General features: G+C 35.2%; 3 protein-coding genes across 7 annotated transcripts; all 3 read left to right on the top strand.

Moving 5' to 3' along the window:
* Nucleotides 1–2,516: 2,516 nt before the first annotated feature.
* On the top strand, nucleotides 2,517–41,205 carry LOC123561149 (uncharacterized). The gene is made up of 8 exons (XM_053517021.1): nucleotides 2,517–2,626; nucleotides 23,605–24,356; nucleotides 24,620–24,679; nucleotides 25,987–26,379; nucleotides 27,293–27,391; nucleotides 27,647–27,977; nucleotides 37,922–38,091; nucleotides 40,754–41,205. Exons 2-8 carry the CDS (start codon nucleotides 23,714–23,716, stop codon nucleotides 41,203–41,205), a joined length of 2,148 nt encoding a protein of 715 aa, XP_053372996.1. The 5' UTR covers nucleotides 2,517–2,626; nucleotides 23,605–23,713.
* A 1,817-nt stretch (nucleotides 41,206–43,022) lies between these two features.
* On the top strand, nucleotides 43,023–58,913 carry LOC123561140 (uncharacterized). Of its 5 annotated transcripts, none has more exons than XM_053516589.1 (10): nucleotides 43,024–43,313; nucleotides 46,002–46,679; nucleotides 47,441–47,554; nucleotides 47,899–48,288; nucleotides 49,722–49,940; nucleotides 50,612–50,701; nucleotides 51,326–51,647; nucleotides 52,590–52,750; nucleotides 53,420–53,638; nucleotides 58,005–58,913. In XM_053516589.1, exons 2-10 carry the CDS (start codon nucleotides 46,067–46,069, stop codon nucleotides 58,493–58,495), a joined length of 2,619 nt encoding a protein of 872 aa, XP_053372564.1. In that variant the 5' UTR covers nucleotides 43,024–43,313; nucleotides 46,002–46,066; the 3' UTR covers nucleotides 58,496–58,913. The 5 variants fall into 5 exon arrangements, with proteins under 5 accessions (XP_053372566.1, XP_053372564.1, XP_053372565.1 ...); XM_053516586.1 differs by having other exon boundaries at nucleotides 43,025–43,313; nucleotides 51,320–51,647; XM_053516587.1 differs by lacking the exon at nucleotides 43,024–43,313 and adding an exon at nucleotides 44,375–44,391 and having other exon boundaries at nucleotides 51,320–51,647.
* Nucleotides 58,914–63,189: 4,276 nt separating this feature from the next.
* Nucleotides 63,190–86,757, top strand: LOC123561147 (uncharacterized). The gene is made up of 10 exons (XM_053517020.1): nucleotides 63,190–63,346; nucleotides 64,338–64,623; nucleotides 64,804–64,958; nucleotides 66,365–66,586; nucleotides 67,060–67,494; nucleotides 77,706–77,931; nucleotides 78,224–78,384; nucleotides 78,875–79,096; nucleotides 79,371–79,724; nucleotides 86,297–86,757. Exons 2-10 carry the CDS (start codon nucleotides 64,355–64,357, stop codon nucleotides 86,428–86,430), a joined length of 2,178 nt encoding a protein of 725 aa, XP_053372995.1. The 5' UTR covers nucleotides 63,190–63,346; nucleotides 64,338–64,354; the 3' UTR covers nucleotides 86,431–86,757.
* Nucleotides 86,758–118,806: the final 32,049 nt, after the last annotated feature.

Here is a 118,806-nt window from a genome sequence, read left to right as displayed (position 1 = left end):
ATTCATTCGGATTTCTTTTGTAGCTTCAGAGTTATTCCCCTTTGATTGTATAAAAATCCACATATTTACACATAACAAACTTATCATTTGGTAGAATTTCATTAAATTTCTTTCATTCTTTTCCATGAACATTTATTATAAACATATGAAGTTGTGTACCCACACATGATCACCCCTTGCCTTGGTCACACCCCCCCCCCCCCCCCCCCCCCCGAAAAACATCATTTCTCATTTTAGATTTGTTTCAAACCTTCCATGAATATTTATCTCAACATGCAAGTTGTACCATTCCCCCACCTCGCTCTTCCACCTAGCCATGTCCACCACCAATCATGACACCCCTCCATATTTTTTTTCCTTTTTAATTTTCCATCAATATTTATAATCAACATTTGATGTTTTGTCTCCTCACCCGTTCACTCCCCCGCCCCCCCCCCCCCACTAAAAATATATATATTTATATATATACATATAATATTTCTATATTTCCATTCCTTTTTTTTTTTAAAACATGTTCAAACCTTCAACATGTTAAGTTGTAACCGCACTCAACTTGCCCTCAGCCATGTTCAAGATATCTTACTTGATTGTGTTCTCCTAAGGACATCTGTTCTGTTAAGTTCAAATGTACATGTTAAACAGCAACACTTGGTGCCAAACCACTCAAAGACAATATTTCGTTCCAGTTAAACTTCAAGCTAACATTTCAAATAACTCCATTTAATTTTGAAAGCTAAGCTTATTACAGTAAACATATTCCATTCAAAATAATTTCTTTAGTCAGGATCAACGTATCATACATTTATTTTTTATATACTTCCGCATACCTGTGACTTCTTCAAAAACTATAAGCCTTGTTTTCTATCGCAATGGGGCTCTTGCATCGTGCATACCGCGCCGACTGTCTTGAGTATGGTTCGTTATATTGTTGAGATCTTGAATCCGATATTAGGCCTACGCTGGTCGATTCTTGAGAAAGCGCACGCCGTGATGCAGAATGCAAACAAATTTCTATTACTGATAAACAGGAAACTAAGCGCTAAATAATTCCAGCCATTTATTTACACTATTATTTTGGATTACCCTTTACCGGCCGGCATTGTATGCCTGACATTGCTAACATTAGCTCCTTTTTATACTTCAAGAAAAAGGTGTATATGAAATAGTGGCTTTAAAATTGAAATATTTATTCAAAATTTGGTTACAGAGCATTTCATTTCTGACTGACAGTTGCATTAAACAAATTAATTTTCTTTCTCTGGACCGCTATATACTGAACCATGTTAAGAGCTCTAAAGTAAATATCATGACTAACCTTGAATACTTCTGTATTTTTAATTGTTATACTGCCTGATATTTGTTTTATTTATTTTGTTGGGTTTGAAGTCGCACCGACACATTATAGGCTTATATAGCGACTTTCCAGATTTGATAGTGGAGGAAGACACCAGGTGCCCCTCCGTGGATTATTTCACCACGAACGGGCACCTGGGTAGAACCATAGACCTTTCGTAAGCCCTGACTTAAAAAACGCAACGCCCTGAGGGAGGCTTGAACCCACATCGACTTGGCTTAATCACTTAGCCACGGACCAGAGGCCCCCTATTCGATATTTACTTAGATAAATATTTTTTATATTCGTGAATTTTCAGATATTTATTACCATTACAGGTCGTGTCTATTTTATGGCAGAGCGTTACAGCCAGATATGTGTTATTTATTAACTGGAAAGTTCGAGTTACTGTGTCGAAATGTAACCAAGCCGATATTTCGTGATACCAAGTTGAAATTTCGAGTTGAGCAGTTCCTAACAGCCAGAGTATACATAGATATATAGGTATCAGCAGTGATTAGATACCTTATGTTGACCTCGGGTAGTCCTAAAGCATTATAGTAGATGACTGGGAGAAATTCCCTCTTAAAATATTACTATTTCAACATTGTTTAAGACCTGAAGTTTTTTTTTACCTAGTTTGTACCCATATTGCAGGAAAAAATATAGACAAAGTTCCGGTACCTAGATATATCTCTAGATTTTAAGCAAAGATCATTAAAGGTAACTGGGTAGTGTTAGAAATTAGAATATTTCAATATTTTTACTATTTTAACCATGTTTGGAAGGTTTACGACCTAGTTCGAGCCCCTACCACGAGATTATACTATACATGGAAATATATATCCTGGATACAGTTTGAAAATATGAGTAGTTCTACAGGCTAGGGTATATCATACATGGATGTATGGTACATGCTGACTACAGTATATGAAAGTGTAGATTTATCCATTTTACATTTTTATTATTTAAAAGTCAATAAAAAAAATAGCCCATTAACATTTTTGGCCTTTGGCAGACGGAAAGACGTTCAAATATAAGGCGAGAGACTAAGTAGAAATTCCTAATTGATAAATAGCATACACCTGGCACTAATACACCCCCATACTATTTAAATCCATACATGTTTTGTAATTTGATACTTACCATGTAATTTGTCATGCAAGACAACAGCGCTGGGTGTCTAAATATATACATAATTTCGTGGAAAAAGTAGTCCCAATATTCTACTTTCAAAAGATGAATGCAAACTTCAGGAAACAGTTACTGAAAAATGGACTTAAGTAGTCTGCGGTATGTTGAATTTCATTTTATAGTACTTTTATTAGTCGTTGCACAAGAAGTAGCTAAAACAATACAATGTTTAATATCGTAAAATTAAAACAGGTAGGGTTTTTAAAGACCAACAACGACTTAGTGACCTACTGTTTTCACCCACAAAAACTTAATGAAAATCATTCTTTAATATAAACCAGATGATATACAGCTGTAGTACAAGTATTCAGGTGGACAATTTAGACCCTTCCTGAATAAATGTGTTTTGACAACTTAATCTGCAAACTTATACATTCAATCTGTTTTCAGCATAGTTTCAAAAATATAGATGAATAACTATCTTAAACTGTAGAAACAAAATGTGATTGAAATTTAACTGAATACAATGAGTTCTGTACATATTGCTACAATAATTCAATAAAAAGTCAAGACATTACATTGTCTTGGCCTATTCAGTTAAGTTGGTCTGCAGTTTGCAGTTCGCAGTTCGCGTTTCAAACACTGCCCTGTGAACTATTGACAAGAATGCATTTCAAAATTCGAAGCCCATAGCTTTGTAATCGAATTTCAAACTGCAGACCAGTTTGCATTTCGCGAATCAAATTGCAAACTGTAAACTGGTCTGTAGTTCACGATTCAAATTTCAAGGCGCAGTATGATCAGCACTGCGCTTCGAATTTCAGACTAGAATGCATTTCACAATTCGATGGTCATGGCTTGGAATCGAATGACAAACTGCAGAGTGAGTGAGACTGGTTTGCAGTTCACGATTCGAACTGCGAACTGCACGCTGGTCTGCAGCTCACGACACAAGGAATGCTGCTTTTTTAATTTTAGTACTAAGTAGTTGTTAAATAGAGTTTATGGTTCAGCACTCCCTCCATCTCCATTAGAATTGCAAACTGCCGGCTAGTCTGCGGTTCGCAGTTCACGATTCGAATTGCGAACTACAAACTGGTCTAGAGTTCACCTCTGTTAGACACGATTTAGAATGAAAGTATATTGGAACGTTACTCTTTTATACGCCCGAAAGGACGTATTATGTTACACAACGTCTGTCCGTCTGTCCGTTATCAATTTCGTGTCCGCTCTGTAAATCTTGGACCCCTTGAAGGATTTCAAAGAAGCTTGACACAATTGTTAACTACATCGGGATTACGTGCAGAGCGCATGTTCCGGATGGCTGGCTTCAAAGTCAAGGTCAAACTTAGGGATCAATAGCCATATATATGAGTGTGTTTCGTTTCCGCTCTGTAAGTCTTGAAGTGCTTGATTGATTGTAAAGAAACTTGGCACAAATGTTCACCACATCAAAAGACTACGTGCAGAGTGCATGTTCTGGATGTCTGGTTTCAAGGTCAATGTCACACACAGGGGTCAAAAATCATCGCTCTGTAACTCTTGGACCCCTTGAAGGGTTTCGAAGAAACTTGACACAAATGTTCACCACATCGAGACGATACGCAGAGTGCATGTTCTGGATGGCAAGTGCAAGGTCAAGGTCACACTTAGGGGTCAAAGTCCATACCATCGGGCTTATACTGCTCCACATTGCAAAGCTCTTGTTTAATACCTAGTAAGTGGTTGCTAGATAGAGGTTAAGTATCTGCAATTTCTGTTCCTCCATCAGAATTGCAAACTGCTGGCTAGTATGCAGTTCTGTTTCCGATTCTAATTGCGAACTGCAAACTGGTCTGCAGTTCACGATTCAAAGTGAAAGTACAACGAGTGTTACTATTATAATTTAAGTACATAGTAAGTTGTTGTTAAATAGAGGTTAAGTGTCTGAACTTACTCCCACTCTATTAGAATTGCAAACTCTATTAGAATTGCAAACTGCCAGCTAGTCTGCAGTTCCTAGTTTCCGATTCGAATCGCGAACTGCAAACTGGTCTGCAGTTCGCAGTTTGCAGTTCACGATTCGTATTGCAAACTGCAAACTGGTCTGCAGTTCACGATTTAAAATGAAAGTATCTTGGAACGTTACTCCTATAATTTAAGTACTAAAAGAGTGGTTGCTAAATAAATGTTAATAGTCTGTACTCCCTCCTGATCCGGCAGGTCTGCAGTTCGCGATTCAAATTGCGAACTGCAAACTGGTCTGCAGTTAACAAATCAAATTTTAAATTGTAGTCTGATCAGCACTGCCCTGCGAATTGAAATAGAATGCATTTTACAATTCGATGGTTGTGGCTTTGGAATCGAATGGCCAACTGCAGACGGATTTGCAGTTGACATGCAATTCGAACTGTTAACTGCAAGCTTGTATGCAGTTCATGATTCAAAACTTAAGTACAAGGAATTTTACTATTATAAATTAAGTACTAAGTAAATAGTTGTTAAGTAGAAGTTATAGGTCAGCACTCCCTCCCACTCCATTAGAATTGCAACCTGCCGGCTATTCTGCAGTTCTCAGTTCCGATTCAGGATGTAAGTATATTTGACCGTTAATCTTACTTTTTAATACCTTATAAATGGTTGCTAAATAGAAGAAAAATGTCTGCACTCCCTGTCCCTCCATTAGAATTGGAAAGCCCCGGCCAGTAGGTATTTCTTTCTTTCCGGTTCGAATTGCGAACTACAAACTGGTCTGCAATTCGCAGTTCAGGATTCAAATTGTGAACTGCAAACAGTTTGCAGTTCACAATTCGAATTGCGAACTGTAAACTGGTCTTCAGTTCAGGATTTAAAATGAAAGTATATTGGAACATTACTCTTACATTTTAGGTACTAAGTCAGTGCTTGCTAAATAAATGTTAATGGTCTGCACTTTCTCCCCCTCCATTAGAACTGCAAAGTGCCGGCTAGTCTGCGGCTCTTAGTTTCGGGTTCGAATTGCGAACTACAAAATAGTTTGCAGTTCGCACTTCGCAGTTCACGATTCAAATTGCGAACTGTATACTGGTCTGCTGTTAACGATTCAAATTGAAAGTACTAGAAATGTTGAAGGTCTCCAGTTATTAGTTTCCGGTCTGCAGTTCACAGTTTGCAGTTCATGATTCAAATTGCGAACAGTAAACTGGTCTGCAGGTCACAGTTCTCGAAGTTCACAGTTTGTATTGCGAACTACAAAATAGTCTGCAGTTCGCAGTTCACGATTCGAATTGCGAACTGCAAACTGGTCTGCAGTTCACGATTCAAAATGGAAGTATATTGGAACGTGGAACGTTACTCTTATACTTAAAATACCAAGTTATAGTTGATAAATAGATGCTAATGGTCTGCACCCCTCCACCACCCCCGCCCCAAACGCACCCCTTCATTAGAACTGCAAAGTGCCAGCTGGTCTGCAGTTCTTAGCTTTCGATTCGAATTGCGAACTGCAAACTGGTCTGCAGTTCGCAGTTCACGATTCGAATTGCGAACTGCAAACTGGTCTGCAGTTCAAGATTCAAAATGAAAATATATTTGAACGTTACTCTTATACTTTTAAGTAATAGGTCAGTGTTTGCTAAATATAAATGTTAATAGTCTGCACTTCCTCCCTTTCCATTAGAACTAGAACGTGCCGGCTAGTCTGCAGCTCTTAGTTTCTGGTTCGTATAGCGAACTGCAAACCAGTCTGCAGTTCGCAGTTCACGATTCGAATTGCGAACTATCAGCTGCATGGTCTGCAGTTTACGATTCAAAATTGAAGTATATTGGAACGTGGAACGTTACTATTATACTTAAAATACCAAGTTATAGTTGATAAATAGATGCTAATGGTCTGCACACCCTACCCTCACCCCAACCCCCACTCCATTAGAACTGCAAAGTGCCGGCTAGTCTGCGGCTCTTCGTTTTCGATTCGAATTGCAAACTGCAAACTGGTCTGCAGTTCGCAGTTCACGATTCGAATTGCGAACTGCAAACTTGTCTGCAGTTCAAGATTCAAAATGAAAATATATTTGAACGTTACTCTTATACTTTTAAGTACTAGGTCAGTGTTTGCTAAATAAATGTTAATGGTCTGCACTTCCTCCCTCTCCATTAGAACTGCAAAGTGCCGGCTAGTCTGCAGCTCTAAGTTTTCGATTCGAATTGCGAACTGCAACCTGGTCTGCAGTTCGCAGTTCGCACACGATTCGAATTGCGAACTGCAAAGTGGTCTTCAGTTCACGATTCAAAATCGAAAGTATATTGGAATATTACTCTTACACTTTAGGTAACAAGTCAGTGTTTGCTAAATAAATGTAAATAGTCTGCACTTCCTCCCTCTCAATTAGAACTGCAAAGTGCCGGCTAGTCTGCGGCTCCTAGTTTCTAGTTCGTATAGCGAATTGCAAACTAGTCTGCAGTTCGCAGTTCACGATTCGAATTGCGAACTACCAGCTGCATGGTCTGCAGTTCACGATTCAAAATGGAAGTATATTGGAATGTGGAACTCTTATACTTAAAATACCAAGTTAGTGTTGTTAAATAAATGTTAATGGTCTGCACGCCCCCATCCCCTTCATTAGGACTGCAAAGTGCCGGTTAGTTTGCGGCTCTTAGTTTTTGATTCGAATTGCGAACTGCAAACAAACTGGTCTGCAGTTCGCAGTTCACGATTCAAATTGCGAACTGCAAACTGGTCTGCAGTTCGCACTCAGTCGAGATTCGAATTTCGAACTGCAAACAAATCTACAGCTCACAGTTCACTAGTCTGCAGCTCTTAGTTTTTGATTCGAATTGCGAACTGCAATTTGTCTGCAGGTTGCAGTTCACGATTCGAATTGCGAACTGCAAACTGGTTTGCCGTTTACAGTTTGCAGTTCACGATTCGAATTGCGAGCTGTAAATTGGTCTGCAGTTCGCACTCAGTCGAGATTCGAGTTTCGAACTGCAAACAAATCTACAGTTCACTGGTCTGCAGCTTTTAGTTTCCGATTCGAATTGCGAACTGCAATTTGTCTGCAGGTTGCAGTTCACGATACGAATTGCGAACTGCAAACCGGTTTACAGTTCACAGTTTCCAGTTCACGATTCAAATTGCGAGCTGTAAACTGGTCTGCAGTTCGCACTCAGTCGAAATTCGAATTTCGAACTGCAAACAAATCTACAGTTCACAGTTCACATGCTTAAACAATAGTTTATTTTCGGTATCCCGATCTACCCTAAATGTTTTGCTAGACCCTAAATGTTTTATGGCTCTTCAAGTTTGTAACACAACTGCACTTTTAATGTTTTAAACATAATCAGTGAAGTTCAAAATCAACTTACTGATGCTCTAAATGCATAACACCCTTATTTTTGATAAAAAAATACCTATCTTCCTACACTACTTTTAGGATGTTACCGGAAACAAACATTATTTAGTTCTTACTATTATAAATTAAGTCCTTAGTAAGTGGTTGCTAAAATGAGCTTATTGGTATGCACTCCCTCCCTCTCGATTAAAATGGCAAACTGCCGGCTAGTTTGTGGATCTCAGTTTCCGATTCAAATTGCGAACTGCCAACTGGTATTCAGTTCCCAGCTCAAAGTTCACGACTAAAATTTCGAACTACAAACTGAACTGCAGTTCAATATTCAAAATGAAAGTATATTGGAACATTACTCTTAGGATTAGAGTTTAGTACTCAGTAAGTTGTTGCTAAAAAGAGGTTATGGTTCTGCACTCCCTTCCCCTCAGCTGCAGTCACTTTATCCGAATCGAAATTGTGAACTGTAAACTGGTCTGGCTAAGAGACGGCTTCGAATGTGTCATTGCTATGCACAAGGTATATGAAAGCACCAGTCTGTCTTTTCACAAAGAGTCTGTATCTAAATACACGATTTCTCTCTATCTGTTCTGGGGGATTTATCTCACTCTTCCTCTGGTGAGATCGTTCTGTGTCAGATGACTTTCGCGACCTGAGTGGCTGCATGCGTTTGCGCTATGTAAAGCGCCTTTTAACGGGTTTATGATGAAAAGGGCTATTACTGTCGCAAACGAGTTCACTTCCATGGGGGGTAGGTGGTCTACGAATGTGCACATCGCAAACTATATATCAAAATGTTTGTAAGAGTCTTAAGTTTCCAAAACCAGTTGATGCCAGAATGCAAGTGGTGGGCAAAGTGCTCAAATTCAAGATGGCCGCCAATATGGCCGCCGAAAATTAAAAATCATACTATACATATTGACTGAACAATATATTTCAAATTTAAAGGCATCGTCCTAGTCTTATACTAGTTTCTGTTGCAGAATAGATAAAAACATAGTATATTTCATCTTTAACTAAATTGAAATAAATTCTTACAAAATATGATGGATTTTGCATACAAAATGATCAGAAAAATTGTTGTTTTACATACATTCTTTTAATAATTCTACCACTTTTAATTACTTGATTATATTTTACAAGTTTTATGCTTTATAATGTTCAGAATTTCATAAACTGTATCATAAGTATTTGACATGACAACTTTAAATTAAATTATTATCTGTTAATCCAGCAATCAAGGGCTAAGTAAACAGCTTAGTGGGTGGGGTAAATCTATGTACACTTACATAAAATATGTGTAATACTTTAAAATTCATATCAAGTAAAGGTGCAGGTTTTTATGCCCCCGGCATCTACTGATGCGGGAGACATATAGTGATTGTCCTGCCCGTCCGTCTGTCCGTCCGTACGAGGTTAACCAGATGGGACCTTTAAGTCTAGCATCAGTACCCTAACTAGAATGACTTGATACTAATGCAGATGTAACCTGTGTCCATTCCTCATCTTCAGACATCACCTGACCTCAGTTTGACCTTGACCTTGAACTTGACCTCGTGTTGGACTTAGGTTGCTTTGTATCGACAAGGATGCCACCGGGGCCATCAAGCGTTCAAGCGTTTATTCAACGCAGCTCCTTGTTTAATGTGCAAATTGTTTTGTTTTTTTGACGGAACAAATACGTGAAAAAGAACTATTACATGAATAAAATGTGTCATATATACCGACATATATACCGACATAATTGGTGTGGGTAATCAGTAAATGATGAAATATATAATTTTCACATTATGACACGGTTCGATCTTTAAGTAAACGTATGTTTGCTAAAAGTAACTAAAACAGGCTGAAATGTAAATTCAAAGATTAAAACAGCATTTAATAGAATATTTCTTTAGCAATTACATAAAATACTGATTTAAACTTATTAACTGTTTGCTTGTCGTTTTCTTGTAAAAAGAGAATGTAAAAATGATTAATATACAACATACGTAATAATGTCTTCACATTTTATGTTCAGTTGTAAGCTTGTGAGATATGATAATATCAGTAAAATATGGAATACTGCTCTGCAATGACATCTTTTTAAGATTTAAATAAATAACCTTTACAATGTAATTAAATTCTAAAAAAAAAACAACTTATATTGAACACATATTGATTGATATAAACTGACACAATATGATTTAAGTAATCTACATGTAAGTCATGGTTTTGGAACAGCAACATCTTAATTATATTTATTTGTTATTTAAGAAAGCATATGTTTTCTCATACTTTGTAGTAATTATAGCAGAACAAAATGTAAAAAGCCTTAAATTGAAGAAGGTCTTTGAGAACATATGCAGGAAGCTATCTGGGCACTTCTTAATGGGGTATCTTTGTATACGTCAAATACGCACAACTCATACATAAACTGTATTTGCGATTTAAAGTTTACTTGTAAGACGTAAGTAGTTTCTGTAAAAAAAAATGCTTACTTATATCTAAATGAGTTCATCTTTGGGATCGCATTATTCAGAGGGACAAAGCCCCCGCCTCCTGTATGTCTGATCCAGCAATGCATACATCTTCGAACCTTACGGGTGGCACGAGGGATCATACCCCTTACCGGAATACAAATGAAATTAGTTCATCTTTGGTATCGCATCATGCGAATATTCAGAAGGGGCCAAGCCCCAGCCTCCCGTATGTCTGATCCAGCAATGCATACATCTTCGAACCTTACGGGTGGCACGAGGGATCATTCCCCTTATCCAAATACAAATGAAAAGAGTTCATCTTTGGTATCGCATCACGCGAATATTCAGAGGGGCCGAGCCCCCGCCTCCCGTATGTCTGAGTCAGCAATGAATACATCTTCGAACCTTACGGGTGGCACGAGGGATCATTCCCCTTATCCAAATACAAATGAAAAGAGTTCATCTTTGGTATCGCATCACCCGAATATTCAGAGGGGCCGAGCCCCCGCCTCCCATATGTCTGAACCGACGGGTCAGCATCGAACCTCAATACTGGCAAAGTGTGCCAAAATCCTGCTGCATATAAACCAGTTCTGACTATGGCATCAAGAGGTACTGGGGGACAAGTACGTGTCTAAGTAGTGGTACCATGGGGCAAGTACCTCCGCCTGGTACGAATACGCCCTCATCAGCTTTTGTGTCAAGTTATCTTTTGGGTGGTTCCGGGGAATGTGCCCCGCAGCAGGGTACAATTGTACCAGCATCCAAGTATATGCCGCTTTATCCTATGAGTGGGAGTGGGGTACTTGACCCTCATCATGGTACAGCTGTACCAGTTTTGGGTACGGTACAGGAATCTAAGGCTGAAATATGGAATAGGCTGTGTCCGCCCGACATAAAACAGTCCACTTTGGTACAACCACCCAATTATAGGGGAGGAGCAGGGCTGCAGGGCCCTACAAGTGGTTCAAATGTGCCAGGAACTGTGCCCGCACTACATCCTACAGGTGGCACTTGGGATCACTCCCGTCTACTTGACGGGGGCCAGAATGCTATTGCTAGATAACCCTACCATATGGATAGCACAGGCGACCACCCCCTCCTATTGACACAAATTTACCCGCAACAGTTTCTGCACCAAACCCACAAGTTGCATTTGGAATTATAATATCCGTCCACCTGATCAAAACGCTCTGGTCCGACCAGCCTACCCTGTGGTTGACACCGGGGTTCAGGCCCCTAGAATTAGTAAAACTGTACCGGTTATGGCTCCTGTACCACATCTCACCGGTGGAACAAACGGTGGTTCAATCCTTTCCACATGGAGCTAGCGACCATGTTGTTGCAAAAACACCCTACTGTATGAGTGGCACACTTAGTACAAATATACAAGCTCCCTCTCGCGTAGCGCAACCCAGGGGTAGTCATTTGTGTCAACCCCTGGCACCCGGAATGGGTATCGTTGGGGTTCAATCCATTCCAACCAGTATAGCAGGGTCAGTTCTGGCCTCAATCCCAAATACTACAGTTGTTGCACTGCCCTCTTAACATACGACTGCGTCCTTTGCGCAAATGACCGCTAATGTATCTTTAGTGGCCTCGACACCATACACTATGACTGCTTCAATGCCACCTGATGCCGTGGCTACTCCCATGATCCACACCCAAGCTTATGCAAATATGCATGCTAGGGCACCGTTCCAAGTGCCTGCCACAAGGGCACAGATCTTACCTAGGGTAAATGAGTCGTTTGCGCTCAGATCATGTACCCTTGGGGAGGCTCTGGTCTGTTATATTCGGATACAAGAGATACAACCCCTTATGAACATCAAGTGAGTGCTGTGGCTCAAGCCAATTTACCAACCAATGGTTCCATCTTGAATCATGAAACCTGGGCCCCAAGGGGCTATTGGGGACTCAACAGCAGGCGCCTTATGTGCTCCCCAGTAATTCTGGTTTGCAAGACTATAATAGCTCGGGTGTGCGGTTTATGAACCAAAATGGGGTTGCCCCCGCACAACCTTCTGCAAGATCAAAAGAAAATTCCAAAAGAGACTTTAAAGGGAATTCCTATAGTTTTTTATGCGCATATTTCTGGGCAGCCGACACTTTCTATGGAAAACTGAACTGAAGTCAACATTTGTTGAAACATGTTACAGACAATCTTAAATATGAGGAATTTTGAATGAAATAACATTTTTGATAAGTTATATCAGTAATCAAATGTTGATACTGGTTTATGTTGTATTGACAAGTATCATGCCTGACAGGTATCTTGCTATTTTTGTGGTTGTGTTTTCACATCGCATTTTAGTACAAAGACAGTGTTGTTCATATAATGTAAGATAATTGACTTAGTACTGATAAGACAATATCACCTTTCAGATTATTTAGTATTCAATTATAGAAAGAATTAAGAATTTTTAAAACTTTTTTGTAACTTTTAGCAGACATACATGTAACCAATTTGGCCAGGTTCGCGCCATTTCCGTCCGAACAGGTGTTGTATTCTAGCGGTCTTAACATAAAATTTAGCCTGGTGACCCATACATTTTTAGCCATTTTTATGCTCACAATACAATTATCTATACACAGGAAGAAAAAGAAAAAATTCTATGAAAGAGTTTTTTCAAAATTAAAAAAAAATATTCCTCACTATGGGTATTTTTCATTGAAAAAAGTTCACAAAAGTAAATATGAAACAATATTTTTTTTCATTTGTACCCATTATTGTAAGGATAGAGTGTTACAAATATGATTATGATATCAAATAAGTATATAATAAAATCTGTAAAAAGAAAGAACCGTATTGTGCTGCCTGGATGTATATTTTGGTTGGTATTTATAGAAAAGCAGAAAATAATGAAATGTTGAAAAATCGCTGGCAGTTTCAGCAACAGTGGGTGTGTTCAAAACAATTTTTCACAAAAACAAGCCTGGTGACCTATTGTTTTTATTTGTTCATTGTTTTCAGCACAAATTTTCCTATCATATATGTGAATTTAAAAACATTCTATGAAAGGAAAAAAACTGTAGGAATTCTCTTTAAGCTGCCAAAAACTGCCACCATATGATGGCACCTCAAAACTTCCGTCATAAGTTTGAAACATATGCACGTTTTAAAAAGTGGGGGAAGAACAGAGCAAATTTCATATAGAATTGAACCTTTCCGGGAAGGCAGGGGAGTTCTTCTCAAACTCAATCAGACGTAGGTCTAACATCTCGAATGCAGAACTAATTATAAAATTGGAATGGAATTTTGGGGATTTCACCCCCTCCCGCCCACACACACACACACTGAAAGATATCTAGTCCAACTTCAGTCTGCTACACAACGCCCGGATGAGAGCCTTGACGATTGGTCAGATAGGGTGTTAGAATTGGCCACTGAGGCATTTCCATCCGTTGCCCAGCCATTGATAGAAACACAGGCTGTAACCCGTTTTTGTTATGGAATGCGGGACGTAAGTGCAGCTGAACATGTGAACCATCTTAAACTAGATTCGGTACGCTCGTGCTTAGAACGTGTTAAGGAATTTCAACAGTGCCATAATGCATTACAGGGCAATCTGTCTCCGCATAAGGAATATCCAAATATTAGGGCTAATAGGGAGTCAATTCCCAGACGTTCAGAGAGGCTTGCCTCCAGTACAGACTCAGATAGTCCAAGTCCGACTATTATTTCTAAAGTCGTTCCAACCCCAACGCAACATGCCCTCTCAGAGTTACTAAACAGTATGATTAAAGTCCAGGAGACCGCTAGCAAAAGCCAACTAAAATACCAAGAAAACGCTACTAATCAGCAGACAGATTTGTTGAAAGCTATGTCTGAGCTTACCGCCAAATTTGATCAATCATTGTCTCCCTCTCCGTATAGTCCTGGAAGAAATAAGTCCCGGGAAAACTGTCCGGATTGATCAGGTATTCCTAGTTGGAATGGGGGAGGCTGCTTTAATTGTGGGGGAAGTCATTGGCTGAAGAATCGTATTTTGCCTAGATCTCCAGAGAGATGCTTTAATTGTCAGGGAGATCACCTGCGAAAAGATTGGCCTGAACTGAAGGAGCAGAGTGATTCTTCGTTTGACCGGAGGGTCACTTTTCAAGAGTAAGCAATATCTCAAATAGGGTAGGGTGTCCTCCGTGATGATCACGGTAGGAGTCTTAGTTTTTATATTTATATTTTTATGTACACAGGGGTAGTACCCTTGTAAAATTTACATGATGTAGGTGAAATTTTACAACCGATCAATTCAGAATATATAAGACAAGGGAGGTTACACTTGTAATTGTATATAATGTACATGAATTGCCTATTTTATGATTGGTCATTTTGGAATGTATTACAAAGGGGAGATTACCCTTGTAAATTTTATATGATGTAAGATATTAAACCAGGGAGGTAACCATTTTTTATAGTGTATCTTCCCAATGATCTATTTCTCCCTGCATTTACCACATGGTTGGCAGGGAATGTCCAGGCCATTTTGAGTATTCACCAGGTCACCTACTGGAAATAATTAATTCCCGATAGTTTGTTAATGCTGGGGTCGAATGCTCAGTATTTTGTCCTATGGGGGTTTTCAGATTTGGCAGCCCACATTTGTTGGGCATTTTGTCACATGGGGTTTTCAGATTTGGCAGCCCACATGTGTTGGTCATTTTGTCCATGGGGTTTTCCGATTTGGCAGCCCACATTTGTTGGGCATTTTGTCCTATGGGGTTTTCAGATTTGGCGGCCCACATTTGTTGGGCATTTTGTCCTATGGCGTTTTCAGATTTGGCAGCCCACATTTGTTTGGCATGACTGCCCAGACAGTGGCAGAAATTATTGGATGGTGCATAACGGTTGTTTTGACCCTCACAGCCAAAAGAACTCGGGCCCTTTATTTCCATTGGAAGAGCAGTTTCGTTATTTCCTGTAACTTTGGTGTAAGGGAAAGTTTCCCTTGATCTAAGTAATTTAATTAAGCAGTGTTTATTCACTGTGTATTTGGTGTAGGGGAAAGATTCATTTATTAGATATTTGTATATGAATATTTACATTTATAACCTATATCTGGTACGGATGTACATACCTATGTTCTGTTTCGTTATTTTATAAATGTCCAAAAAATATTACAGTTTACTCTATAAATCATAATAAAATTAAATAATCAACATATGTACGACTGTTGTAACGCAAAGAAATCAACAAGCTATAGCATATTCTTCAAAGGTGTTGCTGCCGGTATAAAATATAAGTCATAGCAAAAACATTGCGGCAGCCATCTTGGCGGCCATTACTTTTTAATAAACTTGGTACGTTTCGTCTAAATATATATTTCGTACTTTATACATTGTTTTGATAATGAAACTATAGTAGGATGTATACAAAACTGAAGATGATTATCAATTTAGTTTTTATTTTACCTGTTATTAGATATACATTGTATTCCATATTGAATTGCCCCACCCACTTATAAATATATATATTATCAATAATTTGAATGTATCCTTTAACAAAATAATAATGTTATTACAATTTATTATCACTTGTTCAACACGGGATTGCATTGTGTAAGGAACAACAGTAAGTAGAGGAATACAAACAAAGTATATTGACCGTATGTTCAAGAAAATAGTATTCATCACATTTAAGTCCATATAAAATTGGTACAAAATGTGTCAGAAAGTTGTATTTCATATCGATAAATGCATATAAGTTTGCAGATTTATAACTTTAACATTTTTATAATAACTTCAAATTAATTTACAACAGTTAAATGCTTTTATTTTGCAATTTTTTGCATTGGGTATCATTTTCATGTATCAGCGGCCATCTTGAATTTGAGGACTTTGCCCAGTGACTAGAAACTGGCATCAGGCAGTTCTGAAAACTACATTTTCTGACGAACATTTTGGTATGCAGAAGTTGATGTGCACATTCATAGACCACCTACTACCAGTTTTAAGCTACTTATTTGGCCATATTTGCAGCATGATATGTATAAACATGGTATAATAATAATAATAATTTCATAATAATTGAAATCAGAGTCATATACATTATATGTTTTGCTGTTTCGGAATAAGGTCAGTAATTTGGTCGAAAAAATTTGTTCGTGGTATATTCGAAAGAAGTCCATAATAAATAGAACCTAATTTACCCAATTTTATTTGCGCACATTCGTGTAGAACGAGTGCTTTAATCAATCACACTTTTGCACTACTGGAATACATTCTACATGAAATGAGACGGTTTACATGTTCATACAGCCCACATGTCAAGTTTTGCAGATCGAAACTGGAAGTAGGTGTTTATTGTGCGGACGAGAGCAAATATGCGCCATTTTAAGGGTAGCAGACCACAACTTACAGGCATTTTACTAGGAACTATTCAATCCCCCATTTTCTTTTCACTGAAAATTCAAGGGAGATGCGTTGTTTTCTGTCTGTCTGACTGTCCGGGTTGTCACAAATTTTTGTTAAATTCTTAAGCGCGGGTCTTTACAACTTGTAGGCAATGACCAACATATAATGTAGCTTTTCATTTCGTTGGTACATTCCACTAGGATTATTTTCGACATTTTATAGACTGAATCTGATTTCTCCAGCTGCCATGTTAGAACTTTAAATTTCTTTTTAACCACGACTTTTTAGTACTTTTTTGAATTGCAAACTGCAGACCAGTTTGCAGTTCGCAATTCGAATCGTGAACTGCGAACTGCGGACCAGTTTCCAGTTCGCAATTCGAAACGGTAAGTGCAAATCGCAGACTAGCCGGCAGTTTCAAATTCTGATGGTGGGCGGGGTGGAGGAGAGCAAATCCATAACCTTTATTTAGCAACCACAAACTTTGTACTAGAATTAAAACAGTAACTCTCCTATAATACTTAGATTTTGAATCGTGAACTGCAGACCCGTTTGCTGTTCGCCATTTCAATTGTAAACTGTGAATTGCAGACTGGTTGACTGTGTGCAGTTCTTAGGGGAAAGATGTTCATTACCTCTATTTGGCATCCACTTATCAAGTACTGATTGATTAAAGTAACGTTCCAATATACTATTATTTTGCATTGTGATCTGCAGACCAGTTCCAAGTTCGCAATTCAAATCGTGAAATGCGAATTGCGAACTGCAGTCCTTTTCCAGTTTGCAATTTGAAACGGAAAATGTGAATCACAAACTAGCCGACAGTTTCTAATTCTGATGAAGGTAGAGGGAGTGTAAACCCATACCCTCTATTTAGCATCCACTAACTAAGTACTAATAAGAGTAACGCTCCCAATACTTACATTTTGAATCGTAAACTGCAGACCAGTTTGCAGGTCGCAATTTGAATTGTATTCTGTGAACTGCAGACTGGCCGACAGTGTGTAATTCTTACGGGAAATCGGTGGTTCATTACCTCTCTTTAGCAAACACTTATGTAACGTTCAAAAATACTTTCATTTGCAATGTGAACTGCAGACCAGTTTGCAGTTCGTAATTCGAATCTTGATATGTGAATTGTGAACTGCAGACCAGTCCGCAGTTCGCAATTCGAATCGTAATCTGAAAACCGCAGATTAGCGAACTCAAATGGACCAATAACCTCTATTTAACAACCACTTACTAAGTTCGAAAATTATAATAGTACAATTCCTTATAGTTTCAACTGGAAACATGAACTGCAGACCAGTTTGCAGTTCGTATAGTTCGTACCGCTAACTGTTGATTAGTCTGCAGTTTGACAGTCGATTCCAAAGTCATGACCTTCGAATAGTGAAATGCATTCTAGTCCACAGTTTGCAGGGCAGTACTTGTCAGATTGCTCTTTGAAATTTCGTTCATAAATTGTAGACAAACTTGCAGTCTGCAATTCGAACTGCGAACGACATACCAGTATGCAGTTCGCAGTTCAAATTGGTCACTAAGTATCGCAGACTGGTCGGCAATTTGTAGTTCTAATTCAGGGCTGGGAGTGCAGACCTATAAATTCTATTTAGCAACCACTTATACAGTACTTAAATTATAACATACTTTTATTCTGGATTGTGAACTGCAGACCAGTTTGCAGTTCGCAATTCGACTCGGAAGCTGAGAACCGCAGACTAGCCGGCAATATGCAATTCTTTTGGAGGATGGGGGAAGTGAATTCCCATTACCTCTATTTAGTAACCACTTACTTAGTACTTAAACCCTAACCCTAACCTTTTGATATATTTTCATCTTGAATCGTGAACTGCAGACCAGTTTGCAGTTCGCAATTCGAATCGTGAACTGCCAGCTAAGAACTGCGAACTACAGACCAGTTTGCAGTTCGCAATTCGAATCGTGAACTGCGAACCACGAACTTCGAACTACAGACCAGTTTGCAGTTCGCAATTCGAACTGGAAATTGAAATATGCAGACCTAACAGAGGAGGAGGGAGTACAGACAATTAACATTTATTTAATAACAACTATCTTAGAATTTGATTTATAAGAGAAACGTTCCAAGATATTTTCATTTTGAATCGTGAACTGCAGACCAGTTTGCTGTTTGCAATTCGACTCGTGAACTGCAAACTGCAAACTGCGACCAGTTTGCAGTTCGCGAATCGAATCGGAAACTAAGAACTGCAGTCTAGCCGCCAGTTTGCTAGTCTAATAGTGGGAGAGGGAGTGCAGACAGTTCGCAAATCGAATTGGAAACTGAGAACCGCAGACTAGCCGGCAGTTTTCAATTCTAATGGAGAGAGAAGGAGTGCTGACCCATAAACTCTATTTATTAAACAACTACTTACTAAGAACTAAAATTAAAATGGTAGCATTCCGGCCTTGCACTTTCATTTTGAATCGTGAACTGCAAACAAGCTTGCAGTTCGCAGTTCGAATCGTGAACTACCACCCAGTCTGCAATTTGTCATTCGATTCCGAAGCAATGGCCATCGAATTGTAAAATGCATTCTAGTCTGCAATTCGCAGGGCTGTGCTGATCAGCTGCACTTTGAAATTTGAATCGTGAACTGCAGACCAGTTTGCAGTTCGCAATTCAAATCGCGAACTGCAAACTGGTCTGCAGTTTGAAATTCGATTCCAAAGCTATGGGCTTCGAATTTTGAAGTGCATTCTTGTCCACAGTTCGCAGGACAGTGCTGATCAGACTGCACTTTGAAGTTTAAATCGTAAACTGCAGACCAGTCTGCAGTTCGCATTTCGAACTGCAAACTGCAGACCAGTTTGCAGTTCGCATTTAGAATCGCGAACTGTGAACTGCGAACGGCAGACCAGTTTGCAGTTCGTAATTCGAATCGCGAACTGTAGACCAGTTTGCAGTTCGTAATTCGAATCGCGAACTGCGAACTACAGACTAGTTTGCAGTTCGCAATTCGAATTGCTAACTGCAGACCAGTTTGCAGTTCGAATCGCGAACTGCGAACTGGGAACTACAGACAAGTTTGCATTTCGCAATTCGAACTGGAAACTAAAATCTGCAGACCTAACAGAGGAGGGAGTACAGACAATCTTTAACGATTTTTCAATGCTCAACATATTCACCGTGTTCAACCGGCAACGCCAATTTACGGTACTCACGCGTAGTACGAGGTATTGTACTATTTAACTGACCTGTCAAAACATGCTCCCGGCTTTAATGTTTATCTTACATAGGCTTGAACAGTAATAAAGTGTAAATGATTCTGTTGGACCCCCGAAAAAAGCCTCTCTATGTTGTAAGGGAGATACCATATCAAGCTGTTCTATAAATGTCCTCATTTCATTGTTTTCTTTTAATTCTTTTTTCAAACTCAGACTCACAGATAGATACATAGGTGTAACCAAGCTCTTCTATATATTTCTGTTTTGTCTAAGTATTTTGATATAGCTCCCCCATGGTTAGTTATGTCTCTCCCTACTTGGAGAGAGATATTGTTTTTGCTCTGTCCGTCCGTCCCCGTCTCACTTCATTTCCGATCATCAATAACTGGAGAACCATTTGACATAGAACCTTCCTTCATAGGGTGGAGTAGACGACCACTATTGTTGTTTAGGTCACTCCATTAAAGGCCAAGGTCACAGGGACCTGAAAATGGAAAACCATTTCTGATAAATATCTTCAGAACCACTTGACCCAGAATGTTGAAACTTCATAGGATGATTAGTCATGCAGAGTAAATGATCCGTATTGATTTCGGGGGTCACCCTAATAAAGATCAAGGTCACAGGGGCCTGAACATGGAAAGCCATTTCCGATCATTAATTTGAGAACCACTTGACCCAGAATGTTGAAACTTCACACAGAGTGATAGGACATACAGAGTAGATGACCCTTTAGTTTTGTGGGTTACTCTATTAAAGGTCAAGGTGGCAGCGGACAGAACATGGAAATCTATTTCCAGTCTATTACACGAGAACCATCTGACCTAGAACCTTCACATTTCATAGGGTGATAGGACTTACAGTTTAGATGACCCCTATTGTTTTTGGGGTCACTTCATCAAAGGTCAAGGTCACAGGGGGCTGAACATAGAAAACTATTTTCAATCAATAACCTGAGAACTACTTGATCGAGAATGTTGAAACTTAATACGATGATAATAGGACATGCAGAGTAGATGTCCCCTACTGTTTTTGGGGTCATTCGATCAAATGTCAAGGTCACAGGGACCTGAACATGGAAAACCGTTCCAAATTCATAACTTGAGAACCACTAGTCCCAGAATGTTGAAACTTAGTGGGATGATTGGATATGCCAAGTAGATAATTCTTATTGCAGCCAACCATCAGTGTCTCTTTGACTTTCGCTCCTATCCACTATTGACTTCTTGCCTATACGACAATTAGGGGAAACATGCGCTTTCCTACAAAAGCATCTTCTAGTTTATTGACAGGGTTTACCGTTGAACTTGAATATAGTTTTGGATTACCATGCCAGCTAGGTCACCATGGAACTCTTAAACGACTTTCTGGTCTCCTATTTCTTAATAACCATCTACTCTGTAAGGTCTAATTACCTTTTCAACCCCATTTCTAGAATGCAGTATACAAATACCTAGAGCATGAGACTGGTATTTAACCCATTGTAAGGCTTTCATAGATTGAACCTGCTCGGGACTGTAACTATGTGTAGGAAGAATGATACCAATGGTGTTTTCTTTGAGGAAGTTTGTTCTAAACACTGTTTGATAAGCGGAGACAATGGTAATGTTCTTCCTAATGGATCAACTCGGGTAACTTTGAAAAAGTCAGCTCTAAATTTGAGACAACATCGTCTGGGAAAACCAGCGTGGTCATTGCAGCCTATACAACAGCTCAAGCTAGATTAAAATTATACTCTTATTTAGAAAAGCTAGGACCCCCGAGCGTTGTACGCGGATACCGATTCTGTTGTGTTTACATCAAAAGCAGGAGATTGGATGCCGTCGGTAGGTGATTATTTAGGTGTCCTTACAGTCGAAATATAAGGAAATCATATCAAAACATTTGTGGCTAGCGGACCAAAACGTTATGCGTATCAATTAAAAATCCAGTTGAGACTGGTTAACAAACATACTGCAAAATAAAAGGCATTACTCTGAATTTCAAACATCAAATGTCAATAAATTTTGAAACAATTAAGGACATAATTATTAGCTCATCAAACCAAGTTGTAACTGTGACAGACTCTCAAAAAATATACAGAAACCGTGATCAAGCTATGCTTTTAACAATGGTTCAAATGAAAAAAACAATTGATTATGTTTGATAAGAGAGTGAGTGATGGTTGTATATCTTACCCGCGTGGATATTGAGTATGTTTTAATACTGTGATGTATTTTTAAATAGAATATTATTTGTACAGTAATAAAAATGAATATTACAGCATTGTTTGTTATCCTTATATAGCTTCCAATATCTCAGACTTATCCCTCTCACAAAATGTCTTTCAGCAAAGTTTAAAAATGGAGGTCAATGATAATAACGTCATTCCGTTCAAATGAGTCCCATCCCGAAAATTGAGTGCACCCAATCTAAGATGGCGGCTTTATATAGACAAAGAAGGAAAAAGGTGGTCTAGAGAGATGCTACTAAAATATGTCAATGCGTAGGTCAGAATGAAAACAATCAAGACCTTCTTGTTATTTATCGTCTAATTTAGGACGTGTCGCAGGGTCAGATACCCACTTTATTTTTGTATCTGTCCATTGTATGATTTATGTATTGTCCTTTGGTGTTGTCAATGTTAAATGTCTTATCATCCCATATTTCCAGTATTCCTATACATTTCCAATACATTCAATCATCTGTCATTTTCATTTTCAGTTTAATTAACCATGGTGACGGGCCTCAAACATATTTGACTTTCCCGCACTCCTATGTCACGCATGCGCACTTCAGTAAATAGAAATACATGGTAGTTGAAGCCATTTTTCTTCTCTTGTCTTACGACAAATTCTTAGTGCCACTTTGCGTGCCTTTACAGGTAATTGTTGATTTCATTCATTGTATTATTCATTTGTCTTTCATTTCATATCATATTTGTATTGCATTCGCTTGGAAATATGGAATTATGCACTTCAGTAAATAGAAATACATGGTAGTTGAAGCCATTTTTCTTCTCTTGTCTTACGACAAATTCTTAGTGCCGCTTTGCGTGCCTTTACAGGCAGATGACCCACAAGTACTCTCCAACCCAGGGCGTAAGAACCCAGACTACGACAGACGGTTTATCGTTCTGCTATAGTATTTAACCACATGGGAAACGCCCCCGTGGTCCGATTCCTACGCATCTGAACTCTGAACCGTGGTAAATTGAGATGATAAACCAGTCGAAGGCCTTGATTATTTGTTAAACGTCACCACCACTTTGCCGAATGGACGGTCACACGAAAAGCCGAGGTGGCAACTATATGCATCGTCGAACGTTTTTTTTTTTCAGAGAGGACAAAAATAGCGATGAAAAGTTATTTATAGCAGGCAAAATATTGTTGTTGATGATGTTATTTTTGAAATAATGAAAAAGATGATAATGATAATGCGATGCTGAATATTATCATTGCCTTCAATGATCCGTCATTCACCAGTATAATAGATGATAGCACATACACTTTAGAATCTGATTCGTATATAAGCAAGAGAGCCACGATAGTCCAATATCGCTCGCCTGTTTATTATAATTATATATATATTGTGATGCAATGAAGGTTATAATATATTAATACAATGCAATACATCAGTTTTAGATATATTAAGGGCGCAAAACTCTAGATTTGGTCTGATCTAGCTTATATTCAAATTTGATTGAATTTTACGAGTAAACGCTATTTCCTCAAAGTATTATCAGGATTGGCAAGGAACTGATAAGGTGCAAGTATTTATTCTTATCTATCAGACTAATATGTGTTTCACAAAAAATGCTTTTTTTTGTAGAATCTGCGGTATTTTGCAGGTCTTTGTAAAAGTGTTTAATCATGACGAAACAAAGGTTTACAATCTATCTATGGCAACGGCATTTGAAGGACGCTAAAGCTATAGCAGTATGCTTTTGTCTTTAAACCATGGCGACCGCTGACAACACGAGGCACCTCCGATACCTTCTCCTCTTTGGAGAGGGAGGGATATTGATATTGCGGGCAGTACTTGAAAGAGGGATTACAAATTCGGGCAAAACACTTGATGAGCTACTGCAAACAAATAAAAGACATTTTAATAGAGTTGATAAAAAACAATCTGAGAAATTGTTCCCTCCAAATGGAATTGTGGACAGAGATACCTGGGATATATCATTACTATGCACAGTTATCTTACAGCTTTTTGGAAATAGTCTGACATCAGACGAACGTGGTGGCATAAGAACACTGAGAGATTTACGAAACCATTTAGCACATTCTGCATCATTTTCAAGGGATGAGGAGGCATATAATGATGAGAGGCGAGATGTGGAATCTATACTTATTACTCTTAGTAATGGACTTGATCGTTCTGTCCACGATGCATGTCAGGATCTCATACAGAGGTGTGTTACCGGTCCTCTAGACATGCAAGCAGATACAGAAAGAGTAAAAGAATTAAGTAGATATGATGAGAAATTTTCAGAACAATTTAGAATTCTTACAGAAAGAGTTGAAGGCATTGCAGAAAGGGTTGAAAACGTTGAAGAAAAGGTTGAATTCATTGCAGAAAGAGTGAAAGAACAAGAAGGTAATACAATAATGATCAATAAAAACAGTTACTTCTTTTTCCATTGAGGCCAGTAGCACAATGTATATTATTGTAGTAAAGTAATTGTAACAAAATAGAAGTTACTAATACATTTTGTATTTTTAAACGATGTTAGAATGTGTCTAAGGCTCATTTATTTCGCGCATAAAAATATAGATAGTACACATTTCCGTTTAATTGTTTTCCACAATATTATACTTCATCTACATGTACTCAAGAAATCTTTTTTTTCTGTTTTCTAGATCTAACATTTTTCCTACGAAATATGGTACGTGAAAATGCAGATTTCCATGTATTTCAAGGTAGGGTTGAAACTTTGTAATGTATAGATAAAGTAGTATTAATTATAAAACGACGTGTAGATATAAATTTTACAAAACTGAATTTCTTTCTATGAACACATATCTCAAACAGAACAATACATTTTTCATAAGAATGATAAGCAATTATAGCAAAGAAAAAGAATATTTGATATTTGACAGGAATATAGCCTGAAAGCACATTTCCTTCCGTCCATTAAAATCTGCAAAAGCCAAAGAACTATATTGAATTAAGAGCCTGGAAGGTGAGGGATTCAAATCTCTGCATATGTTAACGTACAGAATAAGGTGTATAGTCGCTATTTTGCAGAACATTAAAATAAACTATTTCACAGTTGCAATTTCCTTTAACATCATTATCTTTATTGAAAGATAATGAAAGAAAAATTACTAGCGCTTCTATAGTCATTCTTTTGTTTTCTAATATTCGAGACATTTAAGAGGATTGTCATCATTTTACCATTCCAGATCATTCTTTTTTTCCGGCCGTATTTACCTTGAAGTTCTCTTCATTCCTGTGATTATCTGGGATGAAGGTCATTTAGCAGCTGATTAAAACTTAAAACTTACATTTTGATTGATGGATGAAAAATTCCACAGGATTTCGAATGGAATAGATCATATTTTTTTAAGGGGTGTGCAGGATTGTTAGACAGTATAATCCGTTGAAAGACTCCTGTCTTGCGGAAATAGCTTACGTCATAAACCTGAATCCCCTCAGTAGTGAAACTGCGATAGAGTACGACTACAAACCTTCTGATACGGATTGATCTTCCGCTAACTCGTCCTCCAGTCAACTCGTCCCTATTTTGGTCATTTGGAATCCCTTGACGATTTTAAATTGGCCATTTCGACCCCCAGTTTTCGGTACCTTTTTTTAAAAAAATATTTATTGTCAAAGTTTCCTAGATTATGAATAATATACTAGTAATTACGATATAATTATAATGTAAAATATGTGTTATGTAAAATATGATCTAAATAAAACAAAACTTGAAAATATTACTTTAAAAACTATATTTTGTTTTGCTATCGTGCAGAGTACATGCACGTTTCGTAGCTTAAATTGTGCATTGGCAAATGCGGCCATGTATCTTTAAAGGTACTTCTTGCTAAAATTGATTCCACTGATGATACAGACCGGAGATACACCTAAATAACATAAACAGAAAAGTGGCCGTCTCCTGTTCTTTATGTAAGGCAGATTTTCGCTGTCAATGTATGTAATACACGCTGTGAATGTGTTTTGGGCGAAGATTTTCATTAAATGAATGTTGATTGTTTTGTAGTGCTCAGAACAGTTTTGACTTTGAGGGGACCAAATGCTCGTCTTACCAGCCTTGGAAATAAAGCAATCTTAACAGTTTTTACGACAGCTTTGAAACGAACCGGGGATGGAGAAAATCTTTCAGAACTAGAGACAGAAGTTATGAATATTTTAGACGAAATTGAAAGGTGCAATGGCGTAAAGGTTGGAGAAGCAGAGAGCAAGTGTGTCAAGATATCAATGCAATGCCGAACTTGCAGCGGTCTGTTGGAACTGCTTGAATACTTGCAAGGAGATGCATTTAGAAAACGACTTCTTAATTTGATACTGGCAGTGGAAGAAATGTTTAAAGGTGTTTTCAATGTAACCTTTGAAATCGAACGTGAGAGTTTGAAGGAGATTCTTCATTCACTCCGTAAGTTCCTCTTACTTTATAAGTTTCTCTTACAAGGTTAAAATTAAAAACTAACAACAGGTAGCATCTATCGGTCAATGCATTTACCTTACTATCTCGATGTATTACTTTACCATCGCAACCATGCGAAATTTTAGCATCGCTTAATTACACGATTAAAGTAGGCGTAACATATTAACGGTCTTACTTTAAGTCTGTTGTAGTGACCGGATCCATCATACATCTTGTCATTAACGACATACAAGGAACACATTCGTTCCATGGTTAATTTTCACAAGTATCTCTTGTTTCACTGGCTTTAAATTTTCTGTAAATATGATGGTAACTTAAAATTCAGGTTTTTAAGGTACAAACACCAACTAATGCATATCCAGTAACAATGTTCATACTGGCTATTTTACGTCATGGACGGATGTCTCCGCTGAGGCATATTCATTAAAGTGTGTGACCAGTGTGCAAAAAGACTAGTACAAAAACTAAACTACCTAATTTTAATGTTAGTTTAAAAGTTTCAGTCCTCGAACATTGCTGAATGGGAATACGGATCTAAGTTTAACTCTCTCGAAAAAGTCTTATAGAGTCTATGAATCCTAATATCACAATTACGAATTGATTATCGTTTGGATTTATAGAAACATAAAGTACTTATTGATTAATAACATCACTTCTAGTTATTGTCTTCCAGTTATTATACAGATATTTATATTTAAGAATGTTTTATAAAAAAGCAAAAATGCATACTTTCCCATTTTGTTAGAGAACAGAAAATCAGTCCAAGCGAGAAATATAGTTTGGGTTCATACAAGCATAGATTATTTGTTTACATCACATTTTGTTAATTTATTTGTTTAAGACATATGTATTTAGCTTGAAATAGCAAACAAGGATAAAGATTCATCTTCCATTTCATTAGAGAACAGTACGTTGTCCAGGCGAGAGGTAATAGGGGCTGATGACAATCTTGATGGACAAAGTGGAGCGACAGTGCAAGAGACTGCCAGGTTGAAACCAGGTATAAAAATACAAAAGTTCACTATTTTGCTCTATTCGGTCGGTATGTATATAGTTTTGGTATAGTATTATAAGATAAAATCTCGTTTTGCATCTGAATATTAGTTCTGCTTAACTGAAACATTTTTAACGGAAAAAATCATGACAGAATACGACAAATGGCAAAATCGGTCTGATCTCAGGTAAGAAAAAAGATCTTTGATAGACTGACCAAGTTATTTATATTATTTATTATATTTTATTACTTTCTATTCAGATCAGTGGATTCGGATATATAGCCGCAGCACTTTTTATGCTGTGATTTTAGTACTTATACTAGCATATTGTACAAAATCTATTGCTTTAGTACCAACTGACGTTGAAACTGAATTCAAAAAAGAAAACGAGGCACTGTTAGATGAGATAATAGAGGCATGCGAATGCATTGATGACGAAGATGCTAATCACGTGATTTTACTGATCGGGAGTATCGGTGTTGGTAAAAGCTCTTTTATCAACACTCTGCACAAAGTTTTGACGGGAAAGTACTTCATTATAGCAAAGCAAGGAAGGGGAGTAACACAGTCAGTCACCGGAGAATTATTAAGGTGAGCCTTAATACTTGACAACGCAATCGTTGTTTCGCTTATGCCCTCTCACTCTCAGAATACGTAATTAAATAAGAAATAAGAAATTTGGCAATCACAAATGTATACAAATATGCAAATACTGAAAAAGATCTTCCTTTCAACCTTTTAGACCCAGTCGTGCATTTTTTTCAAAGACAAGTAATAAACAACCAAGGGAAATAACAACAGACTCGGTTAGATTGAGTCTGTTCAGTTATTTATGGTTTTCATCGGGCCCGCTTGCGGATGTTGTCCAAAATGGCTGTCCGTGCGTGCGTGTGTGCGTCCGTCCGGGTTTTGTTTGTCCGGACCATAACTTTGACATGCATAGAGCAATATTGTTTATATTTGGCATGAACGTTAACCTCAGTGAGACCGAGTGTCAGGCGCAAACCCAAGGTTCCTGTCTCAAAGGTCAAGGTAACACTAGAGGTCAAAGGTTAAATTCAATAATGACTTTCCGAAGCATTTTTTCTTCATGCATTGAGGGATTTTGATGTAACTTAGCACAAATGTTCACCACCATGAGACGGAGTGTCATGCGCAAGAACCTAGAATTTCTTCCCTTTGTTGTTACTATAAATAATTTAGGTTTACGGTCAAGGTCACACTTATAATAATAATAATAATAATAATAATAACTTTATTTTAAGAAGGTGACATATTAAGAGTACATAGTATACATACAACTTATTTCCAATATGGCCTTCTACATAAATGTTAAAACACAGTATCTACAACAATAAGAGTATCAGTAGCACAATTTTAACGACAAACACACTTTAAAAACAAACTCGATTTGAAATGATTTTACCAGGAGAATAAATCAGTGTAATTCATTATGCATACATGTACATTCATCCATCAATATCATAAAGTTTAAAAGCTACCTTATACGACATAAAATGCATGATAATTGATGAAGATTTGAGAAACAAAATGAATAAATAAATAAATAAAAATCTCAGTATTAGTAACGTTGTTCTTGTAATAAATAATCCTTAATTTTTCGTTTAAACGTTAACAGATTATCTTGAAGTTTGATGTTTGATGGAATGGAATTCCATAAATGTGTGGCTTTGTATGAGAATGTTTGTTTCAAGTAGTTTGTTCGGGGCTTTAACAAAGAAAGATCTTTACGAGTCGAGGAACGAAGATTATATCTATCGTTATGAGCAAAAGATAATAATTCAGACATATATTTTGGTACAAGGTTATGGTCACATTTAAAAACCAGTACTGCCATGTGGTAATTGCATCTGTTTTCAAAAGTGAGCAGATTCAGAGTTTTAAACAAGCTACCTGCAATACGATTTTTTGTTATTACACGAATTGCCCTCTTTTGTATATTATATATTTTATCAGTATCTGATTTACAGGCAAGCCCCCATACAGTACTGCAATAGTCCATGGTTGATATAATATATGCATTATAATATAACATCTTCATTTCATCGGTCAAAAAGTACGAAATTCTTTTTAAAAGTGCAACCTTTGAGTTAAGTTTATTCACAACATTGCGAACTTGTGCATGCCACGTTATATTATTATCTATACAGATTCCAAGAATATTTTGACTTGTTACATTTTCAATTATCGTTCCATTGATAAACAGTTCAAGATTCCTTGCTTGTTTCGTTTTATAATTTGTACTTAGAAGCATACATTTTGTTTTTTCCGGATGTAATGACATATTATTAATTTTGCACCATGTGTTAATGAGGCTAAGATTACTTTGAAGCTCTTGCTCTATAACTGAAATGTCAGTGTCGGATTTATGCACAGTGGAATCGTCAGCATACATGTCAATATTAATAGTGTCTGAAATAAGTGTCATATCATTTATATATAATATAAATAGTAAGGGTCCTAAAATCGAGCCTTGTGGAACTCCAGACTTTACAAACAGTTTTTTAGAATATAAATTTCTAATTTTAACTAGCTGAGTTCTTTTCGACAGATATGATTCAAATAATTTCAGTGAGTTATCTGTAAAATGATAAAGCTTTAGTTTATGCAGTAATATTTCATGGTCGACAAGATCGAATGCTTTTCGAAGATCAAGAAATACGGACCCTACATATTTACCACTGTCAACATCTTTCAACCAAGTATCAATTAAAAGTGTTAAAGCAGTGTGGCATGAATGTGTAGGACGAAAACCCGATTGTTTTGTGTGCAATATATTTGTCTTTTTGAAATACAATTGCAACTGTGAACCAATATGCCTTTCAAATATTTTAGATATGGTAGGTAAAATTGAGATAGGTCTATAATTACTTGGATTATGCTTATTCCCTTTTTTAAAAATTGGAATAACGTAAGCATCTTTTACTTTATCGGGAAAAACACCACTGTGTATGCTTTTATTTATTATAGATGTGATGGCTGGAGTTATGAAATCTCCGCAGTCATGTAGAATCTTTGGGCTTATTCCGTCTATCCCAGTAGCTTTTTTAAGATCAATTTTAGATATGATATTTTTTACTTCCAAAGGAGTAATGAAATCAATCTCAAATTTGTGAAATGATAATTTTTCATCTAGATAATGTTTTAAATTTGAAAAATTGTCACTGACAAATTTTGTTTTTTCAATTATATTTGAAATATTTATAAAATGTTCATTTAGGGCATTTATTATATCAAGTTCTCCGTCTACTACTTCATTGTTTTCTGTTACAAGTGTATTTGGAATAATTATTCCCTGATTAGATTTATCCGTATTGGATATATCTTTTAGACTTTTCCATAGGAAACTTGGGCTTTTGTTGTTTTTTACTGCATTATTGTAAAATGTTTTCTTACTTTTCCGTTTTAAATATGACACTCTATTTCTGGTTTTCTTGTAATTGTCGAGGTCTTTACTTTTGTAAAAATAATCTCTTAGATAGATTGCCTCTTTTATTTCATCTGTGAACCAGTCAGGTTGAGTTTCTTTCTTAATTCTTTTTTCCTTAATCGGTGCATGCTTAAGAAGTATGTTATTCAATATGTGATATAGTAACTCTAAGGCATCATTTGGGTCTGTTATTGTATCAATTGTTTCAAGCGGTGAGCTTGCCAAATCTTTTTGGAATAAATATATATCAAATTTATTGAAACATCTATAAATTATTGTATCATGTCTATTCTTTTTCAAAAGATTACTTTTAGTTGATCTCGTAAGCGACACTGGGTAGTGATCGCTGATTGCATACTCGGGCACTATTATATCAGTAATGAAATCTTTCCTTGTGGTATAAATGTGATCAATGATTGACGAACTATTTTTACCAATCCTTGTCGGAGTATTAATGAGCTGAGTCAGTCCAAATTTAGAAATAAATGATTCCCAACCTTTGTTACTGAATTTATTTATTTTATTATTAGGACTATATTTAATGTTAAAATCTCCGAGTGCATGAATTTCATAATTATTATGATCTGCTTTACTGAACTGGCGCTCATACAAATCTGTCCATGTCTGAGTAGAGTTAGGAGGTCTGTATGCAAAGTTTAGCAAAAATGGTTTGTTTCTGCATAAATTTACTTGTATCCAAATGGATTCCATATTTTCCGTCTCTAAATCATAGCGTCGTATATATGGGATTTTATTCGATATATAAACTAGTACACCACCGCCTTTTTTCAACAAACGATCTTTTCGCTCAAAGACGTAGCCATTAATATGTAAATTGCAATCATCGATTTTATCTGATAAGAATGTTTCGCAAAGTCCTAATATATCAATTGGACATTGTTTTAATAAATATTGCCTAAGTTCGTCCAGTTTATTAAGGATATGTTGTATATTTAGATTTACTACATGTAATCCCTTACTTGTATAACAAAACGGCTTTTTATTATTTCTACTATCATCATCCCTCGTATTTGCATAATTATTTTCATGAGAAGAAGTGATGGCAAACTGTCTACTAACATGTTGAATAGAGTTCAAATTATTGTTATGTTGACACCGGAGTGTTTGAATGATATCATTTAAACACTCAGAAAATATGAATTTGAGATTATATAAATTTACAATACTGTTTGAATCAGAACCCTTCGTTTCGTCATTCTCAAGTATATCTAACCGACTGTGATATCGATTCATGTAAATATAAGACTGTGAATAAATACATTTTGATGCAGACGAGAATAAATCAAACATTCTTATAAACAATTGTAATAATTGTGACCATTGAAATAATATTAAGTGGTTATACATCCTCCGATAATTATTTATATCAATTTTTTTCAAAATTACGCATATATCTTTACCCTGTGGAATATCAGAAGTACGTTTACAACTTACATTATTACAACATGAGCACAACTGAGCTAAATGTTCGTAAATGTTTTCATCTTTGACGCAGTAAGAGTGTTTGTCGTCTTTGTCCTATTGATTTCGGTGCAACATAGGTGTCGAACGACTATTGCCTCCCCATCCTGTTTTATATCGCATTTCAGGACTGTAATAGTCATAACGCGAGTTATTTTTGTTCCATGTGGTCCGTCCACACTCACTGGTGTGATGGTTATTCATTTTGCAGTGTAGACACCACAAAGGATTTCCCCGAGTATCTCGACGTTGATTCGTACTTCTTGGGGGACGCTGATATTGTCTGTACCACATACTCTGGTTCTGGTAATTATTTCGGTTGCTATGCATAGGTTGATTCCGTCGTGGGGTACGGGTCTGTTTTCTACGTAGCATTACGTCTGAATGACGGGAATCTCCATATTGGTATTCCTCGTAGACACGTGTACGTTGTTGCATTGCTGGCGGCCTTTTAGTAATGTTTACTGACTTGTCGATGTTATTAATGAGAGCGCTTGTACCCTTCCGACTTAAATGTATCAGGTCAGCACTATAATATTCTCCAACAACTGAGTCATCACCGTAAACGAATTTGCTGTAAGTGTTTATCAGTTTTAGCCCCAGTTCCTCACTTAATTCTTCTAACATCTGATTAGCGGGCATTACATCGCAGTCTGTTCTAGGACATAATGTACAGAGAGAGATAGTGCACTGTGGATGACTCTTCTGTACCGATAATATCCCTTCTTTTAGATCTTTGTACATGTCATTAATGTTACCACCACTAGCAATGTCATTACCTCCAATATGTATTACTATGTTGTTCAAGTCGTCAATAACCCACGTCCTTAGCCTTACACCTACATGACAAACTTTACCTCCAGAAATTGTTCTTATCTCAACATTTTCGTTCAAACCGTCTGGATTGATGTCTCTGAAGATAGAATCACCAAGCAACAATATTTTACCTGGTAAAGTGCCTTCTTTTAGATGATTTGCTTCATTGTGTATCGTTTTATTTGATTTCAAGCTTTTGTCAGAACCTGAAGACTCTTGATACGGACCGCGTTGATTATTTATGATTGTTCTTGATTTAATTTGATCAACAATTGACTGAAGTCTATTTTGTATACTTTCGTTGAACGATTTTATGTCATAATGCGCTTCCTGCACGTTTGCTTGTACTGTTTCTATTTTCCTATCTGTAGTATCGGTTCGCTGGGAAGACTGCCTTTTGATACTTACAACCTCATCGCGCAATCGTTCGAAGTTGGCACTTGTACTTTCAATGTGATCGAATAGTGTATTTTTGATATCCGAAATATCCAACTGCACCTCCTTAAGTATTTGTAGAATCTCAACATCATATTGACATGTTCCAACACTATCTTCTTTTTTCTTGTCTGTACTTAGAGGTCAAAGGTCAGATACATGAATTGCCTTGTCCGGAACATTTCTTTTTCATGCATGGAGGGATTTAGATTTAACTTGGCACAATTGTTCACCATCATGAGACAAAGCGTCGTGCACAAGAACCTAGAATTTCTTCCCTTTGTTGTTAATATAACTTATACTCTAACTTTTTATACCCCTACGAAACATGTTTGGGGTCGCAATTCAAGGTTAAAATAGTTGTTCAATATCATCATCCATATCATATGACACAGGGGCCAGAACTCTTGCAGCAATATTTCATAAATTATGCCCCCTTTTTACTTAGAATTTCAGGTTAAAGTTTTGATACACTTCCACTCTATGTCAGTTATTACTTACTGGATTTGATTCAAACTTAAAATAGATGTTCCACCTTATCACCCACATCATGTGACATAAGATGCATAACTCTGACACCAACTTTTCATGAATTATGCCCCCTTTTACTTAATTAAAGGTTAATTTTGATGCATTTTCACTATATCTCAGTTATTACGAAATGCATTGGTTTCAAACTTGAAATATTTGTTCCACATCATCACCCACATAATATGACACATTGTACGTAATTCTTGCACCAATATTTCCTGAATTATGTCCCTTTTTGGTTAGAATTATACTTATATAGTGTTTTGATACACTTTATCTGTATCTCTCTTATTATTTGATATTTTTAACACAGACACACGCTATTGTGCAATATTCATCCACCATTGGAGTCATTAAATACTCCAGTGGCAGTTCTTGACAGATTTAAATGTTTTTTACACACAGGTGTAACATCATAAAATACAATTTTGATGCATTTTCACTATATCTCAATTATTACGAAATGCATTCGATTCAAACTTGAAGTAGTTGTTCCACATCATCACCTACATGACACAAGGTGCATAACTCAGGCACCAATATTTCCTGAATTATGCCCCCTTTTTGGTTAGAATTATACGTATAAAGTGTTTTGGTACACTTTATCTGTACCTCTCTTTTTATTTGATATTTTTACCAGACTCAAGCTGTTATGCAATATTCAGCCACCATTGGAGTCAGTAAACACTCCAGTGACAGTTCTTGACAGATATAAATGTTTTTATACACAGGTGTAATATCATTAAATACAGATCAAGTTCACGTTAAATTGCACCTTCTTGTGGCCATGTCTTTTTAATGTTGCCATTCTTCTGTGACAAGACCATATTGTTTGGGTACTCGTCACTCCTGTGACAGTTTAGTTTATTACTGGTCGTAGGGAAAAATCAAGACCACTTTTCTGTAGTACAACATGCATGTTAAATCCAATATTGAGGTGTATTTCGACCTATCTGTACTAGTAAGGATTTTTGTGTGGACTTAGATTTTTTAAGATTAACTGCCCTTTGTTGTTACTATAAATAACAATATATAATCAACTGAAACATATACAAAATACCATAATAAATAAATAGCTACAAATATAAAAATACAAGTACTGTATTGGACAATACATTAAACATATTGATAGTCAAGCAATAACGGGATCGCGATAAATACCTTTTACATAGATAATTAACATAATGTCAATTATTTATTGGACCATTGCAACAATTACAAATACATGCACATCAATCGACAAATATGTACATGTAGTTGTAGATAAAAACTAGCCGTACAAGTTTATAATTAGATCTATAACCTGCAGACATTATTAGTTACACTGCTTGTTGGTGACAGGAGCTCTTGCCTGATATGGATTTCCTCGACAGCGTATATCCCGTATCCTGTCACCAACAAGCTGTGTAACGATTTTATCTTGCCGACTACCCTAAACTTACATACAACACATTTTGTAAATTAACAAAGCTACTTACAGTGCAAACTGGAATCCTACAATCATTTGTTGGGTCATCATGTTTTGTTTATAGTTGATTTACACCAGCCTTATATAAAATGCACAATGACCTGTGTTTTGGTTAAACCACAAAACACAAAAGCTCATTTACACAGGTTATGAACTGGTCTCAGAAACACTAAAAAACTTCTTGTTCCATCCCTTCGAAAGTCACCAGAGTACACGATGTCACAAATGCCTTGATACTTCGGCTTTCATTGCGTTGCCTGTTAAATTTATCTTGCACGTAGATTAAATGATCCTACAACAAACTGCTGAGTAACAAAAATGTCAATTCTTTTATTTTACGATGATTTAACTTAAAACAAGATTTCAACGTCCGTTTATCCCATAAAAGAATTGAGTATGAAATTTCATAAATTTCACAAAAAATATGAATAAGAAGTTCAGAAATCTTAAATCCTCTGACCCAAAGGCATATTGGTCACTTTTAAACAAATATTCTAATGATAAGAATGAGACAATTTCTAACATATCTAAAGAAACATTTTATGAACATTTTAGCAAGTTAAATGAAAGCAGTGATGATGTATTGAACTTTAATCTTGATAATGTAACTAACTATAATGTGTACCTCAACACCAATATTACTGAGGCAGAGATATTGACATGTATGAACAAACTAAGTAATAACAAAGCCTGTTCTGTTTATGATAATATTCTAAACGAGTACTTGAAAAATTTCAAAGAGGTAGTGTTGCCAGTTCTTTTTAAATTGTTTAACCTTTTTTTTGATACATCAATTATCTCAGATTCATGGTGTAAGGGAGTAATATTTCCAATTTATAAAATGAAAGGTGATATCAAAGACCCAGATAATTATCGTGGAATTACCATCAAAAGTTGTCTGGGCAAGTTATTTACTAGTGTACTAAATAATAGGTTAAACAATTTCTTGGAATCAGCAGGACTATTTTGTGAAGAACAAACAGGTTTGTGAAAAATTATGGCACTGTTGACCATATTTTTTCACTAAAATTATTAATCGATTTCTATTTAAGTAATAATTGTCGTCTTTATTGTGCTTTTATAGACTACAAGAAAGCTTTTGATTCTGTTAGTCGAGTTTGTTTATGGAGGAAGTTACTTCAACATAATGTTGATGGAAAAAAAATTAAAGTTATTTACTCAATTTATGATTAAGCAAAATCTTGTGTTAAAAGCGGTCAAGGTCTACAGAGTTATTCCGCTTTTACGGATAACTTTTGTCAAACTTCATGAGCCTCAACTTAAGTAGAATGAAATCGGCAAGAAAACACTAAATGTACTCTCAGAAACGATACTATCGCTGGAGCTAATAAATAATCTGACTTGATTCAATTACGCCAGCAGTGTGGCAGCCATTTTGTTATAATCAAAATTCATATCTGAAGGTAAAATGTCAGTAATTGAAATCCTTCTTTGTTGACAACTTCATGTCGTCTTTACGTATCTTAAGAGAACATCACTTTTTCCTACACCAATTTTTCATGAAAGTTCTATTACAAATTAACGAAAAAATAGGGGGTTGAATAGTTCCTAGTGAAATGCCAGTCAGTTGTGGTCTGCTACTCTAAAACTGGCACATATTTGCTCTCCTCCGCACAATAAACACCTACTTCCGGTTTCGATCTGCAAAACTTGTCATGTGGGTTGTATGGACATGAAAACCGTCTCATTTCATGCAGAATATTCTGGTAGCGAGAAAGTATGATTAAAGCACTCGTTCTACACGAATTTGCGCAGAAAATGGGAAAAATAGGATCTATTTCTTATTGACTTCTTTCGAATTACTGACCTTATTCCTGAAATATACTAGCAGGATATGGAATATATCCTGTCTCCACGTGACGTCTGTTGACCAGTAGAAATGCAAGAAACTTGTAGGAGGCAAGATAAATATATATATGTCCACAGAATATTGGATTATCTGTTGGCGTTATTGATGTTTTGCAAAAATAGTGATTGTGAATGTTTATTTCCCGTGGATGGTCAGTTTAGGTCATGTGATTTAACTGTCCGAGTAGAGGGTCAACAGTACGTGTCCGTTTATGGTCAAGGGGAAGCAAGGACTATTTTAATACAATATAGTAAAAACTACTGTTGTAATACTGCTACACTACATTTATGAATCAGAGGTATTTAAGATGAACAACGAAACAATAGACAATATGTATCATCAATATAGTTTATTTGTTTGCAACCTATGACACATGTGCAACTCCAAGTCCTTTTGACAGGTGGCGGGCTCGACATGTTGCCAGTGGGCATATAGTAGTGTATTTTTCGTGCATATTTATTCTGTTTTCTTGCTGACTTTAGATACAACAACTGTGGTTCTTCAAAGGAGACAATAAAAAGGATACCCGACGTTCACAGGCGACAGAAGTTAACACAAATATACAAAAAACTCCCACAAATCATTGACTTTGCTGGACTTGGAAACGTGAACACACCTGAATTGTCAGAGATACTTGAACTGTTGATTGGGGGTAACTATATTTGTAGACGTTTCCGGCGCTAGACTTCTTGCATTTTATGGATTAAAAGCAAATCTTATGACACTTAGTTTCCCAAACACTTGCAAGAGTTTAGCTGACAGATATTATGTAAAACGTTTCATTTATGATAATGGTAAAATAAACGATCAGTAACAAGATTCCTGCAGTCAAATTAGCAAAATATTTATTTGAAGTGACTTTAGTTGAGTCTAAGGTTGTGCATGGCCGACATTACATTTAATTTCATAAACCTAAACCAATATTTGTGCAATATGAAGTATGTATTTCCAGCTTAATCTGTGGTCAATGTTGGTCCATTCTAAGACATTAGAAAGAAAGAATGGTGGCTACACACTCGTTAGAAAAAACTGTTTTTTCCCGGAAAACATTTAATGAGCAAAAGTTAAGATAAAACATGTCCGACTCACCGATTCATACAAAGCTAGCAGCAGTTAGTTTTACAACTTACATCAGAATTTTACATGTATCGGCTGTTTAAATTTTCTAAAGAATTAACAATCATTATCTCTCACCTTAATTTACAGACATCCAAAATCACGAAGTTCTAATTATAACAATATGACAAAATATGTGCACGGGTGGCCTAAAATAAATACGATGTGGTTATACCGTTAGCTACCTAAGTAGTTATTGTGTAAAGTAAATATGTGCTTGAATCGATTTCCTAGCTCCGTGTAGACGGCTGGGTCTAAAGTCTTACCTGAAGTTTCACGTCTGCCCCAAGGTTATTTTTGAATGAAGTAAGCGAAATTCAAAACAGAAACACAGGATTCGACTTTATTTTTTCAATGATGAAGTTAGAGTTCTGTCTCATTAAATCCGTTTACTTGAGGCACCCTAGAAAAAATGATATTGACATTTTTATTTTGTGTTTTATAATTGTTTACTAAAAGTTTGATGATTCTTTTGTTAAAATTAATGGTAAAATGAATTCTTTGCAAACGTTTTGGATAGTGGCCATCACTTTGAAATTTGTCTCTACTTGAGCTTTGGGAGATACCATAAGTTATACAAAAATTATAAAAAAACGGCACGGTAAAAGTTGTTAAAAATGCAAAACAGTGAGAAACACGGTCACCTTTAAGAATATACCAAGCAAATGCTATTTTGTAAACATTATTACTAGGCATCTAATACCTTAACCGATGGAAATCTAAAATGACCTAACAATGACCTTATACAATGAAAACAATTGAGGAAAAGTGTATACAAGAACGAAAGAAAGTTTAACATCTCACGCAACAACTTTCAAACCTAAGAGGGAAATTTTATGTTATTTGATTTAAAGACAGATAGCGAGCAACTTCGTAGATTATCAACTATTTCTGCATTTTTTTTTATTTGTTTACATTTATTGCTATAAAGCCTTTACATGGAAGTTAATGTAACTTGAAAAAGCTATATTAAGGGATGTGTTAAGCATCCCCCAAGACAGACAACCTATGAAATGCATTTTCTTGAAAACAAAACAACACCCCTGGACAAGCCGTCTGAAAAGACCCCCTACCTCCCCCCCCCACCCCCCCCCCCCGGGACAGACACCCACTGGACAACTTATATGGAAGGGGTAATTCCTGAAAATCACCCGCAACCACAGGCAAGCCGTCTCTAAAGACCCCACCCCTCTCCATGGACGGTCACCTGGACAACATATGGAAGGCATTTTTCCTGGAAAACACCGCTCTCGCTTTGGTGAATAACAAATTTGGACCTAGGAAAAGAAATGCGGCATAGCAAAATTAAAACTTCAGCAGTAACAATTCAAATATAACAAAATATGTAAAATACATTTTGTATGCATGAATTTTTGTGACAAAATGTTATGTTCTACATAATTGGTTATTTTTCCCATACAAACAAATTAGAAAATGGAACATAGAAATTAGAAATTGGGACAAAGAATATTGGCGGACATTCCCTTCCATTATCACGAAAGCACAGGTTTATTGATCAGACCACGTGCTCACATTGTAACATTTTTCGGCCTCAGCTGAGTTTGAGTTTGAAATTCAAATACTAGTATCAATTTTACTAAAACTTCAAGGTTATATTCTAACTGAGACTGACCATCAATACTGAATATTCACTTGAAAATAATTATATTAACTGAAAATAGTTTTAATAATGCTATTTAGATATGAATGACAAATAAAGTTTCCTTATCAAACTCAGCTGAGACTGAAAATGTTTTGTGAACGCGGGGCCAGGTTATTAACCCTTGACCTGCTGGCGGCAAGTGCAAAACAAGATCAGACTGCACGTATGGTCTGCACTGTTCGCCATTTAGTCAGTATTTTGGTAAGCACACATTTTACAGGGTAATGGTACTGTCCAGTTTAAAAGATAGGCAATATTTCATTATAGAAATTTAGCAGTGTTCCTGAACAACAATCAAATGCATTACCATTAAATATTCTTGCTTAACCTGGAAAGTATAGCCAGTGTTACCATTCTTAAATTTTGAAATTTTATCAACGATGTTGTTCTTCAATAATGCTTATCAGAAACAGGATCCGACATGCACGACATTTTCATAAATTAGAAACAGTATCGAATACATTGTTCAAAACGTATTTTCATCAGTTTATTTTATCAAGACGTATGTATTTTAGAGGGTTAACTTGTATTTCAGATCAGTGCGAGATTTTTGTTCTAATCACTAAATACGACCTAGTAAACGAGTCGAGAGACCCGAGTCTTGATGGAAGAGTTATCAGTGTCGATGAGTTTAAGAAATCCGAGACTGCTATTGCAGAGGCGTTTTGCAACGTTGGCGCAGTTGGGTGCAGCACACTTCGGTGGGTCAACTTCACGGATAATATTGGATTTTCTGAATCCAAGATTCGCAATAAAGCACTGAATTGTTTGAAGAAAATTATAGAACCAGGTGTACCAAAGATGCCGGAGCCAACATTTTCAGAGAGACTTGAGGAATACTTGTACCAAACTTTTCACAAGTTACGAAGGGCATGCATCAAGCATTTAAGGGAAAGACACATTAGCTGTTTGTCAATAATTGGCGGCTTGGTTCTCGCACTGGTTTTTATCTATGGGATGTTATGTCTGCTACGAGCGAGTGTATAGACAAATGCAAACATTTAAAGATTGAAAGGTATATACGTTTGCCTATAAAATATGGCAGTATGTAATACTGTTGCTTGTAAACTTGCTTAAAATAGCCATCTTTTACATTTATTTTCCTTGTTGTTAATTGCTATCTTTTCGTTTTATATCTCTTTTATTATAAACATTCGCTAACAATAGAAAGAAATCATGAGAACACGTACATTAACAGTTCAACTACGTTCGGTCTGTCATATAAAAATATCTCAATGAATGTTGAATGGTCGAGTTTGCAGATACCTGCAAGTGATAAGTTTTATATGCATTGTATCAATCGCTTGCTAAATGGAATGTTTTAGTATATATGTAAAATACACATAGCTATGAACTGAACAGCTGGCCACTGCTATAAGAAATTGATAATTATGGCTTTATGTCCCCTTTCTAAATTCCAGTTTGTTTAGTTCTGCTCATTGTTTTCTCGTTTAGGGCAAACCCATTATTTTAACTGGAGACCATACGCCGCTTTTCATGGAATTACACACTAGTGTAGCATTGAAGGTTCCATGTGCACCGCCGTATGAACACATCTGCGGATGTCTCTAAATTGTTTTTTTGTACTTTTAGCATGTGTAAATGTTGAGTTCTGCTCAACCCGGGGCTAGAGGGCGTGGACGGTAGCATGCATTTCCACTACCGTCCATGAACAGGCTCAATCAAACCGAGCCTGCAACATTTTCGTTTTTGTTGTGTTGAGCGACCTGTGGAGTTTCCACTTTTTCTATTTTAAAAAAAAAAACAAAACGTTTAGATGCGTTTTCTTAAAGCAGATAAAATTCATCATCAGAGAAAATTAGCTTTTTCCTGACTTGTCCATATTCCTTTAAGAATGTTATAATAAATGTATTATATTTTTCTGTTTTCACAGTACGATTTGTGTCCGTATTGTAACCTTTCAACTTTATATAACTTTCTCCATTGGGATATACTATATGTAATATTTACTTACTTGTGTCATATGTATTCAAAGTCATTATATGTGTATTGTTGTTACTGTTCACCATAAAGTTTTGTATTTCTATGCCTCATGGGCTTCTTAGCCTAATGGATTTATATGAAATAAAACTTGTCAAACTTGTCAAACTTATAAATAAAACGTACATATATTATCTTAAAAATACTACCTAACTCCTTTTTAATTCTGTATAAACATTGTCATGTACATGTTAATATTGTTGTTATTGAGATGCTTTATATTGGTGTATCTAAGTAGGATATTTAATACTCTGAGGCGTCCGTGATTGTTTGGTTAAGGTCACAAACTTTAAATCACTTGTTTCTCAACGCTGCTGACTCATGCTAGGTGTCAGTAGTTCTACCCAGGTGTCCGTCCGTGCCTGAAATAATGAACGAATGGACACCTGTGTGTACTCCTGCACAATCAAAAGCTCGAAAGTCGCTGTAGTGGCAGAGAGTTTAAATAAAGACAGTGCTGTATTATTTATCAGGTCTACATATTTATCAACTGTAGACTCTACTATTGACTCCCTGTTTTAGCATCCTTTCTTCCATACAGTCAAACAATTAAATAAATAAGCAGCACCATGAGAAAACCAACATAGTGCATCCGCGCAGTCTGGTCAGGATCCATGATCTTGCTAACGGTTTCTCTAATTGCAATAGGCTTTGAAAGCGAACAGCATGGATCTTGACTAGACTGCGCGGATGCTCAGGCTGGTCTGGACCAATGCTGGTCGCAAATGCACTTTGTTGGTTTTCTCATGGTGCGGCTCAATTTTAAATTTGTCCTAACGCCTGGTATACTGAAAGCACGTAACACTTCCTGCATAGTGATAACATATCTATAAGCCGTGTGTGTGTGTTTTCTGAAAATATCTACTTTCATTTATGCAGTGATGTATAACAAAATAATGTTATAGTAAACGTTATATATACGTTGATTTATGAAGTTTAAGACAAGTGGTAAAGTGAATTTTACATTTTAATCAATGTAGGTTAAGCATTCTTGAAAGTGTGAATAAGACCTGGATTACTATTTACACAAAACACTAAAATGCTTCAAGGGCGGATAAAGTATATCTGGGCACAGGGGCGCTAGACAATAATATGTAAGTATAAAGAATATAGGAGAAATTCGGGTAACTGAGCCACACTTAAGAACTATGAAGCTTGTTTTTTTACAAACAAATGGCAGCATGTATCAACTAGTATCATGATTTCAGTTATTGGCTACATGTAAATACCATATTTCGGGCAAATTACCCGAAATGCTATTTTGATATATTACTCGCTGGACGAATGGCCGCCGTGTTGGTTACGCGCTGCGATTTGACCTGAAACTGTTTACATTATGTTGTTACCAAAATAACCCACAACTTCGATTTTAAATGCTTCTTTAAAATATCCATAATTCACCGATGATTATAAAAATGATATAGGCTATATGCTAGTAAAAAGATAAAACTCTCGCATCCATCGTGCAGTTTATAGAGATTCAAGTTGTGTACAAGTTTGGTTTAAAAAAAAAACACGCGCTATCGTAATTTTGGTAACAACAGGTAATTTAATGTTAAACGACTTCATAAAAAAAATCAGCATATTTTATATCCGTGTTGAAATCTCGGATAGCGCGACTTAACGTCGTGGTCTGGATTAAAAGTTACTGAACGTTGTAGGCTCAGTTACCCGACTGTGCTCGGATAACTGAGCTTCTTCTTAAAATGTGTTAAGTCCATGGGCTAATCTGTAATAGATTAGAAAATAATGTCATATATGTCACCGCTAGTGTGTTTTGTTCATTCTGGATCAAATACTCCCATTTCCTCCATTTTATTTGGCAAAACATCAATCAACCATTTTTTATATATTTGGCGTAATTTTCATATTTCATACACACGTGCAATATGTTTTAAAGTTTAAAAATAGCGGGTTTACAAGAGAAATTTGACAAAAAATAACAGTATTGACTTTGATATTATTTTTTATTTTCATTCTCTTATACAGTGTATTTTCCGTGTGCACAACACTTTGGATTTAGAAACCTCTACAAACCTGTCTTAGTGCTGCACGAATCTTTCGTTTTTGGGCGAAGATCCGCTTTTTCTGTTCTAGAATAGAGTTCGGATATAAAATAATAGCCGAAAGCTTATTTGCAGTATGGAATATTTACCCACACCATTCGAAACGGTTTGTTTACATCTCATGCAAAACGTAAACATTTGATTTAACCGAACATAACCCTTTAAATCGCAATTTTGTACAGCAGGTATATTCCACAATTCTAACCAAACTCCCCGCAGCGATTACTTCCCCTTACAGTATATTAAATACGATTATTATGAACGCAAGGGAAGGTAACCGCTGTGAGGATCTTGAATTCTAAATACGTGAAATATAGTGGTACTTACCAGACTACGATCCTTTATTGATTTCCGCGTTCAGAGATGATTATTAAATTCTTGTATAATCGTAAGTGGCTTAGTTACCCATGCGGTTCAATTACTAGTAAACTAGGATACGTGAGATCAACAATTAGGTCAAATCTTAGAAAAAACTTTGTTAACAATCTAGAGGCAACATTTTCTGTCTGATTGTCTTCAAACTATGTCAGAATGTTTGTCTCTATTGAATATAGGTCGGTTTTAAAACTGGGTTACAATAGATCAAAAGTATGTCACCAAGTCAAATAATAGAAAAATCTTACTGACACTCTAGACGCCACATTTTCTGTTTGACCGTCTTAAAACTTTGCCTGAATTCTTATCTCTATGTTCAAAACCAGGTTACGTAAGGTCAAAAACTAGGTCACTAGGTCGAATCATGGAAAGATCTTTTTAACAGTGTTAGAGCCCACATATTCTACTTGATCATCGTACATTTTATCAGGATGTTTTTCTGCTTGAAATCTAAATCAATGCAAAAACATGGTTGCCAGCGTTCTTAAACTAGGTCACTAGATCAAGTCATAGAAAACATTGTTCAAACGCTAGAGACCAAATTTACCAACTGATCTTCTTAAAATTCTGTCGGAAACTGGGTTACTTGAGGTTTAACACTCTAGATACCACCTTTTCTACTTGACCATCATAAATGTTTGTCTTATGAAATTTAGGTCAGGTTCAAAATCGGGTCACCTGGTCAAGAACTAGGACACAAAGAAAATCGTAGAAAAACTTTATTAACTCTCTAGAGTTCATGAAACTTTGTCATAATGTTTGTTTCTGTGAAATGTTGGTCAAGTTTTAAACTGATTATTGTTAAAAAGTAGGTCACTATGTCAAATCATAAAATACATTTTTACACTGAAAAGGCCATATTTCTACCTGAAGAGATTTGATCGGAATGTTTGCCTGTTAAAAATTAGGACAAATTATAACTTGGTAAATATGGAAAAAGATTTGTTTATGAGGCCAAATCATAGGAAACTTTGTCACTTTTTCAGCTTGATCATCATAATTCTCTGTCAGAACATATGTCTGTTTCAAATCTAAGTTAAGTTCAAAAGTTGTGTATTTTGTCACTCTGTCAGATCATGAAGAAACTTGATTATTGATCTACCAGATTTCATAAAGCATGAACAAATGTTTTTCTCAATCTAGGCCAAATTAGATACTAGATCTTCAGGGGTAACAACTAGGTCTGGTGAGCGAGGGCTTTGAGTGTTCCCTTGTCTCTTTGTATAAATTACAAAATGTATCTGCATATCTTTTAAATATGCAAATAAAAATGTTTCTGCATTTATTCATTTTGAACAAGTTTACTTAAAGTTTTGTACATGAATATTTTTTTCCTGCTAGATAAGAACGATCGTCACATTTGATTGCCGGAACAAGAGATATTCAAACTTACCGCATGAAAAAAAATGGTTAAACTCGAGAACGAATATTTCGTGAGATTCATACTGCTTGTGATCAAAGGCGGTTCACAGATCTTAAGAAAAATTGTCAGTAGCGGGCTTGAGAAACAAAAAACAAGCCTAGAAAAATTTCTAAACAATGAGAAACAGGCTATATGTTCGTCAAAAGACTTCACAAAGTTACACAGAGATAAATTGTACTATTCATCTGAACCACCAGACATTTCAAACTGGGATATTTCACTGCTCTCTCGCGTTGTGCTTCTTGATTTCTTTGGATTAGACTCTTCGCAATCTGCTGCCGTGAAGAAAATAAGGGAACTGAGGAATCAGTACCAAGCCCACACAACAGAAGCATCGATTGAAATAAGACATTTCCACACAGTTTGGAACGAACTAGTTCTTGTAATTACGTTCCTAAGTCATGAAATCGATAAAAATGATAGACTCGAATTGATGGATTTAATAAATAACCTTGCAAGTGAACAATTGGACTTGAACGCTTCAATAGAAGAACTGAAGATGTTGGATCGGACTGACGAATTCTTTGAAAGTATACAAAGAAGCATTGAAAGAATGGAACAGTCTATTCAACAGGAAGTTAGAAGTTGCCATCAAGGTAAACGCAAGAGTTGATGAACTGTATATCTTTAAGATTCAAGTAAATAGTAAACACTTATTAAATGGTTTGCCGGTTAATAATTGGAACTATTGCCCGAGGTCCCTTCGAAGGACCAATAGGGGACAATAGGTTTGACTACTGACCGACGAGTTTTATTACATGTCATCAGAAATGAATTTTCATATTTTTCTTCATTATTTGACATAGGCCCATAAAAAAACAGAGTTGAACTGTAGACTGGTCAGTAGCACAAGCTTTTGACCAGCGATTATCATAAGGAGTCATGTAATAACAAGCAAGTAGTGAGTGTAAAATGTATTTTTTTTCTTTGCCTCAAAGTTATAAGTTATAATGCCTTTACAACTGAAGCACATTATATCACAAAAATAAATGTTGTATCAATGCTGATAATAAATCATTGCAGACGGGGATAATACCACTATTAAGGCATGTTTACAATCGTTTAAAATTTGCAAACAAAAATAGTATCAGCGCTAAGCAGCCTGATAATTTCATAGTTAAAATATAAACTTAGAGCAGGAATAATTCAAGCATATTGCATTTATCAGATATATAAGTTATTATTTTTCAAATGTACTTTAGAGATACATGCGTTTTTTCCCGATATATTCATGCCGAAGCTATATTCATATATTTTTAATGTTCTTTTGTTGAAATTACATTCCTATGCGCTGAAAATACAGCCGCCGTAATTTTCCAGCATACTTGTGTTGAAGCTACAATTATGATTTTTTCAGATGTTCTTGTTTTGAAGCAAACAGTTATCCCAGATTTGACTGCAATAAAGCAGGAGCTGTTACAAATAAGGGCCCAGATGATTCATAATGGCGAAAACATAAAAGATGTATATAGTAAGCTCACATCATTTTGTTCTCAATAATCTGTCAATGTTCCTGTCTGTATACCATAGTTTCTCATAAGATCTTGTATTCTAAGTGTCATTCTATCAAAATATTTGAATAACATGTTCTTTTCTATGTTATAGTGTGTGAATTTGTATGATTGTGACCTTGAAATGTTTGTATGTGTACGGTACAGATGCACTTGTGCTATGAGAGAGAGAGAGAGAGATAGAGAGAGAGAGAGAGAGAGAGAAGATTTACATACTAAATCTTTTTTAGTTTTAAAATGCATTCAAGAAACAACTATATTATATTTTGTTTTCAGTTTTTTTATCTTCTTTCCTTTTTTGAAGCTGTTTTCGGCAAGGTTCGTGTCAGTGCGATAGAACAAACAACAGTGGACACGGCAGAACAAATTTTGCTTTCGGCTTCGCGAGGCAGTACTTCAGACAAAGCTTCGACAGATATCAACCATAATGTAAAAGAATGCATTGACAAATTCAAGGAAGATGTGGAAAAGAAAGATGTAACAATTGTTGAAGTGAATAAAGGTTCTGTCACCTTCACATTCGAATGTTTGTCACTGACAGCTGTAATAGACCTGATAGATTACTTCGACGGATCGGGAATGCAATCACTTCTAGTCAACTTGGAAAGGACTCTGAGTGATTTGCTGGGTCAGACAGTATACATCATAGCATACATACCTGACAAACCAATGCTGGATATAGTTGCAAAGTTAAGTATGTGTTTTCTTCTTTTTCATACTTAAAATGTAACAAAGTGTTCTTTATGGATTTGTTATCCATTAGAAGAGTGCCTCATTAATTACTCTAGAATTATCAGTATGCATATTTTGCAATACTGGCGTCGCATCAGAGATATTTCTCGTAACAGATTGTTCAATGGCATAGCATTATTTAATTTAAATTGTTTTTAAACGAACATATCTAGACGGCACCTTGGGTTATCCTTCGCCGTCAAATTCTGGAAAAGTAGACATATGATCTAAATTGTATCTATGTATGTGATTCTAAAAGATAATAGGTAAGAGTAGACCGAACAAATCAAAATAAACAGTAATATGCTTCTTCAGATTGTTACTGAATTATTCAGTGCAAAAACTAAAGTTTTGTTTAACATAATTGTAAGCACAGCGAAATCGCATTTCTGAAGGTAAACGTTATACACGGTTTTACTTAAACTGTAAAGCAGTTATATTCGGTGTGCCGTATTAAGCACGATTTTATGACCTCGTATGACCTTATGCCGCCTGAATAATGTACCAATCGGATTGATTGGCAAGGTATTCTCGGTATTTTCAGCCATAATGAGAGATTTTGTAAGAGTGGCGCTGATTGGAGGAAAGGCTGAAATGCTTCACTCTGAGTCATGTGTGACACTGAGTGAAATGACAACGCGTTCGTCATCTATAACCTCTATAAGTACAGCAACATCGGGTTGTATGCGTACCACTTGAACAGGTGTGCGTAACGAAATATTCATCTGCTTATCCGGACATATTTCTGTTTTGTTAAGTTTTCTTGTTAAGTTTTTTCTGTTTTGTTAAGTTTCCTTTCCTTAAGTTTTGTTTTTACAAAAAGGTTATTTGTTTTATACAGTCATTAACTCTTACCCTGCATTACAGCAACAATTTCTAACCAGTGCAAATCATTACTAACCTGCAACAACATGTCCGATACTGTTAGATTTTTAGACTCTAAATTTTAAATTAATCTTTCCGGTGAAAACAATACTGTACATATTCTGAATGATAGACAAATTTGATAATAAGCTGAAGTAGGGTAAGGGTTCATGTTGCTTCCAACAATTCCAGAAATAAAGTATAGAACTATTTCAATATTGTTTGTTTACTGTTACCATCTTTTAAGCACCAAAGGCTCAAAGTGAGCTTTTATGATTGTTTGGTGTCCGTCATGTGTCCCTCCACAATTTCTAAACACAGTCTTCTTCAGAACTACTGTCCTCATTTATACAAAACTTCACAGAGGCCCCTTTCAACATTACCAAAAGATTTAAAATACGGGTTTCTGCCCATATATAACTTGTGCTTCAGTTACATCACGCCGACCATCTTTTTTAAAGATACTTCTTGTTATCAGTACATTCATAAAACCAGATGAAGTTCATCGTAGGCTAATTTGACCTTTTTCAGAGAATATTAAAACTGGAGCAGTGCAATTCTCGATGCAGTGCACCGGGGTAGAAGGTCTTGTCAATGCATGGGATGTGTTTGAAGAAGACGCCGGATATGATTCTCTAAACAATTTGTCAAGTGCGCTATCGAAAGCTGTTGGTCAGTCAGTAAAACTTACAACAGATATTGATACTAAAAGCTTTAAGGAAGCCATCACAAAAGCAAGAGAATCAATCGGTAAAGCTAACATAATAGCCATATTATCTATATGCTGCCCCCTCTCTCTCTCTCTCCCTCTCTCTCTCTCTCTCTATGTATGTCTGCCTTTCTCACCTATCCATATCTCTCATCAAGATGCTTTTAAAGCAGCATGCCTCCAGATCGTTCGACAGCAAAAAATATTTTTTAGATATCTTGAAATAAATACTATATTTCTTAAGAAGGCTTTAAAACTTAATTACTGACAGACTTTATGTGACGGAAACACATGAGAGTTTTGCTGCTTTTACTACTTTTTACGATGAAAATTGAAAAGCGTTTGTGACGCTTTTACTCCAGGTAAACTGTCTCGATTGTAAATATCTATACTTTGACTACTTCAGCTATAGCGCTATCGGTTACGACGACGGAAAATGTCTTTATTTCCGCGGCGGTCCGGGGTTCGATTCCCGACGCGGTCATCCCTTTTACTTGATTTGGAATTTTTAAGATATTTTAGAAACAAAAATTCATATTCTAATGTTCATAATATGACCAAAACTTCTATTTGAAAGAAAGATTATTATTTAGCCAAATCTGGAGGCATGGTGCTTTAAGTTCACCTTTCAAGCTTTCAATGTTATCGTAGTTGATATTGCTGTTTTCTGTTGTTCATTACTTCACTCACCATCGCAAAACGTCTGTTGCAGAAGTAAAGGCAGATAACCCCTGGCATTCTCACGAAATGGGTTCCGATGCTTACAATAGCCTGGAGATAAATGAGGAAATGAATGTCCAAAGTGAGTACATCATTTTAGTTAAGAAATTGACCGTACAAAATGTTAAGATATAATATTATTTATGTAGAGCATTGCCAATATATGATAGTTTAATCTCTAAAAAATAAGTATGTATGAATATTGATTTATATAAACGCTAGACAAGTGTAGTCATTATCTTGCAAGTTTGTCACGGTATAAATCAATCATTTATCGAATTTGTATATTATCAAAAATGCAAAATTATACTTGATTTTAATCCCTGGTCGAAACAGGGTTCTAGTGGCGTGGTCTAGTGGTTAAGGCCACTGATACGAATTATTTTCATGTGAGGAACCAATCCGAAGGTCGATGTTTCTATCCATATGGCCGTTCGTGCCTAAAATAATGCTCAGAAGGGCACCAGGGGTCTCCCTTTACCATCAAAGGATGGAAAGTCGTTGTATGACATCTAATTGTGTCGGTGTGACGTTTCACCCGACAAAAATGTATACAGCAGTGTTCTATGCTGTTGTTTAAGTATGTTATCAATTATGGTTCATACAAGGGAATGTTAAAATACTAAAATGTGGCGAAATGGCATTTAACCTGTATTAAACAACCAATAATACTTGTTAATTTTTTTCTCAACATTTATAGGATCAGAACCGCACCTGGCTGGATCTGATCTTAAAGAAGCAAAAGCCACATTGTTTGCTGATATCATTGAGATTAAAGAAGAATATGCTGCATTGAAAGCTGGGGTCGTTGATCTCAAAGAAGAAAATGCTACATTATTAGCTGATATCATAGATCTGTGTGAAAGATCAGACTGCAAGAACGCTGAGGTCATTTTGCTGATTGGTAAAACAGGCGCCGGAAAAAGTGCGCTTGTCAACACCGTCCATAAAGCAATCACAGGAAAGTACTACGCCATAGCGAGACAGGGAAGTGGAAGGGCACAAACTGTTACCATGGATTTAAGCAGGTATAAACAGTTCACCTCTATTGAAATTAAAATAGGGATAGGTTTACTGTTTCTAGTGAGTTATACATCGGCTGCCCGGTTAGGAATTTGAACCCCAAGGTAGGTTACAGGCGCTCGTGTTTTATTATGTTAGAGAAATTATAAAATTAAGAAATAATTTATAGCAAAACAGTGCTTTATCACTATTTATACAAGATGGGCGGTTATACGTTGGGCGTAATAATTCCACGAGGGCGCAGCCCGAGTGAAATTATTTCGGACGACGTATACCGCCCGAGTGTATAAATAGTGATAAAGCACTGTTTTGCTATAAATTATTTCGATTCTAATATGTTCTTTATTGTAAAATTTATATCAAATATGATGGAAGTGTTTTTTCGCGCAAGCATGGCGCCAATAGTAGGTATTTGTTAAAACACGCCAGGACCGGAAACGGTAATACGCCTTGCGGCAGAATTCAGTTCGAGCGAAAATTATTGCGAATTATTCAGCAAAGCGAATAACTAATTCAGTATGTGTAAAAATTAATCAAAACATTTGTGTAATGTGACGTTTCGTTTAAAGCATGTTATTAAGTAAAACATTTCATGAAAGAAAGCGCTATTTCTTGATGCGTACATGGCGCCAACATAAAATCGTTGTAAAGATTAAAGCATTGTTAGCCATATTAGAATGTGTGATAGAAAAGCAAGGTTTCGAATTGACGGATTAGGTAGTATCTTCAGAAACTTAGTTACAATGTGCATTTGTTTGTTGAACGGACTTATTTTTTAATACTGCCATTTCCTTGTTAACTATACATTTTATGCATAACCGATGAAATCGCATGTATATGTTTTAAAATTGAACGAAAATCAAAATATAGTATTGCAATCCTTATTTAAAACGAACGTGAAAATGTATATTATGAACAGTAATGCCACTATTTATCTAATACAACAGGTATGACAACTGCGGTGTCTCATTAGAAACTATTACAGATGAAGAGCGAAGGCATACGATAGAAAAGATATTACCAAAATTACCACACATTGTTGATTGTGCTGGTCTAGGGGACGAAGATTCACCCGAGTTACGTGAGATATTGGAGCTTCTGGTCGGAGGTATTTATCTCGTATGTTATATAACCTTTCTCTAACATCAAGTGGTCGCGTGAATTGGTCAGTTACTATTGGAGAAGCTGTGGTTTGATTGGATCGTTCTTGTCCGTTTGGTGTTCAATATTTATAACTACCATTAAAACAATTTCCTAAGATTGTCAATAGACTGTTTCCAAAAAGTCCAGTTTAAAGATATCCACTGCACATCTTTCACTAAAATATTTTAATTTCAGGTACTGACTTTAAATGTAGAAACTCCTCATCAAGTGCTTTAACTTGACTAAATATATAAGCTAGCTACATTCACAATCAAGCGTCATGTATTTTGTATTTTTCAATAGTTTTCAATAATTTTTATAGTGATAGGACATTTATGCTGTGCTTAGTTATTTCTGTAAAAGATGAGTACTATTATACATCTAGGAAAACTGTTTTGCATAGAAACATGTTAAGTTTATGCTTTCATTGATACTATGAAGTAATTATCATATTTCTAAAATTGAATTTTGGTCTTATAATTCTCTAGTTTAAAAATAAAAACTATTGCAAACAGTATATCTCTCGGGATCAATAGCAATATTTTATTAATCCAGTCACACTTCAACTAAATATTTTCCTTCATTGTGCCTTAATATCGGCAGTATTTGTAATCAAGTCGCAAACTATTTACAGGTTTTATACCGCCGAAAACACATATCGAAGCTTTACAGTCAAAACAGAAAGAATTCGGAGTCGGATGTCTGAAACGATTGTACCCAAATGCAAACCCAGCATGGGCAGTGACTAAAGTTGTTTTCCTGCAGAGCTGCACAGATAGTATACCTAAAAATCTTATCGAGTCTCTAATGAAAGTGCTGAAAACAATAGATCAGGCAAGATTGAAAAGAAAATGTAAGTAAAGTGTTAGAAAGTTGTGCAATGTATATTCTTGGTTTTATAGCTTACCTGTCACTATGTGACAAAGTGAGCTTTTGTGATCACCCTTCTTCCGTCGCCCGGCCGTCCGTGCGTCCGTCCGTCAACAATTTCTTGTCTGTACGATAGAGGTTCATTTATGGTTTTATTCTAACCAAACTTGCACACAGCTTGTATCACCGTAAGATCTCGGTTCCTTTCTTGAACTGGCCAGATTTCATTATGGGTTCCAGAGTTATGGCCCCTTAAAGGATCAAAATTAGCTGTTTTGATTTTGTCTGCACAATAGCAGCTTTATATATGATTTGATTTTTACCAAACTTGCACACAACTTGTATCACCGTGAGATCTTGGTTCCTTTCTTGAACTGGCCAGATTCCGCCATGGGTTCCAGAGTGATGGCCCCTGAAAGGGCCAGAATTAGCTCTTTCGACCTTGTCTTCACAATTGCAACTTCATTTATGACTTGAATTTAATCAAACTTGCACAAAACTTGTGTCACCATAAGATCTCAGTTCTTTTCTTGAACCGGCCAGATCCCATTATGGGTTCCAGAGTTATTGACCCTGAAAGGGCCAAAATTAACTATTTTGACCTTGTCTGCACAATAGCAGCTTTATTTATGGTTTGATTTTAACCAAACTTGCACACAACTTGTATCACCATAAGATCTTAGATCTTAGTTCCTTCCATGAACTGGCCAGATTCTATCAAGGGTTCCAGAGTTATGGCACCTTAAAGGTCCGAAATTTGCTACTTTGGCTTTTGCAGCCATATAGATTCTTCATTTATGGTTTGATTTAATACAAACTTCAAATATATCTTCAACAATAATAAATCTAGGATTCCATAACGAATCTGTCAGATCCAATAGTAGGTTCCAGAGTACTTTGATATCTGATTACCTCCCCTAATTCTAATCAAAATGGATTTATATCAGTAAGTACTTGAAGGACTTATTTGAAATTTTATTATTGTCATCAGTTGGACTGAGACAATCAGGGTGGATAACTATGGACTGATTTTATGTCAAATTAGCTCCCTTTCTTTCAAATTGAAATGGGTATATCTCCGTAACTATTGAAGATACTGATCTGAAATTTCATTCCTATCAACAGATGGACTTAGACAATCAGTGAAAGTATATATTGACTGAATTTATGACAAATTACCTCCCTTTATTTTTTATTTAAATGAATATACCTTAGCAGCTTCTAATGAGATTGGTTTGAAACGTTATTTATGTCTTCCATGGTAAGAATGGTAAGAAAAAGTCATATTAGGTAACTCTTGATTGAACATTTATCGATATGAATACTTTACCAATATATTGTTGTATAGGCTTGTACTCTGTACCATCTACATGCATATACCAATACATGGTTACCTCCTCTGATTTTAATAAAAATGGATTTATCTGGGTAAATATTTATAGAACTCATTTGAAATTTCATTATTGTCCTTAGCAGGACTGAGGCAATCAGGGTAGATAGTATGGACTGAATTATATCAAATTACCTCCCTTTGTTTCAAATTAAAATGGGCGTATCTCAGTAACCAATGAAGATACTGATTTGAAATGTCATTTGTGCCATCAGATGGACTCGGACAATCAGGGTAGATAACTTTTGACTGAATTTATGCTAAATTACCTCCATTTGTTTTATGTAAACGGATATATATCAGCATCATCTAATGAGATTGATTTTAAATGTTATTTAAGTCTTCCAGGGTAAGGAATAGTCATGTTAGTTCAAAAATGCAGCATTTGAGCCTAGGACCCTCAAACTTGGTATGGAAATTGGCCCTGACTAGGTCAGAAGGGACTGTTACAAGAAACTGTTTATCCTGATGATATTTAATGTGTATGCCTGTGCGCTCAGTGTCAAAACTTAGTCATATCCTTTTGAGCGATGGCACTAAGGTGAGCGATACAGGGCCATCATGGCCCTCTTGTTATGTTTTAGCTGAATATGTTACTCAATGTATGTGATTAAACTTTACATATCAAGCAAAACAAAAGATACAGTATTATTAGCTCACATGTCACAAAGTGAGCTTTTGTGATCGCCCGTCGTCCGTCCGTTCGTCCGTAAACTTTTGCTTGTGACCACTCTAGAGGTCACATTTTTCTGAAAATATCCATGGTGTACCTGCAAGAACATCTTTATATTTCAATTCATTTTTGCCTTCCGTTGTACGTGATTGGAATTTATTGAGACCAGATATTTATTGAGACCAGATATCCGTAATTCTGAAACACTTTCATCATTTAAAAGTAATCTAAATAAAAATAAGCAGCGTACCCCAGCCTATTACTACACCGGAATCAGAAAACTCCAGGTGCTCCATACACGACTACGAACTAAGTGCAGTGCATTGAATCAACATCTTTATCTAAAAAGTATTTCTCCTACACCATTATGCCAGTGTGGACAAATGGAAACTAATTTCCATTTCTTTTTTGAATGCAGAAATTTCGATCTTTGTCGCAACGATCTTCTTAATAATCTGCGGAATTCCGAAATTGACTTGGATACTATTCTGTTTGGGAACCCAGACCTATCTGATCAGGATAACATGACTATATTTACTCATGTACAGGCTTATATTTCCGAAAGTAAGAGATTTGGTTAGCAACCCTGAGACATTCCCATTTCTTCCCACTTTCTCTCTTCTATTCTACTTTTGACTTGTTCTAACCTCTACATTTATGTGAATACTTTCCTTCTACCATATACATTGTCCCCTTTCCATTTTTTACATTCACAGCGATTAATATATATTTTTTTTCATTTTTTTTTTCATATATTTATTTTTTCATATCTTAAGACTATATTCCTAGCCCCATTACAGATTAAAGGTCGATATACCCATACAGTTATATTTTGTCCGCAAAGGAGAAGAATTCTATAAGACTTGTCTTTCATTCTTATCCTTTCCTGTTTTGTCTTCACTACAGTATGTCATACGTATAAATATATGTACTCTATTTTGTGAATAAATATGTTTAAACTAAAGTTGGTCAGAATGTTTATCTTGATGATATCTAGGTCAAGTTCGAAACTGGGTCAACTGCGATCAAAAACTAGGTCAGTAGGTCTAAAAATAGAAAAACCTTGTGACCTCTCTAGAGGCCATACTTTTCAACGAATCTTCATGAAAGTTATTCAGAATGTTCACCTTGATGATATCTAGATCAAGTTCGAAACCGGGTCACGTGCCATCAAAAACTAGGTCAGTAGGTCAAATAATAAAAAAAAAACTTGTGACCTCTCTAGAGGCCATATTTTTCATGGGATCTGTATAAAAATTGGTCAGAGTTTTTATCTTGATGATGTCTAGGTCAGGTTCGAAACTGGTTCAACTGCGGTCAAAAACTAGGTCAGTAGGTCTAAAAATAGAGAAACCTTGTGACCTCTCTAGAGGCCATACTTTTCAACGGATCTGCATGAAAGTAAGTCAGAATGTTCACCTTGATGATATTTAGGTCTTGTTCGAAACTTGGTCACGTGTTTTTAATAACTAGGTCAGTAGGTCAAATAACAAAAAAGCCTTGTGACCTCTCTAGAGGCCATATTTTTCATGGGATCTATATGAAAATTGGCCTGAATGTTCATCTTGATGATATCTAGGTCAGGTTTGAAACTGGGTCAATGCAGTCAAAAACTAGGTCAGTAGGTCTAAAAATAGAAAAACCTTGTGACCTCTCTAGAGGCCATACTTTTGAATGGATCTTCATGAAAATTGGTCAGAATGTTCACCTTGATGATATCTAGGTCAGTTTCGAAACTGGGTCACGTGCCGTCAATAACTAGGTCAGTAGGTCAAATAATAAAAAATCTTGTGACCTCTCTAGAGGCCATATTTTTCAGTGGATCTTCATGAAAATTGGTTAGAATTTTTATCTTGATAATATCTAGGTCAGATTCAACACTGGGTCACATGAGCTCAAAAACTAGGTCACAATGTCAAATAATAGAAAAAAACGACATCATACTCGGTTTAAAACTGGGTCATGTTGGGACAGGTGAGCGATTCAGGACCATCATAGTCCTCTTGTTTTTTTAACGTATAACGTACGAATCATGGATGTACAATTTTGAAAACGTACACATACGCTGTATACTTGTAATGATTTGAGATCCAAAGATGTTGTGTAATGATAGTTTTGTGGTTAGGATAATTTTAAGAAATAATATGATATAATATACTAGGAATATAATATAATATAATATAATATAATATAATATAATATAATATATTGTAGTATAATGTAATATAATATAATATAATATAATATAATATAATATACTAGTAATATGATATTCATCATATTCAGATTCGGCTGAGGTTTTCTTACTGATCACGAAGTACGACTTAGTTAGCGACACCGGTCTGCAGCTTGTTTATTCAAAGGATGGCTATAGTGAATCTTTAAATAAGGAAGATGAAGGGCTAGCTTTGGATATGGAGCATTTCGTCACGATTGAGAAAAAGACAGCTTTTGAACTCAACATGATTGGAGCCCTTGAAGCTCGAAGAATCCGCTGGATAAGTTTTACAGACAGAATAAGCGATAACCCTTGGATTGACAATAATGCCCTGAAGTTCCTGAAACTTATGTTAGAACCAGGACCTCCAGTATCTGAACCGGTACAACCTGTTATGAGTCTAATGAAAAGCATTGAGCTGCATCTTTTCAGACTTGGCAATGGCATACAAAGGATCAGTGAAAATAGACATGAACATACATGGTCTTTATTCGTTGTTGTTTCTGTTTTTGTTACTGTGATAGCTATACTCTACATGCTCCTTTCAGTCAGTATATAAAAAGCTGTTCAATATGAAGACTTAAAAAAGCCACTTAAGGGGCCTCCGTGGCCGAGTGGTTAAGGTCGCTGACTGCAAATCACTTGCCCCTCATCGATGTGGGTTCGAGAAGGCCGGTGGTTCTACCCAGGTGCCCGCTCGTGATGAAATAATGCACGGAGGGGCACCTGGGGTCTTCCTCCACCATTAAAGCTGGAAAGTCGCCATTTGACCTAACATGTGTCGGTGCGACGTTAAATCAAAAAAAAAAAAAAAAAAAAAAAATGAAAAACGCCATTTAAATGATGATGTTTTGCATGTAATTTTAAAATATGTACATGTAACTCGCCGTTTTTATATAATATTTTGTATTGTTAATGTATTGTTACATTTCACTTTCAGTCACAAATAAACAAGAATAAACAAGAATTATTCTATATTCACTATAGGTTACTAATGATCTAATTCCACTGAGGAGACATAAGAATCCGTGGGGCCTCCGTGGCCGAGTGGTTAAGGTCGCTGGCTTCAAATCACTTGCCCCTCATCACTCGGGGCATTGAATTCTTCATTTAGAGGAAGCCATCCAGCTGGCTTACGGAAGGTCGGTGGTTCTACCTAGGTGCCCGCTCGTGATGAAATAATGCACGAAGGGGCACCTGGGGTCTTCCTCCACCATTAAAGCTGGAAAGTCGCCATATGACCTATCATGTGTCGGTGCGACGTTAAATCCGCACCCCCCCCCCACCCCCACCCCCACCAAAAAAAAAATGCAGGCTCGTCTTTCCATCTAGTTAATGAAAATACAGCTATTAACCTTGTCCGAGATGTTTTATTGTCAAATTTAATACTATGCAATGGTGCATAAGTACAAAACGCTTTCAGCGCTATGGAATTAGAAAAGTACGTGATCATTTGCACGATCCCTTTTCAGCTCACCAGAGTCAAAGGCTCAGGGTGAGCTATTGGGATCCCTCACCGTCCGGCGTCGTCGTCCGTCGTCCGTCCGTAAACTTTTACTTTAAATGACATCTCCTCATAAACCGCTAGGCCAATTTCATCCAAACTTCACAGGAATGTTCCTTGGGGAAAGCCCTAAAAATTATTCAAAGAATTGAATTCCATGCAGAACTCTGGTTGCCATGGCAACCTAAAGGAAAACCTTTAAAAATCTTCTCAAAAACCAGAAGCGCTAGACCTTAGATATTTAGCATTGCCTAGTGGACCTCTACCAGGTTTGTTCAAATCATGACCCCGGGGTCAAAATTGGCCCCGCCCAAGGGGTCACTTGATTTTGCATAGATCTCTAAAGGAAAATCGTCATTTTTGTAAAAAAAAAATAAACCTGAAGGCCTAGAGCTTAGATATTTGACATGTAGCATTGCCTCGTGAATCTCTACAAAAAATTGTTCAAATCATGACCCCCGGGGTCAAATTGACCCCGCCCCAGTGGTCACTTGACTTTACAATTGACTTTTCAAAAATTATCTCAAAATAAACCAGAAGGCCTAGAACTTAGATATCTTACATGTAGCATTGCCTAGCGGACCTCTACAATTTTGTTTCAAATTATGACCCCCGGGGTCAAATATTGACCCCGCCCCAGGGGCCACTTGATTTTACATAGGAAAATCTTCAAATTTTTTCTAAAAATAAACCAGAAGGCTTGGAGCTTAGATATTTAAGATGTAGCATTGCCTAGTAGACTTCTACAAAATTTGTTCAAATCATTATCCCCGGGGGCAAATTGACCCTGCCCCATGGGGTTACTTGATTATACATAGACAAATCTTCAATTTATTTCTAAAAAATAACCAGAAGGCCTAGAGCTTAGATATTTTACATGTATCATTGCCTAGTGGACCTCTACAAAATTTGTTCAAATCATGACCACCGGGTGAAAATTGACCCTCCAGGGGTCACTTGATTTTCCGTAGGAAAATATTCAATAATTTACTTAATATAAACCAGAAAGTCTAGATCTTAGATATTTGACATGTAGCATTGCCTAGTGGACTTGTACAAAATTTGTTCAAATCATGACCCCCGGGATCAAATTGATCCCTCCACATGGGGTTACTTGATTGTACATAGAAAAATCTTCAAAATTTTCTAAAAATAAACAAGAAGGCCTAGAGCTTAGATATTTTACATGTATCATTGCCTAGTGGACCTCTACAAAATTTGTTCAAATCATGACCACCGGGTGAAAATTGACCCTCCAGGGGTCACTTGATTTTACGTAGGAAAATATTCAATAATTTACTAAATATAAACCAGAAAGTCTAGATCTTAAATATTTGACATTTAGCATTGCCTAGTGGACTTGTACAAAATTTGTTCAAATCATGACCCCTGGGATCAAAATGATCCCTCCACATGGGGTTACTTGATTGTACATCGAAAAATCTTCAAAATTTTCTAAAAATAAACCAGAAGGCCTAGAGCTTAGATGTTTGACATGTTGCATTGCCTAGTAGACCTCTACAAAATTTGTTCAAATCATGACCCCGGGGCCAAATTGACCTCGCCCCAGGGGTCACTTGATTTTACATAGAAAAATCTTCAAAAAATTTCTAAAAATAAACCAGAAGGCCTAGAGCTTAGATATTTGACATGTAACATAGCCTAGTAGACCTCTACAAAATTTTTTCAAATCATGACCCCCGGGGTCAAATTGGCCCGGCCCCAGGGTTTACTTGATTGTACATAGGGAAAGCTTCATAAATTTGCTAAAATAAACCAGAAGGCCTAGATCTTAAATATTTGATATATAACATTGCCCAATTGACTTCTATAAACAGTGTTCAAATCATGACCACGGGGTAAAATTGGCACCGCCCCAGGGGTTACTTGATTTTACATCGGAAAATCTTCCAAAAATTTCTAAAATTCATCAGTTGACATTTGAAACATATAGCTCATATTACTCTGGTGAGCGTTCCAGAGTCATCATGACCCTCTTGTTGAAATAAAGCTACACGTTCACAGATGAGATGACACATTCTAATTTATTCGTGTATTCATGGAAAAAACAGCAATGAAGTGAAAACATATATTGTAACACAATTTATTTCCTTATTAAACAAAGGAGACCGAAACGGAGCGGTAATTTGCAACATACCCACCTTTCCACTTGTACGTCATAAGCGGGATACTGGAAAAGAAAGCAAACATTTTGTTGATATTTTCAAGCATGTAGATTATAATCCTTGACAACGTGTGAGAATCTAAATGATATATCTCAAGCAGTGACTTGCTCTTGAAAAAAATCATTATTTGTCGTATGGGTACTATATCTTTTTTCCTTCGCATCTGAACTCAAGACAAAGATTTCATTCAACGACATATCACTGCTTGGAATACGTGATGTCTTGATCAATATTTTGTAGCATCCTGTGTAAGATGTTTGTGGTGTGAATCATTTCAAAAGCGTCTCAACAAATCATTTAGGATTTTACATGGGGTTTCGTGCAAACACTCGTATGTCAATAATGTATCATAAGTCGTAGGCATAGTATTACTGATCAAAGTACTTACACCACTAACTATACACCGATAAATAAATGTAATTTTTTTGATCAAGCCGACAGTGTCTTTCTGTTGTTGAAGATTTAACAATTACATCTTCAGTAAATACGCTCACAGAAACAATGATTGATGCAACAAGAATTCATAATCAGAAGACTATACCGTTCCTGTAGTGACTACTCTACTCGAGTAAGATTATAAATAGAATTTATAAGATCCATCGGAAGCATAGAACGCACCCAGGCCAAACCAGCGCCGACCCGGTTTGATTGAGTCTTTTCACAAGAGGCTATGAAATGTGCAATACCCTTCAAGGCCCCTAGCACCGGCTTAAGCGGAAATATGTTATCCATAAACATTGAATGGACGCCATGATCCCAAAGGCCCTGAAAATGTAGCAACACTGAGTCCATTCTTTATTCATCGTCTACCAAGAATGTGGCGTTATTGCGAAAACAGTATCACAAACATGCATAATTATAGCAAAATAAAAATACTATAATAAAATACACGTTAGTAGAACGATAGTTTTGTTGTTCGAATAACTTGAAGTATAATCTTTTAGCCTTTTAACATGCTCTTTAAACAACTATGAGATGATTTTTTTGTCGAGAAAAGCATAAAAACATCTCATTTACTTCAATGGTATGTGATGAGTGACCGTTTAGAATTTTAACAATAAACTTTGTGTGGAGTTTTTAATCAGAAGTAGATGAAAAAACCGGGAACAAAGAATTAAAACGAATAACATAGTTTCATGAACGCAGCACCTTAATCAAATCGTACAGCAGTACGTGTGGTTGTTTGCCACTTCGAATATTTATTCCATATTGCTTTGGTAATGTGTAACAACAAAACAAACACAGAAACAATTTTCGGCGATACATGACCATTTTGTTTCGATTTGTCGTAAATCCCAACTCACTCACTCACTCACTCACTCACTCAGAAACAATATATGAAGTAAAACAGTAAGATACTATCTTAGCAGAGTCAATGGCAACACGACGGTGAGTAGTTCAAATCGATTAGGCGTAACCAGATATGGTTTCTATTATTTTTTTTAATATTACATGTAGTTAAACGTAAAAACAGACTATAGAATTGAAATTCCCGTTTAGCTGTTTCTAATTATATTGATTTGTGTGGCCTATATAATTATGTATTTTTGGAAATAACCAATGAGACGTTGAAACGTATACATTATATACGTATTACATGGAAATAAATAAACTTTGAGAACATCATTGTTTTGAGTTAAGTTAATATACTAACAGATGTTATATGATACTATTTAGACTCGTGGAAATAAATAAACATCGAATACATTACTGTTTTTAGGTAAGTAACTATTACAGATACTATTTGATAAAATAATATTCACTTAAATATTTCAGTAGACCCACAACATAAATATCTATTTCGAAATGTTATGCCTGACGACAAGTGATCGCAATATTGTTCATAACGAAAAGTGAAGCTTTCTGTAGTTTTGAAAACAATCCGTTTTGTCTACTTTGTCTGCCTCTACACAGTATTAAAGGTCTTTTTATAATCAGAAAAAAAATTGCTATAGTTCTTAAGAGGCCTTGACAGAGTATATTAAGTTATGGAAACACATAAGAATTAGTTGCTTCTACTGTGATTTTTCCATTCAAAATTAAAAAGCGTTTGTAACAGAATGCGGAGGTGAACTGCACTGCCTTAATAATACAGCTTTATATTATCGAACATTAATTATCAATCTTCCGTATTATTGTATTGGTCGAGACCGCAGAAAAATGTGTATTGCAGCAGGAGGCCTGGGTTCGATTCCCAACTCGGACATGTTTTCTTTTCTTGATTTGGCATTTAAAGACACTTTAAGTACAAACACTGATGTTCTAATGTTAACAATATGACTAAACCTCAATTTGAAAGAAAAACCATGTTTAAGTCAAAATTTGGAGGTCAGTGCCTTTAAAGAGAACTTGAGCTTTTCTGAAAAATGTTTTTAACATGGTTTGTTGCCATATTTATCTAAGGTCTCTGGGATTACGAAAAATACAATTTTGTCTAATTTAAAATATAGCAACATTTGATAATTTTTACGATTCTTCATTCACTTTGGTTAGTACGTTTTGCAATTGTTCGAAATGACAAAGCCTTAGTACACTTCCACTACAACGGACTGTCTTAATGATATAACCTCAGTATGTGGTCCAAATGTTGGAGCCAAAAGAAGCTTGGGACTTAAAACTTTCCTATTTAATTGCATTAGTTTTAGAAATAAAATCATAATTGATCAAACTTTCAAAGCCATAAACTGGTTTCAAGTTAAATGTCGTTGCAGTAACTTGTGAGAGAAAGATGTCAGCTGGGTTGAATGCGGCTGTAAATGACCATGAGACTACCGATGTTGAACATACGCGACAGGAGAATGAACACTTGTTATCAGAAATAGCAGAGTTCTGTAATAGGGAAGACAGAGCAAATGTAGAAAATATATTGTTGCTTGGAAAGGTGGGGGCTGGCAAGAGTTCCATCGTGAATACTATATTCAAAGCCATGTCCGGAAAATACTTTCCAAAAGCTAAAGCAGGGAAAGGTCTGTCTACGAAGACCATCTGTTTAGAAAGGTAAAGACTAGTTAACGCAATTATTATGTAAAACGATATATCCACAGAAGGAGTGCATGTCGATTTTACCATGATAAAAACGATTTTATCTAATAATATCGATTTCTATTCAGTTAGCTGTATGTTTAAACTGTCTTTCTTTACTGCTTGAAAATGAAGTGACTGTTTGGTCCGATTCAGGTTCAAAAGTTGTGGCGTGGCAAAGGAGGATATTGCAGAACACAGAAGTCTTGTTAAGGGCATATTGCACCGGCTGCCAACAATATTTGATTTTTCGGGCATAGAAGATAATGACTCAGAAGAAATACAAGAAATACTTGAACTTCTGTTAGGAGGTAACAGTCACATTTGTAGACATTTTACCTGTGTTTCAAACTGCCATTCCAAAGCAATTAAATGAAAACTTACATTGAATAGTTTCCTGTTTGTCGCCCTTTACGTGACCTATTTTATCTAGACAATTTATTTTATTGTTAAATGAATTTAAGAAAGTATTTTAATACTGATATATTGCTATAAGATCAACAAGGAGCACAGTTTTCTGTGTAATCCTTATAGATGGCATACAATGAGAGTAAAAACTACACCTTTTCGCTATATATTACATATAATGCAAACGCAAAATATAATACAATTATAGACAGCCCGCCGCTAAGCTCAATAGGGAGATCGCAGATCTACAGGTCGCGGGGTCATGAGTTCGATCCTTGGGCAGGGTGTATGCTCTCCGTGACAATTTGATAAAAGATATTGTGTCTGAAATCATTCGTCCTCCACATCTGATTCATGTGGGGAAGGTGGCAGTTACTTGTGGAGAACAGGTTTGTACTGGTTCAAAATGCAGGAACACTGGTTAGGTTTGATTGCTAAAAGACTGTAACTTCAACTTAAGTTATTACTAACCGCCTCTCCCTTGTATCATAAAAGCTGTGGCGGGGGATGGTTTGGTTTGTTTTACTTTTGATTAAATTTTTATATTTCTGGATCAGATGCATTTCATATAATATGCTCAGCTAGTTAATTTTAGGTCACATCGGGTGTAGATATATTTATTCAAAAGCAACGACGACAAATCAAAATGAGACTTTTCTCAACAAAAACGTGTTCATTTTATTCCTTTGGTGTTCTACGTTTAACATTTGAGTAATCAATGGCAGCTAATTGAAAAGCAATGTTTTTATGATTTCTAACACTGGCATATTTCATTGGTTATCTTAATTTCAGTGTATTTGTCCATGCTATCACTGCTGTGGTTTATGGTCCAGAGAAGCAGCGGCTTTGGATAGTTGCTTTTCCCTTTGAATATTCGTCCTTGTTGTTCACTCCCCAAACACCTCCGCCCCTTTCCACTCCATTCCAATTTTTGTGCCTTGCATATAATTAAGATATACTTGTTTTACTATTTTTGGGGCAACTCATCATTTCTTCCACTACAGTATCTATTTGTAGCGGGCCTGCTTTACGATGTGCCTACCCTTACTGCAAGTGACAGGATAAAAATTGTTTCCTTGATAATTACTTTCAATACTTGTCTATCCTTCACGAAATTTGGTTTTTACATCCGTAAATATTGTTACTGCTGTAAGCAATAGAAATGTTCAAAAGTTGTTTGACCCGAATTATTCTCTAACGACTTGCGCATTGATAAATGTACATTTACGTGCATAATTGCTACTTATCCACTATTCGTAGTTAAAAGCAAAGAGCGGTAGATAGCATATTTGGCTATTCTATTATACAGGTTTTATTCAACCGAAAACATCTTTAGAGGCCTTGAAAAGTTTACAGAAAGAACATTACGTAGGTGCTTTAAAAGAAAGTATCTACACAGTGAGCAGGCCGGAATGGAAGATAACCCATGTAGTGTATGTGCACAGCTGCCGTGAAACGGCAGCAGGCAGTCTGATTCAGTGTCTACATAAAGTTCTTAACACAGTGGATCCAAAAACAGCACAATTAATATGTAAGATATTTTCACCATAGTAAAAAAGATATTTCATGAAGAAGAAATAAGCTGTGGTATTCTTACATGACATTCTGTAAAATTACAGTAATGAATTGATTAATGTACAAGTTACTAAACCTTTGCATTTACAAGCTTTCATCGTAACAAACAGCTTGCGTAATTTGCATAATTATGTAAAAGGGGCCCTGGTCAAATGATAGTAGTTTTAATTTTCTGATCAAACTACTGCCGTTGTCCATCATTTGGAAGCGTTGAATGTAACAAAGCAAAATAATGACAGACTCGGTTTGATTGTCCGTTCATTAGAAATAATGAAAAGTGTCACGCCCCTGTTACATAACTATGCACTAGTATTACTTTTATATAACAAACATGTTGAATAATCTCCTTTTCGAAAATAATGAGTACTAAACAAGAAATGTATTGTAAATACTTTAGATACACATTCACGAATAAACAAATGTTTTCAGACACAGGAGATGTTCACGTCGTCATGACCAAGTACGACCTTGTGAAACAACACGGCCAATATGACAGCGCAGATAACGAAACGATATCTGCCGAAAACTACAAAGATGTAGTAAAAGACATAGCAGCTGCCTTTAGTATAGAAGGCTCACTCAAAGACAACATGACGCAATGGACTAGTTACACAGATAAAACTAGCAGTGAGTTTGATAATCCACTCATCGACAATACCGCCTTGAAGTTAATGAGACGTATAGTAGCGCCCAGTTGTCCTAGGATTGAGGAAACAAAAGCTGTGGTTACCACAGTAACAAAGATGAACCTTATGTTCAAAAAATGGTTGCGAAAACAAAACTTTACATTCACACAGTTGCTTCTTATGACTGTATTACTTTTTCTGGCTATCATAATGTTTGTTTTGATAAAGTATCCACTTTTTTAATCATAAATAGGTCTCATTCGTGTTGCTGTAGTAAAGTACGACCGTCACTCGCACTGTGGATCATGCCGAATCCATTCAATGTCATTTTTGTAATAGAGTTGACCCAATGTATGAATTGCATACTTTATCAATCTCATAAAACGGTCTCGATCATTTTTATTTGCATCCGTCCTACGCAACCAATGGATCTTCTTGTATATTATTGTATTTTAACTTGTTCAATATTGCGCAACTTATGTTTATTAAATAACTGCTATTGACGTTAAAGCCTAGGTACCAAAGAGCTAAATAAAGTAGTCTGGAGTCAGCCAATTTTAACAGGGAATTTATATGATGACTAAAAGCATCTGGCGATTCTGATTTCGTACAACCTTAGCGATTTGAAAATTTTGCCTACACCATATTCAAGCAGAAAGGGCAATGATCATTCGTCTAAAAATTAATGGTGTTAGCTTCCAGACTCGTTTGATCAACTAACTTTCAAAATATAAATGGGGTGTCACAGTGTTTCAAACGGTTCACTCTAAATATATAAAAAACGGATAAGGCTAAAAATAGCTTAAGTAACAGAACGAAATGATGAATACGGGAGAGTGAAGATTCGACAACGACAAGAATAGACTTTGTAGATAGATAAAGGTTTAGTATTTAAATATGTACGCATTGTAGTATTTTAGACAACGGTACTAATGTTAGTATGTTTTGAACATAAATGTACAGATAGAACATGCCAAATATTGAAATAGATAATGTAAATTGAAAATAACTGTTGCCACTTATCACGGTCTTTCGTGTCATTTATTTGCTTAAACGTTTCAAAAGAAACATAAAGGTAGTTCGTATTCTCAGTATGCAATCTCGGCATTCTCTGTTTTTACGGAAAGTCAAGTGCGCGTTGAGCTATATGTACATCCGAAATATGCCGAATAGCCTAATGGGAATATATAATCGCACGGAAATTACCGAATGTTATTACGGGTCCCCTACTTGAAGTAATTTTTGTACTCTAAAAGTTGAACACAAGTGAAATAACTATTTTTGAGCATATTGATTTTACAAAAAGTATTTAAACTTAATATGTAATGTAATTTTTGTTGCTGTGTGTTTAGGTACACTGATACAATTATAGGTCATATGGCGACTTTCTCGTCTCAAACTGAGAAAGTTATTATTTTGCCTTAATGCGTTATAAAACCTGTTTAATTCATCTCATGAAACAATTCTTCACCCACAGCGAGTTTTCGGTTCCCTAATATGTTCATCCTTCATGTATGTTGGTGTATGTTTTCCCTTTATGGTACTTTTGCATTCGTTTGTGTTAATGTGTACATGTGCTCAATCACTGTGTACGTTTATACAGTGACACATACCTATTTTCCATGTGGAGTGATTCATAATTATAGGAGTACGTTCTTTGACTTTTTTATTCTTGTCTTTTGTTTCGAATCTATAGGAGTAGGGGCGAGTAATTCGAAGTGATCGACCTGGACCGATCGGCCACGCAATTTTCAATATGAATGATAAAAACAGGTTAAATATCAAAAAGGGAATGCCACGTTCCAAAAACACAGCCACCCAAAATATGATACAGCACGCAATTTGCACACTACCAACACATACCCCCATGCAAAGCAAACACATGAGCCGATCGAGGACAAAACGAACAAATAACGGAACACAGTGGGGCAGTAAGACTTATCAGAAATCGTACCATATGTTCAGTTGTCGCAAACGTAGCTTAACAGAACTGGGACAAGTGTTTTGGTCAAGTGTAAGATAAGCTAAGGTATTTCAATTTTCATTATCAGTATAAGATGTCTCTGGCTCGCATGTATTTAAATTACCGATAGACTGTGGTCACACTCTTGTTGTGGAAACCAAGCATAATACCAGTCAAAATATTATTGTCAAAAGCAAATCGTCATAATAATCTATCGTGTCCTGGATTTTATTTAATGGAAAACCACATGCTGTTTTCAAATGTTGATAAATTTAGTGCTGAACTACGCACTATAACTATATTACTCGTAATGCAAATTGAATGATTCAAATTTTATTTTTAAATACGTTAATTACAAGTCATTACCTTGTGCAAACCTACTTGTAAAATCGATAATTACAGTATTTACGTGTGCTTAAATGTAAGTTTCGTGTGTTTAATTTACAATGCTCTGACACTTTGGAACATAATGGGGTTTTGGTGTCTGCCATTGACTGATGTATCTATTCAATACATACATACATATATGAATACATACAAATACGCACACACATGCATACCTGCATACATGCATACATAAATACATACATATATATGTTTTGTTAGAAGGAGCTGCGTTCCTAGACAATAGTAGGGTTTTCAAACTTAAGAGTTGATTTACATAACGCGTGCAAAATTTATATAATAAGGTGCGTTAAATTGTAATATTTCAAAATAAAGTGCACTGCATGAACATTAACATCACGAGACAAAGTATATTGTTAAGATCAATTATTTAATTGTTTTGCTAAAATCGATATTCTTATAGAAAAAATGTTTTGTCGACTGAGAGATATCGGACCGCTTGCCAATATTCTTCTCAAGCTGTCAGAAAACTGGGATATTGTTTACTTCATTATTACAATTCGTCCTTGAATTAAGTAGTTACATGTATCATATTCATGTCCCATGTCAATGGTGGAAACCCATTTTACGATGAATTCTTGTCATATGACTCTAGCGTGATTTCTGAAAAAAAGTATGCTTTCAATAAAAGCTTTAAGTGGGTTTCCAGTTAATTAATGATTCAATAGTTAAATACATTAAGAAATAAACGTAAAACATTTCAAAATGGCAATACGTTTTTTTTCCATATTGTCAAATAAAACAATTCTCCCAATAGATACAATTCTTTTGAGTTCTCTTAAGGCACTTTTGCACCTAGCTACAACCAGCGATTTTTAGTATGCGATCTGGCTAGCTTCCCTAATAGAAAACATACGCTCCAAGACAGGTTTTGAACCATTCGACCGTGCGCCCCAAGTTCCCTTCCCTCATATCCTGAATAAAAGTTAAGCTGTTGTTACAAGTGAATGATTCGTAGTCCTAACGCAACAGTTTTACTTTAAAACTACTGGTCAGATTTACACTAAATTTGATCAGCAGCACACTGGCGTGAACATTTTTCAGTCTGTTCAAACGGTTCGGCTTGACTCTTTTAAGGAACAATAAGAGATAAAAATAGAACAAATTATAAACGTCTTTTTCTCATGAACAACTTGATAAATCTTACCTTACATGGTTTGCGACATAATTGTAAGGTTCCCTCTTAAGGTAATACAAAGGATTGCATTTGGTTCATTTAAGGGACTATCATAGTCAAAAATAAAGAAAGAAAAACTAGATGATAAATCATGGCACACGGAATCCTCTTTTCAATATGGTCAAAAGGTTAAGCTTGCTTGATCCGTTTTAATATCCATCAGAGCTAAAGTATAAAAAAGTGGAAACTCGTCAGGTCGCTCAAAACAACGGAAACAAAAATGTTGAAGGTTCGGTTTGATTGAGCCTGTTCATGGACGGTAGTGGAAATACATGCTACCGTCCACGCATTCAAGCCCCTGGTTGAGCAGAACTCAACATTTACACATGCTACAAAGTACAAAATCCGCAGATGTATTCATACACTTGCATGTAATTTCATGGCATAGTTTCTAATGGTTAAGCTTGGCCTTCCTTGAAAAGCCCACTATAAAATTAGTTCCAAGGATTCTATTTGGTCTCTTTTAGAGGCCATGAGAGCTGAAATTAGAGAAAAACCATTTAATCAATATATTCCCGTGCACTAGACGAAAGATCTTTCCAAAATCATGTTCTGTAACTCCCTTATAAAATAACACTCAAACTTGTTCAAATTATTCCGCATGGTTACCTTTGGGGGCACTTGAGCTAAAAATAAAAAATAGAGAGAAAAAACATTTTATCGATTTCTTCTCATTAACGAGATGATGAGTCACCAAACTCGACCCGTGCATTACTTAGCATTCTTATATAGTCTTCTTTTAAATATGTTCAGCTGCCTCAGTTTTGCCAAATTAAAGGGCCACCAGAGCTAAAAGGGAAAATCCGAGAAACGGGAAAACGTTTTGTTCTCAAGAACAAAGTAGTGGATATTCACCAAACTTCTGTAGATTCCTCGCATGATTTTCTTTTAATCATTTTCAAAAGAGTTCGCTTGGCACTTTTAGGGACGCAAAGCTGCTAAGAATAGAACTCGTCTAGGGGCTCTAACATCAAAATAAGAGCCTATTCATGGACGGTAGTGAAAATGCATGCTACCGGCCACGCCCTCAAGCCCCGGAATGAGCAGAACTCAACATGTACACACTCTACAAGTACAAAATGTTTTAGAGACATCCGCAGACGTGTTTATACGGCGGTGCACATGGAACACTTGCATGTAAATCTATGAAAAGTGGCGTACGGTCCCCAGTTAAAGTAATGGGTCTGTCATAAACGAGAAAACAATGAGCTTAAACGACTTTTTCTCATAAACCACATCGTGTATTTTCACCAAACTGTACATGTAACATCATTACCTGGTATTATAATGGTAAGGCTTGGCCGTCCTTGGAAATTCTTCTATAAAATTTGTTCCAAGTCTGCTTGGTCTCTTCTAGAGGCCGCGAGAGCTGCAATTAGAGACAGACCATTTAAACAATATATTCACGTGCACTAGACGAAAGATCTTCTCCAAACTTATTCTGTAACTCCCTTATAAAATAACTCTCAAACTTGTTCAAATTATTCCTCATGGTTACTTTTAGGGCCAACAGAACTAAAAATAGAAGAAACAAAACATTTTAGCGATTTCTTCTCATTAACGAGATGATGAGTCAACAAACTCGGCCTTTACATTACTTAGCATTTTTATATAGTCCTCTCTTAAAAATGTTAAGCTGGCTCAGTTTTGCCAAATTAAACTTCTGTTGCATCCTCGTATGATTTTCTTTTAATCATTAATTTTTCAAAATAGTTCGTTTGACTCTTATAGGGACCGGCAAAGCTACAAATAGAACTCCTCTAGGAGTTCTCACATCAAAACAAGAGAAAATACTTTAAAATAGCCTTTAATGATCTGCTGAATGGATGTCCACCAAATATGGACAGAAGTAAAATAAAAAGGTCTTGGTCTTCATCAGGTAAGTGACTTTGGCCAGATTGACTTGTTAAAGTAATATTTCGTACGAAATAAGAATGTAATACCGGGCTCTGTACTTATGTATTTTTTAAGTTTAAGCTCTTTTACATGACAAGAATTTTTTTACAAAAAACAATTAAGTATTGAGATCAAAAAGAAATTCAATATTTGACTAATCATAAACTTTTCCATAACATTCTAGACAGCCGGGGTGTATTTTGTGCTACACCTTTTGGTATAAATGATGTAGATTATCATTAATATTATGTACTTTCTATGTACTTTTATGTGGAAGTACCTTAAAAGCTGTGCATTCTGCAACATACGATGTAGATTTGCTATACTTTTATGCAGTCTTGTCGTTTGTCTTATAATATTAGGTAGAATTACTATATTTAACTTTCTTAACTGTTTGATGTAATATTGTTGTTGTATATTTTACTATTGGCATTATTTTGTGGAGATCAACTATTATATTGCAGTATATGCAACCACTAAAATTTTGTATTAAGCGAATTTTTATGAAGACATCGCTTTAAATCTTTCCCAAGCGTTTTTACTACATAAATACATCCCATTTAACGACTGTTTTCATAATGCGACCAGAGACTACAAGAAATTGACTCCAGCAGGTAAAAATTCCCAAAAAAGTATCAGTTAATTAATAGGTGACTTATACGAAACTTCCCGCAACCGTCTAACTTGCAGTGTCAAATTTTGATGCGCACGGTTTATCAATGTATTTCTTGCCTTTATAAATTTACCAAATCTATGAAAATATTCTATTAACTGTCAACCTGTTGCCAGTCCTTATGTGGTATCGGTTGTGCGTGCTTTTGTTTTGTATAATATATTATGTTCTTTTATAAATAAATGATGTACATAATTATAGGTATGCTACGTATTATTAAATGAAACGCTGTTAAGAACAGTAATTTAAAAGTTATGGAAATGTAGGTCAACAAAACTTTATAGGACATCTAAACGTCGTTTAAGGTATTGTACCCCTAATAGTAATGTTTAAAAAATGGCATTTGCTTGGTATATTCTTAAAGTTGACCATGTTTCACACTGTGTTGCAAATTTTAAACAACTTTTACCGTGCCTTTTTTTGTAAATTTTGTATAATTTATGGTATTTCCTCACGCTCAAGAAGAGACAAAAATCAATGTGATGGCCACTATCTAAAACGTTTGCAGAGAATTAATTACAGCATTAATTTTGATAAAAGAAACATCAAACTATTGTTAAACAATTATAAAACACAAAATAAAACTGTAAAAATCATTTTTGTCTAGGGTGCATCAAGTAAACAGATTTAATGAGACATAATTCTAACTCCAACATTGAAAACATAAGGTCGAATCCTATGGGTCTGTTCTGAATTTTGCTCACATTATTCAAAAATAACCTTGGGGAAACAGTAAAACCTACCTGCATTTCTTCCACAATATGTAACCTAAAGAATGAAGGCAAAATATAGAACTTTTACTACACGTAACTCAGTATTTTTAAAGATGTCTAACTCTACCCCTCCTGATTCAGAGATCAAATTCACATTGAACAGCAAAAAACCGCTTACAAAATGAAAATTTTCCACTTTTGTACAATTCATCCATAATTAGTCTTGAAAGAAGTAAAAACTTACTAGAAAAAAGGAAAACATGGAAAAAAAATTGGTCCAAGTCGGGTTTGAACCTACGCCCCCCTGAAAATTGCAGTCAAAGTAGGTTTATAGTAGGAATTGAATACTCTTCAAAAAGGAAGGAGATACTCTATTACGGGTCCAATACCTTAAGATGAAACTAAATTGTACTTTTACGAGTGATTTTAAGATGTGTTCAAAAGATATTGCTGTGTCTTGTATTATATATAAATACATTAGGAAAATCCCTAAGTGGTAAGTGGATTATTGCTATAAATACAACACACGTAATGTAGATCTGTCTTTAAAAATAGATTTTCAGAAAATAAAATAAAACAGCGCGTAGGAAGATTTTCATTTTGCAATTCAGTAATGGCAGAAGATGAACTGATCTTTATTAAGTTCTTCAGATAGTTGAATTGATATACTTTGAAAGGAAAGTTTTAAGAGTTAAAATGTCATCAGTGCAAGGTAAAGTTTAAAGATTTATATTCAGCTTATAATAATACATTTGTGTACTTCATTTTTAAGCATTAAGTAAAATAAAACATATTATTCTATATTTGCTCGTTCATTCTTTTTAAAAAAAATTGAGAAATGAAATAATTATAATGAAAGGTAATGCAATGACAGAGTGCCACTGAAATGATATGAAATTTAAGCTTATAATAATGGAGGAAGACCCTGGGTATACCTATGAAATTATTTCATGCACGAGCGGGCATCTAGGTAGAACACCGACCTTGTATGAACCAGCTCGACGGCTCCTTCACATGAATGAATTCTACACCTCAAGCACAGTTTCGAACCTTCTGCTGTGAGGGGCAAGCGATTCGAATTCAGCGACCTATATTGATTTCTCACAAGGCAAGGTCACAGGGACTCTTCCATTTAAAAAATCTGTTTAGATTTTGTTTTTAGCTCACCTGTCACGAAGTGACAAGGTGAGCTATTGTGACTGCTTGATGTCCGTCGTCAGTCGTGCGCCATCCGTCAACAATTTCTAAAAAAATCTTCTTCTTGAAAACCACTGGACAGAATTACACCAAACTTCATAGGAATGATCCTTGGGTGATCCCTTTTCAAAATTGTTCAAAGAATTGAATTCCATGCAGAACTCTGTTTGCCATGGCAACCGAAAGGAAAAACTTTAAAAATCTTCTTCTCAAAAACCAGAAGCCCTAGAGATTAGATGTTTGGTGTGAAGCATTGCCTAGTGGACATCTACCAAATTTGTTCAAATCATGACCCCGCCCCAGGGGTCACTTGATTTTACATAGGAAAATCTTAAAAACCTTCTTCTCAAAAACCAAAAGCTCTAGAGCTTAAATATTTGATATGTAGCATTGCGTAGTAGACTTCTACAAAATTTGTTCAAATCATGACCCCAGGGTCAAAATCGACTCCCCCCTAGGGGACACTTGATTTTACATAGGAAAATCTTCAAACATTTTCTAAAAATAAACCAGAAGGCCTAGAGCTTAGATGTTTGGCATGTAGCATTGCGTATTGGCCCTCTACAAAATTTGTTCAAATCATGACCCCCTGGGTCAAGATTGACCCCGCACCAGGGATCACTTGATTTTACATAGGGAAATCTTCAAAAGTTTTCTATAAACAAACCAGAAGGCCTAGAGCTTAGATATTTGATATGTAGCATTGCCTAGTAGACCTGTACAAAATTTGTTCAAATTATGACCCTTGGGGTCAAAATTTACCCTGCCCCAGGGGTCACTTGAATTTACATAGAAAAATCTTCAAAATGTTTCTAAAAATAAACCAGAAGACATAGAGCTTAGATATTTGATATGTAGCATTGCCTAGTGGACCTCTACAAAATTTGTTCAAATCATGACCCCGAGGTCCAACTGACCCCGCCCCATGGGGTTACTGATTGTATATAGAAAAATCTTCAAAATTTTATAAAAATAAATCAGAAGGCCTAGATCTTAGATATTTGACATGTAGCATTGCCTATGGACCTCTACAAAATTTGTCCAAATCTTGACCCCCAGGGTCAAATTGACCCAGCCCTAGGGGTTACTTGATTGTACATTGGGAAATCGTCGTAAATTTGCTAAAAATAAACCAGAAGGCCTAGATCTTAGATATTTGATATGTAACATTGCCTAGTAGATTTCTACAAACTTTGTTCAAATTATGACCCACGGGGTAAAATTGGTTTGATATTTGAAACATGTAGCTCATATTACTCAGCTGAGCGATCCAGGGTCATCATGACCCTCTTGTTTGTTTTTAATTCCAGTTGAAACGCCCTGTTTTTGTTCTATATATATTATGCTCCGTTAGGCAAAGCTTCAGCTAAAATAATGAAACTTTATAACTGCATCTATATTCCAATAATGATAGGTACGAAGTCTAGTTCTGAAATAATCCCCATGTTTCAATTTTAGTTTGATATATGCTTCACATTAATTATTTTATAAAATGCAGTTTCGTATACCATGTCTTTGTTATGGTTCATTGATTGTATATGGATTTTTTCCTTCTGATTTTTAAATAAAACATTGGCAACACATTTTCACAGCTGCTGTGTTGATTGCGATGAACGATTACTCTATATTACTCTACATTTACTCGTTTATTTCTTTAAGAAATGAAATAATCGTATTTATAGTAAAAGGTAAGGTTAGATTTTCTGAAAGCAAAGAGCATGGTTAACACATACAGGGCCACACAACGCCAAGTAGGCCCAACTGCAGCGTAAAGATATATCAGATCAATCATCCATCAGCAAATACATTTTTACTACAAGAAAGACTTAAGATATGTTCTAATGAGCCGTAACATGAGAAAACCATAGTGCGTGGTCAACCAGCATGGATACAGACCAGCCTGCGCATCTATGCAGTCTGGCTAGGATCCATGCTGTTCGCAAAGTTTTTTTTTAAATTCCAATAGGCTTTGAAAGCGAATAGCATGGATCTTGACCGTGCGGTCTGGTCTGGATCCATGCTGGTCGCAAACGCACTATGTTGGTTTTCTCAAATGTGGATGGAGTTAAGACAAAAAATATTTGGAGGCGAAAGAAACCAAGGACAAATACTCATTAAGAAAAGCTATGTTCTAAAAACGAGCAAAAAGATCCTGACTTTTCAGGTTTCTAAATGACCATTCACAATTTTTAAATGTAAATCTAAAAATGTATCTTCTAAATCCAAGTAATTAGTTAAGTTAAATTGCGATTCTTTTGGATAAATGCGTTTCACTATTTCTGCAAAATATTGGTTTTCCATATTAAAAATGTCATCAATCTTTAGATTTCATTACACGCTTCAATAATGTCAAACTGGGTCTCAGTGGAAATACAATTTTTATGGTAGCATTGTGCATACTTTTAATCGCATTTAATGTATTTAGGGCCGATGTCCATCGAGGGCAAAAATGAAGCATTGCTCGACGAAATCCTAGACCTACTTGGAAGTCCAGATTGCAAAATTCCGGAGGTTATATTGCTTGTCGGTAGGAGCGGTGCGGGAAAGAGCGCACTCGTCAATACAATGCACAAGGTCTTGACCGGGAAGTATTATTTGATTGCCGAACCCGGGAGTGGTGATGCTGCTACAGTTACAACTACATTGAACTGGTTTGTTTATATATTTTAGTATCGTGGTTCTTGTTTTGCTGAAATATGTATGTATTGTATAATAAAGGAGACAGTTTTAAATGTATAAATTGATGGATTATATTGCACAATAACTATGCTGTTTCTTCCTCCGAATTAAGTAGTTCACGGTAACAATCATTACAAAGCAAATTTACATGATTCGCATTGTTTGTTATAAACATTTATCACTAAATTTTATAAGATATTATTTTCAAGATATACTATAAGTTTGAGGATAAACACTTCAATCAAAGCGTCTGTACATTTAAAGGTACGACAACTGTGGTGTTTTACCATATAGAATAGCTGATGAAAGCAGAAGAGAAAAAATGCTCAACAAACTAAACCTGTTTCCGCACATCCTGGACATTGCAGGACTTCCAGATGAAAATTCACGAAAATTACGTGAAATTATCGAGCTTTTATTAGGAGGTAGGAAATAAAGAATACATGATAATTCATTTCAATGTAAACTCTTTGAGTTTTTGTTTGACAAAGACGATGTGGTAAAATATCATATACATAATTATGCTTTGTTTTGTTGGATTTAACGTTGCACCGACATAATTATAGAATATATAGCGTATTTCAAGCTTTAATGGTAAAGGAAAACCTCAGATGCCCTTCCGTGCTGTGTTTCATCATAGGCGGGCACCTAAGTAGAACCACCGACCGTCTGAAAGCCAGCTGGATGGCTTCCACATATGAAGGCTTTAACGCCCCGAGTAAGATTCGAGCCTATATAGATGAGGGGCATGTGATTCAAAATCATTTACCTTAATCACCCGGCTACGGAGGCCCAACATTTTTTTTAAAGTACACCCTTGTAACGAACTGAAATAAAGATACACCTCCATATAAAGCAAAAGCGTATTTCGGTGATATATTGCGGTAATACATTATATTAAATTATGAAACTTAGGTTACATTCCTCCTGGTACAAGCATGTTGGCCTTAGAAGATATGCAAAAGACATATGGTGAAGGCGGTCTTAGAAAGGTTTTCAAGAAGCCGGAACGTAAGTGGAGGGTCACAAAGATCGTATTCATGCAAGGATGTATAGACGCCGCCATAGCAAAGAACATTTTAGAGTGTCTGAAAGACATCTTAAACATGTATGATGTGAAGACTTTAAAGAAAAAATGTAATATTTCATTCTTTGTCCTAATATCTGTCTGACCTAATGTTATTTAAAGGTCACAATCGCATGTTAAAAATTGATTGAATGTGTTTATTGATCTTATGAACATACTTTCTACTAAGAATGTTTCAAATTGAAAATGAAACCTCGTCGTTTATTTCATACAGATATATAATCTTTTCCATTGTTACTTTTTAAAAGAAACTAATGACATTTTTCAAAAATAAGCAATATACAAATGTGCTGTGTAATGCTTCATATATGTTTTCTCTTACAGATCAATGTGGCCTTTTTGTGTTAATCACAAAATATGATCTTGTAAAAGATTCCAATGATGCAAATCTTCATGGGGTAAGCAAAGACAAGACGATTAGTCTGAATGATTTTGAAACTGTCGAACAGGAAATTGCTCAGCAATTGAGTTTCAAGGGAGTAATTCAATCGAAAATTATCCGCTGGGTGAGCTTGACTGACAATGTTGGACTAGAAAATTCCTATGTAGAAAATAGCGCGCTTTCATTCCTGAAGAAAATGATTGAACCAGGGGTCCCGCAAGCCGAAAACACAAGACAGGTTATTGGAATTAAACAGAGAATAGTACTGGAAACGCACAGATTTGGCAAACAAATAAGTGAGTTTTGTCAACAAGATATACATATAAACTTTCCAAAAGTTCTGATATGCGTTGCAATAATGATCGCTGTCCTTGCTTATCTGTACTCCTTGTTAAAGCAAACGGCCGCGGAAAGTTAACCAACTACTGCTGGAAATATCTCTAGCGGAATGAATCAAACAAATGATACTAAATATTAGACACCTTCATTGTATGCATGAACTCAAGTGGTACTTTCTTCGAAGAAAAAGTTGTTTGGGTTGTGAAAACTTTCATTTTTTTTTTTAATTTCTTAAAATGACGTGCATTAATATCATACAACAAAAGAAGCTATTATTCAGATTTTCACAGTTAAATGATGTCTATTTAATACAAATTAATTAAAAGCAAAGGCTGCAAGGAGTATGTTCATTTGCTTTTTGGATGCAGTAAAACAGAGTAACACAATGTGTTTTAAAGTTTATATATTGTTTACATTAATAATTGCATATAAATGATTATTTGGGTAGTTTCTGTATCACCGTAGTAAATTGTTACGAGACAAGATAAAGTATTTATCTATACCTGATATAAAAGAACTTTTCATAGATTTATTTTACATTGTTACGGTGTGTACATCATGATTTATACTCCATTTCGTACTTACGAGACAGAATAACCCCAAAAACATTTCCTTATCCGCAACGCAAGATTCACTTGGTATATACAGCTGCATATACTTATTAATATTGTCTTATAATATTTCAAAATAAATTGCCAAGCACGATCGTTAACTTCAAAGTAAGAAATGATAAATGTTTAAAATAGATCATTTCGACAAAAGCGACACTATAAAATGCATTAAGGCTATTCAAAAATGTTTGCTTTTAAATGACATTAAAAGAAACAACTTGCAAATTTGACGAGCCTAGTTGCAAATGTGTGACAAAAATGCATGTCTATATTCTAATGTATTCAGTCGATATGCTTTATGCATAAGACTTATATAAACACTTTATGTCATGTTTTGTTATGCTATTGAAAACTGTGTGTTTTCGATGACCTTAAAGGAAACAAAGTTTCAAATTTGCGCCGTTTGTAAGATGAGCCAAGTTGTAAATGTATGACTAAAATGTATGTCTGTATTCCATAATGTCTAAACTATTGAAACACAAATGGTGCATATTAGTATTTTGAATTATCGCACAATAAATTCTTGATTTTCTACAATCCGTTTACCTGTTATCTTTGTTTAAAATTTCAGTACTTCATACGTTCTGAGCAGTATAGATTTATATGCACTTATTTTGTTTGTTGACTGTAAGCTCCTCGAAAGTCTGAAGCAGTTTGCTATTATGTGACGCTTGGCCGTCCTGCACATGGAAATGATCTGGAAAAGGAGTCCATTGACAAACTCCCACAAAGCAGTTTTAACATGTAATAGGAAACAATGTATCTGTCTCTCCTCTCAGAGAATATCAGCAGGTGGCTTGTAGATTCCTCTTAATTGATTTTAATGAATACATAGACAGTACAAATTGCGTTTCCTGGTGAAATATTGTTAGGTACACGAGTTATCAAGTAAATTAATTTAATTACTATAATCATTCTTAAGTTAACACAGCTGAATAATATGTATTATATACAAGTAAAAATCAGCAGTTCTCTAGTTTTACTTTCATTTATATTTATATTCATGTACTAGTATTTCAGCAGTTTATTTAGATATCAGGGTTATATCAATAACTTTCACTGTACCAGGCAATTTATATATGACTTTTTTGTTTTGCATGTACATGTAAGATCGAAATACCTTTCATCCGTGAAAATATCTGATTTTTACACGGTAACAAGGCCGTTGCGGGCGGTCCGGCCGGGCCGGCTATGGCGGGACCACTTTTTTGACCGAGCATGATATCGACCGTACCAGTTTCTTTTTCGCATATAATTTCAGCTTTTGCTTAGATTAAAAGTGCCGAAATATTGCCTTGCGACGATTGGTATCTGTCATGATTGCCCGCGGGGTGTGAAAACATCGGCACACTTCGTGTCAAAAGTATTGGATTAATCATAATTAAACGCTTATCTGATATATCATTAATCCGGTATGATCTAAAGGGCGACTTTTTATAATCTATAATAATTGCTTTGATGGAAAAAAATAGTCGTATGTTTAAAAAAATTTGAAACAATTATGTTTTCGTGGTATAATAAAACAAAACTAACCGAAAGCTTATTTCTTCTAATTATTTTGAATAATCTTGAATAATTGCTTTAAATAAGTTCCAACGTACATCTCAACTATAAAATAATATAAACTTCTTTTCTATCTACTCTAAATTTTGAAACCGTATGCTTAACTTATTGCTTAACGTATTGCTGCAAAATGGACATACCTGAAATTCAAAATCAACCTAAGACATTTAAATTTCCGAAACGCACCGAAAAATCCGGTGAACAGAAGTTTTCAGCCTTCGTGGTTCACCAATAGATCATGGTTGCATTACGATGAAACTAATGACCTCGCTTATTGTCATGTGTGTATGGTTGTTCACATAAACGGCAAGTTGTCAAGTTCGAATCTTGATAAAGCCTTCATTAATAATGCCACCGCCTGATGAGACTCACAGAGGGGTCGAAATAGTTGTTTTCTTTTGTATTGGCTGACACTCAGAAGTGAAATACATCAACATTCATTGGGAAAATGTCGGATGTTATCTTTGAAAACTTATAAAAAATTGACTTAAAATCTTAATGGAAAATGCTTTCAAGATGCAAGGAAAACGCCCTTACGGGCATCCCAAATCTTAAAATTTTCTCGGTGGAGACCCCAAACTCCCCTTACGAGAAAGGGGGAAGCCCCCTCTCCTGCTTTCCCCCCTCTCCTGCATTCGGCACTCGCGGGACGCCTTCAACGTCCCATGGCCGGACCACTTTTTCGAAGCCGGTGTAATGAAGTATTTCGACACCCATAGAATAACGACCCCCCGGTCATTATTCTATAGAAAACGTGACTCCTTTCCTGTAAAATATTGACTCCCCTTATAAAAAACTGACTCCCTTTGAAAACTCTATAGAATAACGACCCCCGGTCATTATTCTATAGAAAAACTGACCCCTTCAAGTAAAATACTGACTCCCTAATGATGACTCCCTTCGAATCTCATAGAATAACGACCCCGGTTATTATTCTATAGAAAAAGTGACTCCTTCCATGTAAAATACTCACTGCCGAAATTACTACATTCGAATTCTCATACAATATCGATTCCCGGACATTATTCTATTTAAAAAGTTACGCTTTCCGTGTAAAACACCGGCTCCTAAAAAGACTTTCGACGATAATATCTATTAAAAAGTGATCCCCACCAAACCTAACGGACAATTTTACTAGATCTACAACTCTAATACCCTCCATTGCCAATAGTTAACATTTTGGTTGTACTACTACTACTGGTGCCGCTACTTCTATGCCATTACTACATGTACTTCTTCTTCTTCTTCTACTACTACTACTACTACTACTACTTCTACTACTACTACTACAACTGCTACTACTGATACTACTATACCTGCTTCCACTAATACGTCTTGTACATCTACCTCTTCTTCTCCTGCTGCTGTTGTTGCTGTCACTTATTCCTCTTCTGCTGCTGCTGCTGCTGCTGCTGCTGCTGCTGCTGCAACTGCCACTGCCACTGCCACTGCCACTACTACTACTACTTTCTATTGTTGCCGCTAACGTACTATACTGCCACTGCTAAGTATTGCAACCTCTATTAATACTAAGTTCTATGCTAGCAGTTTCTTGTGCAGTTTTCTTCTGAAGAATTACTTCATACCGAAGTTTGCAGGGATTATTGACACTGGTGTGTTTTGTGAACGTATTGTGAATTGTTATTTTCCTGAAAAAAAAATGTATACACCAAGATACAGCGTCTAGAAATAGAATCCCTTTTCCCGTTGCGGAATGCTCTGATTTCTGTGTCAAGTGATGGTATCTGGGGCTAATGGTCAAACGGAAGGACGGACGGACGGACAAGGGCAAATCTATATGCCCCCCTCCCCCGAATGGGGGCATAAAATGCAGCAATTAGGCCTTAGATACACGAGTTATCACTAAATTTGACCAAATGACCGGGGGGCGTTTTTTTATGGGAGTCAATATTCTTCGTGAGGTTCAGTTTACTTTACGTGGGGGAGTCATAGTACTATGATCTGGAGGTCATAATACTATGACCGGGGGTCACTTTTTCTATAGAATAATGACCGGGGGGTCATTATTCTATGGGGGTCGAAATACTTCATTACACCGGCGGCGGCCCTGTGTAAAAGATATTGCGATACTAATTGCAAAATGAAATTAAAACAGACTTAAATTTGCAATTTTCAAATGTCATGAATATATATGATTTGTTCAAACCATTCTATTTTTTTGTAATTATATAATCAGTCAATCTGTTAAGATTTGTTAGTAATGTATGCCTCTATTCAATAAACCTTGAAACAAATTGTTCTTCTATCTTACTGTATTATATTGAAGCTCACTCAAAAATGGTACTGTAAAAGCACGTACTTTCGCTGGGTCAAAATTACGCGATGTTTTATATTTGCGAAATTGAAAAAATGGTGTCATACTTGAATTTGAATCATACTGATTTTGAATATTCACGCGAGGATTATAGCGAAACAAACAGGCGCGAAAATTTCTGCTTTTACAGTTTATAAATGAATTGCGAAGACATATTAACACTGTATGAATTCTGTTGTGTCAGTTCTGAATATTGCTTATAATAATAAAAAACTAAATAAATTTATTTGCATAGAAATTACTGCTCAGCGCTGATAACGAAAAATAAATCTATTAACCGGTAAATGTGTATGCTATTATCGCATAGCCCCAAAGACTGACATCTGTTATACATTATCTTTAATTATCATGAACGGACCTAGTCAGCACGCGCTATTATTGTTATTGCGTTTTACGCTTCTTTGGGATCTCTAAACAGATTTTCTTTTAACCTTGAAATAATTCTACACAACAAGCGAGGTTTCAATCCTACAGCAGTAAGATTTGACCTAAACCGGTCAGAAACAGAGTCCTTCCTAATTTAGTATTTCCAGAAATCACATTATAATTATTTTCAGTTGTTAACCGCACTGGGACAAGTATGTTTGTTTTAGTCAGGTGTACAAAGCTCTACTGTATTATTGTTAAACAAAATCAGAGTCGAAATATTACGGGCCTCTCCTTAACTCTTTTGAACTATTTTTGAATTGGTGTGTTTCAATTTCAGACGTTGCCCGCGAGTATCAGATTTCTTTGGGTCGCTTAAAATTGCGCGTGTGTTTGAAAAACAAGTCAATGACAGATAATTTTAATAATCTGACATGTCCTGGATTTTATTTAGTGGAAAACCACATGTTCTATTCAAATGGATTTATAAATATATTGGTGAACTACGCACTAACTACACTATTTATCGATATTTGTTGTAGATTATTTATAGGCTGTATCTTATAATGTAACCGGGATTTGTGCTGTTGTACATGATCCAAATTTTATGGTTTTAAATAATACCGTGTTCACACTAGCAGAACGGTTTTATTTTTATTAGGCACTAATTGGCTATAATTGGTATTTGACATTCAAAACCCATCAAAATATAATCTAGTTTGCGTCCACACTAGGCAAAGAAATGTGGTTTAAATATATACATGCAATGTTGGAAGTTAACAAATATCTTGCGATAAGCAAAAAAGGTTACAAAGAATTGAAGCTAACAGAAACAAGAAGGGGTCATCAATATTTAAACTTCTGTGTTCATCTCAGAATTTCTGTTCATTTCATCTATTGTCCATTTTGAGCGTCAGCATGACTCCATATCGCAATTTAATGTTTTTGTTTCAACAACAGTCCAATTACTTTTGCCAGCCACAGCATCAATTGTTTGATATAAAAGAGAAACTTATGGTATTCTTCCTCCAAAAGGTAAGACCTGTGGATTTGGGATTGTAAAACCAGTTATAACCCACATTTGCGTTCACATTTGTAAAATAATGTAGCATTACTTTTTAATGTAGTATTAAAACCACCTCCCGAGGTAGTTTTAATGCTACATTACAGAAACCACTTGACCTTTACAAAATTCACGTTTTACACCACATATAGTGTGGACGCAAACGAGTTTAAAAAATAAACCCAAGTTAATGTAGGATTAAAAACGTAGTCTGAACACGGTATAAAAGTAACTTCCTATATTTTCGTATGTTTAGAAATTCACCTGGTGGGGATAAATTTCATTTTCAATGAACGGGCACGTTGGAACGTAATTTGGGTTAAATTAGACTTGGAACATATCATTAACTTGTCCGCACGGGTGATTTGGCCACTGACCTTTGCAGGACGGTGCCCACTGTGTTCTTTCTTTCTTTTTCATTTAAATCATTGATATGCAAAATATGTGCGTATATCGATCCATCAGGACAAACATACATACACGCACGCACGAACGCACGCACGAACGGAGGTATGGTGTACCCAAAAGTGCAGTTTTATGCCCTAACGTATTTGTTTTGCTATGGTGCTTACCATATGTTATATATTTTAGTTTTTTCCATCAGACGACTTTTACCTGGTGATGATGTCACGACACGGAAGTACAATATCCGCGGTTCACTTGTCTTCACTCGCCTGTATGTGATTTTCCCAGTGCAGAGCTTTCGTCCCATGGTTGTGCCGTAACCGCAAAGACGATGATTTTTGTGATCCACTGAAGTCAGGTCAGGGATGCAATCACCTACCATCATAGGGAGCCAAAACGGAGTCAACGTTTTCACGGTTTAGAGGGACTCGACTTGAAGATATGTTATCTAGTTTTTGTACTACTTAAAGTTCAAAGTTAACGGAAACATCTGTGTCACGGAACTGTCAGTGTTAGGACTTTATACTTGTTAAAAAGAGATACTGAGCTCAGATTGTTTTCTTTCTTACAATATTTTTTTCCTTTTTGCTTTTCATTTATTCATTGTAAATAATCATTTTCTATAAATAAATTTGTAAATATTGAAATGGGTGTTGATTTGTTCTGATAGTTATTGTACCCGGTACATCCATCCTGTCACAAAGATAAAAACGTTTAGGATATGGTATTGATATTGGTAAAGGTGAAAAAGTCTGTAGTTTACTACATACCGATGATATTGTACTATTATCAGAGAATGAAACTATTTGCAGCTTACGTTGAATGCACTTTATGAATGGACCAATGAAAACTGTATTTTAATCCAAACAAGAGTAATATAGTTCATTTTAGCCCATGACATATAACATCTGCCAAACATATATCTAAATGTAGTAACGATAGTCTTCTAACTGTAGAAAAATATTTGTATTTAGGCCTTACTTTGGATCAGTTTCTAGATTTTGAAATTACTTCTAAATATGTTGCACAATCTGCAAGCAGGGCACTAGGTATTTTAGGTGGTATGCCTGTAGATGTGTTGTCAAGATTATTTGACTCCATGGTGTGATCCGTCATGGATAAGGAGCAGCTGTTTTGGTAACTACAGATGGAGCAATGTGTTTGTTTCTTGATGTATTGAAATCTACTCCATCAGCCGCAGTAGCTGGCGATATGGGATGGCGACCCACACTAGTGAGACAGCTAATTAATGTTTCGAACTACTGGTATAGCGTTTGCAGTATGCCGACAGCACGAATAAACCATAGAATCTACGACTATTGTTATAACCAGAATGGAAATAAATGCAAAAATAGGTGTTTTAGAATATGTCAAAAATTTAAATATATCAGATGTGATGAGTTATGTATTCGGACCTTATGTATGTCTAAGAGAACTGTCCTTCATAAAGTCATTGAGTCATACATGAAAAAATGTTACTAGGTGGAAAATCTACATAAATCACCACATTGCCATGGCAAAAGAGATAAATAAAATACATACTTATACACTGTTTGAATCAAAATATAAAACAGGGCAATATTGTAAAGTTATTCTGCCATGTCCACATAGGGCTGCTTTTTCAAAATGTAGGGTAGGTGTTGCACCAGTACCTTCTGAAACTGGAAAAAGATATGAACGACTAGATCATGTAGATATTAAAGAATTGCTCTGCCCATTTTGTATGGAAAAAAAAATAGGATGAAAAACATGTCATCATGGAATGTCAATTATATAGTGACCTTAGACAAGAATTGTTCAGACAAGCTAGGTCTATAAAAGCAGAATTTAGGCATTACAGTAAACCTCGCTTATAAGGAACAGCTTGGGACCTCTAAGTTTTTTTCCTTATAACCGAGGTTCCTTATATCCGTATAGCGAACTAGTTCCTTGTAACCGAGGTTTGTATAACGAACACAATTTGTATAGCGAACACTACTTGACTGACGTTTGAAAATTTAAGGGCTATGTGTTCACACTCCGGGCCGACCATAAATCTATATGTGAGAAAGTTGCAAGTCTAGTACCGGTCCTTTTCTGGAGAAATGGTAAGGTAAACTGCCTGCATGTATGTGACTGAAAAAAGTGTTGAAACACAGCCTTTAATCCTAAACTAAGCCATGTACGTCGGTAAGAATGACTGTAGTTTTTGTTTATTTTTTGTTGGTTATTTCTATCTTCTTTTTTAGAGAGCGCTACATTATGACTATAAGCTATGTTGCGGTTACGCCCCTTACCTTGCCCTACTACATCAATACTAATATTAAATGTTCAATTTTCTATTTTGCAGACACTAGACAACGGCGTCTTACATACGGATTAAAGTGTAAATTATACCTATGATTTTGCTATTGTCTATTTTAGCAGCTGCTATAATTTTTACAATTGGAAATTGTGTAAACTGAACTGTTTGCCATTGTTAATCACGCGTGATTAACACATTTATTAAGATATTTTCATCGTAACTAAACTAGACTAATAATGACCAATATTATAATCCCAAGTCTACTGTCGTGTAGTATTTGATCAATGTTAATAATGATATTATATATTTTCTTTTTATTATATCCTTGAAGTAACAAACTAAACATCATAGAAATGAAATCGTTTGTTTTTATTCAACACTGACGTCATCAGCGATTATCCTGTTTATTTCCGATTTTCAATAATTTTTATTCCTATGTCTGTTCGCTATAACCGAGGGGTTTTCCACTGAATTTCATACTTTGGGACTGGAAAAAGTGTTCTTTATAACCGAGTGTTCCTTATAACCGAGTTCCCTACAACCGAGGATTTTTACATTGAAACAAGAAGGAATTAGATCGGGGAATTGAAAATGTTCCTTATAACCGAGTGTTCCTTATATCCGAGTTCCTTATAAGTGAGGTTTACTGTACTATGAAAATGAAAGTTTTTACTCGGTTTTACAAATATAACCCTTGTTCGTTTTACAGCTAAAACCTGCTTTCTTATTTTAAGGAGAAGAAATAAATTTGTATAAATAAAGCAGATAATAATAATATTTTAGATAAAACATTTGTTTTAGTTTAATACATTATGTCAGTGTAAATCACTCATATTCCATGCAAAGTAATTTCCATGCAAAGTAATTAGTTTTTCTTCTTGTTAAATTAATACTAGTAAGCGTGTTTACAACTTTGTGCATGGTATTTGCAAATTTTCATAATACTTGTAACAAAAGCATAGAAATTATAGAAGTTTTAGCAACAAAAAATGATTCTAATATGCTTTTCTTTGTTAAAACACTCATATGCTAGAATGACGTCACATTAACGTGCGATGACGTCAAAGTTTTTGTTGCGACAAAGAAAGAGCGCTACTATATTTTATCTACTGTTTTAGATTAAGGGTATATTAGAATCGAAATAATGTATAGCAAACCCGTGTTTTTACACTTTTTATACACTCGGGCGGTAATACGTCGTACAAATACTTTCACTCGGCTGCGCACTCGTGAAATTATTACGCCAGACGTATAACCGTCCATCGTGCATAAATAGTGTTAAAAAACTATTTTGCTCTAAGTTACTTCTTAATCAAAAGTAAATGAAAGTAAATACAGTTTAGCTGTATCAATAACACCGGCATTATGTTCTTCTTATATGTGTAAACAATAGTTTAATCTCTTGTTCACTGTAAACAAGACTGTTTTAAACTTTGGAAAGGCACTGCTTTGGTGCTTTTATGTCTAATTCCTAGATTTTAGATAATAATGATAGAATTTTAAATAATAACACTAATAATAGTAAAAATGAGTATATTCTAAGAGTAAGTATTAATTTTATCTGTCACAGTCTCTTATATTTTATAAATAGTTAAATACATTGTATTTATAGGTTATTGGCTTTGTATCGGGAAATATGCACGAGTTCTTAAGTGGAAATATTTCGCTCCTTTAGGAGCGCAATATTCTTCCGCTGAAGAACGAGAGCGTATTTCCCGGTGCAAAGATAATAACATTTTTATTACATACTCATCTACACGTATAGATATTATGTAAATAACACAAATATATTCAATAGCCTGAATAGGATTGACAATACTAAACAAAATAGAAAAAATAGTACAACAACACACGCTGAATTACGTCACGCATCTGATATGGAATTCAGGCGTCAGTGTATGGAAAAATATTGACGTTTCCGGTACAAGTGTAACTTAACGGGGTAAAGAAACGAGTATGTAATAATAAAGTTTATGATGTATGATGTATACATTGATGTAAATGAGTATATTCTAAAAGTAAGAATTAGATTTATTTGTCACAGTCTCTTATATTTTGTAAATACATTGTATTAAAGTTTATGATGTATAATGTATACATTGATGTACAGTGAAGAAACTATAATGAAATAGATGATCAATATGTGTGCAATTAAATTATCTGTACAGTTGTTTTGTTTCAAAGGTCACAATAGCCTAAATAGTTTTCCCTATATATTCTATATAAAACTGGCCTTTTTCAAAGAGCTACCAAACATAGCTAGACCCATTTTAGAGAACAAATCCTTACCTCATTTTAAAGAGTTATGATAAAACTGATATAAAATGAAGAGAAAAGTAGGGGTCATTTATCTTCTAATAGAGATTTCTCTGGTCACATTTGCTTACTGTAAACTGACATCAAAATCACACTGCTGTGACCTGGGAGTACTACTTATACTAAAATTGAGATTGACTTCACCAAATACAACCTGCTTTCCCATTTTTCCTACCAAAATGTCAAAATACGTCCACAATGAAATTAAAACAGAAACTAGCTTTAATGTAAACCTCTGTTACAAAGTTTCGTGTATATTGCACTATTTATATCAATTTTATAACAAAATATATTGTTTTTGTCGTTCATGTTTATGCAGCAAAGGATTTAACTCAAAAATGTTATGCAAAAAAGGCTCTAAGTCCGTGGAGTTGGGACCATTGTTGTATTTAAACAATGATTTGCGAATCATTTTTGTCTAAATTTATCAATGAAATATATTAATTTCACATATCTGGTGACTTTTGAAACTATTGATATAGTCTATTTATATTAGGTTTGTGATCTTTTTATCATCCGAAACAGCCATCAAAGCCCTATACTCTCTGATATTTACTCGTTGTGGAGATAGACCCAATGTTGCATACATGAAATAGCATTTTTTTTCACGTTTAAGCAGAAGAATACGCTGGTGGGGGAGCTAATCAGATGCGTAATGTTCTTTTTTTATGCAACAAATGCCCTAACTCAATTTTGACCAAAAATGGAGATAGGTACCTTTTTGCACGGACCCCTTCAATTCAATTCAACATTTTAAACGTAACTTAGTAAAAATGTACCCTATATGCATGATATGTAATAATGTACTCTACTTATCTTGTATCGCTTTCAAATAACATTAATTGGAAAATATATGCGTGGGTGTCCGTATTTTGTTAGCTACAGCAATGTTCATAAAATAGAGAAAAGTGAAAACTTCACAGGTCGCTCAACACGACAAAAATGAAAATGTTGCAGGCTCGGTTTGATTGAGCCTGTTCACGGACGGTAGTGGAAATGCATGCCACCGTCCACGCCCTCTAGCCCCGGGTTGAGCAGAACTCAACATTTACACATGCTAAAAGTACAAAAAACTTTTCAGTTTCATGCATTACAAATTTTAATACAACATACACTCTAGAAGTATCATAAACCCAAAAGAATTCATCGAAGCAATAAACTTTTCATTCTATTTATCATTGATTTCAATGAAACGGCGTAAATTTCAAATCAGTATATTCTTTCAGCATAATACAGATTTACATAATTTTGATAATAACCATTTGAGTGAATTATTAAGTCTTTAATACTTGAATTTTACAGACGTTGGTAAAGTACGCAGAGGATCTTACATGAGTTTTTCTTTCTGAATTTATCCACCGAATTCCACCGAGTTAATTTACATGCTCGAAACAAGCATTTATCACTTTCAGTTCGAGTTAAATAAACTTAAGGCAAGCGTTTCTTTCTCGTTCTTTGCTGCAGAATTTCCGGTATGTCATTTGTGTATTGAATAAAAGTTACAAAATCACTCTTAGTAATCGTAGAACACAAGCAAGAAAAACGGCAGACTTGTTCTGCTGTTCATGAGAGGTGATGAAATGCACAACACCCCCCATGCCCGCTAGCAACGGCTTAATCGGAAATCTATTATACAAATGAGCCGCTTCATGAGAAAACAAGCATAGTGCGTTTGCGACCAGTATGGATCCATACCAGCCTGCACACCCGCGTAGTCTGGTCAGGATCCATACTGTTCGCTAACGGTTTCTCTGATTGCAATGGGCTTTAAAAGTGAACTGCATAGACCCTGACCAGACTGCGCGGATGCTGGACGCAAATGCACTATGTTGGTTTTCTCATGACACGGCTCTAATACTAAATGAACTTGTACCGCTAAATGCGTGTAAAGTGAAAATTTCTAAACTTTGGGACACTAGAGTTTATTAAAATAAAGACTGAAATCCTATACGGACGCGTACTCGTACATGTATCACCTCTGTTATGTAGGAATACATACACAAGAAATACTATTATCACACACACGTGTACCTTGTCGACTTCATTGAATGTTTGTATATTTTGCATTAAATTAAAATGTTCTTGTTGGATTTTTGAAGCAACTCGTCTATAATGTTTTTCCGTTACGGGTTCTTTTTGTTGTGGGTCTTCTTGTGACTCTAACACTTTGTTTGTGGTGCTCTGTGCTTCCGAGAAATCTACACTTACCTATTATATTTTGCTATATTTCCATGGACGTGATCAAATATATTGTAAATGTATCAAACAAATTAAATATATAAGACACTTCACATATTATATTTACTATTCATTACGTTGATAATAGAACTATTTTTAATCAGCAAAACTATTCTTACCGTCTTCCTACGTAACGTAATGTGAAATAGCATACTGATTTCGTGCGGTTTAATTTCAGAACTGAATATATTAAACGCATTAAATGAATATTATGCTTGCTTGCATAATTTGTATATTTGAATTGTCCAGTAATTGAATCACGTTAATTGCATATGTATACATGTACTCGTATATGCCTTTCAATAACGTTTGACGTAACATCAAATTAAAACGTAAATGGATCTTTTTCGTTCGGATAGTCAGGCCGAAATCGACATGCAGAAGGGACACTTTACTTTTCATGATGTCGTTACAATTTTTAAGTTTTGTAATCTAAAAAGTTGATACTATTGTCACAAACTGACATACGGACCTCAATGTATATGTAGTTTAAATGCAGTTATTGCGTCATCTTTTTGTAAATGTTTGAGTTATTGAGGTAAATGGCAGATTTTACTCATAAAATACCTCGCATGTTTTTCTGTATTTTATGACTTAAATTTCCATGTAAATTTCATTATTGCATATCTATAACATTTCCGTTTTGTTGTATGGTAGTTGATATTACATTCATACCAGCTATTGTGTCACGTTTGATTTGCATTCATTGTGTTAATCTGTGGTTGTAAATAATAGCTGCAGTTTATCATCTTCTTATCTATAATTTTTCATCATAATGTTTTCATATCTTTATAATACTTTAACTTTAGACTAGTAAGTAATTAATTTGAGAAATAATGGCAGTAATAAGTGACGTATTGTAATCACGTGACGTATGAATTTAGTAGCACGTATATTTTGTATTAAAGTAGCACGTATTATTTACTGGAGCCTACGTAGAGACAGCTAAGGGATACAAACAATGGACATGGGGAGTCAGAATGGAGTTAACGTCTTCGCGATTTAGTGGGAGTTTATCATACCAGAGATTAGTAATGCTACGTTAAGTTTTAAGTAAAAGGAGACGCCTGTTATACGTCAAGATGAAAATGAACTGTATTTTATAGAATTGAACATCTTCTAGAAAACATATACTGAGCTCAGTTGTTTTTTTTACAGTTTTCTGTCATTTTTTCAGTTTCTCAGTTTATCATTTTTTTTCAGTTTTTTTCCCCTTTATTTTCTTCTGTTTAGCTTTTTCTCAATCATTGTAGATAATCATTTTCCGTAAATATACTTGTAAATATTGTAGTGAGTGTTAAATCGTTCCTGTAGTTTCTGTCCCCGGTCCGACCATCCTGTCACAACTATTAGTCAACAAATGTTTAGCAATTTGCTCAAAAGGCCATGTTTTACATTGTAAACAATCCCAAACTCTTTTATTACACTGGTAATTTTCTTTCTTAAGATATTTAAAGAGAAAACCGCTAATGAAATTTCCATGGATTATTTATAGCAACTATTTAAGGCGCTTGTTCTCATGTCACATTACGAGTTTTAAGACAAAATTTGGCCATCAAAACTATGACTAACACTTTTTTTTTGTATTACTAATCAATACGCGTTACAATGATCTAAATAAAATCGGTATATTCTGAGTGGTTATTCAATAGCTAAACATCATTACTTTATCTGTTAAATCTAAAACATCTGGCTAGTGCCACTAACATATAACATAACAAACGCAATACAGCGGTAACATTGATATACACAATGTGGTATTAGATACAAAGGAAATAGAATATAATGAGACTTCACAGCAGGGGATAATGTATGTTTACCGACCCTAACCTTTGACTGTCATACAAAGACTTAATAACACCGTGGGGAATCACATGATCAAAATAATCTCTAAACCAAAGTTATATTTTGAAGAACATGAATAAATTTCCTGTCATGATAAGATATGAAATTTAAACATAGCCTATCATGTGACTAATGAAAATTGTTAAATTATCATGTAGTTGACAATAATGATAGATATCCTGTATTTACAAACACTAACGAAAATAATAGGTATCAGTTTCTTGAAGTGTTCCAGATAATCAAAAGGTTATTATAATGGAAATCTATGTAGTTTTAGGATACATGTAGTTTGGCATAAGATTTTTCAATATTATCCCATATTATTCACATTTTTATTTTGATTTAGAGGTTATTTTGATCATGTGATTCCCCGCAGTGTAATAAGGCAATTACAATGAGTTAAACAAAAAGAAACATATGAAGATAAAAAACCCACGCTCTCGCTTAATTCATATATATTTACCCAGTAAACGAAACCGAGCAATAAACTGCTCTTATAGAAGTCAGTATTAATAAAAAGCTTACAACAGAACATGTCAACATTTCACGCCGGTCGAGTCATGTAATATAATAACATGTCAACGTTTCACGCCGGTCGAGTCATGAATTTATTTTTATTATTTATTTATTTTATTTCAGTCTCATCCATTTACATATAGTAAAACATATAAACAGTAAAAATCACACAATGTAAATGGCCACTCACTAAGAGTTACAGGAGACTATAGATAATTACTCATATGAAATTATTACATATTACATATATATTATACAAATACAACAATTAGTATGTTGTATAAGGTCATAAGAGGCGCTTCTTGTCAACTGATTGTGACTTAGTATGGATGAGTGGACAAATGAGAGGGTGGACAGGAATGAGTGAGTGAGTGAGTGAGTGAGTGAGTGAGTGCGAAAGTGAGTGAGTGAGTGAGAGTGGGTGCGTGAGTGAGTGAGTGAGTGGGTGAGTGAGTGAAACAGCAGATTGATGGGTGCATGAGTGGATGAATGAATGCCTGCATGTGTGTCTAATGGCGGATGAATGTACAAGTTAGCAGAGTTGCTTTAATAGAAATGCCTCTTATGACTCTTAATACCTATATTTACATTTATACAGGTAAAAGTAAAATGTATCTGCTAATCCGTATACTAATAACTGCCATACAACTAAATGCCCACGGGCAACATGTCGAGCCCGTCAGCTGTCAAAAGGACTGGGAGTTGCACACGACACTCTGTCTCATCTGTAGTTTGATTAGCAAACATATTTTACGGTGTTATAAAAAAAGTTTATTACCAGATAAGAATACTAAGAACATTATCTTCAGATATGTCAAAAATTACGTTTGACCACAATAAAATATTTCGATGCCATAACAATAGTGCTTTTTAACCCGAAAATTCACCTATAGACCATATGACATAATTTAGTACACAGTTTACATCTTTATACCATTTAGTGTATCTTTACACACATATATTCATTAAAAAAACAAATAAAATGTTTGTTTAGTGGCATAAACAATCTCTTCTTATTCTAAGTATATCTGAGCAGGATTTGGCAATATATTTAACAATATTTTCATTTGATAATAGGATAATAGGAAGCATAACTTTTCAGTATCACTATATGTGTTTAACAGTGGACACACACCAGTAGCTTTGTCAAACAAGGTCTGGCGAATATCATTATACACAGAACAGTGAAGCAATACGTGCCTTTCTTCTTCCATTCCCGATTTACAAATAGGACAGATTTTTTTCATTTATATCCAATCTTTCATACCTTTCGGTCTCTAAACGAATTGGGGCAACCTCCATTCGAAACTTTGCTAGTGCTGACCTATGACAATAAGGCATTATCATATTTACATATTGTCCGTGCTCATAGTCAAATTTTAACTTCTGATATAAACGTAGCTTGTTAGTTCACCTGTCACAAAGTGACAAGATGAGCTATTGTGACCGCTTGATGTCCGTCGTGCGTCGTCCGTCGTGCGTAGTGCGTCATCCGTCAACAATTTCTAAAAAAACTTCTCCTTGAAAACCACAGGGCAGAATTACACCAAACTTCACAGGAATGATTCTTGGGTGGCCCCCTTTCAAACTTGTTTAAAGAATTGAATTCCATGCAGAACTCTGGTTGCCATGGCAACCGAAAGGAAAAACTTTAAAAATCTTCTTATCCAAAACCGAAGGGCCCAGGACTTTGATATCTGGTGTGTAGCAGCATCTAGTGGTTCTCTACTAAAATTGCTCAAATTATCCCCCTAGGGTCAAATATGGCCCCGCCCCGGGGGTCACGTGGTTTATATAGACTTATATAGGGAAAAAAGTTTAAAAATCTTCTTGTCTGAAAACACAACACTTAGACCTTTGATATTTGGTTTGTAGCATTGTCTTATGGTCCTCAACCAAAATTGTTCAAATTGTATCTCTTGGCTCCCTTTCAAAATTGTTTAAAGAATTGAATTCCATGCAGAACTCTGGTTGCCATGGCAACCGAAAGAAAAAACTTTAAAACTCTTCTTGTCCAAAACCACAGGGCCTAGGACTTTGATATCTGGTGTATAGCAGCATCTAGTGGTTCTCTACTAAAATTGTTCAAATTATCACCTTAGGGTCAAATATGGCCCGCCCCGAGGGTCACATGGTTTATATAGACTTATATTGGGAAAACTTTGAAAATCTTCTTGTACAAAAGCACATAGCCTAGAGCTTTGATATTTGGTATGTAGCATCATATAGTGGTCCTCTACCAAGATTGCCCAAAGTATCCCCCTAGGATCAAATATGGCCCTGCCCCGGGGGTCCCAAGTTTCACATAGACTTATATAGGAAAAAAAGTTTAAAAATCTTCTTGTCTGAAACCACAACACTTAGACCTTTGATATTTGGTTTGTAGCATTGTCTTATGGTCCTCAACCAAAATTGTTCAAATTGTATCCCTTGGGTGAAAAGAGGCCCTGCCCTGGGGGTCCGAAGTTTTATATGGACTTATATAGGGAAAAGCTTAAACCATACGACCTAGGCTTTTGATATTTGGTATGATGCATTGTCTAGTAGTCCTCTACCAAAATTGTTCAAATTATGTCCCTGGGGTTAAAAGAGGCCCCGCCCTGGGGTCACTTAGTTATTATGTGAGTTATATAGGAAAAATACTTAAAAATCATCTGATCCTATTTCCAAGACTGTTTAATTATAATTACCTGATGACCCCAAGTAATATGATGCCACTTGACTGTGACCTTGACCTACTGACTTACTTTCTTTTTTTTAAGATACAGCCTTGAAATTTTGATGACATTCACAGTTTTGCACACAAATCGTAAAACTGAATTTCATTGACCATGAATGTGACCTACTGACTTTCTTAATATTTTATCACCAGTTTGACATTTGAAACATGTAGCTCATATTACTCAGGTGAGCGATCCAGGGTCATCAGTCTTTGTATACACGAACACTAAGGTTAAGTACGTGTATCCATAAACACGAATGCATGAATAAAATCGTAAAAGTATGTAACAAATAAACACAAACATACATGAAAAAGGAACAGAGTAGGGAACTAAAGTGGAAAGAAATTTTCAAGACTGAGAAAAAGATTTAATATGATTGGAGCGCTAGAAACTCACAAAATCCACCGGTTTAGTTTAACAGAAAGAATAAAAACTATATTTTTTAATGAAAGTTTTGCCATGTATATATATTATTTTGTATTTTTAATATAATGGCCGCCAATTTTAATTTGCCACGCCAATATGTGGCAAAAACAGCAAGTACTTCTGTACACGCTATCTTAAAAGTTCTTTCACAAAAGTAAAGTACTTCAAATTCTCATACTTTTCAATTTGATTTTATGCCACCAACAAAGCAGCAGTCAACATTAAAAACTTAACTTTCTCATGGGAAATGCTATTTTCCCATAGGAATGCGGTCTTTCCATGGGAAATATATTTGTTTCTTAAAATGATAAATCACTATCTTTTAAACTTATTCTACACCAGGCACATCATAACATGACTTTGGAAAAAGTTATTTGTCATTTTATTATTTTACAGATTTTCCCATGGGAAACCGTTCCAATATTTTGGCCATGGGAGGACGTTCCTATGGGAATCATTTCCTATGGGAAATATTTCCGACGGGAATGAATTCCGGTGGGAATATTTAATATGAAATAAGTCATGTGTATAATTTTCCACAGAAAAATACTTTATAAGAAACTGAATATTCTAAACTGAATAACACCTTTTTAGATATGGAAGTCGTCGATACTATCGTTTAAATTGGCATCAGATTGGAAATAGAGTATGTCACATTTACTCACTGCAAAATTACATCTAAACCACACTGCTGTGATCTGTGGTTACTACTCATACTAACCCTAATAATGCTGGACACATTTGAGTCTACCTTTGCGGCCAGTGTAAATCATGATCTGCACTGTTCGCCATTCAGTCGGTATCCTTTTGTATCCTTTAACAGTTAATTGTACTGTCCAAACTGAAAGATGGACAAGTTCATTATAGAAATTCTGCATGGTAAGGGCTAAAATAGAGTTTAATATTCTCTCTCTTCCTTATACGTTCTTATGTCTAAAAAACTCCAAAGTGAATAAAACAAACACTAGCTTTAATTTAAATCCCAAAGTGAAAAAAGTGGTCATTAATCGTTCTGTCTCATGACGCTACTTGATCAAATAGCTCCTGCAATAGCTCCTGCGCTGATACTAAAGTGGTTTTCTAATCATATTCATTATACATATTTCCTATAACCCCTTTTTGTGTTTAGCATACAATAAAAACACTGTGAAACTACAAAAAAAAAAAAAAAAAAAAAAAAACAACAACAAAAAACAACTGACATAGGCTCTATTGAGTATCATCCTTCATCAAACTCCTGTTCAAATTATTTTGATCGTAGTAGTGGCCGAGTCTGCACTGTGACAGGGTCGTGCAACAGCACAATCAGTCACAATAAAAACAAATCCACATTAATGCTGGTTTGCTGTCATTATCACATATCAAAATATAAGTATTTATATTTATACGCAGATGGTGTACTGAATTAAATCTAAAAAGAAATTGCTAATTTAAAATCTTCTATTAAATATGTGTTACTATTAGACATTTGAACACCTAAGACGATCGATTTTTCAAGGGGACCGTCTCAACATGATAATTTCAATTTATGTGTAGTAGGAAAACATTCCTATAATGACGGTAAGGTTTTGCTTATTATGTCACCGCACAGGATAAGATTTGGATTAGTCTATCCGTCCGTCTGTTCGCCAGAGAAATGTTTTGTTATGCATATCGCAAAAAGTAGTTGATCTAGCGTCATAACACTTTCCTGAAATGTTCTTTAATATTATAAGTTGCGCATCCGCAACAAAGTTGAAAAGATGAGCTAATCTGATCGCAATGTATCCGTGTTCCATCGTCGTCGTCGTCCGAAATGAAAAAAAAAATCTAAACTGGGTCAGCTTGGATCAAAATGTAGGTCAGCAGGTAAAACATTGTGAAAACTGTAGAAAACGTAATATCTTGCGTCTCCATTCCTTTGTTGATTTTATACGCCCGAAGGAACGTATTTTGGGATACCCCAGGTGCTCATCTGACCGTCTGTCTGTCAATGTGTCCGTCTGTCCGTTAGCAATTTCATGTCGACTCCGCTCTATAACTCGTGAACCCCTTGAAGGATTTTAAACAAACTTGATACAAATGTTCTCCACATCAAGACGGCGTGCAGAGCGTCTGTATCAGGTGGCTCGCTTTAAGGATGTACGAGCGTTTTTTTTTTCAGAATATCCGCCATTTTGAAAAATGTTTCTTCGAATATTGCTTTCTAACAAAAGTTTTGCCAAAAATTAATGCTAAACAATTAAAATATAGCTAATAATGTACCATTTAACCAAATAGATTCTGCTTTTTGCGAAAAAAAACATTTTCACCCTTTTTTTTGGCTGCCATTTGCCTAAAATTGACGTAAGCTTTACAACGGGGTAGGGGTTTGTAATTTCAAATATCTATGAAAGTAGATCAGGTTTGGTTTTGATATTTTCCTGACTGATATATATAATGATAAGCTACAATTGAAATAAACCTTTTTTAAGATAGCACTTTATTTTATCTAGAAAATATATATTAAAACAAAAAGAACAAAAATTATCAAAATTCACCAGTTTTTGACAGTTTTTTCTTAATAAATCTCTTAGATGCACGGTGACCCCAACTTTTTTTCTTTCTGTTTTAAAGCATTTTTGTGTGCCATTAAAGCTGCAAAATATTTTTAAAATCTTACCATCAGAATTGTTTTTGTAGATCTAAATACATTTTTTCCATTGAAAATAAAGTGGGTGGGGTAATCTTGTCAACATGCAAAAATGAAAGAGATTTATATGTGACATTTATGCTTATATAATACTGACATCACCTTGTATTCATATTAAACTGTAAGACATAAAATCCCTATAATATTAAATGGGATATTATATGTTTTATAAAGTACCACCATTTTTTCAATTTTACAAAATTTCAAAAATGCTTAAACAGTGGGTGAAGAAAATGCTCTATAAAATTAAAACGAGTTTGGTGACCTATGTTTTTTATTCTCTTGTTTGTCTTGGAAACAAATGTTATTCAAGCTCACAGAGTATGAAAAAATTCTTAACGTTAGAAAAAATTCGCTCCTACATACTTAAGGTTGAGGTAATACTAAGGGGTCAGGTCATATTACTTTGTTTCGTGTCCGCTCTGTACTCTTGATCTGTTTGAAGGATTTAACAGAAACCTTTGCACAAATGTCCATCAGAGCGCATGTTTTGGATGGCTGGCTACAAGGTCAATGTCACACTTAGGGGTCAAAGGTCATATGACTTTGTTTCGAGTGCGATCTGTAACTCTTAAACTGCTTGAAGGATTAAAAAAAACTTGGCACAAATGTTCACCACATTGAAACGACGTGCACAGCAAATGGCTCGCTTCAATGTAAAGGTCACACTTAGATGTTAAAGGTCACGTGACTTTATTTTGTGTTTATGTTGCTTTGTATTGCGGTGCTCTTGTTTTTATTTGGCAGATTCATTTTTAGTTCATAATATTTTTAATTGAATAACTTTATGTTACTATAAATAGGTTATTTTGTAACTTGTTTTGGCCGTAGGTAAACACCGAGACCAATTTTCTTTGGTACAACATGGAGGGTACCCGCAAAGTTAAGGTGTATTTTGACATATCTGTACCTGGTAATGATTTAAGTTGGAGTTTTTCGGGGAATTTCTTCCCTTTATTGTCCTTTTCCTTAGGGCTTAAACAGTAAAGTTCTTTAAATTTAGCTCCCATCCTCCGATATTTGACTTCATCAAAAACATTAACCAACAATTCTAAGTTAAAATGGGACATAATTCTGTCAAAATTCGAATCAGAGTTATGGTGATTGTTTTTCCTGGTGTAGACTACGATAGTAAATAACTGTTTTAATTTTCAAGTCAATAGCTTTGATAGTAACAGAGATATTTGACATTATCAAGAACTTTAACAAAAAATTCTAAGTTAATAGGGGGCATAATTCTGTAAAAATTCATATCAGAGTTAAGGGATTGTTTCTCCTGGTGTAGACGTTGATAGTAAATAAGTATTTTAAGTTTCAAGTCAATAGCCTTGATAGTTACAGAGATATTTGACTTTATCAAAAACTTTAACTAACGGCGACGCCGACGCCGGAGCGAGTGCAAAAACAGGCACATCCAAATTTATATCACCTACCGCATAGTGATGATATAATATAATCGAAACCCTATTGCTGTTATAAACTATTTTTCCTACATGTATAATAATTATAATCAAATTATGTTGAGACGGTCCCCTTGAAAAATCGATCGTCTTAGGTGTCCACACGTAGACTTAATTCGCAATTTTTTTTTTATCTCTAAATAACACGGAGTAAACCGAACCCTAACCTTATTCACAGTAGAATATATATCAGGGTCTTACATTCCTGATTTTGTAAGACGGGTTAATGCTCGGTTTTCCATCCCACACTGTCGCGAGGGTTGGGAAAACAGCTGTCTTACGAAACAGACATGTTAGATCATTTTTCTTGCCTTTCATGTTAACTGATATTATTTATATAGCTAATGACGTCATAATAGTGCCAGTGCTATGTGACGTCACCAAAGTGCAAGCTATTTTAGACAAGGTTTTTCCCTAGGGAAAGACAGGAATAGAATCTATCTATCCCTGGTACGTGCTCGAACAAATGTATACTTTCTCTGTTAGAAAGACAAGAATATAAGAATCTTACATGCCCGTCTGTGTAAGACGGGGTTTTCACTACCCGAGGGACAGTGTGGAATGGAAAACCGAGCGTTAGCGAGGTTTTTTTTATCCAAGCTGTCTCGAGGGTTGGGGAAACAGCTGTCTTATACAGGCAACATGTTAGATCATTTTTCTTGCCTATCACGTTCAAAACAGATCGTGGAGACAAATGGATTTGGATATTTTCTGATAGCTTTTATTTATATAGTTTTGTGACGTCACATAATACTGGCACCCTAGTGCACGCTATTTCAGACAAGGTTTTTCCCTAGGGAAAGACAGGAATATCTGTCCCTGGCGCGTGCTCGGACAAATGTATACTTTCCCCGCTAGGTGCGTACTTACCGTGGTATGTTTATGATATGTATTTATTTTATTTATATATTTAAGCATGTCCCAAAAAACGGTATCGTCAACGTGAAAAAAACAACGCAGATATTACTGCGTATTTATTAAAATTTAATGACGTTGAAGTAGAGTGTACTGTAGGCTTACTTATTTTAGCGGTGTACTAATAACAGCGCTTTTAGCGCTATAGCACGTGCGCTAATTCATGTCCGCGCATTAATTTGTCCAAGCATTTTCATGTACATTTTCATTTGATGATGTTTTCCTCGAACTTTTGCAAATAAATACTCTTGAGAGTTTGCACTAGTTACACTGCTTGCTAATATTTTAAGGTTCGAATGATATTCCTGTTTATTGTTCATATTATTATCTTAAAAATATGATCATGCAAAATAAAATAATTAAGCTTGTAGTTTGTGTTTTTTCTCATTTGATCAAGTCGTTATTTTCAAAATCGTATTATTTTAAAGAAGATGTGTGTTTTCAGTCTTATAAGAATCAAGATAAGGATTGGTTTGATTTCGAATGTGTTGAGGCTCGTAATTTGTACTTAGATGCTCTTAAGGTATTTAAATTTGACAAATCTCATACAAATAAAATTCATTTATGGGAATGTAAGAAGCACTATAAAGGTATTGTCCGAAAAAAGAAAAATGTACATTACAAAATGAAAATAAAAGAGATTAAGAATATGAAGTCTAGTAAGCCTAGAGACTTTTGGAAGCATTTCAACTCAAAAACTTGCAAAAATTCAGATAAAATACATTTAAATGATTTTCGCGATTTTTTTGAGAACATAGGAGGAAATATTTTCAATTGTACTAACGACGAATCTGAGATCTTTAATGAACAAAATGATTTTGACTTGCCTAATAATGTGTATCCTGAGCTTGACACGCCAATTACTATCGATGAAATTGTTAAAGCAGTTACTTGTTTAAAACGCAATAAAGCATATGGCATTGATAACTTGTTAAATGAATATTTTATAGAAACTATTGATATCTTATCATCTCATTTGTGTGACCTCTTTAATTTGATATTGAATTCTGGGTATTACCCGGATACATGGTCAGAGGGTATTATCATACCATTACACAAAAAAGGCTCAATTACCAATGTTAATAATTATCGTGGTATTACCCTTGTGAGTTGTTTGTCTAAATTATTCACAACTATCGTAAATAAACGTGTTGAAAATGTATGTGAAAACAATAACATTATTTCGGACGCACAATTTGGTTTCCGAAAGGGGCGTTCCACTGTAGATACCACATTCATTCTCTCATCTTTAATACAAAATTATTTATATAACAATAATCGTTTATATGTTACTTTAGTTGATATGAAAAAGTGCTTTGTTTCTATTTATAGAAATGGCTTATGATTAAAAATGTATAAATCTGTTATACAAGGTAAATTATTAAGAATTCTACGTGATATGTATAGAAAGGTTAAATCATGTGTTAAGTCATTTTCTTCGTATTCTGAATATTTCACTTATGCGGTCGGTCTACGTCAAGGGGAGGTAATTTCTCCATTATTATTTTCTTTATTTGTTGAAGACCTTGAGCTATATCTTCAAAATGATGTAAACAGTGGCTTGCAAATTGATGAAATTATAATGGTATTGTTATTATTTGCCATTTGGCCATTATAGGTAAAACGCCTGACGAAATGCAGAACCAATTAGATAATTTATACAATTATTGTAACACATGGGGATTACAGGTAAACACTGAAAAAACAAAAATTATGGTATTTAGAAAACGGGGCGGATTATTACACACTGAGCGTTGGACCTATAATGACCATCCATTAGAAGTTGTTAATGATTTCAATTACTTGGGTACTGTCTTCAACTACACAGGTGGATTCAATCTTAACCAGGAACATTTAGTGGGTAAAGCCCTTAAGGCAATGAATGTTTTACTTTGTAAATGTCAAGACTATGACTTAAAACCAAAACTGTTATGTCAATTATTTGACGTATTTGTTGGGTCAATTTTAAATTATGGAAGTGAAGTGTGGGGCTACACTAAATCTAAAGAGATAGAGCGAATTCATCTTAAATTTTGTAAACGATTGTTAAGAGTTAAATTCAACACATGTAATGCTGCTGTCTGTGGCGAATTGGGTAAATATCCCCTTTATATTCAACGATATGTCCGCATATTAAAAAATTGGTCGAAACTTGTGTCAACTGAAAATATTATTTTGAAAACTATTTATAAACAAGCAGTTGCTGATTGTGACAGTGGGCATCGTAAATGGATATTTAATGTAAAGAATATGTTGAATACTTATGGCTTTGCCCATGTATTTGATGATATAAATACCATAAACATGAAATCATTTGTTCAAGTTTTTAAAAGTAGAGTAATTGACACTTTTAGACAAGAATGGTTTAGTTCCATAGATAATAGATCTGTGCTGACGATGTATAGACCATTTAAAGCCTCATTTGGTTATGAATGTTATCTTGATATTTTACCAAGAAGCCTCAGATTTTATTTTTGTAGACTACGTATGTCTGTGCATCCATTACGAATACAAACTGGTAGATATAGTGGTAATAGTATACCCAGACACGAACGACATTGTTTAGTTTGTAATACAAATGATTTAGAAGACGAGCATCATTTTATATGTATATGCCCATACTATTCTGATTTAAGACGAAAATATGTCAATAGACAATATCATGTTAGACCATCAGTTTTTAAATATATGCAATTGTTAACTAGTACCAACAGAACCGAACTTATTAATTTGGCTTTATTTGTGAAAGAAGCGTTGTGTGCACGTTCTAATGTTCTAAATGTTGAAATTTAAATTTGTTCATCTCCATCGAATATCCATATACAATGTTTATAAAGGTTTATACAATTACTTATTCATTTTCCATTTATATTTGTATAATGTCTTATCCAAACTGTTTATAATTGCACGTTGATACTACTTACGAAATCTATGTGTAGTTTCACGTTGATATTATTTATGTAACTTATGTGTTATAGACAATGTACAATGTACAAGTCTTCAATAAAATATCTGTCTGTCTGTCTGTCTGTCTGTTATCGAATTCTGTATCACCTTCGGACATGTCCGTTGTTGCAGTCGCTCGTTTACGGGAAGGTGTGAACATTTGTATTAAGACTTCAACTTCAACTTTTATTTCAATACTTAGGCTCATACATAATGAACAGCAAAGCATCACAGTAAAGAAAAACATTTCAAACAATATCAATGGCGGTAACATATGTATGTTTAGTGTAGCGATATATTAGGAAACGGCAGCCTAATTTATTATACACTATATAATTAATTGTTACATGGATCATAAATGTATGTGTTGTTTCTGAAGACAATTTAGATTATTTACCATCGCGATATAAAATTAAAATTTATTTGTTTACTATTGCAGCTTTCCAAAGGCTTTGTGGTTTTCTTCATGTTGATTATTAATGAAAACTAGCTAGTATTAGGGAAACGCCAGATTATCTTCTGTTTAAATGGTTTCTAAGATTATGATTCATGTAACCAAGAACATTCATTCAAAAGATACATGTATGCAAATACTTTTCAGTACATAACAAATTTACCATTACAATGATTCATGTAACCAAGGACATTGATATAAAAGATACATCTAGACAAATAGTTTTTAGTACATAACAAATTTACCATTACAGTACAATGTACTAACAAAACAATGAAATAATTCTATTTCAGCGTAAATGTATCAGACAATGAAATAGTATTTCAGCATATACGTATCAAACAATAGGGTACTATTTCACAATATATAACAATTATACAGTTTGCCTTAAACATTTATAGTTTTCATTATCTTATTCATAAATAAACTTAAGTTCTTAAGATCTTTATAGTTATTATTAGATAGTAATGTTCCAAATTTTATGATATTTGGTCGTTGGTAATACTTCTTGTCTATATATTTCTTTCTTATATCATTAAAGTGTGAACATACTAATACATAATGGAATTCATCACCAATATCATTACAGAATAAACATTTTCTTTCGTTTGAAGGTGTTCCTCTCCATCTTCCAACTTCTATTGGTAAACGATGGTTTCTTGATAAAAATGACATCATTCTTTTACATAAATATGTAGGTAAAGTATTGATATACGTGCTTCGTTTATATACAGTTTTATAGAGCTTATACATGTTTGTATTTGATGTTCTTTCTATTTCCGCATACCATGTTTGTATGAAAATATCTCTTAGTTTTTGAGAACATGATTTAATTAACCACTTGGGATTTGAAAAACTTTGACTATACCATATTCCTGAGTATCCTGATGTACAAAGTATATTTTTGATATTCTCAATCCATTTGGATTTAGTTTCTTTAGAAGCATGTAATTCATAAATCAACTGATAAATTTTAGATGATACCTTTTGTTGGGCTACATCACCAGTGTTTTCTACAAGTTTTGTCCAAAAAGCTACAATTCTATTCTTTATATCTACAGAAACTGGAGTGATGCCTAATTCACCATAGATCATATAGGATGGTGTCGATTTTTTTAAACTGAAAACGTACTTATAGAATTTTAATGGAACTCTTTCTATAACATCAATATTACCAAATTCCCAGATTTCACTTCCATATAAAAGTATTGGTTTTACTGTTTTTTCAAAAAGATCTATCTGCATGTCAAAAGGTAGTGACAAAGTTCTAATCTTCCTCAAAAGACAGAATAATGCTTTGTTTGCCTGTTCGGCAATATGTTTTTTGGCTTGTAAAAAAGCTCCGCTCCTAGAAAAATATATACCAAGATATTTATAATTATCGACTATTTCTACAGTATCATTTCCAATTTTAAATTGTAGATTTCTTGGCTGTCTTCCTTTGCTAAAGATTACAATTTTAGTTTTATCAACATTTATTGAAAGTTTCCATTTATCACAATATATTTTGAAACAATCTAATGCATGTTGCATATCCTCTTTATTATCACTAAAAATGACTGTATCATCAGCGTAGAGTAAAATGAACAATTTTAAAAAAATTCGTGAATCATCTGAGACTGACTCTTTAACGACACCATGTACATTATTACCGTTTAAATAATCCTCTAAATCATTCAGAAAGATACTAAACAAAAAAGGGGACAAGTTTTCTCCTTGACGAACGCCGTTTAAGCAGTTGAAAAAAAGGAGAACTTCCATCATGGGTCACAACTTTTGACTTTATATTCTCATACATTTTATAAATGATATTATAGCATTTTCCGTTTATATTTTGCTTCTGTGATTTCTGCCAAAGTCCTACTCTCCAAACTGAGTCAAAAGCCTGTTTAAAATCAACAAAACAACAAAACAATTTCTTTTTATCAGAATTAACAAGATCAATTAGGCTTTTAAGGATAAATAAGTTGTCATTTGTTGAGTAATTTTTTCTAAACCCTGCTTGTGTTGATTTTATAAGACCTGTTTTTTCTGCATATAAATTTAGTCTCTTATTTATGATACAGGTAAACAATTTACCAAAACAGCTTAACAATGATATTGGACGGTAGTTTTCTGGTAAATTTGGATCACCTTTGTTTTTGTATATAGGTTTTACCACTCCTATTGTCCAACTTTCTGGTATTATGCCTTCATTAAAAATAATATTAAACAATTTTGTATAAATTGGCAACATAGTATTTATTGTTGCCTTTAATTGCTCGTTTACAATATTATCTATACCAGGTGATTTATTATTGCTTAGACTCCTTAATGCTTGTAAAATTTCTTGCTCTGTTATAGAACCGTTTATTTCTGTATTAACGCGTATGTCTTCTTCGTTAACACTATTGTCATTTATTTCATTTTCATCTTCATAAACCTGTTCATTCACCTTTTTAAAAAAGTCATAAAAATCATTTAATGGAGCACTCACTGGCTTTGAATTCGTGTTCGAGTTTATAACCTTCCAATACTGCTTTGGGTTAGCATTTCGCAGACTTCTTAACCTAACAATTCTGTCCGAATTAAACTTATTATGCGAAATTCTCAACGTATCCTTATACTGTTTGCTAACTTGTTTCAACAGTGTTTTATAGTAATTTGTTTTAAATCTGTTATATGCCCTTCTTGTTTTGTTATATAAATTTCTGGCATTTAAACACGACCTATTAAACCATGGTTTTTTATATGAGTTTTGTTTCTGGTGTCCATTTTTGTACACCATACCAAAAGTCTCCTTTGAACATTTTTCAAAAATACATCCAATATCAGAGACAATATCATCGATATCATTTTGGGAAATAATTTGCTCTCCAGATAAACCATCTAACTTGTATTCAATCTCTGCCACTTTAATAATATCAAAATTTTCTGTAAAAGATTCTGATTTACTCGAATCCCAATGTTTACAATATTGTTCTTTTTCAGTAGTTGTATTTCTCAACATAGGAGAAAAAGTTGTTTTTAAAGTAAGAGTTACTGGACAGTGCACATCCGAAAAGAGGTCACAAAAGTTTTCTATACAAAAGTTTGAAATATTTCTAAATACACAAGAACTTGATAAAAAGTAGTCAACTGTACTTGCATTTCTGCATGTTAATTTCGTGTCGTGGAAATCTGACCCGACTCTTCCATTCAATATAAATAAATTATTATTTCTACAAAAATCTATCAACTGGTAGCCATAATTGTTCATGACATAATCCATGGTTTTTCTTTCGATTGGTATATTATATGTATTAAAATTCTGTATTCTTTCAGCATCCTCATCTTCAACAAATTCCAAATCATACAGTTCAGAGATAAACTCGTCCATTTGAACATAGTCAGACATATTACTGCATCTTGCATTGTAATCACCAAAAAGCAATATGTGTTTATTATTTATACAGTATCTAAAAACTTCGTTCTGAAGTTCAAGAAATGGGTCATCATGTGCATACTTTGACCCAGCGGGTGGTACATAAACAATGCCACATTTAAGATCTTCGGCCTTTTCATCCTGTATACCATATATAGACTTTGAAATTGTAAAAAATTGTACCAGTTTACAATTACAATCGACATCAATTTTTATATATGGAGTTAATTCATGCTTTACAAGTAATGCAATACCCCCTGACCGGTACCTAGATAGCTTTTTTCTATTAAAAACATGTACATTGTAACCAGAAATTTGTATATCATCCGAAACATCAGTTTTTGTTTCTTGTAATCCTATTATATCATATTTATTCAAAAATGAAATAAATTCTGGACATCTTAGCTTTGACACTAATCCACATACATTAAGACATAATATATTCAAATCTTTATGATTTAGTTCACCTTCGGATAATGAAGGGTCATTATCAAAACTGTTTCTATTGTTCGGTAAATAATAGCCGTCTCCCGCTAATCCCTATATTGTATTTTCGTCCTTCCCTGCCCGTGTCTCGTTTAATCTCTGATCGCTATTGTCACCTTTTGCTTGATCTGTTAAATTAATTTGTGTATTTTGCGGCATTTGTGTCAAATCTAGGTCAATCAAAATTTCACTTTTTTTCGCTTTCATCATCGCTCTCTGAAGATGCTTCCTTTTGCTTTTTAAGCGTAATGTCTGCATCTAAAGGGGATCTCGCTTTTGTTTTACCCGCATAATTCTCGCGTCCTACAGGTGTGCTCATCAAAGTTTCCTGACTTAATGCACTAAACTGGTTCTTAATAGGTATATTGAATGTTTTCTCGGCTGTATGCGGCATACTATTTTGCAAATTCTGCCTCGACCAAGGCGTATTACTTACATTTCCACTCCGTAAATTCTGTTTCCTTTGGGTATTTATATATTGTCTGCTTTGTATATTGTTTTGTCTTTCATCGTTTTGATTGCGCGTGTCTGTGTTTAACATATTGTTTTCATTTGCCTTTCCGAGGCCCGGTATGGGTTGTCCCATCGTATATTGCTTCTTGTTTATGTACAGCCTGTCTCTTACAAGACGGACTTTATTTGTTTGAATTTTGCGCGCCTCTCTCGCCACCTTGTACAGTTCTTTTCTCTTAGTCTCAATTTCTGGAGGGAACTGCTCCTTTACAAAGTAATCAGTGTTTATAAGTGATCCGGGAGCTTTACTCCTTACATATTCTTTATCTTTATAGAATGTAAATTTAGCCACTATTGGCCTCGGGTATTCTGCAGCGGGATTATATCGGCCCAGCCTGTGTACGCGATCGAATGACATGTACTCGGTAATATTCATTTCATCCTTTATGAAATTTCTTATTATTTCTTCACAATTTTCTCCATTCTGTAAGAAATCTTTACTTTCTTCTATTCCAGAGAACACAAGATTTTCTTGCATGCTGCGCCACTGTAGATCTGTGATTTTTTCATTTGTTTGTTGTTGGTTCTGAATGATATCATTTTGTTGTTGCTGTACTTTGTCTACCTTTTTCGTTAAATAGTTCAAACTTCTGTCCATTGCAGTATTGTTGCTAGTTATTTCGTCGCACATATCACTGTAGTTTTGTATTGATAAGTCATACTCTGAGATTTTCGTTTTTATTGACTTTACTTCATTCTGTGTATGTTCAATGTTTCTATCTGTTTTATTTATCCATAAATCTATGGTTGACAGATGTGCTAACTGAGACTCTAATTTTTCTATTCTTATGTTTTGCTCCTGGAATTTACCTTCTAAAAATTGCCATCTTCTGTCTTGATTTTCCACTAAACCTTGGATATTGTTTAATTGTTGGCACATACTTGCCGCCCACGGCGGAATACCGTTATCGATCATTTGTGTATTTGGCTGTGGTGTTCCATAGTGTAATCCCTGATATGTGCTCACCATCGGATTAAATGGCACACTGTTTATGTGCGAATATATTTGTCCTTGTTCCTGCCCTTGTCCTAGTCCTGTCTGCGTGTTTTGCATGTTTTGTATATGGTGTATATTGTGTGCACTCTGTTGTTCATATAATAATTCTCTAGATTTACTAAGCATTTCACACGTGCTCGTATTATCTATCTGCCTCTGACCTTGGTGTTTCTGACCTTCATGGTTATTCAATTTTCCTTTGTCTTCTTGTTTCTTTTTATTACCCATATCGTAAAGTTATGTATTTTGTACGTATATGCATCATGTATGCATATTCATTCATATATACTTAGCTTACAAATACTCCGAAAAAAACAACTAAAAAATGAAGATATACCGTATTGTCACGATGATCTTATTTTCCAATGCATGTAGGACAAAGGGGATTCAATGATTAAAATGTGTGACAATCTCGTTTCATTTCAGCAATTATAACTAGTATACAGAATATAAAACACGCAGATTATTATAATAAATACAAGAAGACAATACAGTTACGTAGGCAATACTGGGAGCGCGACAAAACATCGACACGAGAAAACGCCGACGTGACAAAAGCTCGACAAAAACATCGACACAAACATCGACAAACATCGACAAAACATCGACACATATTTTATTTACACTTTTTCTTCATTTTCAGGGGTTAAATTACCTTGAAAATTTTACACATATCTGAAAGGTTCTGTCTAAATCTTCAGACGGTCAAGATTAAGACTCAAACATTTACGGCTAATGTTCAGTTAATGGGTGGTGGTATTAAAATGTGCAGTTGTGAAAATTGTTGTCAGGTACTGACCAAACTTACACAGCTGACAAAAACTTTAATACCAGTTCGATTAAGTTTAACACTGATATGTTTTATGTGACAACAACTCAATTTTGATGACAAAGAGCTTAGTTTGGACATACTAGGACATACTAGACAAGTCAAATAATATCATTCTATGTCACAGATAACAGCTCATTTCTGCATTTCTGTATGTTCATATTCGTAAGATAATATCTGTTATTTAGACAATAATGAAAAAAGTTAGCAATATGGTTTAAATTCATTCAAATTAATTGAAGTATGACAAAAATGATATACGTTCCCTTACTCTGCAAAATAAAACATCAAAACGTCTATTTAGTGGATTATATATGTCAGTATCGACTCAAGTTATACGATTTCCTTTGATCATAGCAAACTTTATATAAATAGATTGGTTTTCATTGTACCGTTAAAACCGATGTCATTCATAAGTTGTTGAACTGTATACATTTAGTAATTATGAACTAAAGCATAAAACAATAAAACAGAGATGATTTGACAACCCTGTATACAATACTATCGCTTTTAACTATTTGATTATTTAGAAGGAAACATTAGTCTAAGAGTTATTGTTATAAATCAACGCCATAACCGTTTTTTACGAGTTGTCAAAAAATAACCACCGAATACTTACTGTAGTTAAACTATAGAATTTCACTAACGCCGCGCCACATTGTCTCAAACGTCGTTAATTTTGATTATATCATGATGGATAGATAGCCTTCAAGTAACATAGAAGAAATTTGGACCTTGTCATGGCGTAATAACACCTGTTTTTATCTCCTAGGAAGGAAGGTATTCATTTCATAATAATCAACGTAGTCTTTTTTCAAGTGCAGAAATATACATATATTACCTTTTTAGTTTTGTTTTTGGCCTTCACTTATTGTTCTTTGATAGCTTGTTTAGCGCAAAGTTTGCAATGTTTTTATTTTAGTCCAAGAACACGAATCTCACAGGTAAAAACTTTCAGCAGATGTAATTCAGTTAGTATACTTATTAAAATATTATGTATTCGAAAAGATCGTCCATGTATTTTGATGTTTATGATCAATTTAATCCAAAAATATATAATACACATTTAAAAAACTAATTTTCACTCATGATCGGTTATTTGTGGTGGTACAGGCCTGAAACAGATCGCGTTTAAAAAAATTACAATAATAACGTGCTTATTGCCACTATGATTTACTTCCAGAGTAAGTTCTTGCTTTCTTTTTCAGTTTGTTTATTAGATATTGGTAATTCTAAGGTCCTCTATGATGGTGTATCGTTTTGTTCCTCGGGCATCTTCGGTATTCGGTGGTTCCCCGATGGCTACAGATCGACCTGAACATTCTTGTATGACACATCGCCAATACGCTTTTACTACTTTATCCTTACGACTTCTGTCCTTATTAAAAATATATCCATCAAACACAAGTTGTAACTTTCCTTTTTGTGAAGTAACGAACTCCATCACTATGGACGGAGATGAAAGTGTTTTCACTCTTTTTGTACATGTATTCAATTATATTCATTTTATTGTGACGATAAAGAAAGTCAATACTTGGAGCATTTCATCGTTCGATTATACGTGCTCTTAGACTAATTCTACAAGAACGTAAATATTTATTAATTATAATCGTATGATCGAAATTATGAATTATTAATTATGATCATAAAATTATTTTCGGTCAATTTCTTGTAAAGATGTTCAATACTCGGATCATTTAGGGCATTTAGAGCACGTAAATGCTTATGAATGATAATCGTATGATCAAAATCATGATCGTATGATCAAAATTATTTTCGACCATAAATGCGACAAAACGCCGACACGACATTATGCGCCATGTCGATCTTTTGTCGCATCGATCAATTGTCGCGTCGGCGTTTTATCGTGCCGATGTTATGTCTGTCAATGTTTTGTCATAGACCCATTATACTTTATATACTGTACGTAGACATAAAGCTACATCACAGTTGAAAGTATCATTGAAAAAATACAACTATCATCATGGCACACTATCTTAAAGTCATACTTGGTACATGTTCAGGTTGTATAGAGTCGACAGTCAGATTCGTATTATAATAATTACAGCAGAAACATATTACATAAAAATTGCCGACGGTTAAGTTTATTTCCGGAAATCTTCGTGAATCTCCGTAATCTCCGAGAGCCTCATCTCGGACAGCGCTAAAATTAGAAATAAATGTACGCCTACAGTATTCATTTATTAGTTTTTCGCGCTTTCTGCCAAAATATCGTTAGCGCATGTTCATTTCGTTTTATAATATCTTCAGAATCCCTCGGAAGCAGAAAAATGCTTACATGTGATAAGACTAATCTTCCCACATTGAATTTATTAAACTCCTAAAATGTTTGGCAGAGCCTCTCATCTTATCATTTTATTCAATTCGTGCAATAAAGTCATATGTCAGGACACTCGTGTAATATCCTCTACATTGTATATAAGTGCACGTGTATTTTGAAATGTGCGCACATGCAAAGCAGATTTCGACCCAGATTGTACGCCAAAGTTATGTATGGGCAGTCTGTTAACCCGGTCATCCTCTCTTGTCGAAAGACAGACTGACGAAATATGATATATATGACCTGTATTGCTGGCTCATATGCCTATGACTTCAACTTCCTTTCAATTTTCACTAGTTTTTTGTAACTAGTTTTATGAATACAATGAGTTCACGGATGCTACTGGCGAATACTCCAGAAAAATACAGTTGGGATCATGTATATGTTTGTTTAGCGGGAAACATATAAAATTATATATTTAAATTTTCCTGTGACAGGTCCTACATAAAATGAGATAATAATTTCATGAAATCGTCAACAAATGTAGAAATTCTCCATATACCCCTATAAAAAATTTGTATCTTTTAGCGTCAACGATTTGTATCTTTTAGCGAGCCTAAACTGTTGTATCATTTAGCGTTAGTTTTGTATCTTTTAGCGAGCCTCGATTTTGTATCATTTAGCGTTGATTGTATCATTTAGTGTCAGTTTTGTATCGTTTAACGTCAGTTGTTTCATTTAGCGAAGTTTTATCATTTAGCGTTCCCACACCCCTCTCGTTTAGTGTCGATTCCTTGTCCAAAAATGAAATTAACAGCAAGTCGAAAGATTTCCTGCTGCCAGAAATTATACAGACATATCCATGTTCACGTGCACCCACATATTAACGCACGGGTGGACAGGTGGACGTATTATTTTTAAGCGTGCACGCACATTCTAGCTGCACTAGATATACGCGTTTACTTATACGGGGGGCTATCAAAAAATACGTAGACACATGTAACTACTGAAATGTGGCGTTGTCTATTATTGATTTGTTAATTTGTGTTTATTCATGTATAATTTACCTAATATGAAAAACAAATAATATATTATAACGTTATAAAAATGTGTTTCTTGTGTTTAAACGACCATATCTACGCTCCTATGGCGCAAGCCGAAATAATAACCAAATAAGAAAAATACTCCAACTTGTTTATGCATATTGTCCTGGTGATTAAAGTCAAATTGCGCCAAAACATCACGTTTACGTTGTCTGACGTCATTATAATAAGTGTGCAAAATTATGACGTCATAATATAACACGTTATTGAAATATTCAATGTTTTGTAGTACAGGTGTGAAATCGTAAAACGAAAAAAATGACAACGCCGAAATTGACGGAGCAGCGCGCTGCTATTAAATTCTGTGTTAAACTGAATAAAACGCCCTCGGAAACCATGAATATGTTGTCAGATGCCAATTTGAAACCGCCGGTATGTAGGGCACTTGTGTATAAGTGGCACAAACGTTTTCGAGAAGGAAGGGAATCACTCGAGGACGATTCCGGAAGAGAACGGCCAAAACTTGTGTCTTCTGCAATGATTCAACGAGTGAACGACGTCGTGGATGAAGACAGGCGAATCACTATAGCGGAAATATGCGATAGAATTCATGTGAGTTACGGAACTATACAAACAATATTAACTGAGAAACTCTGTATGCACCGTATATGTGCCCGTTAGATACCTCGTTTACTATCTGCTGATGACAAAAGCCGTCGTGTTGTGGCATCCAGGGAATTTCTGCGCCGTTACAACAACCAAGGCGATGCGTTCTTGAAAAGAATCATCACGACAGACGAAACCTGGCTGTTCTTTTATGACCCGTAAAGTAAACAACAATCGTCCCAGTGGAAGAGATCATCATCACCACCTCCATTAAAAGCAAAAGTTGTGAAATCGGCAAAAAAGAATATGTTTATATTCTTCATGGACATGGAAGGAATGATCCTAAGTCAAGCAGTACCACAAGGACAGACGGTCACAGCAGCATACTATTCAAAGGTTTGTTATGATATTCTATATAACAATGTAATATGAATATTTGTATTTTAGAAACTACTATTATTATAATAATTTAAAGTAATTCAGTATTTGAATAACATACATGAAGTATTTAATTTGAACAATATGCGTAAGCACGTTATTTGAAGATAAGACATCTCTCAATTTTCAGGTCATCAGACGAGACTTGATGCATGCGTTACGAAAGAAACGACCACACATTGCAGCTGAACATATTATATTTCATCAGGACAATGCACCAGCCCATCGTGCCGAATCAACCACCCTTGAAATGGATATTCTGGGGTTTGAACGGCTGATTCATCCTCCATATAGTCCGGACCTCGCACCCATGGATTTCAGTGTTTTTCCTGCTTTAAAGTCAGAATTGCGCGGTCACAAATTTGACAATCTTGATCAGTTGCGATACGCCAAGAGAACTATACTTTCCCAGAAGTCATGTGATTGGTACAGAGGTATCTATAACACTTGGGTCCGGAGACACACGAAATGTATAGAGAAAAACGGCGAGTACTTTGAAAAAGTTTAAATGACTGACGTCACTGACGTCGTTTTACTTGCACCGTGTGCGCCGTGCTGTAAGCAGTGACTAATTTTATAATACTATGAAAATGTAACTATTGATTTGTTTACTGTAAAATTTTCAACATTTATTGGGTGAAAATTAAATATTTATGCTGTGTATATTTTGATTATCTATTACAAACGATTTGCTAAATATACCGAATGCCTACGTATTTTTTGATAGCCCCTAGTACATTAATAAGTGTACGCGTAAATATCTACACACGCGTATAATTTAACGCGCGCATGCGAAATTATATGTGCTTGTATATATATATACGCGTGCGCATATATATTTTGAAAATATTATTTTCCATTATACGCGTTTAATTTTATGCATGCACGCTTTATTCTGAGTGCTTGTATATTTACAAATATGCATGCACATATGAACGTGCACGAGTTAATTAATACATAAGTATGTACCTACATATTTGCAATTACACATACATTTTTATTGATGTTTGACGTCGTGTGAATGAAATAAAGCCATAAATAACCCAGTGTAATACAGTTCTGACGTTAGCGTCGTTTTTAATCGGATTCACTTGGTCTCTCGTAGATATTCTAGCATAAAACTGCCGTTCTTGTCACTTTTCGGGGATGTTTTAAGAAGAGAGAAAACATGTGTTAACAGAGAGATTCACGTGCTGTTATAAAACATTTTGATATATACACGTTCCGTGGTAAAGCGCTAAGGTATTACGGCCCATAACGGATAATTCAATGGAAATGACGTCATGACGTCAGCGTGAAGAAAAAC

Source organism: Mercenaria mercenaria, chromosome 10 (assembly GCF_021730395.1).
Source record: "Mercenaria mercenaria strain notata chromosome 10, MADL_Memer_1, whole genome shotgun sequence".
NCBI classification, from domain to species: domain Eukaryota; kingdom Metazoa; phylum Mollusca; class Bivalvia; order Venerida; family Veneridae; genus Mercenaria; species Mercenaria mercenaria.
The sequence above is the reverse complement of the archived record's forward strand: the minus strand, read 5'-3'. Positions and strand labels throughout refer to the sequence as shown.

Excerpts from the sequence above, each read along its gene's own strand:
- LOC123561149 (XM_053517021.1), top strand. The coding sequence starts at position 23,714 with ATGGCGACCGCTGACAACACGAGGCACCTCCGATACCTTCTCCTCTTT. Across the intron at positions 24,680-25,986 it reads AGATTTCCATGTATTTCAAG|TGCTCAGAACAGTTTTGACT; the intron begins GTAGGGTTGAAA and ends ATTGTTTTGTAG. Across the intron at positions 27,392-27,646 it reads GACTGCCAGGTTGAAACCAG|ATCAGTGGATTCGGATATAT; the intron begins GTATAAAAATAC and ends CTTTCTATTCAG.
- LOC123561140 (XM_053516586.1), top strand. The coding sequence starts at position 46,067 with ATGGTTAAACTCGAGAACGAATATTTCGTGAGATTCATACTGCTTGTG. Across the intron at positions 47,555-47,898 it reads AAACATAAAAGATGTATATA|CTGTTTTCGGCAAGGTTCGT; the intron begins GTAAGCTCACAT and ends CCTTTTTTGAAG. Across the intron at positions 53,639-58,004 it reads GGCAAGATTGAAAAGAAAAT|ATTCGGCTGAGGTTTTCTTA; the intron begins GTAAGTAAAGTG and ends CATCATATTCAG.
- LOC123561147 (XM_053517020.1), top strand. The coding sequence starts at position 64,355 with ATGTCAGCTGGGTTGAATGCGGCTGTAAATGACCATGAGACTACCGAT. Across the intron at positions 64,624-64,803 it reads AAGACCATCTGTTTAGAAAG|GTTCAAAAGTTGTGGCGTGG; the intron begins GTAAAGACTAGT and ends GGTCCGATTCAG. Across the intron at positions 78,385-78,874 it reads TATCGAGCTTTTATTAGGAG|GTTACATTCCTCCTGGTACA; the intron begins GTAGGAAATAAA and ends TATGAAACTTAG.